The sequence below is a fragment of the Pelobates fuscus genome, chromosome 9, assembly GCF_036172605.1.
Source record: "Pelobates fuscus isolate aPelFus1 chromosome 9, aPelFus1.pri, whole genome shotgun sequence".
NCBI lineage: Eukaryota > Metazoa > Chordata > Amphibia > Anura > Pelobatidae > Pelobates > Pelobates fuscus.
In genome coordinates this window covers 167,348,734-167,490,149 of record NC_086325.1, presented here as the reverse complement: position 1 = coordinate 167,490,149, position 141,416 = coordinate 167,348,734, and the positions used below count along the sequence as shown (strand labels likewise).

General features: G+C 42.9%; 1 protein-coding gene across 4 annotated transcripts; it reads left to right on the top strand.

Annotated features, from left to right (window-relative positions):
- Nucleotides 1–20,991: 20,991 nt before the first annotated feature.
- LOC134573340 (uncharacterized) lies at nucleotides 20,992–125,218 on the top strand. 4 transcript variants are annotated; one of them, XM_063433034.1, is made up of 17 exons: nucleotides 20,992–21,019; nucleotides 21,559–21,607; nucleotides 92,327–92,542; nucleotides 93,767–93,844; nucleotides 95,372–95,641; nucleotides 109,194–109,412; nucleotides 111,186–111,263; nucleotides 111,805–112,080; nucleotides 112,814–113,026; nucleotides 113,471–113,548; nucleotides 113,665–113,913; nucleotides 114,178–114,393; nucleotides 115,049–115,126; nucleotides 116,849–117,079; nucleotides 119,058–119,276; nucleotides 119,826–119,903; nucleotides 122,209–125,218. In XM_063433034.1, exons 2-17 carry the CDS (start codon nucleotides 21,580–21,582, stop codon nucleotides 122,367–122,369), a joined length of 2,688 nt encoding a protein of 895 aa, XP_063289104.1. In that variant the 5' UTR covers nucleotides 20,992–21,019; nucleotides 21,559–21,579; the 3' UTR covers nucleotides 122,370–125,218. The 4 variants fall into 4 exon arrangements, with proteins under 4 accessions (XP_063289104.1, XP_063289102.1, XP_063289103.1 ...); XM_063433032.1 differs by lacking the exons at nucleotides 20,992–21,019; nucleotides 21,559–21,607 and adding exons at nucleotides 70,926–71,025; nucleotides 91,869–91,935; XM_063433033.1 differs by lacking the exons at nucleotides 20,992–21,019; nucleotides 21,559–21,607 and adding exons at nucleotides 83,036–83,207; nucleotides 91,869–91,935.
- Nucleotides 125,219–141,416: the final 16,198 nt, after the last annotated feature.

The following is a 141,416-nucleotide window of genomic DNA, read 5'->3' as shown; positions in this document are numbered from 1 at the left end:
GGGCCACTTTTGCACTCAACGTACAATCACTTTAACGCCCACTCTCTCTCCAAATCCACTGCATGACTGCACATGTTGGAATGACACAGAGGCACAACACTCGCAATTAATCCCCTTACAGTCAATTATCTGTGGCTCTATGGTCTGTATCAGAAGTGTCTCCCCCTACAGGCCGCTAACTGCTGTTTTACTGCCACAGCCTGGCAGACGATTATGGGAATTGCCTTCCTACAAGAAGCCCACAGATAGAAGCATCTTATCTATCAAACTAAAAGCATCAATAGACCTGGGAGAAAAACTGTTTTATGACGTTAACGATGAAATCTCCGCAATGTATAAAAAGACATGCAGCCTTAACAGAGAGACCTTACCTTATTAATATATCTTCCCGGGCACGGAGGGTGTGCTAAATGGTCACGTGATTTAATGAAAAATAAAAAAACCCACAACCAATCCTTGCTATGATAGGTCTGTTTAAACCGCTCCAAGCATCTCCCCCAAGTTAAACAATTCAGGGGGGGGCTGCACCATCTAGCACAGTGAGTGCTATGACAAAACCCAGCTAAGTAGACATGGGCCTCTGAACTGTGCTGTTAATATGCCCGACTGCAACCACAATCTGCCCTCCGAGGATACCAACCATGCGTCTGTCTTCTGAATTGTATTGTTTGTTTTTTGCTTGGTTCTTTTAATGTTTTTCTCCACACTGGAATCTTTTACGCGTGAATGTCAATGGCCGTAGAGAAGTAATGACGAGTTTTTCATGAATTGTTGAAATGGGGGCAGGATCCGTGGAAAATGTAAAAAATTAGAATACTACTGTCACTCTGTAGATAATTAATCTAGATTTAGCTGTAGCCATACTGGACTGATGTGCAATGAAATCAGTATTGCCCAATAAATGATCTGTGCGTAATAACGGCTGCGTGTCTGACGTTTCATTATAATTATTTTTTTTATTATTATGTTATTATTTATATAGCGCCAACAAATTCCGCAGCGCTATACAGTGGGTGGACGAACAAACATGTAGTTGTAACCAGACAAGTTGGACACACAGGAACAGAGGGGTTGAGGGCCCTGCTCAATGAGATTACATGCTAGAGGGAGTGGGGTAAAGTGACACAAAAGGTAAGGATAGTATAAGACTAATGACAGTTGTAAGAGAGGAAGCTAAAACAGTTTAATTGATATGATTTTATGAAGAAGTGGGTTTTTGATGATTTTTTGAAGGACTGGAGACTGGGTGAGCATCTAACGGAGGAGGGAAGTGAGTTCCACAGGACCGGTGCAGCCCTCGAGAAGTCTTGCTGGAGAGCATCAGAGGTGGGAGTACGTACAGAAGATAGACGTAAGTCTTCAGCAGATCGTAAGGGCCTAGACGGGCCATACTTATGTATAAGGGAGGAGGATAGATAGGTGGGAGCAGCATTATGTCGAGATTTGAAAGCAAGAACAAGAATGTTTACAGGAAGCCAATGTAAGGAACAGGGCAGTTTGAAGGAATTTGGGGGCCCCAAGCAAAATAGACATGGAGGCCCCCCCCCCCCCCACGCCCTCCCCACCTTACGCACGCAACGCCTACAGGAACCACAATAATTAACATACACCACCCCATAATTAATACACCCCCATAATATACACCCCCCATAATTAATCCACCCCCCCATAATATACACCCCCCATAATTAATACACTCCCCCATAATTAATCCACCCCCCCATAATTAATATACACCACCCCATTATTAATACACCCCCATAATTAATATACACCCCCCCATAATTAATGCACTCCCCCATAATTAATACATTCCCCCATAATTAATCCACCCCCCCATAATTAATCCACCCCATTATTAATACACCCCCATAATTAATATACACCCCCCCATACTTAATACACCCCCCATAATTAATATACACCCCCCATAATTAATATACACCCCCCCATAATTAATATACACCCCCCATAATTAATACACCCCCCATAATTAATATACACCCCCATAATTAATATACCCCCCATAATTAATATACACCCACCATAATTAATACACCCCTCATAATTAATCCACCCCCCATTATTAATACACTCCCCCATAATTAATATACACCCCCCCATAATTAATACACTCCCCCATAATTAATACACTCCCCCATAATTAATCCACCCCCCCATAATTAATATACACCCCCCCATTATTAATACACCCCCATAATTAATATACACCCCCCATACTTAATACACCCCCCATATTTAATATACACCCCCCATACTTAATATACACCCCCCATAATTAATATACACCCCCCCATAATTAATCCACCCCCCATAATTAATATACACCCCCCATAATTAATACACCCCCCCATAATTAATATACACCCCCTTTAATTAATTAAATAACATTACATAAATTACAAAAACACATAAATTACTACTCACGTTTTGATGATGCCTTCCCTCCGAGACCGACCACTGGATCCTTGCGCTGAAGATCCGTGAAGGCGGATTGACGGCGGCGCTGCGTACGGCGTCATCACGCCACGTCCCAAAGACTCCTCCCCCTTCTCAAAGGTGCGGCTGAGCTCAGCGTGATGATTGGGTCCGGGGGGGCGACACATGACACGTGGAGTCATGGCACCCCCCTGGACAGTGGCACCCGGGGCGGGCCACCCCCCCTGCCCTCCCGTCCTCCTTAGTACGCCACTGACGAGAAAGGAGTGATGCAGCCGCCTGAGGCTCTCTATAGAGCGCTCAGGCGGCTGCAGCCTTATAGGCAGTGGTGTATCCTGGTTTTGTGCTGCCCTCCCCCCCGCGCGCCACCCCCACCCAACCTTTAGCCCGCCCCGCATTCTAAATACACACACACACATTCAATGACAGATACGCATACACTAGCTAACAGAAACACACACTCGCTAACAGAAACACAGACACACTCACACTCAGTAACAGACAAACACACTCACTAACAGACACACACTCAGTCACTAGCAGACACAAACTAGCAGACACACACACTCACTAACATACACACACACACACACTCACAGGCAAACACACTAACAGACACACACACTAACAGATACACTAACACACACACACTCACACTTTTTTTTTTTTTTACTTACACCCCCCCCCCCCAGCCTCCTTACCTTTGGGAATGCTGGGGGGGGGGTCATCTTGTTTTCCCTGGTCGTCCAGTGGTTGCTGGGCGGTCGGGCTGGGCTGCTGGGCGGCTGGCGAGGGAGCACTTCCTCTGAGCTGTCTGCTCAGCTCCCTCGCGCGCCGCACAGTGAGGCTGGGAGGCGCAGCAGCCCAGCATGTCTGTTAGCCGCAAGGCTAACAAGACATTTGCCTTGGGCATTTGGGGGGCGGCTTTTTTTGCCGCCCCCTGGAAAATGCCGCCCGAGGCAAATGCCTTGTTAGCCTCGCGGCTAATACGCCCCTGCTTATAGGAAGCACCGGCTCTGCTTGGGGCCCCAGGCCAGCTCGGGGCCCCAAGCAGTTGCTTGGTTTGCCTGTCGGGTAGCGACGGGCCTGGTAAGGACTGTCAGAAGGGTGAGGCGAGGGAGGTGCGGGCGGACAGGAAGATGAGCCTCACTGCCGCATTCATTATGGACTGTAATGGTGCAAGTTGGGAGCATGTAAGACCACTGAGAAGCGGATTACAGTAGTCAAGGCGAGAAAGGACAGTGGAATGGACCAACACCTTAGTCGCATCTGGCGTTAAGTAGGGGCGGATGCGCGCAATGTTTTTGAGATAGAAGCGGCAGGATTTGGCGATAGACTGAACATGAGGCGTGAAGGAGAGGTCGGAGTTAAAGAGAACACCTAGGCAGCGAGCCTGCGTGGTGGAGATGATGGTAGCACCGTTGACTTGGAGGGAGGGAGACACAGGAGTAACAACACTTGAGGGAGGAAAGACCAGAATTTCAGTTTTGGTCAAGTTTAGTTTAAGGAAGTGAGCAGCCATCCAGTTAGAAACAGCAGAGAGGCAGTCAGACACTAGTCAAGAAGGACGGGGAGAGATCAGGAGAGGACAGGTAGATTTGTGTGTCATAATATAATATAATAGTCAATATCAGGTGAGAAGGAGGAAGGTAAATGATGGCTGCAGCAGGAGTTTCCCCTAAGCAATGCAGAAAGTGAGTCAGACAGGCACGATGTTCACTTAACATGATTTAACACTGCAGACTAAAGAAATATCTACAAATACATCAACTTTAATCAAATACACAGATTCAGGCTGCAGGCAGTTCATGTCTGTTTATTCTACAATTCATACTTTAACCCTTTACGTTCTGAATTGACTTCCAAGCCATTTAGTAGTTCTACAATCATGATTAATACATCAATCTATTGTAACCCCTTAAGGACACATGACGTGTGACATGTCATGATTCCCTTTTATTCCAGCAGCTTGGTCCTTAAAGGGTTAAAGGACCACTATAGTGCCAGGAAAGCATACTCGTTTTCCTGGCACTGTAGTGCCCTGAGGGTGCCCCCACCCTCAGGGTCCCCCTCCCGCCGGGCTCTGGTGTGAGGAAGAGGTTAAACTTACCTCATTCTCCAGCGCCGGGCGGGGAGCTCTCCTCCTCCTCTCTGCCTCCGATCCTCCCTTTCGGCTGAATGCGCATGCACGGCAAGAGCTGCGCGCGCATTCAGCCGGTCTCATAGGAAAGCATTTACAATGCTTTCCTATGGACGCTTGCGTGCTCTCACTGTGATTTTCACAGTGAGAAGCACGCAAGCGCCTCTAGCGGCTGTCAGTAAGACAGCCACTAGAGGCTGGATTAACCCTTTTATAAACATAGCAGTTTCTCTGAAACTGCTATGTTTATAATAAAAAGGGTTAATCCTAGAGGGACCTGGCACCCAGACCACTTCATTAAGTTGAAGTGGTCTGGGTGCCTAGAGTGGTCCTTTAAGGGGTTAAAGGGACACTACAGCCACCAGAACAACTACAGCTTATTGAATTTGTTCTGGTGAGTAGAATCATTACCTTCGGGCTTTTTGCTGTAAACACTGTCTTTTCAGAGGAAATGCAGTGTTTACATTACAGCCTAGTGATAACTTCACTGGCCACTCCTCAGATGGCTGTTAGAGATCCTTCCTGGGTCATGGCTGCCTAAAATGCATCCAAACATTCAGTGTCTCCTCCCTCTGCATGCAGACACTGAACTTTCCTCATAGAGATTCATTGATTCAATTCATCTCTATGAGGAGATGCTGATTGGCCAGGGCTGTGTTTGAATCATGCTGGCTCTGCCCCTGATCTGCCTCTTTGTCAGTCTCAGCCAATCCTAAGGGGAAGCATTGTGATTGGATCAGGGCACCACTTCTGATGATGTCAGCTGACAGCTTGCTATTCAGAGTCTAACAGCATGCAGAGTTACAGCTTTAGGCTTGAATACAAGTAAGATTGAGGCACCCAGAAGTGACGCCAATGCCGGCATGACGTCATAACCCTGATGCCCGGCTCACTGCACGGCGCACAAGGGAGCTGTCCAGGAGGACCACAAAATGTAAATGGCTCACTGCCTCCCTCACCGCCTGGACCGAACTTGCACGATCTGCGGCTGCGGGTTGGACACCCCTAACTTAAAAGGATACTTAAGTGCCAGGAAAACTGTATTCCTGGCACTATAGCTCCCTCTCCTCTCCCTGCCAACATAAATAAAGGGTTAACAACCCTTTACTTACTTACCTGATCCCAGCTCCAATATTCCTCGGCGCTGGGTCCATTCTCCGCCTTAGGCTGGCCACAATAAAAGGTCACAGCTCTCTGGTGTTTAGCATGGAGTGGGGGAGGAAAGAAGCCTGGGTAGTTAAATAGTCTCTTGATGAACAAATGGAAAGGAAATAACACAGGGTTTGCCACACACTCAACAACACCATCACGTCATCTATATAGCACCATCATTTTTATAGATTATTTTTTTCCCCTTCTACTTCTGACAAAAAATCACTGGCATATGAGGGGCTTACATTTGAACCCATGGATGTTCCCTTATCTGTAAATATAAATATTTTTGATAAAAATAATAGTTGCCCTTTATAACCATAGACAGTGATTGCACGGGAAAACAACGTGCTTTATGCGTTAAAGCCCAAATGTTTAAAGCTTCATCAGCAGCCGATAGACCTTCATGGTGTGTAATAGAGGTATATCGATTGTCAAAAGAGACAGGTAACAAAGTATTTGCATTGTCCATCTCACTTCAGTTTTGAGTACCTGAGTAGTATCCTTCACACACAATTTTATCTCAGATAAAAAAGGTCTTCAAATCTGGTCAGCGAACGTTGCCAAGGGCGATAAATAGGAACCTATACCAGTCACATTAGATCTTCCTGGTGGGTTGGCTGAAGATTTGTGAATTATTGGCAGTATATGGACAAAACTGGTTCTACTAATCCTTATTAGTAATCTGATTCTCAAGGGTATCTTTCAAAACCTCATCAATTTACATTTCCAAATCATGGTTGGATCGTTAAGTGCCAGAGTCATCAAGTTGTCAGATGGTTTCTCTTATGTAGTCTCTGTCCTGAAGTACACAAGGACCCCTCCTTACCCGCAGGTTTAATCACTACTTCTTGATAATTTTGAAAAGCTCATCAGGGTTTAAATTGATGTTTAGTCCAATTAGAGGGGTGTGGGATTTAAACGATTCTCAACTTCTTCTTCTTTTTGTCTGTTAACACGCCTTTAAGACCGTGTGACACTACATGTAAAAATAAGGGCTTAATTAATCCGCAACACTGCCAGACAAGTTTTGTTGCATACTTGATTAAATGCCATTCTGGAAAGGGTTATGTAGGTCAAACATGTAGAACTTTTACCACACGCATAGGGGAGCACAAAAGTGTAATAAGAACAAAACTTTTAACTTAGTTCATGGCTCGCCATGTTAATTAAGCCGGGCACCAGGTATCTCAGTTACAATATCTGGGGATGACCCTACTCATGAAACAAAGGGCTGTATAGGTTAGATACAATGTTTCTTAAAGGGATGAGGACAAAGCTTGCACTGGATTTAGAGGATTTGTTATTTGGTTATTGTTCTGGTATTATTGTCTTGTTCTTATTTTTTAGTTCTTAGTTTTGTGTGATTTTGGTTTCTGTGTGGGGGAACCAGGAGAAACACTATAAGCCATTGATGAGAAGATGTTAGCACTCTCTCATTTGACTAGACCCATGCAAGCGATAGATTACTGTATATCGTCTTGATATGTTTCTGCTTCGTATTATCATTTATTACGGAGTTGTTAATATTTGCTGTCATTTTTATTTAGCTATAGTCGTTTGTTGTACCTATGAGACCTGGGGAGATCTTATCACTCCGATCTCATTAGTTAATATTACAATTACAATTTTTAGGTATGGATTATATTTTGTTTGTGTCATACGTGGGGTTCCATTTCTCTATCTTGAATTATCTGGGTTTTTTATATGTCAATATTCTGCAGATGTGTAGCTCATAGGTCATTGGGATGTGATTTAATGTGTTGATTGGATTATATTGTAAAGCGCTGCGGAATTTGATGACGCTATATAAATACCATAATAATAGTAATATTGGCATACTATATGATATGATTACTGCATACTGCACATTACTATACAATATGAGATTTGCCCTACATAGGACATATGACAAAAATTATGCTCTCCTGGCTGGGTGAAGGTCAACATGGAGATTGATAAAGGTGTTGAGCCATGACCTTGAATACACCGTTGCGCGCATGCATAAGTGAGTGTTGCAGTCTTTTGACCACACGACTTGCCGTTTTATGAGTGATCCTGTTTGAGATTGCGCACCTCTCCCCTAATAGTCTTTTGGCTGCTATCACCCTCCTTATTTTCATCTGCAGTGGGTGTGATGACGCAGTGCGCTCCGGTGGGAGGCATGTTGGCATTACATGTGGATTGCAGAAGACCACAAGTAACAGCAGGTTCGATTCACCACAGGGTAGTTACTCTCTCCGCCTCACAGCAGCTGATTTTAATCCTGTTTTATCACATTATTAATGGGTTGCACCTGGTTGGAGGTATATAATAAGACAAGGGACTATAGGTTTATACTGAGATCCCCTTGAGGAAAGGCCAAAACATTGGGGGTTGTTTGGTCTCCCACCTCTGGTCAGTATACCTTGGATAATATACCTGTGGGTTTACTTATACACACTGTATTTGTTCTAGAAATTGGTACATGGGTTCTGTTTACATGCACTTGATTTGTATCACTATTATATGCACTTTATTCTTCTCTTTCTAAAAAACACTGGAATAAAATCTAATCTCTAATATTTGGTGTGTTATGGCTTTCATTTTCTATACATGATAACCCCTGGTGTGGTAACAGGATGCTCCCATTTAACACCGTCTGACCCACACAGGTAACCACTCTCAATATATGTACCCCAGTCTGCAGAAATCATCATATGCAAATTTACCTGAATATGCAAATTACTTGCTATTTAGGTAGTGCACATAACAGTTACAACCAACAGATGGCGCTGTACAGAGCACACAAAACATTTTTTTTTTATATATATATACATTTTTATTTTTCGTTTTAAAAATTTCATCCATACACGTTTTTTCACATATAAATTAGAAATACAGTACATTATATTGCAATACAGTAAATTAAATAATTATACATATTTTTACCATATTTCATACATTTATACATTCTCTACATTATCTACAATCAAGCTGCTACCTAGAGGTGGCTGTCTATGGGGGGCGGGGGGGGGGGGGGGGGGTTGAGTTTTACAGCTAAGATATCTAACCCAAGGGGCCCAAATTTCATCGTATTTCTCTCTGCATATCTTGTTTAATGCTATCCCAGCTTCCATCCTGCATTGATAGTCTATTTGTATACAAATATCTTGCCAGTTTAACGAGCCCATATTTCTCCAATTTCTAGCCATAACTATTTTTATTGCCATAAAAGTGTGAATCATAAGGATTTTTAATTTTATATTGACTTTTGGCAAATCTAAATGGAACAAGAACCTTTGAGCCGTGATAACAGTTTGAACCTTCAAAATGGAGTCTACCAAACCCGATAAAGTTATTTTCATAGGTTTCAACTCCTCACAGTCCCACCAGATGTGGGAGAATGAGCCTAGCTCTCTACCGCATCTCCAACAATCTGGTAGGAGTGTGGGTTGAAATCTGTGGAGACGAGTGGGCACCAGGTACCAACGGTATACAAGTTTAAAGTACACTTCCTGTATATTCACCCCATGTATATATCTTTTTACTGATTGTAAGCCCAAAATCCAATCTTCAACCGGGGATGAAAAATGAAGTTCTTGCTCCCATTTGTTCATTGCTAACACTTTAACTATTTGCCTTTGGCGTCTTATAAATTGGTTTATTCTGGATGCAATTTTTTTTTTGTAATGGAATGCTACGAACTGGTCAATTGGAGAGGTTTCAGAAAAGACTTTTCCCATAGTAAAAGATTTTATTCTTAAGTAATTAAATATTTCCTTCGAAGGGAGGTTATATTTAGACTGTAACATTGGAAATGACATGATTTTGTTATCGTTTAGAAGTTCCGCAATTTTTGCAATTCCACACTTTTCCCAATCTTGAATATCTATGTCTTTTATACAAAGTTTTAAACATGTTAATGGGGCATTTCTTGATATATATTTAGTTCCATATTTTTTCTTTAAGTGCTTTACAATATAGATTATTGTGTTGTCAATCGGATTGCAAGACCTTATGTTTTTTACAAATTCACTGTCACACCACCAGAGAGATAGGGGTTCAATATTACAGAGATCTGATTTTTCAATATCTAACCAGTTTGGTCTTGACATTGTAAAATTATCGCACTTAATTAAATGTGCTACCATATTGTTCATATATAATTTATGTATATCTGGAAAAGAAATTCCTTCTTCTTTCCAATCTCTCTGTACAATTTCCAATGACACTCTAGGTCTCCTGTTTTGCCATATATAATCTGATACCTGTTTTCGAAGACCGCGTATCGTCTGGAATGGCACCCTCAGCGGGAGATTACAAAATAGAAATGCCAATTTGGGAAGTAGGTAGGAGTTTACCGCTTCAATTCTTCCCAACCAGGACAATTCCAATCCCTTCCAGTTTTTTAGAATACTCCTAAATTGGGTGGCAATTTCTGTATAGTTAAGTTCTCCAGTTTCTCTATAGTCTAGAGATAGTCTTACCCCTAAGTATTTCATATTCCTTGCTTCCCAATCACATTTAAATTCCTTTTTGAGTTTTTTTACCCCGGGTCCAGTTAGACCTTTTGTCAGGATTTGTGTTTTCTTTATATTTATTTTATAACCTGAAAATTTACTATACTCGTTAATAAGACGAAATACGGCTGGAATAGATCTAATAGGATCTGTAAGGGTCAATAGAACATCATCTGCATAAAGTGCAATTTTATTCTCCAAGCTATTCACTTTTAGCCCACTGATGTCATCATTCTGTCTAATCGCGGCTACCAACGGTTCTATAGAAAGGATATATAACAGGGGTGCCAAAGGGCAGCCCTGTCGCGTCCCATTTCTAATTGGGAAACATTTTGATTGAAACATAAATCCTGAAACTCTAGCTTGAGGATCTTTATATAACGCCATTGTGCACTCCTTAAAAAGACCCGCCAAAGGCCTTCAAAACCTCTTCCAAATATTTCCAATTGACACGGTCGAAGGCCTTCTCGGCATCAAGGGTAATCATAGCGAAGGGGGACAAACTTTGATCCGCATGGTATAAAACATTCAATAGTTTCCTAATGTTATCAGATGTACCCCTACCTTCTACAAACCCACTCTGATCTAAATGTACAATATCAGGTATATTTTGTTTGAGTCTATCGGCCAAAATTCTAGAATATACTTTAATATCTAGATTGGGTCCTTATCTGCCTTAGGGACTGGCATTATAGAGGCCTGGAGTAATTCAGATGGGATAGTTTTATAGCTGGCAAATTCTTTAAATGTCTTCAATATATATGGGGAAATTATATCATTTAATTTTTTATAAAAAATCGATTAAAAGCCATCTGGACCTGGTGCTTTGCCCGCTATTAATGCTTTAATGGTGTTACTAATCTCCTGAATGGAGAATGGTGCATTTAGCTGATTTAGTTTCTCAATAGATATTTTTGGCAGGCTTAATTTATCCAGGAACTGCTATGTTTCCCCTACAGATGGCTCATTAAATTTTAAATTATATAGACTTTTGTAATATTCTTCAAATGCATTAGCTATTTGAGTTGGTGATAATAGTTTTTTTATTTCCAGCTATTATATAGTTTATAGATTGAAGTTTATTTTTGTTTTTTTTAATTTATTTGAAAGGTTTTTCCCTGTTTTGTTATTTCCATAGTACCATCCCTGCTTTAATATTAACATTGCTTTATTATTTTTTTCTTGAGTTCTTACTAGTATTTTTTTCCTGATCTCCTTAATATCCTCCAGAATTTTATGATCTAAAGTAGTCTTATGTAGACGTTCCTGTTTTGCCAAATCAATATTAAGCTCATTCAGCTCTTTTCCCTTCTTTTTTTATGTTAGCACCCAATTTTATAAGACATCCTCTCATATTTGATTCAAAGGTGCACCATAACATAGCATTAGAGACGTCCCCTGTATCATTGCTTTCAAAAAATTCTCTAGCCTGGGTACGCAGTTCTTCTACATTAATATCTGATTTTATTAAAGTTTCATTTAATCTCCATCTATCTCTGCGTTTATATTCGGCGTTATTGTTTATAACTAAGCTTACCGGTGCGTGATCGGACCATGTTATAGGTCCAATTATCGCTTTGTTAACTCGCTCCAAAGTTTCAGCTTTAACCAAAAAATAATCGATTCTAGTATATGTCTGATGAACGTTTGAATAAAACGTATAATCTCGCTCTTCTGGATTAAATGTTCTCCAGGAATCATATAAACAGTTTTTTGCTAAAAAGGTCTGCATCATTGATAGTCCTATTTTTTGATTGTCATCTTTATTCGCGGACTTAGTTCTGTTCCTATCTACTTTATTATCTATAATGCAATTAAAATCCCCGCCAATAATTAAGCTTCCAGACGATACGCGGTCAGAAATCTATGTGGAGTTTGATTTGGAGCATAAACATTTACCAAAGTATACAAAATATCATTAATTCGGACTATCACTATGAGAAACCTACCACCAAGGTCAGCCTCCTCATAGACCAGCTCATATTTCAAGCTACTTGAAAAAAAAAAAATTGCCACTCCTCTTTTCTTATTCTTTCCTGTCAAATTGGATCTATGGACCACTGGACATTTTTTATAGTTCCATAGTTTAGATGTAGAATTAACCCAATGTGTTTCTTGAACAAAACCGATATCCGTTTTACTATCCATCAGTAATTTGTACAGATAACCTCTTTTCTGTCCTGAATTTAAGCCCCTTGCGTTAATAGATAATATATTAAGTGACATCCTACCGCAACTCCCCCCACACCCACTTCCCCTCTAACCTCCCCTCAGGTAGCATCCAACACACAAATCCACTCATACCTTCCCCAGTCGGCCATATAAAATGAAACCTCCTGGAGAAGCTCAACATCCAACATTCTATTTGAACATTCATTCCATAATATGAAGTTCTATATAAAGTCTTCATATTTAACCCTGCTGCCGTCGCAGGACCCTGAACCAGGATAGTGGGCCTTTTATCTTTCTTTTTCTCTCTTTATCCTTCCATCTACTCTGCCCTTCCTTTCCCTTTCGTTTTCCCTTTTCAGAGGAGAGCACACAAAACATTTAATAAACAAATAATACACATTCTGTACCTATAAAGGGCACATGGTGACTTAGACATAAGAGACGTCTGGGAAATCACAAGAGGTGACAGACATACTCAACAGACAGTTCCATAACTCCCAACAGCAAACCCAGTCACACATAATCCCAGCCCAAAGTGGAGCAACACTTGGGGAAATGGAGGCCGACAGTTACTACAATACAATAGCTCCCAGAGAGCAGGGCAGCGTTTATATCGTCCCAGCAATGTGGATATAAACATAATGACATGCACAAATATCTCTATCCTTAAATATTTAACAATATAGTATGTAAGGGTGACTGTGGCGAAGCCAACCTCGCCACTGTGAACTGGAGGAGCCTGGTTGCCCGCTTGCTGCCTTTAGATTATGGACCGTCAGCTAAAGGGTTAATTTTGCTGTGCAGGTGGATTTATTTCTCCCTCTCTGCACAGCCGTTCGGTAGATTCTATATACCGAACAAACAGCCGTTTACCAACCTTCCCAGAGCCACGTGTATAATAGAGTCTTGTCTGTGTCCTGGGAGGTAATTGGATTACTTCTCCATTGTCTCCAGGAGAGAGGGCTCTGTAAAACCGGTCTGAGCCGGAAAGCCATGCTGGCAGGGGGGTTTTAAAAGCTACTTTACTAACTTTTGAACCCCTGGTCTGATTCATGCCATTTTTTAATATGTTGTTCCCCCCTGAATGGATTGATTGTGGATATATATTTTTATGTGAATGTGATGTATGGTTTTAGAGTTATGAAAGTTGGTTAAAAAGTACCGTATATACTCGAGTATAAGCCGACCCGAATATAAGCCGAGGCCCCTAATTTTACCCCCAAAAACTGGGAAAACTTATTGACTCGAGTATAAGACTAGGGTGGGAAATGCAGCAGCTACTGGTAAATTTCTAAATAAAATTAGATCCTAAAAAAATTATATTAATTGAATATTTATTTACATTGTGTGTATATAATGAATGCAGTGTGTGTGTATGAGTGCAGTGTGTGTGTATGAGTGCAGTGTGTGTGTGTGAGTGCAGTGTGTGTGTGTGAGTGCAGTGTGTGTGTGTGTGTGTGAGTGCAGTGTGTGTGTGTATGAGTGCAGTGTGTGTGTATGAGTGCAGTGTGTGTGTATGAGTGCAGTGTGTGTGTATGAGTGCCATGTGTGTGAGTGCAGTGTGTGTGAGTGCAGTGTGTGTGAGTGCAGTGTGTGTGAGTGCAGTGTGTGTGAGTGCAGTGTGTGTGAGTGCAGTGTGTGTGTGTGTGTGAGTGCAGTGTGTGTATGAATGCAGTGAGTGTGTGTGAGTGCAGTGTGTGTATGAATGCAGTGTGTGTGTATGAGTGCAGTGTGTATGTGTGCAGTGTGTATGTGTGTGTGTGTGTGTAGTGTGTTGCAGAGCCTTGGTGGGGGGTGGGCATTTTTATTATTTTTTTTAATTATTATAATGGTAATATTTTTTTTGTTAGATTAATTTTTTTATTATTTTTATTTCTTTTATTATTATTTATTATTATTATTTTTAAAATATATTTAAAATATTATTTTTAAAATATAATTTTTTATTTTATTATTATTATATTTTTTTCGTCCCCCCTCCCTGCGTGATACATGGCAGGGAGGGGGGCTCTCCTTCCCTGGTGGTCCAGTGTCATTGGTAGTTCAGTGGGGGGGATAGGGGGGCTGTCAGAGCTGTAACTTACCTTCACAGCAGCTCCTGTCAGCTCCCTTCTCCTCCGCGCCGTCCATTCAGCTCTTCTGTCAGCTCACAGTGAAAGTCTCGCGAGAGCGGAGCTGACCGAGGTGCTGAACGGACGGCGCGGAGGAGAAGGGAGCTGACAGAAGCTGCAGGAGAGGTAAGTTACAGCTCTGACAGCCCCCCTCTCCCCCGGTCTGTATTATGGCAATGCAAATTGCCATAATACAGACTCTGACTCGAGTATAAGCCGAGTTGGGGTTTTTCAGCACAAAAAATGTGCTGAAAAACTCGGCTTATACTCGAGTATATACGGTATGTTTTAAACTGTATGTATAATTGGATTACCTCCCAGGCTAAGGGGAGGGAATCTGTGGGATGTAACCATTGTGTGATTGGTGTATTGTAAATCCCTCCCTTGCATGGGAGAATCCTTTATAAGACAGTGTGTGAATAAATCTTGAGTCCTGCTTAACCCTCAAAGTGATGTGTCATCTCATTCTTAGGGTGAGGATTTATTGTATGCTGTTTCAGTTTGACTGCTAGGAGTGTAAACCTATTCGTATGGTTTCCTATTCAGCTGTCTACAGCATTCATATGCTTGAGAGGATTTATACGCTTCTCTGATTCGGTGATTGTGGTGTCGGCTAGAGTGCTTGGAGTCCTCAGGAAACGCTAGGAGCATCCTTTAACGGAGGTACCCAGTCGGGGTGCCAGGCGATCTGTTACAGTGACCTTCATAAAAAACACAAAAAAATGAAAGAAAGAACCCTAGAGTACTTGAGCTTACTGAATGCTTTGTGTGAAGAGTGTGTCCTCATTTTCATTTTACAAAAAGTGCAGATTTCAATAGAAATTGGCACTTTTTAAAATTAACCTTGTCATCCCTCCCCCCCCTCAGTGGAGATAAATTCAAGAGGCAGCAATTGCGCAGAGCACCTGCCTTGCAAAGACTTCTCATTGAGCTGTATTTGGAGTCTGTGATTGGATAGCCACAGAAAGTATGGGCGGGGTTAGAAGGGGATGGCTTGCAAAGGCTGCAGACAAGAGTTCTGCAGCTTTTGCAAGCTGTGTTAAGATATAATTCCAATGGAAAAAAATACATAATTAAATGTATTAGTTTTAACCCCTTAAGACCGGAGGGCGTACTATTACGTCCTTTTTAAAGCGGCTCTAAACGTCGCAGGGCGTAATAGTACGCCCTCCGGTCTTTCCTTACTTACCCGGTTGCCGGCGGTCCCACGCCGGTGATCGCGGTTGGGGGGACTCCCAGGGAGCCCCCCGCGGCAGATCTTCCTCCTCCGGTCACCCCTGGCCATGTGAGAGTGAGGTCCTTGCGAGGACCTCACAATCACATGGCCGGGATAGCTGGCTTCTGTATTGCCAGCAGGGGGACTGCCTGTAATGACAGGTGGTCCCCCTGCTGGCTGAAAATAATATAAAATAAATGTTAAAAGTGTAAAAAAATTATAATATATACTTAGATCATATACATATAAATATGATCTAAGTATATATATATATATACACATACACACATGTACACTGTATAGGTGTATTTTACTATTAATATATATACATTAATATCAAATTACATGTAGACTGATACTGATTAAATATATATTATTATTATTGTTATATATATATATATTTATATATAATATAAAAAAATTAAATATGTAAATACGTTAAAAAATCAAAAAATAATTAAAAAATATATAGATGTGTGTTATTTCATTCTAACTGTATTGTGATATTAAAATATATATTTATATCAAAAAACACATAAAACGAAATAATATATATCTATATACATAAATATATACGTATATTTATCACTATATCACTATATATATACCTATATATAAATAAAAAATATTTTTAAAAAACGATATATATATATACATATATATTCACATACGTATATATATATACATATATTAATTCTACATATATATTTATGTAATATTTTTACATAATTGGGTATCTTAATTAATTACAATTAGCGGGACCTGCCTGACAACCCAGGCCGAAAGTATAGGGAATTTAATTTGCTAGCACTATATTTAACCCTATAACTTTCCAAGACACCATAAAACCTGTACATGGGGGGTACTGTTCTACTCGGGAGACTTCGCTGAACACAAATATTAGTGTTTCAAAACAGTAAAATGTATTACAACGATGATATCGCCAGTAAAAGTGACGTTTTTTGCATTTTTCACGCACAAACAGCACTTTCACGGACGATATTATTGCTGCGATACTTTTTACTGTTTTGAAACACAAATATTTGTGTTCAGCGAAGTCTCCCGAGTACAACAGTACCCCTCATGTACAGGTTTTATGGTGTTTTCAAAAGTTACAGTGTCAAATATAAGGCTTGTGTTTCATTTTTTTCACATTAAAATTTGCAAGATTGGGTACCTTGCCTTTGAGCCCTATGGTAGCCCAAGAATGAAAATTACCCCTATGATGGCATACCATTTGCAATAGTAGACAACCCAAGGTATTGCAAACGGGGTATGTCCAGTCTTTATAGTAGCCACTTAGTCACAAACACTAGCCAAAATTGGCGTTTTTTGCATTTTTCACACACAAACAAATACTAACACTAACTTTGGCCAGTGTTTGTGACCAAATGGCTACTAAAAAAAGACTGGACATACCCCATTTGCAATACCTTGGGTTGTCTACTATTGCAAATGGTATGCCATTATTGGTGTAAATTTCATTCCTGGGCTACTATAAAGTCCCAAAGGCAACGTAACCAATCTGGCGAATTTCAATTTCAAATGTAACACGCTATATTTGACCCCATAACTTCCCAAAACTCCATAAAACCTGTACATAGGGGGTACTGTTTTACACGTGAGACTTTGCTGAATACAAATATGTGTATTTTATTGCAGTAAAAGCAAACAGTATTATGACGTTGACAGTTAAAATGTCATGTAGAACTAAAAAAATAACAAAATTTCTTATTTTCTCCCATCTTTTTCATATTAAATTATGTTTCATAGCTAAATATTTGATATTAAATGAAAGCCCTGTATCCCCTGAAAAAAATTATATAGAATAAGGGGGGTGCATTTAATTTGAAAGAGGTGAATTAAGGTTGGACAGACATATAGCGCAAATGCCAGGTTTTGTTTACATTTTGTTTCGTTCACAACGTGTACATTTGGCTCCGTCCTTAAGGGGTTAATGTGCGTTATACATACTAAACAGTGATTTTTATTTTATTTTTCATTTGGGCAGTGGATTGTTTCTTTAATCTACGAGAACAAGGAAACCACTTAGTTCTGCTGTTATAAAATGGCAACATTTATGGGTGTGAAGCAGTCAGAACCATGTTAACTTGGATTATTGAACGAAATGACAAAAAAAAAAAAAAAAATTATCTCACCCCTAAGGGTGCTGTTTTAATCCTGATAAACATTTGAGAAGTAAATGGATCTTTACAGATGAGCTCCTATTTCTGTGGAAGATAAGAAAATTCTGAGGAAATGCTGGGAGAATTAATTATTCAGACTTGTCTTACCATGCCTGCAGGATCTAGGACTTGCGGTTATTTTATTAACCTTTATTATAAATTAAACACACAGAGTCATCACTCAACAGTTTTATGCTCTTTGTAAAATATATCTGGTGTCGGTGTCTGCCTTGCCAAGTCTCACCGGAATGATTTTCCAGATTTTATTATACAAAATTTTATCAGGAGTAATATATAAAGATTTCTTTTTTTCAATATTAGACGAATATTCTCATTGTGCGGATATAAGAGGATTACTTTATGTACGGAAAGACAGTTTTATTTTTTGCTTTATCGTTCCATGTGTTACACCAGTTGTATCTTTGCACTTCTCCTTTAATTAGATTGATAATGACTCCAGCTACAGTACACTAATAGTGGTGATAGTGTTCACCCATGTCATATGTCATCTTGCACTTCTCCTTTAATTAGATTGATAATGACTCCAGCTACAGTACACTAATAGTGGTGATAGTGTTCACCCATGTCATATGTCATCTTGCACTTCTACTTTAATTAGATTGATAATGACTCCAGCTATAGTACACTAATAGTGGTGATAGTGTTCACCCATGTCATATGTCATCTTGCACTTCTCCTTTAATTAGATTGATAATGACTCCAGCTACAGTACACTAATAGTGGTGATAGTGTTCACCCATGTCATATGTCATCTTGCACTTCTACTTTAATTAGATTGATAATGACTCCAGCTATAGTACACTAATAGTGGTGATAGTGTTCACCCATGTCATATGTCATCTTGCACTTCTACTTTAATTAGATTGATAATGACTCCAGCTACAGTACACTAATAGTGGTGATAGTGTTCACCCATGTCATATGTCATCTTGCACTTCTCCTTTAATTAGATTGATAATGACTCCAGCTATAGTACACTAATAGTGGTGATAGTGTTCACCCATGTCATATGTCATCTTGCACTTCTACTTTAATTAGATTGATAATGACTCCAGCTATAGTACACTAATAGTGGTGATAGTGTTCACCCATGTCATATGTCATCTTGCACTTCTACTTTAATTAGATTGATAATGACTCCAGCTATAGTACACTAATAGTGGTGATAGTGTTCACCCATGTCATATGTCATCTTGCACTTCTACTTTAATTAGATTGATAATGACTCCAGCTATAGTACACTAATAGTGGTGATAGTGTTCACCCATGTCATATGTCATCTTGCACTTCTACTTTAATTAGATTGATAATGACTCCAGCTATAGTACACTAATAGTGGTGATAGTGTTCACCCATGTCATATGTCATCTTGCACTTCTCCTTTAATTAGATTGATAATGACTCCAGCTATAGTACACTAATAGTGGTGATAGTGTTCACCCATGTCATATGTCATCTTGCACTTCTCCTTTAATTAGATTGATAATGACTCCAGCTATAGTACACTAATAGTGGTGATAGTGTTCACCCATGTCATATGTCATCTTGCACTTGTACTTTAATTAGATTGATAATGACTCCAGCTATAGTACACTAATAGTGGTGATAGTGTTCACCCATGTCATATGTCATCTTGCACTTCTCCTTTAATTAGATTGATAATGACTCCAGCTATAGTACACTAATAGTGGTGAAAGTGTTCACCCATGTCATATGTCATCTTGCACTTCTCCTTTAATTAGATTGATAATGACTCCAGCTATAGTACACTAATAGTGGTGATAGTGTTCACCCATGTCATATGTCATCTTGCACTTCTCCTTTAATTAGATTGATAATGACTCCAGCTATAGTACACTAATAGTGGTGATAGTGTTCACCCATGTCATATGTCATCTTGCACTTCTCCTTTAATTAGATTGATAATGACTCCAGCTATATTACACTAATAGTGGTGATAGTGTTCACCCATGTCATATGTCATCTTGCACTTCTCCTTTAATTAGATTGATAATGACTCCAGCTATAGTACACTAATAGTGGTGATAGTGTTCACCCATGTCATATATCATTTTGAACCGTTTTGCAACTACAATCCCAGGGCCATTGCCATTTACTTTATATCTTTAGATATTCCATATGCCCCCAGCATGTTTTTTAGCAATGCCCATGTGATATGTTGAATTTCTTGGCGTCCAGTGTCAGAGTTGTGATTACCCTTCTATTGGTCCAAAAGACTTAAATTATTAATCTATGTATCAACAAATAATTTACAACACTCGCTTTCCTTGAGTTTCATTCACCTTTAGAAAAAGTTCTCCCCTGAGAATGAGAAAGTTTTACTACTTTGCCATATTCTAATGCTGACATAGAAAAATGCCAAGCGTGTTGTCACCCGGAAAGCAGCGATGTCTCTCTAGCCAACCGTAACCAGCAGTGAGCTAACATGGGCTACAGCCATCTGTACATTAAATCTGAGATGGCGAACCTTTCAATCCCAGACATTACTAAACGGTACATCCCATGGAGTCCAATCAGTCTCTCCGTATAAGCTGCTCGCACACGGAGGCTGTGCTTGTCTGCTTACATTTTGTATTATATTTCTGCAAAACCACGGGGCGGTCGATTTTAAAGGACCACTATAGTGTCAGGAAAATAAACTTGTTTTTCTGGCACTGTATAGTCCAGTCCGCCCCCCTCCCGCTGGGCTGAAGGGGTTAAAACCCCTATCACAGTATCTATTTTATGCCTTTTATTCAGCGCCCTCGGGGGGGAATCTGAGATTTTTCTCCTATATTAACTCTTATTTTAATACAGTTTCAAATAATGATTTAAAATCTAGTTCTTTTCCATCATGTATTAAATATTGTGCCTCTGTTCCACTCACACCCCTTCGAGCCTGAGCCTGCATTAAATATTTGCTATGAGCGTATGACAGGTCTCATTGATCAAACCGATCCTGGCAGGAGGCGTGCCACGCTGGTAAATCACTATATAAACAACAGCTAATCAAACACACGGGAGAATAGACGGCAGATCCTCCAAACTACCTGACACAGGTAAGACATGCCTACAATACAACAAATATTTGCCGACTGATAAAACTGATTGTTTTTTTTCAGATGCTCCGAGGAATGTTCTCAAGGATACTGGTACGGCAGCAGTGTTAGATTTTCTGAGGATGGACAAGTTCAGAGCATTAACCTGTGTCCATTAAATCACAGCTAGAATTTAAACCGTTGTCAGTGATAAGAAAAATCACCGAACAAAATAAAATAGCAGCAGCTGCAATGTAATATAATAATAATAGTAACAATCACGTGAATTACTTTTAGAAAAACATTCTTTTATTAATTCTTGTTTTAACCCTAATGAAATCTTTAGTTAAGTCATTGAGTTTTTCTTAATGAAGTTACCTGAGGCGTTAAACTCTCTGGGAGATTGTCCGCACTCATTTCTCTGTCTCTCCTCGGCTGCCGTACTGGGTGGAGAAGGAATGCATTGTGCCCCAGTAACCCCTGTACATTTAAGAGTCAGTGATTTATATTTTCTGATTGATCCCAAACTGACAACGCACATCCTCTCTCTTTCCTTCCAGTGAACGTCTGTCACTATCCCCATGGCTTCCATTGAGCAAGTTCTAGACGGTGAGTGAGCTGAATATTGTTTGTAAACCAACTAGAAGGTGCCTTTCGCATGCAGGTATCCAGTGTGCGAGCTCAGTGTTCTATTCCATCATTTTATATCCCGTATTCTCAGACTCCATAGGTGGGAGCTGTCCCTGGGGGCCAGTTTTATCAGCCACCGATGGTACTGCTGGTTTATTCACTACACAGAGAATTGCAATGAACTGGAAACAAAAATGCTAAATTCGGGGCCAAATAGTCGAGCTGTCACTGTAGCAGAGTTGGACAGGTTTCCCAAACTGGCTGCTTTTATCACAGTTTTCACATTCAGGATATCAAGCTTCTATCAAGCTTCTGCTTAGTGAATAAATCATGGGACACAGTGTATCATTGTGTATCATTTAATAGCATTATGTCCTACAGGTGGGACACAGTGTATCATTGTGTATCATTTAATAGCATTATGTCCTACAGGTGGGACACAGTGTATCATTGTGTATCATTTAATAGCATTATGTCCTACAGGTGGGACACAGTGTATCATTGTGTATCATTTAATAGCATTATGTCCTACAGGTGGGACACAGTGTATCATTGTGTATCATTTAATAGCATTATGTCCTACAGGTGGGACACAGTGTATCATTGTGTATCATTTAATAGCATTATGTCCTACAGGTGGGAGACAGTGTATCATTGTGTATCATTTAATAGCATTATGTCCTACAGGTGGGAGACAGTGTATCATTGTGTATCATTTAATAGCATTATGTCCTACAGGTGGGACACAGTGTATCATTGTGTATCATTTAATAGCATTATGTCCTACAGGTGGGACACAGTGTATCATTGTGTATCATTTAATAGCATTATGTCCTACAGGTGGGACACAGTGTATCATTGTGTATCATTTAATAGCATTATGTCCTACAGGTGGGAGACAGTGTATCATTGTGTATCATTTAATAGCATTATGTCCTACAGGTGGGAGACAGTGTATCATTGTGTATCATTTAATAGCATTATGTCCTACAGGTGGGACACAGTGTATCATTGTGTATCATTTAATAGCATTATGTCCTACAGGTGGGACACAGTGTATCATTGTGTATCATTTAATAGCATTATGTCCTACAGGTGGGACACAGTGTATCATTGTGTATCATTTAATAGCATTATGTCCTACAGGTGGGAGACAGTGTATCATTGTGTATCATTTAATAGCATTATGTCCTACAGGTGGGAGACAGTGTATCATTGTGTATCATTTAATAGCATTATGTCCTACAGGTGGGAGACAGTGTATCATTGTGTATCATTTAATAGCATCATGTCCTACAGGTGGGACACAGTGTATCATTGTGTATCATTTAATAGCATTATGTCCTACAGGTGGGACACAGTGTATCATTGTGTATCATTTAATAGCATTATGTCCTACAGGTGGGAGACAGTGTATCATTGTGTATCATTTAATAGCATTATGTCCTACAGGTGGGAGACAGTGTATCATTGTGTATCATTTAATAGCATTATGTCCTACAGGTGGGAGACAGTGTATCATTTAATAGCATTATGTCCTACAGGTGGGACACAGTGTATCATTGTGTATCATTTAATAGCATCATGTCCTACAGGTGGGACACAGTGTATCATTGTGTATCATTTAATAGCATTATGTCCTACAGGTGGGAGACAGTGTATCATTGTGTATCATTTAATAGCATTATGTCCTACAGGTGGGAGACAGTGTATCATTTAATAGCATTATGTCCTACAGGTGGGACACAGTGTATCATTGTGTATCATTTAATAGCATTATGTCCTACAGGTGGGAGACAGTGTATCATTGTGTATCATTTAATAGCATTATGTCCTACAGGTGGGAGACAGTGTATCATTTAATAGCATTATGTCCTACAGGTGGGACACAGTGTATCATTGTGTATCATTTAATAGCATCATGTCCTACAGGTGGGACACAGTGTATCATTGTGTATCATTTAATAGCATTATGTCCTACAGGTGGGACACAGTGTATCATTGTGTATCATTTAATAGCATTATTTCCTACAGGTGGGACACAGTGTATCATTGTGTATCATTTAATAGCATTATGTCCTACAGGTGGGACACAGTGTATCATTGTGTATCATTTAATAGCATTATGTCCTACAGGTGGGACACAGTGTATCATTGTGTATCATTTAATAGCATTATGTCCTACAGGTGGGACACAGTGTATCATTGTGTATCATTTAATAGCATTATGTCCTACAGGTGGGACACAGTGTATCATTGTGTATCATTTAATAGCATTATGTCCTACAGGTGGGACACAGTGTATCATTGTGTATCATTGAATAGCATTATGTCCTACAGGTGGGAGAAAGAAGTTTGAGGACGATTTCCTGGCGGCCCATAATGCCTATCGGAAGCAGCACAGCACGCCTCCTCTAAAAATCAGCCGAGAACTTGGCACATCGGCTCAAAAATGGGCAGATCATCTGGCGGAAACGGGAAAAAAAGAGCACTCTGGGCCTGGAGAGAATTTGTATTTCAAAACTGGTAGCCTGAAAATAAAAGGTAAGCACCCCCTGCTGCCCCTGAATCACAAGTAGGAATAGTTATTGTTAGCCGGCATTCCTTTCAAACTGTTACCTGGGCCTTTTAACAGAACAGATAGAGATTTTTATACAAAACACACCAAGCCCCTCACACAGGCAGGAAACCCACAAACCCACACAAACGTGATATCCATGGGTGGGCCATCTAACTTTATCTGCCATCCGTTATACAGAGGTTACATGTACCCTCCTAAACTATAAACTCTGGGATTTGGAGGGCATGCTGGGTAATGTACCTGTGTTTCTGGGTTGAAAGGTAAGATTTGGTTTTCTTAAAACACAGATATTTACAGCTCAGACACTGTAGATTATCACTGAAGTCTAACAAGTCGTGACTAAAGCATACTTTACTTTACTTTTTCCATTTAAACCACATTTGTTTAAATTGCATATCTCCCAAGTGTCCCTTTTTAGGAGGGACAGTCCCTATGTTTGGTCCAAATCCCTCTGTCCCTCTTTTCTCGGAGCTCCATATTGTACGTGTGTCTGATTTTATCACAGAGCTTCACAGCAATAATACTCCCAGTAAAATATCTAACAGCCCTGCCCCTGGTCACACCCTCACTCACCCTGGTCACACCCCCACTCAGAAAAGCACACCCCGTGGTCACACCCCCACTCAGAACATCCCCACCCATAGTCACACCCCCACTCAGAACAGCCCCACCACTGGTCACACCCCCACTCAGTATAGCCATGTCCCTGGTCACACCTCCACTCAGAACAGTCCCACCACTGGTCACACCCCCACTCAGAACAGCCCCACCCATAGTCACACCCCCACTCAGAACAGCCCCGTCACTGGTCATAGCCCCACTCAGAATAGCCATGTCCCTGGTCACATCCCAACTTAGAACAGCACGCCCTGTGGTCACACCCCCACTCAGAACAGCCCCACCCATAGTCACACCCCCACTCAGAACAGCCCCACCCCTGGTCACACCCTCACTCAGAACATCCCCGCCCCCCCACCACTCACCATTCACACTCTTAAATTAAAGTGCCCTCTCTGTCCGTGTGAAATGTTAGGAGGTGTGGGATTGCACCATTCAGTTAATGAAAACAACAGCTAATGAAAAAAAAACTGCTAAATAGATTAAAAATGTTGTCCTGAGTTTAAAAACACACAGTGTTTACTAGTTTTTTTTCTTTTGCAAGTTATAGGGCTGTAAGTACAAGTAGGACATTGCTGTTTCAAAATATATATTTTAAAAGTTATCAATAGTGACGTTGTAACACTGTCATCTGTCATACATCTCTGAATCACACCTCACATGTACATATTTTTTTTTAAAGTAGACAACCCAGGGTATTCAATATGGGGTATGTCCAGTCTTTTTTAGTAGCCACTTCATCACAAACACTGGCCAAAGTTAGCGTTCATAATTGTTATTTGCATTTTTAACAAACAAACAAATATAAATGCTAACTTTTGCCAGTGTTTGTGATGAAGTGGCTACTAAAAAAAAAGACTGGACATACCCCACTTGCAATACCTTGGGTTGTCTTCTTTTGCAAATGGTATGCCATCATGGGGGTAACTCTTATTCCTGGGCTACCATACGCTTTCAAAGGCAACATAACCAACCTGGCAATTTTCAATGTAAAAAATGTGACCCTTATATTTGATCCTGTAGCTTTCACAAACACAATAAAACCTGTACATGGGGGTTACTGTTATACTCGGGAGACTTTGCTGAACATAAATATTAATGTTTTAAAACCGTAAAACATATCACAACAATTATATCACCAGTGAAAGTGTCATTTGTGTGTGGAAATTGCAAAATACTTCACTTTCACTGACAATATCATCGCTGTGATATGTTTTACTGTTTTGAATCACTAATATTTGTGTTCAGCAAAGTCTCCAGAGTAAAACAGTACCCCCCATGTACAGGTTTTAGGGTGTCATAGAAAGTTACAGGGTTAAATACAGTGCTAGCAAATTAAATTTGTTGGACTTTTTGCCTGTGTTGTCAGGCAGGTCCCTCAAATTGCAAGCAATAAAATTACTTAATAATGTAAAAATATTACATACCGTATATACTCGAGTATAAGCCGAGTTTTTTAGCACATTTTTTGTGCTAAAAAACCCCAACTCGGCTTATACTCGAGTCATAGTCTGTATTATGGCAATTTGCATTGCCATAATACAGACTGGGGGGAGAGGGGTGCTGGCAGAGCTGTACTTACCTCTCCTGCAACTCCTGTCAGCTCTCTCCTCCTCCGCGCCGTCCGTTCAGCACCTCGGTCAGCTCCCAGTGTAAGTCTCGCGAGAGCCGCGGCTCTCGCGAGACTTACACTGTGAGCTGACAGAGGGAGCTGCACGGACGGCGCGGAGGAGGAGAGAGCTGACAGGAGCTGTTGGACAGGTAAGTACAGCTCTGCCAGCACCCCTCTCCCCCCACTGAACTGCCAATGCTGGACCACCAGGGAAGGAGAGCCCCCCTCCCTGCCATGTATCAAGCAGGGAGGGGGGACGAAAAAAAAATAATTAGTAATAATAAAAAATAAAAAAAAGTAAATAATAAATAATATTACAAAAATAATAATAATTAAATTAAAAAAATAAAAATAATAATAAATAATAATAAAAAAAAATTAAAATAATAAAAAAAAAAAAAAAATCCCCATCCCCCACCAAGGCTCTGCAACACACACACACACACACACCACTCATACACACACACACACACCACTCATACACACACACAAACACACTGCATTCATACACACACACTGCACTCATACACACACACTGCATTCATACACTCACACTGCATTCATACACTCACACTGCACTCATACACACACTGCATTCATACACACGCTGCACTCATACACACACACTGCATTCATACACTCACACTGCATTCATACACACACACTGCATTCATACACACACACTGCACTCATACACACACACTGCATTCATACACACGCTGCACTCATACCCACACGCTGCACTCATACACTCACGCTGCATTCATACACTCACTGCATTCATACACTCACACTGCACTCATACACTCACACTGCACTCATACACTCACACTGCACTCATACACTCACACTGCACTCATACACACACACTGCATTCATACACTCACACTGCATTCATACACACACACTGCATGCATACACACACACTGCACTCATACACACACACTGCATTCATACACACGCTGCACTCATACCCACACGCTGCACTCATACCCACGCTGCATTCATACACTCACGCTGCATTCATACACTCACTGCATTCATACACTCACACTGCATTCATACACACACTGCACTCATACACACACACTGCATTCATACACACACACTGCACTCATACACACACACTGCACTCATACACACACACTGCATTCATACACATGCTGCACTCATATCCACACGCTGCACTCATACACACGCTGCATTCATACACTCACGCTGCATTCATACACTCACTGCATTCATACACTCACACTGCATTCATACACTCACACTGCATTCATTATACACACACTGTAAATAAATATTCAATTAATTTTTTTTTTTTTAGGATCTAATTTTATTTAGAAATTTACCAGTAGCTGCTGCATTTCTCACCCTAGTCTTATACTCGAGTCAATAAGTTTTCCCAGTTTTTTTGGGTAAAATTAGGGGCCTCGGCTTATATTCGGGTCGGCTTATACTCGAGTATATACGGTAAATATGCACGTAGAATTTAATATATATATACATAATTACATATTTGAAGTCTACGTGCATATTTATGAAATTATTTATGTAATTTTGTATATGGAGATATATATATTTCATATAATTTTTATTTATGTATACATAGATATATATAATTTAATTTGCAGTGTATTTTCATATAAATATATATTAATATCAAAATACAGTTAGAATAAAATTCCATATATAATTTTTTTACATTTTCATTTTATCATTTTTACATATTTATTTGCTTATTTTTTATATTTTATAATATATATATATATATATATATATATATATATATACATACATACACATATATATATACACACACAATATAAATAGTTATTATATATACGTGTGTAATTTAATTCTGAGTGTATTTTTATATATATGTATATTTTATGGCCCCCACCCACCGCGCAGGGGATGGGGCCGGGGGGAGGACAGTAGGTCCCCCCTTATTGGGTTTTTTAGGGCCCCCACCCACCGCTCAGGGGTGGGGGCCGGGGGGGACAGTAGGTCCCGCCCCCTCATTATTTTTATTCCCCTATATAACAATGTTTTCCATTTAGTGAATATTCCCCTGTATAACAATGTTTTCCATTTAGTGAATATTCCACTATATAACAATGTTTTGCATTTAGTGAATATAGGGGAATATGTGGGCGCATATGGTATATGTGGGTGTAGCTATTAATGGGAGGAGTTATAGTACTATAAAAGGAATGTACACCATGTATTGGTCTCTAAGATCTGTTTTGGAACGATAGTTCATCTGAGGCCAGATCGGTATGTTAATAAAGACTTCTTACTTCCTGAAGACCTGCATCCATCTCTTTGTGTTTGGCTTCTGTTAGTTTACTCGGTAACACTCATACATTACTTCAAGCTTGTAAGTGTGATTTAATTAGGCGCATAAACTGAATTTAAAAGTCTGCACTTACATCTCCAAATCATTCATATGCCTACAATCAATTTACGTTTGTAAGTGTAACCTTGAACACTGGTATATTGCTGTAATCAACTTTATTAGTCTATTATTTCTCTGTAGACCCCTTTCTTTGTATTTGTATTGTGAGGACTGGGAGGAGTCCTATCTTTTTTCTACTGTTTAAAAGAAGTGTAGATGTAAATAATGTTTTACTCTCACACTGTGTGTCTTTCCACTGAATTATAAGGGTGATACGTCTGTATTGTATATTTAAATGTTGCAGGACGGAATGAGGCTAGATGGGACCATGTTTGACATAATTAGAGGACCATGTCTGCGAATGGGCTGGGAATTAAGTTGCTTAGGTTGTACTTAATTACGAGTTTTGAAAAATGCAAAGAAGTTTCAAACTCTCTTTCCATTTCTTCTGTTTAGGCAATGAGCCTGTGGATACATGGTACAAGGAAATTAAGAATTATGATTACAGCAAACCAGAGTTTGGATTGCAAACAGGTAAGTGTGGCAGAGCTCCAATATTCAACCAGTGTATCTCTACCCAAGCTCGACCAGAGTATCTCCACCAAAGCTAAACCAGAGTATCTCCACCAAAGTTCGACCAGAGTATCTCCACCAAAGCTCGACCAGAGTATCCCCACCAAAGCTCGACCAGAGTATCCCCACCAAAGCTAAACCAGAGTATCTCCACCAAAGCTCGACCAGAGTATCTCCACCAAAGTTCGACCAGAGTATCTCCACCAAAGCTCGACCAGAGTATCCCCACCAAAGCTCGACCAGAGTATCCCCACCAAAGCTAAACCAGAGTATCTCCACCAAAGCTCGACCAGAGTATCTCCACCAAAGCTCGACCAGAGTATCCCCACCAAAGCTAAACCAGAGTATCTCCACCAAAGCTAAACCAGAGTATCCCCACCAAAGCTCGACCAGAGTATCCCCACCAAAGCTAAACCAGAGTATCTCCACCAAAGTTCGACCAGAGTATCTCCACCAAAGCTCGACCAGAGTATCCCCACCAAAGCTCGACCAGAGTATCCCCACCAAAGCTAAACCAGAGTATCCCCACCAAAGCTCGACCAGAGTATCCCCACCAAAGCTAAACCAGAGTATCTCCACCAAAGCTAAACCAGAGTATCTCCCCCAAAGCTAAACCAGAGTATCTCCCCCAAAGCTAAACCAGAGTATCTCCCCCAAAGCTAAACCAGAGTATCTCCCCCAAAGCTAAACCAGAGTATCTCCACCAAAGCTAAACCAGAGTATCTCCACCAAAGCTAAACCAGAGTATCTCCACCAAAGCTAAACCATAGTATCTCCCCCAAAGTTCGACCAGAGTATCTCCACCAAAGCTTGACCAGAGTATCTCCACCAAAGCTAAACCAGGGTATCTCCACTAAAGCTAAACCAGAGTATCTCCACCAAAGTTCGACCAGAGTATCTCCACCAAAGCTTGACCAGAGTATCTCCACCAAAGCTAAACCATAGTATCTCCCCCAAAGCTAAACCAGAGTATCCCCACCAAAGCTTGACCAGAGTATCTCCACCAAAGCTTGACCAGAGTATCTCCACCAAACATAGAAACATAGAATGTGACGGCAGATAAGAACCATTCGGCCCATCTAGTCTGCCCAGTTTTCTAAATACTTTCATTAGTCCCTGGCCTTATGCCTATCCCACGCATGCTTAAACTCCTTTACTGTGTTAACCTCTACCACTTCAGCTGGAAGGCTATTCCATGCATCCACTACCCTCTCAGTAAAGTAATACTTCCTGATATTATTTTTAAACCTTTGTCCCTCTAATTTAAGACTATGTCCTCTTGTTGTGGTAGTTTTTCTTCTTTTAAATATAGTCTCCTCCTTTACTGTGTTGATTCCCTTTATGTATTTAAATGTTTCTATCATATCCCCCCTGTCTCGTCTTTCCACCAAGCTATACACGTTAAGATCCTTTAACCTTTCCTGGTAAGTTTTATCCTGCAATCCATGAACCAGTTTAGTAGCCCTTCTTTGAACTCTCTCTAGGGTATCAATATCCTTCTGAAGATAGGGTCTCCAGTACTGTGTACAGTACTCCAAGTGAGGTCTCACCAGTGTTCTGTACAATGGCATGAGCACTTCCCTCTTTCTACTGCTAATGCCTCTCCCTATACAACCAAGCATTCTGCTAACATTTCCTGCTGCTCTATTACATTGTCTGCCTACCTTTAAGTCATCAGAAATAATCACCCCTAAATCCCTTTCCTCAGATGTTGAGGTTAGGACTCTATCAAATATTCTGTACTCTGCCCTTGGGTTTTTACGTCCAAGATGCATTATCTTGCACTTATCCACATTAAATGTCAGTTGCCACAACTCTGACCATTTTTCTAGTTTAACTAAATCATTAGCCATTTGGCTTATCCCTCCTGGAACATCAACCCTGTTACATATCTTAGTATCATCCGCAAAAAGACACACCTTACCATCAAGACCTTCTGCAATATCACTAATAAAAATATTAAAGAGAATGGGTCCAAGTACAGATCCCTGAGGTACCCCACTGGTGACAAGCCCAAGCCTGACCAGAGTATCTCCACCAAAGCCTGACCAGAGTATCTCCACCAAAGCTAAACCAGAGTATCTCCAATAAAGCTCGACCAGAGTATCCCCACCAAAGTTCGACCAGAGTATCTCCACTAGTCTGAACACTAGCTAACTGACAGTTACTGATATTCCCAAGAGTTGGCTACCTCGGTTAAGCACCATAGGAGTTGTAGTTCAAAAATATCTATCTTTTAGATTGTACTCTGGGATGTCCCTCCCCTCGCAGTGATGGTAAGTGGGACCAGGCTGGAGGGAGGACCTGGTCTCATTATGGAATCACCCAGCTGTTTGCAATATTTACTTATTTATTTTACGGGGAGAGACTATGCCAGCGGGTTAGTCTAAATTTAAATGAAAGTTTTTTTGTTGGGCAACCCTTTCACTTTGAAAGAACTTACATTTTAAGGTTTTTTTTTAAGAATGCTTTTACATCATTACTGAGAACCATAACAACTTAATCTAAATGAGGTCCTGGGAACCAGCTTACCTTAAGGTTTTTAGCAGTTTACTAGCAGTTTATCACCAAAGATGTTAAAAGGGAGGCTGTCCGCTCTGGCCCCTGGTTTCTGGCTCACACTCTCAGCCTACCATCGGCACTGAGAAGCTTATGTATTACGGGTATTATTTAACGGGATAGAATGATTCAACATTAATAGCCCCATTGAAAGGATTTAACAATAATACAAAACCTTTCCTAAAATATACTTTGAACTTTATATATATAAGACAGGCACTGTTTAAAGGAACACTACTAGTACCATAACCACTACAGCATGATATCCCCCTCCCCCCCCAATCTAAGCAATCCAGCCATTTGTTAACGGTTTGACTTTGTACTTGGGGTCTCTGGAGCACTGAAAGTGAGAGTGGGAAGGTTCCATTAGCTTTCCTGAGGAACACTATAGTCACCTAAATTTCTTTAGCTAAATAAAGCAGTTTTAGTGTATAGATCATTTCACTGCTCAATTCACTGTCATTTAGGAGTTAAATCACTTTGTTTCTGTTTATGCAGCCCTAGCCACACCTCCCCTGGCTATGATTGACAGAGCCTGCATGAAAAAAAAAAACTGGTTTCACTTTCAAACAGATGTAATTTACCTTAAATAATTGTATCTCAATCTCTAAATTGAACTTTAATCACATACAGGATTTTCTTGCAGGGTCTAGCAAGCTATTAACATAGCAGGGGATAAGAAAATCTTAATTGAACAGAACTTGCAATAAAAAAGCCTAAATAGGGCTCTCTTTACAGGAAGTGTTTATGGAAGGCTGTGCAAGTCACATGCAGGGAGGTGTGACTAGGGTTCATAAACAAAGGGATTTAACTCCTAAATGGCAGAGGATTGAGCAGTGAGGCTGCATGGGCATGTTCTATACACCAAAACTGCTTAATTAAGCTAAAGTTGTTCAGGTGACTATAGTGTCCCTTTAACCTTGCAGGACTAGCTCATCGGCTAAGGGCATCAGCTGACCGATCGCAGTCAATGAGATAAGCCCTGCATCGCCAGGCTCAGCTTAGTGTAGAGAGCTCCTGGCAGCGGTGCACAGGGGATCCCAGGTAACAAATAACACCGTCACCAAACGGTTTAAAGGACCACTATAGGCACCCAGACCACTTCAGCTCAATGGTCCATCTAGGGTTAACCGTGCATCTGAAAACATAGCAGTTTCAGAGGGTTAATCCAGCCTCTACTGGCAGTGAGAAGATGCTGGACATCAATAGGAAAGCATTGAGTAATCCTTTCCTATGGACTGACTGAATGCGCGCGCGGCTCTTGCCGCGCATGTGCATTCGGCGCTGATGTCGGCAGAGGGAGGAGAGTTCCCCAGCACCGAGGATAGCCCCGCGCTGGAGAATGGTAAGTGTTTAACCCCTTCAGCCCAGCGGGAGTGGGACCCTGAGGGTGGGGTGGACCTAAAGACCCTATAGTGCCAGGAAAACAAGTTGGTTTTCCTGGCACTATAGTGGTCCTTTAACTACTTGCAAAGGGCTATAGTAGTTTGTGTTTTTAAACTGTGATGCAAACTGTCCTTTGGCGACCTCTGCTGGATAAAAGTCAAACTACAAGCAACTGCAACAATTTGTATTACAAATATAACAAGTCCCCTTGTATTGTGAGATTTATTTATTGAAAGCTATCATTCTATTTTACGTATAAATGGGATATGTAATGAGGTTTTTCTTTCCATCCGGACCGCCCAGGTCACTTCACGCAGGTTGTCTGGAAAGGCTCACAGGAGCTGGGCTGCGGAGTGGCCACCGATGGCAAAGGGGGCATCATTGTGGTAGGACAATACAAGCCGCCGGGGAACATGAACATGCCTGGCGAGTTCAAGAAGAATGTCCTGCCTGCTGTAACAAACTAGCCCACTGGCAACGTAAAGCAAGAAACGCAAGAATGGCTGGAGATTCTCACCCTGTGTTAAGGGGGAGGGGGAGCTTTCATTTATCTGGAATTTACATAATTACACATAAAACACTGAAAATCACCAAGAATTTTTTGTCAACGTTTTTTATCATTAGATGCAGTTTTCTTTTGGATTTATATTAAAAAGTAAATAGTCGACATCGTAATCCAGTTCAGCCAAGGCAACATCAGTGCAAATTGATACAGCACGGTATATTGATACAGTACGGTATATTGATACAGTACGATATATTGATACACTATGGTATACTGATACAGCACGGTATATTGATACACTATGGTATATTGATACAGCACGGTATATTGATACAGCACGGTATATTGATACACTATGGTATATTGATACAGCACGGTATATTGATACAGCACGGTATATTGATACAGTATGATATATTGATACACTATGGTATATTGATACAGTACGTTATATTGATACACTATGGTATACTGATACAGCACGGTATATTGATACAGCACGGTATATTGATACACTATGGTATACTGATACAGCACGGTATATTGATACAGCACGGTATATTGATACAGCACGGTATATTGATACACTATGGTATACTGATACAGCACGGTATATTGATACACTATGGTATATTGATACAGCACGGTATATTGATACAGTACTGTAACGGACCGCTTCAGCATAAAAGGGGAAAAATGCGTTTAGGCGATAATCCCCTTTTCCATAGACCAGCAGCTACCATAAGCACCAACTTCCCGAACTCCCAAACTGCACGAATTCACCAACTCTCGAACAGCAGACACACGAACCCTGGAAGCAGCCGAACAGGAAAAGCAATATGGACAGCTTACACTCCTGGCAGTCGGCATACAGTCCCCTTCCCCCCAAGAAAGAGACACACTCCAGCTTCAGGGTTAAACAGCAACTCATTTACTCAGGGCTACCTGCCCAGTATTTATGCAGGTCTCCCACCTGGTGGACACTCCCCTAGGGGACCAAATGGAAGACTGTAACAAAGGACAGACATAAACCAATTACAGACACACAGCAGTAAACATTCCCACAATGCATCCTGGTTTCCTCTCTTCTGCCCTGGAGATAATTGTAGAGGTAATCCAATTACCTCTCAGGACAAAGACAAGACTCCATTACACATGTGGGGATCTAAATACAGTATTATGCTTTAAAATATATAAAGTCACTTTTATTCCACCCAACACAGACATGTTACATATCCCCAGATAGCTCAGGTCTGGGTGCACATTATTAAGTGACTGGCACCCAGACTACACGAATACAGTTTAATCGCCATGGAGCCAAAGTCTTTAATCACACAAATAGGCTCCATGGTATAGCTATCTGGGTTACTACAATTCCCATAGAAATACCGAATTCCAGTGTTCGGTTAACCTTGTACGATAGGACCCAGGCGACAGACGGCTCAGCGGTGTTCGTGCAATTAAGTGTCCGTTTATAGTTCCATAGAATCCTCGCCGAACACCGCTGGTCTTTCGCACGATTAAAATGGCCGCTACCTCGTGGTCGGCAAACGAACAAAGGCCACCCAGCGTTCATCAATTAAGCTGCGGTTAACCGCAGCTTCTGGGCGGTTAATTGACGGCACACTCCATCTCCTAGGTGGTCCCTCATACGGTAGTTTGTTCGGTAGCTGGAATCTACTGAACACCCCGGCTGAAAGGCACGAATATGCCTTTCTGCAGGTAAAATAAAGCTTTTTAAAGTCTGGTCCATAGTCCAAAGGAAGCAGGCGAGCAACCAGGCTTCTCCAGCCCATAGTGGCGAGGTTGGTTTCGCCACACTTCTCCCCTTTACCAACTAGACTAACAGGGTACCTGACCTCCTGCCGGTCAGTGCCCTGGTTAGTCCAGCAACCCACCCACAAAACACAACTATTAGTACAGCCCCCCCACAATAACTGGGTACTACACCTGAAAAAATTACAAACTTGTCCAGGTCCAGGTGTCTCACCATGACTGTGTGGGGAACAGTTAGGCTGCCTTGGTGGGTTGCTGAGGGGGCAGAGACCAGCGGTATTCTGTCCTGGTGCCAGCACTACCACGGAAGTAGTCTGGTTGGAGCCTGGTTGCTGGAGACTGACTGTCTCCCCTTTAGGTGCATAGCTCGGCTGCCGGAGGGGGAGACCGACTGTCTCCCCTTTGGATACATCGCTCTGTGGCTGGGGGACAGGACCGACCGTCCCTACCCCTTGGGCTGTAAGTACAGAGACTACGGTCCCATCTGCACAGTCGTGGGGCTTAACATCTCCCCTTGGTGGGTTAGGCTGCCGCTGGAGAGAGGGTGTAACAAGCTCCTCTCTCTGGACGGTAAACTGCCGCTGGGGAGAGGGGGTAGCAGGCTCCTCTCCCTGCCACTCTCTCTGCTGGTGGAAAGGGGGACCAGCTGTCTCCCCTTTCATTCTCTTGACCGGCTGCTGGGGTGCGAGACTGACTGTCTCTGCTCCCGGCAGGACACACTGCCGCTGGGGAGGATGGACGACACCATCAGCTCCCTGGGGTACACACTGCCGCTGGGGAGGAAGGGCGACACCTTCTGCTCCCTGGGACAGACACTGCCGCTGGGGAGGATGGACGACACCATCAGCTCCCTGGGGCACACAATGCCGCTGGGGAGGGAGGACGCTGCTCTCCTCTCCCTTTGCTTCACACTGCCTTCTTGGCATATCACTTTGCTGCTGGGGGGCAGGAACAACAACCTCTGCCCCCTGTAACTCAGCCTGCCGCTGGGGAGGAAGGACTGCACCTTCGGCTCCCTGGGACACACACGGCTGCTGGGGAGGATGGACGACACCATCAGCTCCCTGGGGCACACACGGCCGCTGGGGAGGGAGGACGCTGCTCTCCTCTCCCTTCACTTCACACTGCCTTCTTGGCATCTCACTTTGCTGCTGGGGGGCAGGAACAACAACCTCTGCCCCCTGTAACTCAGCCTGCCGCTGGGGAGGAAGGACTGCACCTTCGGCTCCCTGGGACACACACGGCTGCTGGGGAGGATGGACGACACCATCAGCTCCCTGGGGCACACACTGCCGCTGGGGAGGGAGGACGCTGCTCTCCTCTCCCTTCGCTTCACACTGCCTTCTTGGCATATCACTTTGCTGCTGGGGGGCAGGAACAACAACCTCTGCCCCCTGTAACTCAGCCTGCCGCTGGGGAGGAAGGACTGCACCTTCGGCTCCCTGGGACATACACGGCTGCTGGGGAGGATGGACGACACCATCAGCTCCCTGGGGCACACACTGCCGCTGGGGAGGGAGGACGCTGCTCTCCTCTCCCTTCGCTTCACACTGCCTTCTTGGCATATCACTTTGCTGCTGGGGGGCAGGAACAACAACCTCTGCCCCCTGTAACTCAGCCTGCCGCTGGGGAGGAAGGACTGCACCTTCGGCTCCCTGGGACACACACGGCTGCTGGGGAGGATGGACGACACCATCATCTCCCTGGGGTACACCTTTGAGTCCCCGAAACGCACTCTGCCGCCGGATAGGGCGACCGATACCCTTGGCTGGATCTGCCATGAACCGCAGGTACTCATCTACATGTCCACTCACAAGCCGCACGCATTTCTCCGGGGGGTTGGGTCCGAAGAAAATCAGTCGTGATCTCAGCTCTTTGTCAAACTCCTCCTGCGTGTAGCTGGGTGCCATGCTTGCTCTGCTGCAGTTGGTTCCTTGTAGATAGGGGCGCTGTACGGGTACTGGCGTTGCCCTCACTTTGTAATCCCGGAATGGTGTTGTCTGTAGCTGTCCCTCTGGTTGTAGGAACGATCCCACCGCTGCCACCAATTGTAACGGACCGTTTCAGCATAAAAGGGGAAAAATGCGTTTAGGCGATAATCCCCTTTTCCATAGACCAGCAGCTACCATAAGCACCAACTTCCCGAACTCCCAAACTGCACGAATTCACCAACTCTCGAACAGCAGACACACGAACCCTGGAAGCAGCCGAACAGGAAAAGCAATATGGACAGCTTACACTCCTGGCAGTCGGCATACAGTCCCCTTCCCCCCAAGAAAGAGACACACTCCAGCTTCAGGGTTAAACAGCAACTCATTTACTCAGGGCTACCTGCCCAGTATTTATGCAGGTCTCCCACCTGGTGGACACTCCCCTAGGGGACCAAATGGAAGACTGTAACAAAGGACAGACATAAACCAATTACAGACACACAGCAGTAAACATTCCCACAATGCATCCTGGTTTCCTCTCTTCTGCCCTGGAGATAATTGTAGAGGTAATCCAATTACCTCTCAGGACAAAGACAAGACTCCATTACACATGTGGGGATCTAAATACAGTATTATGCTTTAAAATATATAAAGTCACTTTTATTCCACCCAACACAGACATGTTACATATCCCCAGATAGCTCAGGTCTGGGTGCACATTATTAAGTGACTGGCACCCAGACTACACGAATACAGTTTAATCGCCATGGAGCCAAAGTCTTTAATCACACAAATAGGCTCCATGGTATAGCTATCTGGGTTACTACAATTCCCATAGAAATACCGAATTCCAGTGTTCGGTTAACCTTGTACGATAGGACCCAGGCGACAGACGGCTCAGCGGTGTTCGTGCAATTAAGTGTCCGTTTATAGTTCCATAGAATCCTCGCCGAACACCGCTGGTCTTTCGCACGATTAAAATGGCCGCTACCTCGTGGTCGGCAAACGAACAAAGGCCACCCAGCGTTCATCAATTAAGCTGCGGTTAACCGCAGCTTCTGGGCGGTTAATTGACGGCACACTCCATCTCCTAGGTGGTCCCTCATACGGTAGTTTGTTCGGTAGCTGGAATCTACTGAACACCCCGGCTGAAAGGCACGAATATGCCTTTCTGCAGGTAAAATAAAGCTTTTTAAAGTCTGGTCCATAGTCCAAAGGAAGCAGGCGAGCAACCAGGCTTCTCCAGCCCATAGTGGCGAGGTTGGTTTCGCCACAAGTACGATATATTGATACACTATGGTATATTGATACAGTACGGTATATTAATACACTATGGTATACTGATACAGCACGGTATATTGATACAGCTCGGTATATTGATACACTATGGTATACTGATACAGCACGGTATATTGATACAGCACGGTATATGTATACAGCACGGTATATTGATACACTATGGTATACTGATACAGCACGGTATATTGATACACTATGGTATATTGATACAGCACGGTATATTGATACACTATGGTATATTGATACAGCACGGTATATTGATACAGTACGATATATTGATACACTATGGTATACTGATACAGCACGGTATATTGATACACTATGGTATATTGATACAACACGGTATATTGATACAGCACGGTATATTGATACAGTACGATATATTGATACACTATGGTATATTGATACAGTACGGTATATTGATACACTATGGTATACTGATACAGCACGGTATATTGATACAGCACGGTATATTGATACACTATGGTATACTGATACAGCACGGTATATTGATACAGCACGGTATATTGATACAGCACGGTATATTGATACACTATGGTATACTGATACAGCACGGTATATTGATACACTATGGTATATTGATACAGCACGGTATATTGATACAGTACGATATATTGATACACTATGGTATATTGATACAGTACGGTATATTAATACACTATGGTATACTGATACAGCACGGTATATTGATACAGCACGGTATATTGATACACTATGGTATACTGATACAGCACGGTATATTGATACAGCACGGTATATGTATACAGCACGGTATATTGATACACTATGGTATACTGATACAGCACGGTATATTGATACACTATGGTATATTGATACAGCACGGTATATTGATACACTATGGTATATTGATACAGCACGGTATATTGATACACTATGGTATATTGATACAGTGATCCAATGATGTAACTATAAATAGGACAATTACAAGAAAACTTACAGGAACGATAGGATGTAGAGGACCCTGCTCAAATGAGCGTACAGTCTATAGGAGGTGGGGTGTAATACACATTGGGACAGGAAATAGCAATCAAATAAGGTGGGAGAGAAGCAGAGCTGGAGGAGAGAGTAAAGTGCTTCCCTTTAGGAGAGAGTAAGGGACAGGTATGTAATACTCTGGGAGGTCATAAGCTTTCCTAAAGAGATGGGTTTTAAGGCACTTCTTAAACAATTGAAGACTAGAGGGGAGTCTGATGGCGGTGGGCAGGCTTTTCCATAGGAAGGGAGACGCCCGCGAGAAGTCCTGCAAGCGTGAGTTGGCCGTACGGGTGCGAGCAACGGACATTAGAAGGTCACAGGTGGAGCGGATAGACCAAGAAGGGGCATACCTATGGATCTGTGAAGAGATATAAGAGGGGCTAGAATTGTTTAGTGCTTTATAGGTATGGGTTAGCAGCACTTTGAATTGACTTCTATAGGATAGAGGAAGCCAATGTAAATACTGACAGAGGGGTGAGGTGTGAGAGGACCGACTAGAGAGGAAAATTAGTCTGGCGACAGCATTCATTACAGACTGTAGCGGGGCAATATGACTTGTGGGAAGACCTTTTAGGAGAAAGTTACAATAATCCAGGGAAATTACTAGAGCATGGACAAGCTCCTTGGTAGTATCTTGTGTTAGAAAGGGGTGGATGCATGGTTTGTTTTTAAGATGGAATCTACAGGATTTGGCAACATGCTGGATGTGAGGCTCAAAGGTGAGACCAGAGTCAAGTATGACGCCAAGACAGTGTGCTTGCAAGGATGGACTGATGTGGATACCACTAACTTGAAGGGAGAGTGAAAGAGGATCAGTTTTAGGAGGAGGAAAATGAGGAAAAACTGAATGAGTTCAGTTTTAAAGAGAGTTTCAGAAAGCGGGAGGACATCCAGTCAGAGATGGAAGAAAGGCAAGCAGTGACACATTGCAGGACGGCAGGGGAGAGGTCCGGGGAGGAGAGATATATCGGAGTGTCATCAGCATACAGGTGGTAGTGGAATCCAAATGAGGTAATACATTTGCCAAGAGAGGCAGTATAAAGAGAAAATAGAAGGGGACCAAGGACAGAGCCTTGGGGGACACCAACCGAGACAGGACGAGGGGAGGAGGTATCATTAGAAAAGAAGACCCTGAATGAGCGTTGAGAGAGATAAGAGGCAAACCAAGAGAGGACAGAGTCACAGAGACCAAGTGATTGAAGAGTTTGAAGAAGGATAACATGATCAACATTGTCAAAGGCAGCAGAGAGGTCAAGGTCAAGAATTAGTATGGAGTAGTGGCCTTTGGATTTAGCTGCGATTAGGTCATTAGTAACTTTGATAAGAGCAGTCTCAGTGGAGTGGAGAGGGCGGAAGCCAGATTGAAGAGGGTTAAGGAGAGAGTTGGAATTGAGGAAGTGAGACTCACGGGTAAAGACAAGTCTTTCCAGAGGCTTTGAGGAAAAAGGGAACAGGGATATGGGACGATAGTTAGAGGGGGAGGACGGGTCAAGAGATTATTTTTTCAGGATAGGTACTACAGTGGCACGTTTAAGGTCTGCAGGGACAATGCCAGGAGAGAGCAGTTGAAGATGTGTGTAAGGGAGGCACAAGACAAGGGGAGAGAGATCTGATGAGGTGGGATGGGACAGGATCAAGCGGGCAAGTGGTGGGGCGAGAGGAAAGGAGAAGCGCAGCCACCTCTTGTTCAATAGCCGGGGAGACTGAGTCTGAAGGGTAGGAAAGGCATGATCTATGTGTGATTGAGAAAGAGAATGGCAAGGTGGGTAGAATTCTTTCCCTAGCTTTTCAATCTTATCGGTAAAGTAGCATGCAAAGCTATCGGCTGTAAGGTTAGTTTGGAGGGTGGTCACAGCAGTGCGAAGGAGAGAGTTAAACATGTCAAAGAGACGCCTGCGATTGCGGGAGCATGAGCTAATAACGAGAGCAAGGGCTGCGCTGTATGAACACAATATGAATCTATAATGGAGAAAGTCTGACTGGGTGCGAGACTTCCTCCAGGAGCGTTCAGCACAACGGGAGCATCTTTGTAGATAGCGTGTTGATTTATTATGCCAAGGTTGGGGTCGTGTCCTCCTCGAGGTGCATGTTTTGAGTGGGGCTGCAGCGTTCAAGGCAGAGGTGAGGGTAGTGTTATGTGGAGATTGTAACGGACCGTTTCAGCATAAAAGGGGAAAAATGCGTTTAGGCGATAATCCCCTTTTCCATAGACAGGCACAGCTACTGCAGAACATCAGAACTCACGAGCTGGATACGAAATGACACTCCGAACTGGAACAGCTGAACAAGAAAAGCATACAATCGGCTTACACTCTTGGCAGTCAGCTTACAATCCAATCCCCCCCAAGAACGAGACGACACTTCATTTTGAGGGTTAAGCAGGAACTCAAGACTGGGACACCCAGTCTGGCTTTTATTACCAACAAGTACATACAGGACACTCCCAGGGGGAGGATGAAATTAACCAATCACATGGATGTACCTCCCACACATTTCCTCCCCTTAGATTAACACTTAACACAATTATACTGTACACCTTTTTCCCCAATTCCTGGATGTACCCCAAATACATATGCTACACCTCCAAAACAGGTATCCCCTGATAGCCCTTATTCAGGGGGACAACATATGCAAGAATCAGCCCATTCGGATTAATGGTTCAGGAGTTATGGAACTTTAAAGTATTGACCGACCGCATGGGTAAAGTATCCGAAATCAGTTCCATGCATTTTGGCCCTGCGGTCGGTCACAAACAAGGGAATGAAAACAGGCGAATTGCCTGTGTTATAGAGCCTGGAGAGGGTTTGAATGAATTCCCTTGTTTGTGGGGTTCTTTCTACCGAACGGCGGGTCATTCGGTAGTTTCCATACGAATTTCTGGAAGTATGGAGGTCTCAGCGGTGTTTGCCTAGTCAAGTGTCCGATTTTAGTTCCAGACACTCGACGGCAAAACACCGCTGTTCGGTAGTTTAAGATGGCCGCCGCCACGTGTTTGTTTCCTGAATGGCGGCCACCCAGAGGACACAGAACACATTACATGATTGCCAATTACCCGTTTGCAACATTGTTGCAAACGGTAATTGGAGGCACACTTAGTCCTGGGTGGTCTGGTTGTTCGGTAGTTTCCTCAATACAATGAATGGAGTGATTCTACCGAACAATCAGATGAATGCGGCATATATATATATATAACCCAGGTTAACTGCATACATAAATACATATACAATATATAGGCAGTACAATAGGATATGCTTCACAGTCTTAAAGGGACAGTAGTCCCAAAATGTCCATTGCTGATTTTAAAGGGCCAGTAGCAGCAATATAAATTAGTACATGCCCAAATATAGTCTTTAAAGTGCAATATGTCCAGGGGCCATAGTCAGCGGGCAGGAGGCTAGCAGCCAGGCCTCTCCAGTTCACAGTGGCGAAGCTGGTTTCGCCACATTTCTCCCCTTGGCCAATTAGACTAACAGGGTACCTGACTTTCTGCCGGTCAGTGCCCTGGTTAGTCCAGCAACCCACCCACAAAACAGAAATAACAGAGCAGCCCACCCACACTAACCGGTTACTACATCTGGGTGAGGAAGGATTTTGTCCAAGTTCTGGTGTTTCACCACTGCTGGGTGGGAGACGGGTAGGCTGCCTTGGTGGGTTGCTGAGGGGGCAGAGACCAGCGGTACTCTGTCCTGTTGCCAGCACTACCACGGGAGTAGTCTGGTGGGCGTCTGGTTGCTGGAGACTGGCTGTCTCCCCTTTAGGTGCGCAGCTCGACTGCCGGAGGGGGAGACCGACTGTCTCCCCTTTGGATCCATCACACTGAGGCTGGGGAACAGGACCGACCGTCCCTATCCCTTGTGCTGTAAGTGCAGAGACTACGGTCCCATCTGCACAGTTGTGGGGCTTAACATCTCCCCTTGGTGAGTTAGGCTGCCGCTGGAGAGAGGGTGTAACAAGCTCCTCTCTCTGGACGGTAAACTGCCGCTGGGGAGGGGGGTTAGCAGGCTCCTCTCCCTGCCACTCTCTCTGCTGGTGGAAAGGGGGACCAGCTGTCTCCCCGGTCATTCTCTTGTCCGGCTGCTGGGGTGCGAGACTGACTGTCTCTGCTCCCTGCAGGACACACTGCCGCTGGGGAGGATGGACGACACCATCAGCTCCCTGGGGCACACACTGCCGCTGGGGAGGGAGGACGCTGCTCTCCTCTCCCTTCGCTTCACACTGCCGTCTTGGCATCTCACTTTGCTGCTGGGGGGCAGGAACAACAACCTCTGCCCCCTGTAACTCAGCCTGCCGCTGGGGAGGAAGGACTGCACCTTCGGCTCCTTTGGACCCACACGGCTGCTGGGGAGGATGGACGACACCATCAGCTCCCTGGGGCACACATTGCCGCTGGGGAGGGAGGACGCTGCTCTCCTCTCCCTTCACTTCACACTGCCTTCTTGGCATCTCACTTTGCTGCTGGGGGGCAGGAACAACAACCTCTGCCCCCTGTAACTCAGCCTGCCGCTGGGGAGGGAGGACGACACCATCCGCTCCCTGGGTTACACACTGCCGCTGGGGAGGATGGACGACACCATCAGCTCCCTGGGGTACACACTGCCGCTGGGGAGGAAGGACTGCACCTTCTGCTCCCTGGGACACACACTGCCGCTGGGGAGGATGGACGACACCATCAGCTCCCTGGGGTACACACTGGCGCTGGGGAGGAAGGACGGCACCTTCTGCTCCCTGGGACACACACTGCCGCTGGGGAGGATGGACGACACCATCAGCTCCCTGGGGTACACACTGCCGCTGGGGAGGAAGGACTGCACCTTCTGCTCCCTGGGGCACACACTGCCGCTGGGGAGGATGGACGACACCATCAGCTCCCTGGGGTACACACTGCCGCTGGGGAGGAAGGACTGCACCTTCTGCTCCCTGGGACACACACTGCCGCTGGGGATCTGGGCCGACTGCCCAGCATCCCTGTAGGGCCGGTAGAGAGATCTCGGTCCCATCTCCCCCGGCCATCTGTGGGTCTCTCCAGGGCCAGTCCATGAGGTCCCCCACTTCTGCAGCTGGTAGTGAAGCAGGAGGTACCTCGGCCCCGTTTTCCCAGCTGTAGGCTAGCAGGTCTGGGTCTGCCACCCAGTTTTCCCGGTCTGCGTCCCCTCTCTGCGGCTGGCCGGAATTTAATAGTTCTACATAGTCCATCTCCAGCCCTTGTTCCATGCCAGCGAAACGGCGGAGGTCTTGTCCCAGTCCAATAGATCTCGGGCCCTGTAACATCTCACTCCGGTAATGCACGATAGCCCAGTACCGTGACTCTGCTGGACTGCCGAAGTCGACGTCTTCTGTTAGGGCCTTCCACAACAGGCCAGGGCTAGTGTAGTGATCCCCCTCCGGCTGGATGCCCTCTGCCCTCCACGTCTCTGGCTGGACAGTGCACCACCACAGTGCCCGGTATGAGACGTCCAGGCTCAGTTCCCTTTCCACGAGGTACTCAAGTTGTCTTACCCGCTCCCCTCCGGGTTGGTCCCCCAGAAGCGGCATCCGCCAGGCCATTTGTTCCTCCAACTGGTATGCGGCACCAGGAAAGCGCTGCTGCCGTTGATACTGGACTTCTTCCAGGGCATCATACCATAATTCTATCCGGGCATTATCTCTCCATTCTAATTCACTCTCTTCCTCAGGTGTGTGTGTTGCCCAGGTGTGCGTGTTGCCCATTTTCCCAAAATCCTTCGTAGATAGGGTCGCTGTACGGGTACTGGCGTTGCCCTCACTTTGTAATCCAGGAATGGTGTTGTCTGTAGCTGTCCCTCTGGTTGTAGGAACGATCCCGCCGCTTGCCACCAATTGTAACGGACCGTTTCAGCATAAAAGGGGAAAAATGCGTTTAGGCGATAATCCCCTTTTCCATAGACAGGCACAGCTACTGCAGAACATCAGAACTCACGAGCTGGATACGAAATGACACTCCGAACTGGAACAGCTGAACAAGAAAAGCATACAATCGGCTTACACTCTTGGCAGTCAGCTTACAATCCAATCCCCCCCAAGAACGAGACGACACTTCATTTTGAGGGTTAAGCAGGAACTCAAGACTGGGACACCCAGTCTGGCTTTTATTACCAACAAGTACATACAGGACACTCCCAGGGGGAGGATGAAATTAACCAATCACATGGATGTACCTCCCACACATTTCCTCCCCTTAGATTAACACTTAACACAATTATACTGTACACCTTTTTCCCCAATTCCTGGATGTACCCCAAATACCTATGCTACACCTCCAAAACAGGTATCCCCTGATAGCCCTTATTCAGGGGGACAACATATCCAAGAATCAGGTCATTCGGATGAATGGTTCGGGAGATATGAAGTTCCAAAGATTTGACCGACCGCATGGGTAAAGTATCCGAAATCAGTTCCATGCATTTTGGCCCTGCGGTCGGTCACAAACAAGGGAATGAAAACAGGCGAATTGCCTGTGTTATAGAGCCTGGAGAGGGTTTGAATGAATTCCCTTGTTTGTGGGGTTCTTTCTACCGAACGGCGGGTCATTCGGTAGTTTCCATACGAATTTCTGGAAGTATGGAGGTCTCAGCGGTGTTTGCCTAGTCAAGTGTCCGATTTTAGTTCCAGACACTCGACGGCAAAACACCGCTGTTCGGTAGTTTAAGATGGCCGCCGCCACGTGTTTGTTTCCTGAATGGCGGCCACCCAGAGGACACAGAACACATTACATGATTGCCAATTACCCGTTTGCAACATTGTTGCAAACGGTAATTGGAGGCACACTTAGTCCTGGGTGGTCTGGTTGTTCGGTAGTTTCCTCAATACAATGAATGGAGTGATTCTACCGAACAATCAGATGAATGCGGCATATATATATATATAACCCAGGTTAACTGCATACATAAATACATATACAATATATAGGCAGTACAATAGGATATGCTTCACAGTCTTAAAGGGACAGTAGTCCCAAAATGTCCATTGCTGATTTTAAAGGGCCAGTAGCAGCAATATAAATTAGTACATGCCCAAATATAGTCTTTAAAGTGCAATATGTCCAGGGGCCATAGTCAGCGGGCAGGAGGCTAGCAGCCAGGCCTCTCCAGTTCACAGTGGCGAAGCTGGTTTCGCCACAGAGATGGCCAGTGAGGGACAGGAGAGGGAAGGGATGGATAGCAGTTGTGAATCAATGTCAGCTGACAGCTTCTGGATGTCAATAGAATTAAGGTTCCTCCTGAGTTGAGGGGGGTTAGGCTGAGTTTGTTGGGTGAGGGGGTACTCGAGAGGAAACGATAAGAGGTTGTAATCAGAGAGAGGAAATGGAGTGATGGAGTGTTGCAGATATTAGATACTGTACATGCATAAGAGAAAATGAAGTCATGGAAACTATTCAAACAAATATTAGAAAGGTACATTTCTCAGTATGTACCATTGGGCAAAAAATATAAAAGAAACAAATTAAAACCAATGTGGCTAAGTAGAGAAGTAAAACAAGAGATTAAAAATAAGAAAAGGGCATTAAAGCAGTCTTGGAAAAAGGCAATTAAAGTGGCTAAACTAGAAAATGAGAAATTGATAGCCAAAGAATGCAAAACCAACCCCCACAATTTATTTCAAGTACATCAATAGAAAAAACTATTTTTTTTTTTAAATGAAATTGTAGGTACACTGGAAACAGAGATGGGTCTGTTAGTTACTGAAGACCAGGAAAAGGCAGACATTTTAAATAATTATTTTTCTTCAGTATATATTAATGAGGATCCCATGGCAAACGATATGCATATGATTGCTGCAAAAAACTTGCAGACAACTTGTGATTGGATGACTCGAGACAAGGTTCTACAGCTATTAAAGGAAATTAATGTAAATAAAGCTCCGGGGTCTGACGGTATTCACAGATTCACAACCGGGCCCTGGGGTTAGTGGAGGAGACGGTAATACCCATTGAGCCCATCCCAGCCGCTGGCCTCTGCCCTACCTGCCCCCTTGTTACAGGGCAGGACTAAGTACCGTTTCCCCAGCAGAAGAGCTGGCATCCGGGAAGAGCGCAATTGGCCTCTGCCCACCAAGTATCTACGTATCCATGCCTGGGAGTAAAAGGGAGATCAGGGGTGATGGACACCCACTCCGCAGCCTGGGACATACAGGACAAAGTCGGACATCAGACATCTACAGGTTAAGTTCTTGGTTGTGGGTGGGCTGCCAGACTAAATCAGGTACCGACCGGCAGCAGGTCAGGTATGTGATTGGGGGGGGGGGGGTGAAGATATGTGGTGAAAGTAACTTCACCACTGGCTTTTGGAGGAGCCTGTTCAGCCTCCTGCCCTGTGACTATGGCCCCAGTAATAAACTGTTTGTGAAGCAGCACTTAGAACTTCCGATGCGTTCGAAGCTGCACTTCGAACTCCTGTAGCGGCATTCGAACATGTGGCGGTGGCCATCTTAAGCTACAAACACAATGAGCAGTGTTTGGTCGACGAGTGTATGGAACTCAAATTGGACACTCAACGGCACGGACACCGCTAAAAACATACCTTCCACTGATGTTCGGCTATTCGAATGGGAGTCGCATGGCATTCGGTGGGAATAAACTCCCGAACAAGAGACATAAACTGACTTTACCCACGAACGGCTACGTTCGGTATTTTGGACTTTATTTCTAATTCCCGAAATAGACCGACCGCGCAGTCTGATTCTCTGCAACTGTTTTGGGCATGGGACCATGCTGTAAAATATTCATCCTCACCTTGCGGTATCTGCAGTAATTGCCTCCCTGACAAAAACGTAAGTGCAGCTCAGCGGCCATGCATCAGTGTATCTGACTCCTGCAACATGTTGATGGATGCCGGCCGCAGCGGATCCACGCCCATTTATAGCCCCACGTCCGCCCATGGTGGTGACGACATCGGCGTGTGTGTGACGTCACGCGGGAGATGCGCACACACGTTCTGGGGTCAAAAGCCGATTTCGGCCAATCAGATCTGTAAGAGGCTTATTTAAGCGCATTTATACTTCTCATTGCCCTGTCGTGGTTTCCCTTAGTAGGTTATCCGAGAGAGTGTTCTTGAGCGCTTATTTCTGTTTTTTTTACTTTGGCTACACATTTTGGAGTGGAATATATTGAGGGTGGGGGAGGGTGCAGCTCGGTTTGGGGTGCTCGTAGAAAGAATACTTACTTTACAATGCTATAATAACGCACAATTAAGGCTGAAACGTTGAAGGCTGAAGGTTACAAACAGAGACAAAAAAAAAGCATTTACACCAACAGTGATAGTATTGCTACAAAGATGCAATGATGCACCGTGCAGTAGAGAGGGTACGAACGTCAGACAGAGCAGGACTGTAATTACACATTAGCCCAGGAGCTCAGATCGGATAACGATTATCGGTTTGGGTCCCACCTTTCATTTTTTACATTCGTCTTCCTGAGCCCCTCTTCAACACCTGGGCCCTATGCGGCTGCTTAAGGTCGTCCTATGATTAATCTTGTTCGGACTCAGGTTCGTCTCTCCGTAGTTTGACTCAGAATACATTTTCTTGGTGCAGAATGGAATCCCATAAATTGTGCCCCGATAGTCTGAGAACAACAAACTGCTAAAATGAGGCAGATCTGTGGTTGGGAGCAGCGACGTGTAGCGAGGCTGACTAAGCGTTTTACGTAGCTCTAGAGTGACAGAAAGCAAGAGAGGTACCGGGGGAACCCCCACATACAGCATGAACACGGTTTATTTAAATTTAGCCACCCCTGCACAGATGTGTGCAGTTCACTTATTATACCACATTTCTTTTACGAAATGACAATGGAACAAAGTTTTTGTCCCTTTTTGTCTAAAATATGCAATTTCCTAGTCAAATCTTCCCAACTGCCAGTTAAGTAAGTAAATGTACTGTGCGGTAGGACACTATCACTACTGACAGATCTGCTCTACACATCAGCTAACTTCTAGACATGTGTAGAACTTTATTTTATTCACCCACAAGCTTCTCAATATTTCTCAGAAGAACCTGAATTAACAGTAAATGCCATTCTATTATCAACACATTTACATTTTATCTTTTTTGTAATTCTTTATTTTTTCGTGCAATAGCGTTAACAGACAAGCCTCCGGTGCCACGATAGCAACTCAGGCGGTACATAGCCTATATTGTCATGAAAGAGTTACGTTGCACATTTTTTTTTTAAACAGGTTATAAACATTTGGTCAACAGAAACAATCCAAACCTTGTGGTAGTTACGTTTAGACCATATTAATATTATATGATTTTAGCAAGCTTGACTAAATAGTGAGATCGCTAGTGTAGATTAAGCTCGTCGTCGCTTAACAGTGCTAATTTAGTATTGTCTATATAGGTGACAGGGTAGTACTTTATAGTATGCTAAAAAGTTTTAAACAGGTTGTCACGTTAGCCTCCAACACATTCTAAGTAATTTATGGTCTGCAATTGCGACATAAATGATTGTGGCGAAACCAACTTCGCCACTGTGGGCTGGAGAAGCCTGGCTGCTAGCCTCCTGCCCGCTGACTATGGCCCCTGGACATATTGCACTTTAAAGACTATATTTGGGCATGTAATAATTTATATTGCTCCTACTGGCCCTTTAAAATCAGCGATGGACATATTGGGACTTTTGGGACTAATGTCCCTTTAAGACTTTGTAACATATCACAGTAATACTGTCTTAAATATTATGTAGGTATTTATGTGTTCAGTTAAACTGGGGATATGTAGAAATGTGTGTTTTATGTGTTAAATGTATCAGTATGTATTTTATGTCTTTTACTGTCTTTTTGCAACCATGTGGTTAATGGAGTCTGACTCTAGTCCTAGATAATTGGATTACTTCTCCAATTATCTCCAGGGCAGAAGGGAGGAAGCCGGGATGCATTGTGGGGGATGTTTTACTTCTGTTTGGGCCAGATTGTGCCATGCTGCAAGCCAGGGCCCAAAAGATACTTTTAGTAACTTTTAAACCCCTGGTCGGATTCATGCCATTTTTTTATATGTTGTTCCCCTGAATGGATTGATTGTGGATATGTATTTTTATGTGAATGTGATGTATGGTTTTAAAGTTATGAAAGTTGTGTAAAAGTATATTTTACTCTGTATGCATAATGGGATTATGTGTCACACTAAGGGGAGGGGATGTGTGGGAGGTAACATCTATGTAATTGGTTCTTTTATGCCTCCCCCTGGGTGTGGCCTGTATGTGTGAGTTGGAAATAAAAGCCAGACTGGGTGTCCCAGTCTAGAGTTCCTGTTTAACCCTCAAAATGAAGTGTCGTCTCGTTCTTGGGGGGAATTGGATTGTAAGCTGACTGCCAAGAGTGTAAGCGGATTGTATGCTTTTCTTGTTCAGCTGTTCCAGTTCGGAGTGATATTTCGTATCCAGATCAGGAGTTTGATGTTCTGCAGTAGCTGTGCCTGTCTCTAGAAAAGGGGATTATCGCCTAAACTGATTTTTCCCCTTTGATGCTGAAACGGTCCGTTACAATGAACATTAGCACATTGTTCACTGTTTGGTTAGCTGAACGAAAAACATTACAAGGTAGAAGGGGTTAAAGGGAGTAAGTTGTTAAAGAGTATAACTAGACATGGTGTAAAACTTTTGTACTTCGAGTAAGCTTAGCTTTGTAAATTGTTCATAACTTGAGGCAGACAGTTTAGCTTGTAGTGGGCAGCTCCCATTACGAGTGAACAAGTCCCTCTGTAGGCTATTCTTCACCCTATGCCGTTTCTACCGGGTCCCCGGTGCCAGTAGCATAGGTCCTTCATGGTCTGGACCAGATTGGTGGCTGGTATATAGCTCGGTGTGTCCTCTCGTGTTGTTTCAGCGGCCTTTTAATGAGTGGGAAGTGGAGGGGGAGTCTTGCTGCAGTGGCTTGTACCTTAGATCGGCGTCGTGTAGGTGCTCGACTCGCAGGTGTCTTTGTCTGTACTCCCCTCCGCCTGAGTTTCGGTGTTCCCGCTGGTTTCGTCATAGGTTTCCTGGCATGGGGGTGCCGCCCGCTTGGAGCCCTAGCCGTTGGAGGAGACTGGGTGCTCGCTGGCCTCATGTGTGGTGAGTTACAGCCCGGCGTTAGCAAGCAGGGCTCCTGCAATGCTCGGTGTAGCTTTGCCCAGAAATCTTCGAAGATTTTTTCAAGTGTATTTACGTGCGTGGTCTGAGTCCTGGGTTGTGCCGCGCACAAGGTTGTCTGCCATATTGGTTGGGTCGCTGTGTTTCCCGCTTTGGGAGGCTGCTGAACGGTTGTGCTTGTCTCCGCCAGGTTGCCTCCCGGACCGGGATATCCCCCACCGGTCCATAGGCCACAGGTCAATAATCCTGCTCTCCGGGATTGTGTCCACCTGCATGTCGCTATTGTCGCTCATATTGAGCTCCGGTACCGCCAGGGAAAGTAATCCGCCGTCTTGGTGTGTTTTTCCTTCGAGTTTTTGGGCAGAAATCCTCATTTTTGTTCCGAGTGGCCTGGAGCTTGTACGATACACGTCTGCCCGGCATGGCAGTCAGGCCCCGCCCCCATTTACATTTTATCTTAATGGTACACAGGAAAACATTTACTGGAAGAGAGCAAAAAAGGAGGGTGCAGAATCACCGGCTCAACCAGACTCAGATTAGGGTTAGAGTAAGGTTGGGGTAAGGGTTAGGGGAAGTGGTAGGGTTAGAGGAAGGTTGGGGTAAGGGTTAGGGGTAGGGTTAGGTGCAGGGTTAGATTCCGGTCATCATTCCCTTAATTTTACCTCCCTCTCCTGTTTTGCCACTTTTTAGAAATCCGAAGCACTTACACAATAATACTGCCAGCAGATGGTCTATATTATTATCAGAAAATACCAAGAAACATCCCTGAAAATCGAGCAAAATGTAAATACAAATTTGAAGATATTGTTCTCAGTGTGGCCACATGGATGCAGCAGAGAGTGGAAGATACTTCAAATAGTTCTTCACCCATTGATTAATGTTTTAGAAAGAAAATAAATGAGAGAGATTATAACAAAAAGCTAAAATTGTAAAACTGAATAACTACCATACTCAGAATGGAGTCTTCCAGATTGCATGTGTAACGGACCGTTTCAGCATGAAAGGGGAAAAATGCGTTTAGGCAATAATCCCCTTTTCCATAGACAGGCACAGCTACTGCAGAACATCACACTCCCGATCTGGATACGAAATAACACTCCGAACTGGAACAGCTGAACAAGAAAAGCAGACATCGGCTTACACTCTTGGCAGTCAGCATACAATCCCATTCCCCCAAAGACCGAGACGACACATCGCTTTGAGGGTTAAGTAAGTCTCTAGACTGGGACACCCAGTCTGGCTTTTATTTCCAACTCACACATACAGGCCACACCCAGGGGGAGGCATAAAAGAACCAATGACATAGATGTTACCTCCCACACATCCCCTCCCCTTAGTGTGACACATAATCCCATTATGCATACAGTGTAAAATATACTTTTACACAACTTTCATAACTTTAAAACCATACATCACATTCACATAAAAATCCATATCCACAATCAATCCATTCAGGGGAACAACATATTAAAAAATGGCATGAATCCGACCAGGGGTTTAAAAGTTACTAAAAGTATCTTTTATTCCCCCTGGCTCAAACAGTAAAAGTAAAACATCCCCACAATGCATCCCGGCTTCCTCCCTTCTGCCCTGGAGATAATTGGAGAAGAAATCTAATTATCCAGGACTAGAGGCAGACTCCATTAACCACATGGTTGCAAAAAGACAGTAAAAGACATAAACTTACATACTGATACATTTAACACATAAAACACACATTTCTACATATCCCCAGTTTAACTGAACACATAAATACCTACATAATATTTAAGACAGTATTACTGTGATATGTTACAAAGTCTTAAAGGGACATTAGTCCCAAAAGTCCCAATATGTCCATTGCTGATTTTAAAGGGCCAGTAGCAGCAATATAAATTATTACATGCCCAAATATAGTGTTTATAGAGCAATATGTCCATGGGCCGTAGTCGCAGGGCAGGAGGCTAGCAGCCAGGCCTCTCCAGTTCCCAGTGGCAAAGCTGGTTTCGCCACATTTCTCCCCTTTGCCAATTAGACTAACAGGGTACCTGACTTTCTGCCGGTCAGTGCCCTGGTTAGTCCAGCAACCCACCCACAAAACAGAAATAACCGAGCAGCCCACCCACACTAACCGGTTACTACATCTGGGGGAGGAAGGATTTTGTCCAAGTTCTGGTGTTTCACCACTGCTGGGTGGGAGACGGGTAGGCTGCCTTGGTGGGTTGCTGAGGGGGCAGAGACCAGCGGTACTCTGTCCTGTTGCCAGCACTACCACGGGAGTAGTCTGGTGGGCGTCGGGTTGCTGGAGACTGGCTGTCTCCCCTTTAGGTGCGCAGCTCGACTGCCGGAGGGGGAGACCGACTGTCTCCCCTTTGGATCCATCACACTGAGGCTGGGGAACAGGACCGACCGTCCCTATCCCTTGTGCTGTAAGTGCAGAGACTACGGTCCCATCTGCACAGTTGTGGGGCTTAACATCTCCCCTTGGTGGGTTAGGCTGCCGCTGGAGAGAGGGTGTAACAAGTTCCTCTCTCTGGACGGTAAACTGCCGCTGGGGAGGGGGTTTAGCAGGCTCCTCTCCCTGCCACTCTCTCTGCTGGTGGAAAGGGGGACCAGCTGTCTCCCCTTTCATTCTCTTGTCCGGCTGCTGGGGTGCGAGACCGACTGTCTCTGCTCCCTGCAGGACACACTACCGCTGGGGAGGATGGACGACACCATCAGCTCCCTGGGGCACACACTGCCGCTGGGGAGGGAGGACGCTGCTCTCCTCTCCCTTCGCTTCACACTGCCGTCTTGGCCTCTCACTTTGCTGCTGGGGGGCAGGAACAACAACCTCTGCCCCCTGTAACTCAGCCTGCCGCTGGGGAGGAAGGACTGCACCTTCGGCTCCCTTGGACACACACGGCTGCTGGGGAGGATGGACGACACCATCATCTCCCTGGGGCACACGTTGCCGCTGGGGAGGGAGGACGCTGCTCTCCTCTCCCTTCACTTCACACTGCCTTCTTGGCATCTCACTTTGCTGCTGGGGGGCAGGAACAACAACCTCTGCCCCCTGTACCTCAGCCTGCCGCTGGGGAGGAAGGACGACACCTTCATCTCCCTGGGGTACACACTGCCGCTGGGGAGGAAGGACGACACCTTCATCTCCCTGGGTTACCCACTGCCGCTGGGGAGGAAGGACGACACCTTCATCTCCCTGGGGTACACACTGCCGCTGGGGAGGAAGGACGGCACCTTCATCTCCCTGGGTTACCCACTGCCGCTGGGGAGGAAGGGCGACACCTTCATCTCCCTGGGGTTGCTCACAGGACCAGTCTAGGAGCTCTGCTACCTCGGGTACTGCTGGTTGCTGTTGGGCGGGAGGACCGGTTGTCTCTTCCCAGGCCGCATTGATGAGTCGCAGGTAATCCCCCTCCAGGTTCCATTCCTGGGTAACTAAATATCGTAGGTCTGCCTCGAGGTCAATAGCGCCAAAGAGACCCAGCATGTTCTCTCGGATGCCGTACAGGTCCCAAAAACGATAGTCGGTATCTTCCCCAAAGTCCTCGTCACCACTATTATCCCAAAATAGACCGGGGCCAGTGTAATCTCCGCCTTCTGGGAACTCATACTCTGCCATCCTGGGGACACACTGAGCCGCGTACCACTGTAGCGCCTGGTATGCGTCGTCGAGCACCAGTTCTGCGTATACTAGAATCTCGAGTCTAGTCACCCACTTTTCTGTGGTCTGTTTTCTCAGGAGGGGCATCCGCTCTGCCATTCTAGCCAGAATTCGCTGCCTTCTGCTGCGGCGCTGATCCCCTCGTGAATACTGTACTTCCTCTAGGGCTTCGTCCCACAATTCGGCTCTGACAGTCTCTCTGTACATCAACATGTTCTCCTCTGAGACTGCTCCAGACTCCAGGACGTAATCGTCCAATCTAACTTGAAACTTCTCCTCCATTTTCTGAGTTCCTTTGTAGATAGGGTCGCTGTACGGATACTAGCGTTGCCCTCAATTTGTAATCCAGAAATAGTGTTGTCTGTAGCTGTCCCTCTGGTTGTAGGAACGATCCCGCCGCTTGCCACCAATTGTAACGGACCGTTTCAGCATGAAAGGGGAAAAATGCGTTTAGGCGATAATCCCCTTTTCCATAGACAGGCACAGCTACTGCAGAACATCACACTCCCGATCTGGATACGAAATAACACTCCGAACTGGAACAGCTGAACAAGAAAAGCAGACATCGGCTTACACTCTTGGCAGTCAGCATACAATCCCATTCCCCCAAAGACCGAGACGACACATCGCTTTGAGGGTTAAGTAAGTCTCTAGACTGGGACACCCAGTCTGGCTTTTATTTCCAACTCACACATACAGGCCACACCCAGGGGGAGGCATAAAAGAACCAATGACATAGATGTTACCTCCCACACATCCCCTCCCCTTAGTGTGACACATAATCCCATTATGCATACAGTGTAAAATATACTTTTACACAACTTTCATAACTTTAAAACCATACATCACATTTACATAAAAATACATATCCACAATCAATCCATTCAGGGGAACAACATATTAAAAAATGGCATGAATCCGACCAGGGGTTTAAAAGTTACTAAAAGTATCTTTTATTCCCCCTGGCTCAAACAGTAAAAGTAAAACATCCCCACAATGCATCCCGGCTTCCTCCCTTCTGCCCTGGAGATAATTGGAGAAGAAATCTAATTATCCAGGACTAGAGGCAGACTCCATTAACCACATGGTTGCAAAAAGACAGTAAAAGACATAAACTTACATACTGATACATTTAACACATAAAACACACATTTCTACATATCCCCAGTTTAACTGAACACATAAATACCTACATAATATTTAAGACAGTATTACTGTGATATGTTACAAAGTCTTAAAGGGACATTAGTCCCAAAAGTCCCAATATGTCCATTGCTGATTTTAAAGGGCCAGTAGCAGCAATATAAATTATTACATGCCCAAATATAGTGTTTATAGAGCAATATGTCCATGGGCCGTAGTCGCAGGGCAGGAGGCTAGCAGCCAGGCCTCTCCAGTTCCCAGTGGCGAAGCTGGTTTCGCCACAGCATGCTCCGAGAGCTCCAGCAATCTTACAAATCTTTTAAGGTTTTACGCCACTCTCAGCGTGAAGACCAGGTTCAGGGCACAAACTGTTAACAACAATGATAGAAATATAAAAAAAATATTAAATGAAGGATTTGAGACTGACATTGCTGGTTATGTTTACAGCTTCACTTTGTTGAATGTTCTAGTGATGGACCAAAACCAGAGATGAGAAAGAATAGCAAGAGATGTGGGACACCCCACAAGCAGCAAACTGGACCTCACCTGGGGCACACCACCTTACTAACCAACTACATCTGAAAACAGGAATGAAGGAATACTGTTTACTATTACAATAGATTGTAAATGCTGAGATATTGTACCAACACCTGCTAAGCTAATCAAATCAATTCTGGGTTTTAACCGATAGTTAAAACGACGAACTATTGTACCTTTTAACTATAGGTGCAGCCCTTTTCCTGTATTTCTTTATCCATGTGATGAGTAGTCGGCCAGCTCAGAGGTATTTTAATCGCGGATAATGTATCTTTTCAAAGGATGAATTGTGGTTTTTAGTTCCAGAAAGTCAGCGCATTAACCACAGTCTTGGCAGAAACTCCTGGTGGGTCTCTCTAGGTCTCATTAAATCAGACATAATCCTCGAGAACACTCCGTATCCAAAAACAACAGACGGCAGTCACAGCAATTCACGTGTCGTAACATCTCTTAATCTCCAGAATTTAAAAATTGCGAACTAGAAAATGAAGAATATCGGGTGGTAACCGTAGTAACAATATCGCTTCACATTGCAGGTTAAATTATAAGGGACTGTGCTGCTGTAAATAATGGGAAATAAAGCCAGAATACCCACCCTTTACTGTTTCTATCAGAGCCAACGATGTTCATAATTTAGATCCCAAAGAGGTAACTGTCAATGTATGTCATGGTATGGTATAGTATGGTATGGTATGGGACCGATGGTATTGCCTGGTGCAATTTAGGGACCGATGGTATTGCCTGGTGCAATTTAGGGACCGATGGTATTGCCTGGTGCAATGTATGTCATGGTAGGGTATGTCAATGTATGTCATGGTATGGTATAGTATGGTATGGTATGGGACCGATGGTATTGCCTGGTGCAATTTAGGGACCGATGGTATTGCCTGGTGCAATGTATGTCATGGTAGGGTATGTCAATGTATGTCATGGTATGGTATGGTATGGTATGTCAATGTATGTCATGGTATGGTATGGTATGTCAATGTATGTCATGGTATGGTATGGTATGTCAATGTATGTCATGGTATGGTATGTCATTGTATGTCATGTATGTCTATAGAGTAAAACTTTATCAATATGACAACTTGTTTTTATTTTCCGTAACATGCTCCACTATTGGTGCCATTTGATATGTATTATTCTGCCAGTTGAACGCCTTTCTGAGTCACATGATGCTCAGCTCTGGAAAAGCCAATTGGATTAACCACTATAAACTAATCAATGTTCTGTTTGGAATATAGAGTGATGTGGAGCTTTACCCCACGCCATGTGTTGCCATTTTATTCAATAGGAAATGGCGAATCGCATTTATCCGGTCCAAGGCTCCTTTCCATAGTAAATGGTTTACTGAAGAAGCTAAACCCTCCCTGATTAAATACAAACTCCACTGACGCTGGGGACGTGTATTATTTACTATGTAGAATGTGTCCCCAGACCAACGCCATGACTAATGGGCATCATTTGGGGCATTGTCACAAGGAGGAGATTTCCACAATAAAATTAGAAACACTATAGGTACGAAGACCATATTATGTAAATGAAGTGGCCTGGGTGCCATTCCCCTGTAGTTTTAACCCTGGATTAAAACAGTGCACTCACCAGAACACAGTGTTACCAAGTGGGGTTCTCTGCTGCACCCCAACATGTAATGACGTTACAATGACACTGCTCTCCTGTGAACGCAGAACCATGTTAGCTTTGGCATAATAACGTTTGAAGTCAGAATTTCACTGCGAATTGCCGGTACAGGCTCATATTTCCGTTTAAGAAATACATAAATAAAGGTTGAAAAAGGTTTTCCTGATACAATTCTGGAGAAATCAAGGAGTAAATCTTCAGACATGCTTGATATTTACTAACTGTTTCTTTGGAAAATATCTACAACACCTTGATTGGCTCCAAGCCATGCCTTTATTCTTTTAAACTTTTATAATAAATTAAACACACAGAGTCACAACCCAAAGATAAATCCGTTTGGAAACATAATGTCTCAATCCTACGGCTAGAGAGAGTTTCCTCTTGTCTCAGCTGATCTCAGGTTTAGCAATTCACCTGTTTAGAAAACAATGAATTGGGCAATCTACGCAACCAAAACAGCAGTATTAGCACGGACGTTACACAGAGGGGAGCAGGCTTTCTCAATCTGTGGTATGTGACACATTCAGGATTACAGCAGAACTTCTCTCATTTCAAAGACCTGTGGCAGAGGTGTCAACCTTATACAGGGGGCTATTTAATCTCTGTATGTACTAATAAATAAATATATATTCCATACACCTGCAATTTAGGGACCGATGGTATTGCCTGGTGCTAATAAAGCCAATAATATAAAAATGCAAAAAGATAGCACTCTCAAACTTTTTTTTACATTGGGATCTACAATGTCAGTTCCAGTTTTTGCTCCAAACACACAGGCAGAAAAAACACATTTTTATAAAACCCCAAAAGTACCCCAAAACACATCAGATCCCCACATCCCCTGATAGCCCTAGACCAACATATCCAAAAATCACCCAGATCAGTTCAGGGGTTCAGGAATTTTATGGAAGTATTATTTCTGACCGACCGCACACAAAATAACTGTCCAAAAAGAGTTCCAGGAAATCAGGCTGTGTGATCGGTCTACTTTGTGGATTCGAAGTAGAATATAAAATACCGAACGTATAGGATTGGAGTAGGCTCAGTTTATGTCTCTCGTTCGGGTGTTTATTCCTAACGAACGCCGTTTGATTCCCATTCGAATAGCCGAACATCAGTGGAAGGTATGTTGTCTGAATACCAACCATGCAAAATATTCGGGCAGCGATTCGGACAAACCAAAGCTTGTGACAATGAGCCAATCAGTATACTGCAATATATATATATATTTCACGGATCTAGTGAGAAAAAGCAGCCAATACATGGAAAAAACAGGACAAACAGTAAAATAAAATACAAATATAAATCTATATTTGTATATTATATATTTACTCTGTGAATAAATTTAACATTTAATCATTAAATCAACATTAATCATCTCTGTTTTTGGCAGCATGAACTTCAAAACAAATGAACAAGTTCTCCCATTGGATTATTTAATTAATACGCCTCCATGGTGCTGCCGAGTTACCCTCCAATCGGACTAACTTCGGACAAACTGCAATTTGGCTGAAAAAGAATGCTAGTCTAGTCCTTACTTTTCTTCTGTAGAAAAAAAACCCAACAAACTAAAACAAATTTCAAGAAACATAAAAACAAGACAAATAGAAAGAAAAGGGGATAAAAAAAACCAAACCATAAAAACAACAATAAAAAAAAACAGCTTTAACTAACTGAGCCGATTCAATGGCAACTCTTACAGAACCCAGAATACCCAGATCAGGTTATTCATCAAACGTGAAACGGTGGAGAATGGACAAGAAATTGTAAATATTGTATTAAAAAAAAAAAAACATCTCTGAACATTTTTCTACAGCACTAGCATTTTTCTAAGGCCAGCACTGGTATTCTTCCCCCCTCTAAAAATAAACATAACTTTCAGGTTGGTGTTTGCACAAACCCCAAAAAGCAGTAAAAATGATGACAAATGGTGAAGGTGGCAGAAGAAATGACAATACATTCCTCCAGTGCACTCACGCCCTGCTCTGCTGATAGAAAGGCTCTCCTTACCACACCCTACAGGGCTTATCTCCTTCCACGGGCAAGCAGCGCTCACGGTACCTTACAGGGCAGCGTAGCTTTCCACGGCATAGATAAGGGGGTCATATCTATTTAACCCCACCCCTTTACATGGACATTAAATTAATGATCTGTGTGACGAAAGGACACGCACTTTCTCAAACTGAGGAAGAAATCATGATCAGATAATATGGAGCCGGACAGGCTGCCATCACAGAGAGGGGCATGGCAGGGTCATAATAGTAAGGGTCATGGCAGTATCATAACGGTAAGGGATGCTCGGGGTCGTTACAGGGAGCGTCGCGCTGTGTCGTTAAAGTAAGGGGTGCGCGGTACATTAAGGGACATACAGTGTCATTAAAGTTAAGGGACGTGCAGTAAAGTAAGGGAGCGCAATGTCTTTACATTAAGGGGCACACAGTGTCATTAGAGTGAGGGTCGCGCGGTGTCATTACAGTAATGGACGCACGGTAAGATATGGGTCACACGGTATCATAGCAAAGAACATGCGGTACAGTAAGGAACGCACATTACAGTAAGGGGCACACAGTGTCATTACAGTGAGTCACGCAATGTTACAGTGAGCATCACGGCGGCATCCTTACAGGGAGCGCTGCACGGTGTCGTTACAGTAAGGGTCACAAAGTAACATTATAGTGAAGGTCATGCGGTGTCATTAGAGTGGGCGTCAAGCGGTGTCGATACAGTCAGGGTCACGTGGTGTTTTTACAGAAAGGATAACGGTGGTGTATAAATCTGCACCTTGAGAGTTTTTAGTTACAGCACTGTACCCCCTAACCCTCGCAGATAACGGATGTCTTTTGGTGATACCAAATCTGTCCCTTTTGTATATGGAAATATATATCTTGGGGAATAGAAACCGGGTAAGATGTGCCATTATTAACGCATTTAATAAAGTTTTAAAGGAAGTGAGCTGTCACAAGATAGTGACACATTACACGTGCACTGTGATTCCCAGTAAACGGACAGGTTAATCCACACATGATACAGTAATCTGGGCAATGAAGACAAAATAATTACTGGTGAGTGGCTGACCTCTATCACACAGGTGGAAATTATTGGTGTGTGAAAACCGATAATTATATTAAAATTCTGAGGAATAAAAGCTGGTTCTTGTAAATCATTGTCCTGTCATTATGTAAGAATGCCTGAATAACTGAATAACCGTGTGCAATTTGAGACACAAAGCTATATTGTGTAACACAAGAGCTCACAATCCAGCTCTTAAAGTGGAAGTAGACAGACTACACAAAACACTGACATCACAGATACTTTGTCTGCGACAATTGATCCAACAAGCTCTGGCTATGTACGTACAGACATCTGTTACATCTACTCACGGAGCATAAAAATTAAAGGAACGGAGCAATCTGGCAAACATGGCGGCCCCCTGGTAACAGGATTTTACTTGTGGTGAAGGAGAAAGTGCTCATCTTTAGAGCTTTGAGGCATATGAGAGCTTTTATTTATACCTCCTTGCTGTGAACATTAAATAACGGTGGATAAGGTGGTAGCATTTTTAGTATACAGAGACATCGATAGTGCTGGTACTGCGACAGCCATAAAACAAAAATAGTGACTTCTGAATTAAATGAATGTTACGGGAGATTTTCTCACCGGTTTTTTACCATGTAACACTTTAGAAGCCTTGGCACACTGTTTTATGTACAGAAAACAGTACCTGGGTGGGTTCAAGCTCGTGTCAAGCATTGAACCTGACAAATAGTTGTTGCCAGCCTCTCTCCAGCCAGGAAAGCAGAGTCTGCTCCGGTTATTGTGAAATTTGGCAAATCTTCGGGAGGTGCTGCTCAATGAATTAAAGGGGATTAGATGTCTTGTCACTGCAATCATCTGAAACTGGGGTGAACGGGGAACTCCCAAACGCACAGTCACGTTTATTCTATCAAAACACATGGTTTGCATAATACGCGTTATCACTGCTCCCTTTCCCACAGGCTAATCCTTGCGATTGGGGTTAAAAACGCACTTAACTCTGTGGAATCCGTTGATTGGCCCTTTCAAATCTTCACAGAATGCAAACAAGACGGCATTTTTCACATTAATCTGGTGTTGATGGAATCCGTAAATGCAAATACCCCTATTATGAAGCCATTCTATTGCAAAGCTGGTATTATCCTTCAAAGTCACAAACACAAACCAGGGACACAAACAGGGCTTCGCGGAAATCTCCTGACCTTTAACACACCTTGTTGTAGGTAAATATGAGAAAACTGTGCGTGTCGAGTACTGTACGTTTATCTATACTGCACAATGCATGGTATGGGGGCGCCCAGAGCACAATAAAACACCAGATATTAAGCAAGACATAAAAGTACCCGGCAGTCAAGCATTAATACATACAAACCAATTCTGGAGGTTGTTACATTGCTATCCAGGACTATAGATATCGGAGTCGGCACTGGCCCTGTTACACAGTTCCGGATATTTGGGTAGAAGGCTGAAGACTGTAGTTCACGGGGTCAGGCTAGGCCAGAGTGAGCCTTGACAGGGGTAGGGCTAAGCTGTTAGATGTCTGTCAGTGTGAGGGGGATGAGGCATAGGTAGTGGTCATTTAGGGGGTCAGTGGCCATTTAAGTTTCAGTAAAGTACCTGTGCAGTTGTCCCACCCTCGCCACCTTTAGGTTGTGATTTTGTTTTGCCACTGTCAGGACGGCAGGAGCTTGCCTGGTATTCAGGGAATTCAGGTCTGGTTTTATCATTGGTGGCAATGATCAGTGGCAGGTTCCTGGTCGGGCATGGTACTGGGAACCTCAGGCACAGGCCAGGTACCTCGGTATGCCCAAACTGTTTTTTTACATGGGCACCTTTCATACCTCAGCAAGCTGGCGTTGCTGTTTTGAACCATTGTCCATGTTAACGCACCAATTTCAGTTACAAGTTTTGCGGGACAACGTTTTTAATAAATGGGCTGTGGCCTTTATACCCATTCTGGTGTCGTGTTTTATTTACTATATTAAGTTTAGCCCAAACAACGAAGGTACAGTAGTCATGCATAGCCCAATGGTGGGAAACTCCAAATGTTCGCAGACCAGCTGGACTGGACATTCTCTGCAGGGAAGAAACACCTAGCCAGGACATTAAACAAAACCAGGTCACGTAGGCTCTCCCATTGCAGAAGGATTCAAAGAATTGAATACACATGTATCGTAAGATTATGGAACCTTAAAGGCAGTGTCATCTTAACAGCATTATGGACCCACGGCAAAGCAGTGCACTGGGGCTCTGCCTACACAACAACTCACATGAAATCGATAAAATTAAGCTATATTATTGGTACCTTCCACAAATGCAATTCATACATACACACAGACTGCTGAATACACGCACACACAGACTGCTGAAATACACGCACACACAGACTGCTGAGTACACACAAACAGACTGATGAATACATACACGTTGATGAATACACACACACACACACCCACTGCTGAATACACCCACACCCACTGCTGAATACACCCAGACTGCAGTTAGGAGAGCAGTGTATGTGTTTGTGTGTGAGAGGTGCAGTGTATTTTTGATGGGTGCTGTGTGTGAGTGGCGCTGTGTGTGTGAGAGGGTGCAGTGTGTGTGTGAGGGGTGCGTGTGTGAAGGATGCTGTGTGTGAGTGATGCTGTGTGTGAGTGTGTGTGAGGGGTGCTGTGTGTCAGGGTGCAGTGTGTGTGTGGGGGATGCTATGTGTGAGGAGTGCTCTGTGTGTGTATGTGAGAGTGTGCTGTGTATAAGGGGTGCTGTTTGTGTGTGTGAGGGGTGCAGTGTGTGTGTGTGAAAAGTTATGTGTGTGTGTGAGAGGGTGCTGTCTATAAGGGGTGCTGTGTATAAGGGGTTCTGTGTGTGAGAGGGTGCTGTGTATAAGGGGTGCTGCGTGTGTGCTGTGTATAAGGGGTGCTGTGTGTGTGTGTGCTGTGTATAAGGGTGCTGTGTGTGAGGGTGCATTGTGTGTGTGAAGGGTGCTGTGTGTGTGTGTGTGTGTGTGTGTGAGGGGTGCTGTGTGTGTGAAAGGGTGCTGTGTGTGTGTGTGTGTGTGAGAGGGTGCTGTGTGGGTGTGTGTGAGGAGTGCTGTGTATAAGGGGTGCTGTGTGGGTGTGAGGTTGCTGTAAATAAGTGGTGCTGTGGGTGTGGGTGTTGTGTGTGTGTGTGTGAGAGAGAGAGAGAGGGTGCTGTGTATAAGGGGTGCTGTGTGTTTGTGTGTGTGTGTGTGTGTGTGTGTATATAGGAAGCAAATGGTTTTAAAAAAAAAATATTAATAATAACGATTATTAAAATCTTTATGTCCCCGCTGTCGCCTGTCCTCCCATGCACGGAATGCTGTGTGGACCGTTGCCATGGCAATGTGCAGTAACGCTCCACACAGCCTGCTGGCACGAAGAGCACTCTCCCTCCCAGGTCCATCCACCTGCCTTCGGGTCTTCCTGCCCTCTCTCCTCTAACGAAGGGCCCTTGGACCGGTGAGGGAGATCTTTGATCTCCCCATGGGCCCAAGAGGGCCCACGGCCAAAAATTGGGCCAGCTCTCAAAGGATCTCCCTTGTCGGCTGTGCACACGGGCATCGCGGTGGGGCCACCATGCTTGTGGGGCCCCGGGCAACTGCCTAGCGTGCCCATGGGGAAAGACAGCCCTGCTTAAAGGAACACTATAGGCACCCAGACCATTTTAGCTCACTGAAGTTGTTTGGGTGCACTGTCCCAGGTCCCTTAACCCTGCAAAGGTCCTTATTGCAGTTTTTAATAAACTGCAATAATTATCTTTGTGTGTTAACTCCACCTCTAGTGGCTGTCTACCAGGGAGCTCCTAGAGGGAATTCTAGGTCATTTCGCGACTTTCGACCAGGGTCAGTGGGGGCCACGGAGGAGGGCACTATATGGAGCTATAGTGCCACGTAAATTACTTTGTTTTCCTGGCATTATAATTTCCCTTTAAGGCCACAACAAAGCCTCCTAGGGTGATTCAATAAAGTGAATTTTAAATTCAAGGTAAAACGATTGAACCCTGGGGCAGTCTCTAAGTCAGCTACGCTTCCATTCACTTTGAATTATCACTTTAGTAAATAGCGGTCTGTGTTATGGAATAACCCAGCCAATCACAGTGCCACGGCAAGTGTGAATCCTTTTAACTTGTTTCCATCGGTTTCCTGAAACAAATCCCATATTCCTTTATAATATACTTGTATCTCTCCCCCATCCCAAAAACAATAAAATAATAAGAAGAATCTAGGCTAATGTCAACATTTACCTCCACAATCCCTGATTTGGGATTTATTATGAGTATTATTCAGAATTGTGCCAATCGGAGGGAAATGGAGAATTCAGGTAGAAATCAAACCTCCCCTGTGTAGACCAGTTTAAAGGGACAATCAGTCTTTGATTAGTTTGTTTGGCCAGCGAATCCTCTCATTACCTATTCAGGGCAGTGTCCTTGTATCCCTGGAAGGGATAGCTACCTGTTTCTGCACATTCTGTCTGGAGAGAGATCAAACAGGCCCAGAAAGTTGCAGAACACCGTACGTGCTCATATCTGGATTTTGGATTATAGAGAGCTTAGTTTTCGGTGTCTTTCTAGGTGAGGCTACCTGATAAATCTAACACTGATTACAATATTACTAATTTTAAATAATCAATTATCTGAAACGATCAGCTCCCTGAATTAATTAGAAAAAGGTGGAGACAGTATCTAAACTGTACTTCTTGGAGAGACTTCGCTCAGGTAAGAGACACCCATCAGTCACCTGGGTTATTCTACGGGTTTAACTTTAAGACAGATCTGTCACCGAAGGTTTGCTTCACCTTCAAACAACCTCGCTGCACTCCGAACTCACAGAACAATATTGATTGTTTAACTATATATTAAAATACCCAGCCCTTAAAGGACCACTATAGTGCCAGGAAAACATACTCGTTTTCCTGGCTCAATTGGGTCCTTGGGTCCCCCTCCCGCCGGGCTCTAGGGTGAGGAAAGGGTTAATCCTTTACCTTTTTTCCAGCGCCGGGCTCCCTCGGCGCTGGGGACTCTCCTCCTTTCCCGTCATCGCCTGAAAGCGCAATGCTCAATTCTTTCATATGGACGCTGGCGTCTTCTCACTGTGAAAATCACAGTGAGAAGCGCGGAAGCGCCTCTAGCGGCTGTCAATGAGACAGCCACTAGAAGTTGGATTAACCCATAGGTAAACATAGCAGTTTCTCTGAAACTGCTATGTTTACAGCAGGCAGGGTTAACCCTAGATGGACCTGGCACCCAGACCACTTAATTGAGCTGAAGTGGTCTGGGTGCCTATAGTGGTCCTTTAAAGGGACAGTCCTATTCTTTTAGCCAGTCTTAAACGCTTACATTACAAGTCATATATTAAGGGGAAAGGGGAGGGGTGGAACCAACACAGAAAATGGAGATACAATTGCAGGTATTTGAAAAGATAACTGCTATATTATTAACCCAGTGTATACTGTACATTAATTTGTCACTGACAGAGCAGACTGGTGGAGTTGAACCTAATTTGATCTCCTGTATTGGCTTTGCCACAAAAGTAGGATTATGGTAGTAAGACTGGATCTATAGAGCTCATAGTGACGGTTGCAGCTGATTTGTTGAAGATGGCACGGACGCTATCCGCAGGCGCTCTAGATGAGAGGCAGGATTAAGTGTAAGCCACCTCGTTTCTGTAAAGATACAAATATATTTCACACCAGTCCTATAGCATGATTATTTTAACAGTTTTGTTAGAATTTTGTAGATTTTTAAAAAGACTTTCCCTAGCAATCATACTGCATATCAAAGCCCCGAATAGAGCTCGTAGCTCTGATCTTCTAACCCAAAGAAAGGGATAAAGCCGGGTATGGAGATGTATGGGTTAGAATTATTCCAACTTCTAACGTAGGCGTCCTGGACTCTCCATCAATCATCCACAGAACATATTCCTCAAACTGCTGCTAAGTGGCTACTAAACCTTCTCCATTGCCCAGAACGGGAATTTCCACACCTGGGGCAATACAAGTACTAAAACAGACATCAAACAACACAAACTACAAAGTGGGACGAGCAAACAGAAACAAACAAACAATTAGGGGGCAGATGGGAATTTTATAATAGATCAGTTCTATCCTGCTGTTCATAGACAATAGAATGGGCCCCTCCCCAACCCCCCTTTTACATCCCAATTATATGTGTACACATACATCTAACTAGACAATACATATTATTATACCTTAACTATCTGCCACAATCCATTATCATGTATCCCTCCCGGGTTTTCCCCAATCTGACACGGGCCCCCAGAATGGCTGCAATTATACAAACAGGATAAAATAATCCACATTCAAATAAAATTTAACAAAGTTTGCTGAATGACACACACAGCTAATGAGAGAGACAGAGAGAGAGACTACACATAGACAGACAGCTAATGGCGATCAGACAGAGAGAGACAGAGAGAGATTACACACCATGTTTATATACACCTCTAGATAAATAATACATTTACAATTTGTCTTGTTGCCAATTCTTGTCTGTTAGTCTACCTGTTGTACGGCGTGGGGGAATTGTTTTGCACGTTATGAATAATAATAATATATGATTTATTGGTAGAGAAAGGGCTAAAACAAACATTGCTTAATTTGTTTCTGTTGAGAATGAAAAAAAAACCCAAAGTAAATCCAATATCTAGCATTTCAAAGTTCTTTGCCCGATCATTGCTCGGGGAAGACACGCTATAAGACAGCTTTGTTCCCGTGGTTTCAGCGCAGTTTCAGACAGCGGATTGGCGGTATCTGCGAGGTTCGTATTACCAGCCTGCACAGGTTACAGACCGGTTTACCTTACCGCCACCGGCTGGTCCGTCAGACGGAGACGGACACTTTGATACCAGGCAAGGGCTACTAATCATCACGATATAAAAACTATCTCCCCTGGCAATCACAGGGTTAATACAATGCAGTGCCTGGGGCGCACTGTCGTGTAAACCTGCTGAGTGTTTATTACCCCGGTGTACAGCGCTGCGGAATATGTCAGTGCTTATAAACTAGCATATACTAACATTGCTTTTATTATTTTGCTCACGGTATTAACCCCTTAAAGCAGTGCTCCCCAACCTTTTTATCGCCGCGGACCGGTAAACGTTTGATAATTTTTCCGTGGCCCACTTGTTTTGATTTAATAAGACAAAAAAAACAGTCACATATATTAAAAAAAACACGCAGACACATACATAGTCAGAAAATCACAAACACAGTCACATAAAGACAGACTCAAAATGGTGTGTATGTGTGTGTGAGCGGTGCAGTGTGTATGTGAGGGTGGCAGTGTGTGTGAGGGTGGCAGTGTGTGTGAGAGTTGCGGTGTGTGTATGGGGGGCAGTGTTTGTGGGGCAGTGTGTGTAGTGTGTGTATGGGGCAGTGTTTGTGAGGCAGTGTGTGCAGTGTGTCTATGGGGGCAGTGTTTGCGGGGCAGTGTGTGTAGTGTGTGTATGGGGGCAGTGTTTGTGGGGCAGTGTGTGTAGTATGTGTATGGGGGCAGTGTTTGTCGGGCAGTGTGTGTATGGGGGCAGTGTTTGTGGGGCAGTGTGTGTAGTGTGTGCATGGGGGCAGTGTTTGTCGGGCAGTGTGTGTATGGGGGCAGTGTTTGTGGGGCAGTGTGTGTAGTGTGTGCATGGGGGCAGTGTGTGTATGGGGGGTAAGGAGGGTAGGGAGGCTTTTTTTTATCTATTTAATTAAAATTAATATATTCATGTCCCCCCTCCCTTCTTACCTTTACTGGGAGGAGGGGGGACATTTCTTAGTCCCTGGTGGTCCGGTGGGGAGTCCCTGGTGGTCCGGTGGGGAATCCCTGGTGGTCCCAGCGGTGGTGAGGTGAACTCTAGCCCAGTTACAGGGCTAGAGTTCACTCTCGCGAGATTTGGAGCGTTGCCGTGGTTACCGCGGCAACGCTCCAAATCTCGCGAGAGGAGGACCCGGAGGAGCTGCAGGTAAGAGCTCCCGGGTCCTCTCTCACTCCCTCCCCTGCCGGCTGTCAGCACAGTGCCTGCAGACCGGGGAGGGAGATCTCTGATCTCTGATCTCCCCTCCGGTCCGCAGGCACATTGCAGGGCTGGCACTTGGGCAATGCCAGCCCTGCATTAGCCGGCAGGCTCGCACACCCCTGGGCGGCCCGGTACCGTTTGATCCACGGACCGGTACCGGTCCGCGGCCCGGGGGTTGGGGAACACTGCCTTAAAGGACCACTATAGGCACCTAGGCCACTTCAGCTTAATGAAGTGGTTCGGGTGCCAGGTCCAGCTAGGTTTAACCCTTTTTTTATATAAATATAGCAGAGCACCCATAGCAGAGATAAACTGCTATGTTTATAATAGGGTTAAGCAAGCCTCTAGTGGCTGTCTTATTGACAGCCGCTAGAGGCGCTTGCGTGCTTCTCACTGTGAAAATCACAGTGAGAAGACGCCAGCGTCCATAGGAAAGCATTCTAAATGCTTTCCTATGAGACCGGCTGAATGCGCGCGCGGCTCCTGGCGCGCATGCGCATTAAGCCGAGGAGGCGGAGAGGAGGAGGAGAGCTCCCCGCCCGGCGCTGGAAAAAGAGGTAAGTTTAACCCCTTCCACTCCATCCAGCCCGGCAGGAGGGGGTCCCTGAGGGTGGGGGCACCCTCAGGGCACTATGGTGCCAGCAAAACGAGTATGTTTTCCTGGCACTATAGTGGTCCTTTAACCCCTTAAGGACACATGACATGTGTGACATGTCATGATTCCCTTTTATTCCAGAAGTTTAGTCCTTAAGGGGTTAAACACTCTCCTGTACAGTGTGAGGTTGGCTATACAGAGTGTGTATAACTGGCCACATTGGGCAACCTGTACTGGTAGAGGGTGTGGATTAAAGGGACAGTAGGCGTGCTGTACTCACTATATATTAGCTGCAGGGCGAATGATTAGACTTCCTGTAGCAGAGAGTAAATGAAAGACTCCTCCAGTGAGCTGACACAGGAGGTATCTGAGTGACTGCTAGCCACACTCGGGGACAACAGACACAGACTCCATCTCAATACAAACACAGGTAAGAGACCTCTAGCACTAACAGGAGACTGTCAATACTAGTTATTAAGATATTAGATAATCCCCCACGATACTGTAACACAGGTAAGGGATCTCTCTAACAGGACTGTCAATACTAGTTATTTAGATATTAGATAATTACCCACGATACTGTAACACATGTATGGGATCTCTCTAACAGGACTGTCATTACTAGTTATTAAGATATTAGATAATTACCCACGATACTGTAACACATGTATGGGATCTCTCTAACAGGACTGTCATTACTAGTTATTAAGATATTAGATAATTACCCACGATACTGTAACACATGTATGGGATCTCTCTAACAGGACTGTCATTACTAGTTATTAAGATATTAGATAATTACCCACGATACTGTAACACATGTATGGGATCTCTCTAACAGGACTGTCATTACTAGTTATTAAGATATTAGATAATCACTCACGATACTGTAACACAGGTAAGGGATCTCTCTAACAGGACTGTCAATACTAGTTATTTAGATATTAGATAATTACCCACGATACTGTAACACAGGTATGGGATTTCTCTAACAGGACTGTCAATACTAGTTATTTAGATATTAGATAATTACCCACGATACTGTAACACAGGTAAGGGATCTCTCTAACAGGACTGTCAATACTAGTTATTTAGATATTCGATAATTACCCACGATACTGTAACACATGTATGGGATCTCTCTAACAGGACTGTCAGTACTAGTTATTAAGATATTAGATAATTACCCACGATACTGTAACACAGGTATGAGATCTCTCTAACAGGACTGTCAATACTAGTTATTTAGATATTAGATAATTACCCACGATACTGTAACACATGTATGGGATCTCTCTAACAGGACTGTCATTACTAGTTATTAAGATATTAGATAATTACCCACGATACTGTAACACAGGTAAGGGATCTCTCTAACAGGACTGTCAATACTAGTTATTCAGATATTAGATGTTCACCCACGATACTGTAACAAAGGTAAGGGATCTCTCTAACAGGACTGTCAATACTAGTTATTCAGATATTAGATAATCCCCCACGATACTGTAACACAGGTATGGGATCTCTCTAACAGGACTGGCATTACTAGTTATTAAGATATTAGATAATTACCCACGATACTGTAACACAGGTAAGGGATCTCTCTAACAGGACTGTCAATACTAGTTATTTAGATAATTACCCACGATACTGTAACACAGGTATGGGATCTCTCTAACAGGACTGTCAATACTAGTTATTTAGATATTAGATAATTACCCACGATACTGTAACACAGGTATGGGATCTCTATAACAGGACTGTCAATACTAGTTATTTAGATATTAGATAATCACCCACGATACTGTAACACAGGCAATGGATCTCTCTAACAGGACTGTCAATACTATTTATTCAGATATTAGATGATCACCCACGATACTGTAACACAGGTAAGGGATCTCTCTAACAGGACTCTCAATACTAGTTATTTAGATAATTACCCACGATACTGTAACACAGGTAAGGGATCTCTCTAACAGGACTGTCAATACTAGTTATTTAGATAATTACCCACGATACTGTAACACAGGTATGGGATCTCTCTAACAGGACTGTCAATACTAGTTATTTAGATATTCGATAATACCCCACGATACTGTAACACAGGTAAGGGATCTCTCTAACAGGACTGTCAATACTAGTTATTTAGATATTCGATAATACTCCACGATACTGTAAAACATGTATGGGATCTCTCTAACAGGACTGTCAATACTAGTTATTTAGATATTAGATAATTACCCACTATACTGTAACACAGGTATGGGATTTCTCTAACAGGACTGTCAACACTAGTTATTTAGATTAATTACCTACGATACTGTAACACAGGTATGGGATCTCTCTAACAGGACTGTCAGTACTAGTTATTTAGATAATTACCCACGATACTGTAACACAGGTATGGGATCTCTCTAACAGGACTGTCAATACTAGTTATTTAGATATTAGATAATTACCCACGATACTGTAACACAGGTATGGGATCTCTATAACAGGACTGTCAATACTAGTTATTTAGATATTAGATAATCACCCACGATACTGTAACACAGGCAATGGATCTCTCTAACAGGACTGTCAATACTATTTATTCAGATATTAGATGATCACCCACGATACTGTAACACAGGTAAGGGATCTCTCTAACAGGACTGTCAATACTAGTTATTTAGATAATTACCCACGATACTGTAACACAGGTAAGGGATCTCTCTAACAGGACTGTCAATACTAGTTATTTAGATAATTACCCACGATACTGTAACACAGGTATGGGATCTCTCTAACAGGACTGTCAATACTAGTTATTTAGATATTAGATAATTACCCACGATACTGTAACACAGGTAAGGGATCTCTCTAACAGGACTGTCAATACTAGTTATTTAGATATTCGATAATACCCCACGATACTGTAACACAGGTAAGGGATCTCTCTAACAGGACTGTCAATACTAGTTATTTAGATATTCGATAATACTCCACGATACTGTAACACATGTATGGGATCTCTCTAACAGGACTGTCAATACTAGTTATTTAGATATTAGATAATTACCCACTATACTGTAACACAGGTATGGGATTTCTCTAACAGGACTGTCAACACTAGTTATTTAGATTAATTACCTACGATACTGTAACACAGGTATGGGATCTCTCTAACAGGACTGTCAGTACTAGTTATTTAGATAATTACCCACGATACTGTAACACAGGTATGGGATCTCTCTAACAGGACTGTCAATACTAGTTATTTAGATATTAGATAATTACCCACGATACTGTAACACAGGTATGGGATCTCACTAACAGGACTGTCATTACTAGTTATTTAGATATTAGATAATTACCCACGATACTGTAACACAGGCAATGAATCTCTCTCTAACAGGACTGTCAATACTAGTTATTTAGATATTCGATAATACCCCACGATACTGTAGCACAGGTAAGGGATCTCTCTAACAGGACTGTCAATACTAGTTATTTAGATTAATTAACCACGACACTGTAACACAGGTATGGGATCTCTCTAACAGGACTGTCAATACTAGCTATTTAGATATTAGATAATCACCCACGATACTGTAACACAGGTAAGGGATCTCTCTAACAGGACTGTCAATACTAGTTATTTAGATATTAGATAATCACCCACGATACTGTAACACATGTATGGGATCTCTCTAACAGGACTGTCAATACTAGTTATTTAGATTAATTAACCACGACACTGTAACACAGGTATGGGATCTCTCTAACAGGACTGTCAATACTAGTTATTTAGATATTCGATAATACCCCACGATACTGTAACACATGTATGGGATCTCTCTAACAGGACTGTCATTACTAGTTATTTAGATATTAGATAATCACCCACGATACTGTAACACAGGCAATGGATCTCTCTAACAGGACTGTTAATACTAGTTATTACGATATTAGATAATCACCCACGATACTGTAACACAGGTATGGGATCTCTCTAACAGGACTGTCAATACTAGTTATTTAGATTAATTACCTACGATACTGTAACACAGGTATGGGATCTCTCTAACAGGACTGTCAATACTCGTTATTTAGATAATTGGCAATTGTTTCCCAATTTAGGAGTTTTGATGTAAAATTCTGTGGTTAGTTCATAGATGAGTGAATGACTGTGAAAGTGATTAAATTGCCTGAATTCATGTTAAATTGGCCTCTCCCCCCTGGGATCCCACTCAGCTTTCTGGAAATGAGATTTTTTTTTCTATTAATGAGCTGACAGTTTAACTTACTGATCAGCAGCTATATTTCCAGCAATCAGACTTCTTTATAATGTGTGTGTGTTACAAACATCGACACACCCAGAGTTTCAGGTTTATATTTTCCGCTGTGTCAAAAATTAACAGTTTTCAAATATGAGAGTTGCAGTAATACGACTTAATATAGAGTTCACAGGAAAAAAAACAAAAGTGAATATCTATTAATAGCAAATTTAGGGTAAAATAAATCAACCAATTCTGCAAATTTTATTTCACGTAATTTAGGATTTGAACAAAAAAAGAATGCTAACTCTTTATCAGCAGCCAAACTGCACAAGGATTACAGCCTAGAATGAGGTTTGAATTTGGTTGCAGAATACGGAAGTCCAGTTTCCTATTCTATCCGGGCGACGTTCTAGCCCTTGATATGACGCCATGCGCCGTTCTGCCATCAGCATCGCTATCAGCGAACCCGCTCCATCTCAGCATCATTGCCACAATTAATGTGACGCTGGGTGTCATGACTGATGCCCAACTCTCCAGCGATGGTTTCTCTTTTCTAAAATATGGCGCACGCACTGCATCATTCTGGTGACAGCATCCACGAATGTTCTGGTGTCGCTCTAATGGCGCAGGCCCCTAATGCACGTATATTCTCAGCCCACTGTGAGACCAGTTCCCTGTCATGGTCTCTAGCAGGGCCGGCCCAAGGCATTTAGCTGCCTGGATCAAAGGATGAAATGCTGCCCCCCATCCCCTACAATGCATTGTGTGTCTGTATCGTGGATGCAGCGTGTGTGTATTTGTAATGACAAAATTAGGAAAAGAAATGGAAGTCTAGGAATAGGTAGTGCACTCTTGCTGGGGATAACTCAGGGAGTGGTAATGGAAAAACAAGAATAGAGTGCCCTAATATAAATATAAAACGTAACCTTTATTATTTTCAATAAAAATAAGGCGACAAAATATAGTAAAACAGGTTCTATTTGTGCTTAAAGTGATAATTAAAAAGCAGGTTTTACGTCTAATGAGTACGTTTGCCTGCCGTATTATCCAGTGTCCCTGATAAGTCGGTTGCTAGTGCATGTATCGGTATCCAGCTAGTAATGTCTCCCATTAGGGGCTCTCGGTAATCCTGGTACATCGTTTATTTAACCATGAATTACTAGATCAGAAGTTGGTTTCTTTAAGCAGGATCCCCGAGCATTGCCTCTTGTTTAAGATTCATTTGTGCAGAATATGTAAACAGTCAGAGAATCCTAACAGGCTTGACACCCTAGATAGGTGCTCTTGAAGGCACAGAAATTGTGACATTGTGACGATAGCAGCCTGCCTCTCCACTCTCATTCCGCCAGGCAGTGGAGGAATTAAAGCAACTATAGCAGTTAGCTTTTCCTCTATATTATTGATCTGCATATAACGGTCTGAATAATCCTATCGGCACAAATAGCCAACTTCACCAAAACTACTAGATTGATCAGGATCCCGAGCATTGCCACTCTCAATAGATCGATCAGTGCAGCAAATCTTATCTGCACATTTATATACTGATATGTGCGGCGGGTGCTCTTAGCAATACACAAACAGCACCATAAAATCTCGGTAAATAACCGTTGCTAGGTGATCATAATTAGGATTACATAATGCCAGACATTTCGGGTTTATCCCTGAACACTCATTGTTCTCTGATTATACTTATTATTATTATTATTATTGCAATTTATATAGCGCCAGCAGATTCCGTAGCGCTTTACAATATTATGAGAGGGGATTTAACTATAAATAGGACAATTACAAATAAACTTACAGGAACAATAGGTTGAAGAGGACCCTGCTCGATCGAGCTTACATTCTATAGGCTCCCACCTTGTACACTGATTAGAACTAACTGTAAGACAATGAGGCAGCAGACCTCACCTAGCAAGTGCAGATAGAAATGTATCATGCATAACCCAGATACCCAGTTCCTCTCTATGTATGTAACAATTGTGCTTATTGAACCTCACAAACAGCATCATTAGATATTGATACAATATTTACAAGACTAGGCATTTAGAATAATAACACTGTGGCATTGCACCCGGAGACATTACTCGCTGGATACTGATACATGCACCGACTTATCAGTGACACTATAATTTGGCAGGCAAACATACTCATTATACGTAAAACCTGCTATTTAAATATCACTTTGAGCACTTAAACACACATATAAACTGTTTTATAATATTTTGTCGCCTTATTTTTATTGAAAATAATAAAGGTTACATTTTATATTTATATTAGGGCACTCTATTCTTGTTTTTCCATTACTACTGTATTTTGTAATGGATGCAGTGTGGGCAGTGTGTGTGTATAGTGGATGCAGCGTGTGTGTATATAGTGGATGCAGTGTGTGTGTGTATAGTGGATGCAGTGTGTGTGTATATAACGGATGCAGCGTGTGTGTATATAGTGGATGCAGTGTGTGTGTATATAACGGATGCAGCGTGTGTGTATATAGTGGATGCAGTGTGTGTGTATATAACGGATGCAGCGTGTGTATAGTGGTTGCAGAGTGTGTGTATATAGTGGATGCAGAGTGTGTGTATATAGTGGATGCAGAGTGTGTGTATATAGTGGATGCAGAGTGTGTGTATATAGTGGATGCAGCGTGTGTGTATAGTGGATGCAGCGTGTGTGTATAGTGGATGCAGCGTGTGTGTGTATAGTGGATGCAGCGTGTGTGTATATAACGGATGCAGCGTGTGTATAGTGGATGCAATGTGTGTGTATAGTGAATGCAGCATGTGTGTATATAGTGGATGCAGAGTGTGTGTATAGTGGATGCAGAGTGTGTGTATATAGTGGATGCAGAGTGTGTGTATAGTGGATGCAGAGTGTGTGTATATAGTGGATGCAGAGTGTGTGTGTATAGTGGATGCAGCGTGTGTGTGTATAGTGGATGCAGCGTGTGTGTGTATAGTGGATGCAGCGTGTGTGTGTGTATAGTGGATGCAGCGTGTGTGTGTATAGTGGATGCAGCGTGTGTGTATAGAACGGATGCAGCATGTGTATAGTGGATGCAATGTGTGTGTATAGTGAATGCAGCATGTGTGTATATAGTGGATGCAGAGTGTGTGTATAGTGGATGCAGAGTGTGTGTATATAGTGGATGCAGTGTGTGTGTGTGTGTGTATATATAGTGGATGCAGCGTGTGTGTATTGGACAGACACAGAATGTCTGGGCGGGATTAGAAGGGCCGGCGCTACCATAAGGCTACCATGGATGCAGTGTGTGTGTATATAGCGGATGCAGCGTGTGTATAGTGAATGCAGCATGTGTGTATATAGTGGATGCAGAGTTGGGGTATAGTGGATGCAGTGTGTTTATATAGTGGATGCAGAGTGTGTGTATAGTGGATGCAGCGTGTGTGTATAGTGGATGCAGCGTGTGTGTATATAGTGGATGCAGAGTGTGTGTATATTGGATGCAGTGTGTGTGTGTGTGTATAGTGGATGCAGCGTGTGTGTATTGGACAGACACAGAATGTCTGGGCGGGGTTAGAAGGGCCGGCGCTACCATAAAGCTACCATGCAGTGTGTGTATATAGCGGATGAGGAGTGTGTGTATATTGGATGCAGTGTGTGTGTGTGTGTGTGTGTGTATAGTGGATGCAGCGTGTGTGTATTGGACAGACACAGAATGTCTGGGCGGGGTTAGAAGGGCCGGCGCTACCATAAAGCTACCATGCAGTGTGTGTATATAGCGGATGAGGAGTGTGTGTATATTGGATGCAGTGTGTGTGTGTGTGTGTGTGTGTATAGTGGATGCAGCGTGTGTGTATTGGACAGACACAGAATGTCTGGGCGGGGTTAGAAGGGCCGGCGCTACCATAAAGCTACCATGCAGTGTGTGTATATAGCGGATGAGGAGTGTGTGTATATTGGATGCAGTGTGTGTGTGTGTGTGTGTGTATAGTGGATGCAGCGTGTGTGTATTGGACAGACACAGAATGTCTGGGCGGGGTTAGAAGGGCCGGCGCTACCATAAAGCTACCATGCAGTGTGTGTATATAGCGGATGAGGAGTGTGTGTATATTGGATGCAGTGTGTGTGTGTGTGTGTGTGTATAGTGGATGCAGCGTGTGTGTATTGGACAGACACAGAATGTCTGGGCGGGGTTAGAAGGGCCGGCGCTACCATAAAGCTACCATGCAGTGTGTGTATATAGCGGATGGGGAGTGTGTGTATATAGTGGATGCAGCGTGTGTGTATATAGTGGATGCAGTGTGTGTATAGTGGATGCAGCGTGTGTGTATTGGACAGACACAGAATGTATGGGCGGGGTTAGAAGGGCCGGCGCTACCATAAAGCTACCATGCAGTGTGTGTATATAGCGGATGAGGAGTGTGTGTATATTGGATGCAGTGTGTGTGTGTGTGTGTGTATAGTGGATGCAGCGCGTGTGTATTGGACAGACACAGAATGTCTGGGCGGGGTTAGAAGGGCCGGCGCTACCATAAGGCTACCATGCAGTGTGTGTATATAGTGGATGCAGTGTGTGCATATAGTGGATGCAGTGTGTGTATAGTGGATGCAGCGTGTGTGTATATAGTGGATGCAGAGTGTGTATAGTGGATGCAGTGTGTGTATATAGTGGATGCAGTGTGTGTATAGTGGATGTAACGTGTGTGTATATAGTGGATGCAGTGTGTGTGTATATAGTGGATGCAGTGTGTGTATAGTGGATGCAGTGTGTGTATATAGTGGATGCAGAGTGTGTGTATATAGTGGATGCAGTGTGTGTATATAGTGGATGCAGTGTGTGTATATAGTGGATGCAGTGTGTGTATAGTGGATGCAGTGTGTGTATAGTGGATGCAGTGTGTGTATATAGTGGATGCAGTGTGTGTATAGCGGATGCAGTGTGTGTATAGTGGATGCAGTGTGTGTATAGTGGATGCAGTGTGTGTATATAGTGGATGCAACGTGTGTATAGTGGATGCAGTGTGTGTATAGCGGATGCAGAGTGTGTGTATATAGCGGATGCAGAGTGTGTGTATATAGCGGATGCAGTGTGTGTGTATATAGTGGATGCAGTGTGTGTATAGCGGATGCAGTGTGTGTATAGCGGATGCAGAGTGTGTGTATATAGCGGATGCAGAGTGTGTGTATATAGTGGATGCAGTGTGTGTATAGCGGATGCAGTGTGTGTATAGTGGATGCAGTGTGTGTATAGTGGATGCAGTGTGTGTATATAGCGGATGCAGAGTGTGTGTATATAGTGGATGCCGCGTCATACCTGTATGACTTTGACTGTTTGACTGAAGAATGATGCCTGTGTGCCTGTGGCTTGGGAGGAAAGACACAGGTGAAGATGCATTTTTTTTTTTAAAGGAGGGTGGGGGGCGCCAAAATGCATCTTCGCCTGTGTAACTAAAAATCCTAGCACCGGCCCTGAAAGGCTGCAGACAAGAGATGAATAAAAAAATGCATGCATGTTGTCATGGGGGTATGTATACTAAATAGTGATTTTTTAATGTATTTTTTTGTATTTGGACAGTTTAGTGTCCTTTTAAAACTAGGACACACCGGTCATCACGCCAGGCATAGTACAAAGTACTTAGTAAACATGTTTTTGGACATATACGACCGTCATGATACCTCCTGCGTTTATCAACACAAGTGACGCGCAAATGCGCAGGATATGCCTTTTATGTTGTCTACTCAAGTAGACAACATAATGTTTTACGGATATAAATTACAAGTTCAAGCTACTGGGCACAAGATATTTTCTGAACCGAATTATAAAAATGTATCTCTCTGCACACGAGGAGCCAGGGTGGGATCGCTGCCCATTCTCCCAGCTATGGTGAGCTGCATTTATGTCCCATGTCTGATCTGAATGGCGGAACCTCTCCACCACCTGTACGAGCTCCTTTAGTCAGTCTGGGTCTGACGTGCACCTGCATGCAATCGCACTTCACCTGTCAGATCCTCATTGTGTCACGCTACACGGTCTGCTGCCCCTGCGTGTCCCCCATGCTATATCTATCTCACTACAATAGAAAACTTGTCTGACATTGAGTTACACAGAAAGTTCTGTTTATTTAGATTTTATTCCGGATCCTTCAGCAGCAAGGGTGAAACTCGACAACACGACAGCGTGAAAACACAACTTATTCAACCATCCAATACCATGAACTTGGCAAACTGTGGCACCGAGAAAAGCCGGGAATTCAAAGTGAATTTCAAAATTTAGTCAAAATAGCTGAATTCGAAAAATTCTCCAAATCAATTCTGTTTTCAGTTTGCTCAATTTGGCCTTAAATCTGACATTTGGTTTATGTGATGGCCAACACCAAGCTGTGCTCTTTAAATGGAGTTGAAGAACGAAGGTTACTGAAAGTAAAAAAGTATGCAGAGGCTGTCCTGAATTTCCTGTTGACAAGTCGGTACAAACCGCATGATAGTTGCAGTAAAGAACTGGTTTCCTGCTTTGTGCTTTCGAGTTCAAACCGCAGTAAAAGAACCGTATGTAGAGGTCCCGAACTCTGAGCGATCAGGATTAGCAAAGCTGGACAGAGCTGGGAGACTCGCTGCAAATTCCAGACAATCCCTCCCAAGCAAGCCTGAGGGTTAATACATAGCTACAGCGGATCCAACATGGGACACACTGCAAGCATTAGGGGTTAGTTATTAAATGGAGAAATAGGATCAGTTGGGATGAATTTGCTTTATTCACCAGTATAGTGAATTATGTGACTTAAATAAACACTCCAGTGAATTACATAAAAAAAAATCATAAAAATATTATATATATATATATATATATATATAAACAATTTAGTAGATACACCCCCAAATAGATGTTAATAATTTTGTTTTGTATGGGGTATATTACATCTTGGCTTGTAAAACCTACAGATCTCGTCTGCGGCCTTTACAAGCCCTCCCCTTCTAGCTCCGCCCACACTTTCTGTGGCTTCCCAATCACAGACTTCCCAATGCAGCCCAATGACAAGTCTTTGCAAGGCAGGTGCTCTGGGTAATTTCTGCTTCTTGAGTTTATCTCCACTGAGCTAACCAAACCAGGAAGTAACAGGACGGGTGTCTGATTGACAGCCAGAGGGGTATAACAAGGTTCAATTTATATTAAAACCTGTACTTTTGTAAAATAATACAAAAAAGAAAAAAAGAGGACACACCCTTCACACATAAAGCATTGAAGTCCTTCATGTGTTTGTTGTGCCCCTTTAAGCATGTATTGTGTTATGGTAGTGAGAACTATGGATTTGTATGGGCGGATGTGTCAGGACAACAGGCGTTGTGAGAGGGTGACATTGCACTGGGTCCAATATATCAGCCCTGGTGGCAATTACAGGCACATTTTGTGCACACGTAGAATGAATAATGTCATGTACTTGGCTCACACAATTCTGAATGGCAGCCTAACTTTGCAGAGAAATGTTTCCTCATTTTGGGCAGATTTAAATAGAAATTTCATTGTGTTTTTTTTGTTAATTTTTTTAATGTTTCAGCTGTTTGCAAATTACGCTTTACCCCACAGTCCCTCAATAACCCCACAATCCCTCAATAACCCCACAAGCCCTCAATAACCGTACGTACTACATGTCGTGGTGAAGACAAGCGGCATTTACTCACTAATAGGGGTATTTACCAACGTGAGAGAATTGTTGGGGAATCGAAGTGAATTCCAAAGTGTAGGCCAACATCCCCAAATTAGGGAGAAAAAAAAAATCTGCTTTCAGTTTGACAGTTTTGGCCTTAAATTTGAAATTCTGCTTGAATTTACTTTACTTCAGTGACCAGCCCTGGTATTTATGTGAAATCTCAGTGATCATCCAGTCCTGCTGGGCGGTGCTGACCCATCCGTTAACATTTTAGCACAATGCAGCAACGCAAGCAGTCCATATTATTAAAAATACTGCAATTTATAAAGCCCAAAGTATACAGCTCCTACACAGTCTGCTTTTAAGAGGAACTAATTAAGAAGCAAAACAGATACTGTTATCTAGAAAATCAGATTACTGTTACAGATTAGGGGCAGTGACTGTTGTGAAATTGGGCAATTTGTCTGTCTTGATGAAGTCCAGTAACTATAATCATATATGGGGGTGAAGTCATTGCAATACTGTCTTGATGGACATGTCAGTGAGTGTGAGTGTGTGCGCAGTGGATCCCTCCTGTGGGTTAACGTACACACTGCTCCGTCACACGGACTGCACTTGGCAGTGTAGAAGCTGAGGGCAGCAATTCTCGCACCTGCCAAGGCTGGGAATATTACAGTCTTGGCAATCAGCGTGTCTTTCTAGGGATCCCTCCAGCCAGGCATCTTCCTCGAGACCAGGTCAGAATCCATTCTTTGCCAGTAAAATACTGCTTAATTACTTAGCTTTTCCTATACCCAGCCCCGACATCATAATTTAGAGCCCCGCGCGCTGCCGTGCACAGATCCATGGGCTGTCTTTGTGTCTGTCTGTGCAGTACGACAGATGTGCGGTTATGATGCACAGGATTAGGAATACTTGCAGGGGACCGTAGGCCTGTGAGATGCACAGAGACCCACGGGGATATCAGCCTCGGGATTGCTGCAGGTGGAGCCAGCACAGATCAGACATGTTATCATCAAACCGCGAATATGTTCTTCCTTTACAGCTTCTCACACATTGAAGCAATGTTTATCTCGGCCACGTATTTTCCTTCCTAATTTCTGGTTGCTGAGAGACCAGCATGATGTGAGACTGGCGTGATGCGATGTTAATACACAGCATAGATATGTTTTACCTTGTGCAGAAATTGGGGATTGTTAATACTGCTCGTATGGTATCTTCGCTTATTGTTTACATTTTTTAGCAGAGGAGGGAGCACATTTTAATCATTTAAAGGAAAAAGCTAAAAAAAAAAAAAAAGCTTTATATATATATATTTCTAACAGAGTGTTCCTTTTTGCCTTTAGATTCTACACTCATTAGTAAATATATATTTATAAACGTCTTTAAGCATACAGGATGAGTTTCAATGATGAGGATCTATTTAACTGTTCAAACCACAATATTGCCATTATTTTCTGATTACTGCAGGGAGATATTTTAGAATTGGGGGTTTACTACGCTCTCTGTATTCATTCATGTTGATAAAACTCTAATCTGATCACAATAAGATACGATGGGAGCCCTATGTGTGCTCAGATCTTGCAGAGAAACCTAAAATAGATTGCACACAATAGAAAGGAAGTAGATTTGTACAAGGATTTACAGTTACAGGAACAGCCCACTTCCCCACATGTACAGCCACCTCCAGAGAGATGGAGAGGTGACACAACCATCTGCAAGTTCATCCCTGGTTACTTTGTAACTGTCCCGGAGTAAATACAGTCGCCAGAAAGATACAGCGTGTACCCGGCTCCAGTTCTAGAGATACAGATCTAGTTCTAGAGATACAACGTGTACCCGGATCGAGTTCTCAAGTAAGGTGAGTACCCGGATCGAGTTCTAGAGATACAGAGTGAACCCGGATCCAGGTCTAGAGATACAGAGTGAACCCGGATCCAGGTCTGGAGATACGGAGTGAACTCGGATCCAGGTCTAGAGAAACGGTGTGTACCCAGTTCTAGAGATACAATGTGAACCTGGATCCAGTTCTAGAGATACGGATCTAGTTCTAGAGATACAGTGTGTAGCCGGATCAAGTTCTCAAGATATGGTGAGTACCCGGATCGAGTTCTAGAGATACGGAGTGAACCCGGATCCAGGTCTAGAGATACGGAGTAAACTCGGATCCAGGTCTAGAGAAACGGTGTGTAGCCAGTTCTAGAGATACAGATCTAGTTCTAGAGATACAACGTGTACCCGGATCGAGTTCTCAAGATATGGTGAGTGCCCGGATCAAGTTCTAGAGATACAGAGTGAACCCGGATCCAGGTCTAGAGATACGGAGTAAACTCGGATCCAGGTCTAGAGAAACGGTGTGTACCCAGTTCTAGAGATACAGATCTAGTTCTAGAGATACAACGTGTACCCGGATCGAGTTCTCAAGATATGGTGAGTACCCGGATCAAGTTCTAGAGATACGGAGTGAACCCGGATCCAGGTCTAGAGATACGGAGTAAACTCGGATCCAGGTCTAGAGAAACGGTGTGTACCCAGTTCTAGAGATACAGATCTAGTTCTAGAGATACAACGTGTACCCGGATCGAGTTCTCAAGATATGGTGAGTGCCCGGATCAAGTTCTAGAGATACAGAGTGAACCCGGATCCAGGTCTAGAGATACGGAGTGAACTCGGATCCAGGTCTAGAGAAACGGTGTGTACCCAGTTCTAGAGATACAATGTGAACCTGGATCCGGTTCTTGAGATACAATGTGAACCTGGATCCAGTTCTAGAGATACGGATCTAGTTCTAGAGATTCAGTGTGTAGCCGGATCAAGTTCTCAAGATACGGCGTGTACCCAGATCGAGTTTTATAGATGCGGCATGTACCAAAATCGAGTTCTATCGATATGGTGTGTACCCAGATCGAGTTCTAGAGATACAGCTCCAGTTCTAGAGATACGGATCTAGTTCTAGAGATACGTGTACCTGGAATCAGTTCTAGAGAAACGGTGTGTACCTGGATCCAGTTCTAGGGATACAGCGTGTACCTGGATCCAGTTCTAGGGATACAGCGTGTACCTGGAATCAGTTCTAGAGAAACGGTGTGTACCTGGATCCAGTTCTAGGGATACAGCGTGTACCTGGAATCAGTTCTAGAGAAACAGGGTGTACCTGGATCCAGTTCAAGGGATATAGCGTGTACCTGGATCCGGTTCTAGAGATACAGCGTGTACCTGGATCCCGTTCTAGAGATACAGTGTGTACCTGGATCCCGTTCTAGAGATACAGCGTGTACCTGGATCCGTTCTAGAGATACAGCGTGTACCTGGATCCGGTTCTAGAGATACAGCATGTACCTGGATCCCGTTCTAGAGATACAGCGTGTACCTGGATCCCGTTCGAGAGATACAGCGTGTACCTGGATCCCGTTCTAGAGATACAGCGTGTACCTGGATCCCGTTCTAGAGATACAGCGTGTACCTGGATCCAGTTCTGGAGATACAGCGTGTACCTGGATCCCGTTCTAGAGATACAGCGTGTACCTGGATCCCGTTCGAGAGATCCAGCATGTACCTGGATCCCGTTCTAGAGATACAGCGTGTACCTGGATCCAGTTCTAGAGATACAGCGTGTACCTGGATCCCGTTCTAGAGATACAGTGTGTACCTGGATCCCGTTCTAGAGATACAGCGTGTACCTGGATCCCGTTCTAGAGATACAGCGTGTACCTGGATCCAGTTCTAGAGATACAGCGTGTACCTGGATCCCGTTCGAGAGATACAGCGTGTACCTGGATCCCGTTCTAGAGATACAGCGTGTACCTGGATCCCGTTCTAGAGATACAGCGTGTACCTGGATCCCGTTCGAGAGATACAGCGTGTACCTGGATCCCGTTCTAGAGATACAGCGTGTACCTGGATCCAGTTCTAGAGATACAGCGTGTACCTGGATCCCGTTCGAGAGATACAGCGTGTACCTGGATCCCGTTCTAGAGATACAGCGTGTACCTGGATCCCGTTCGAGAGATACAGCGTGTACCTGGATCCCGTTCGAGAGATACAGCGTGTACCTGGATCCCGTTCTAGAGATACAGCATGTACCTGGATCCCGTTCTAGAGATACAGCATGTACCTGTATCCCGTTCTAGAGATACAGCGTGTACCTGGATCCGGTTCTAGAGATACAGTGTGTACCTGGATCCCGTTCTAGAGATACAGCGTGTACCTGGATCCCGTTCTAGAGATACAGTGTGTAGAGATATGGCGTGCACTTAGATTAAGTTATAGAGCTGCAGCATTCATATACGTATGGTGAGTGCAGCCCCCATGTTCCATATATATATATATATTTTGGAGTCTAGCCAACTCCTTGGTTTTGCACCCCTCCCTGTCACAGGTGCCTCATCCCAGGTCCCTATTTAGCCTTGTACTGCAGAGAGCCCCAGATGGAATTTTTTCCCCAAGTAAGTGGGTTAGTCTCATAAGAGCAGACATTAGGCTGTGAGAGTGGGACCTGCCAAAGATGGGGTACATTGACGTTGCGGGAGGCTTATGCAATGTATGATCATATAATGTAACTAAACCCCCATTATTTTTGCCTAGATTAGGTGTTTTAAAAAAAACAAACTAATAAAATCTGTCAACATTGAAGTTGCTGTTTGGTGGATAAGTGAGTGCTCTGGATCTTGTGTATTATATATATCTATCTATATACACGTACAATCCTACACATAGTTATGGGGTGTATTAAGATATATATACTTATAGCATGCATTTAGATCTATATTTATGGCCCATATGGGGATATATACAGTATTTATCATTTATCGTTATAGCGTGTGCATGGATATTTACTACCGTTTAAACCCATAACACGAGGATCAGTAAAACACTGTTTGCTTATACAGTACCTTATTTTAAAAGATCACAGCACCTCCCTGACTAAATAAAACAGTGTAATGTGGGAGCAGTACGTATAACAGCACCTACCTTTGTCCCAGATGAGTGAATGTTCTGTAGGAATCGTTTGGCTTCGCCATCAGATTAGATATGAAGCTGTTAGTTTAGCTGTGCTGCCAGAATGGAGCAGAGACCAGATATCAGCACGTTGCCAGTAAAAGGCTCAGACTGACACCCCACACGCTCCCACTAAAATGCCCAGACACCCCAGATGTTCCCACTAAAAGGCCCAGACAGACACCCCACACGCTCCCACTAAAAGGCCCAGACAAATACCCCAGACATTCCCACTAAAAAGCCCAGACTGACACCCCAGACATTCCCACTGAAAAGACTGACACCCCAGACGTTCCTACTAAAAGGCTCAGACTGACACCCCAGACGTTCCTACTAAAAGGCTCAGACTGACACCCCAGACGTTCCCACTAAAAGGCCCAGACTGACACCCCAGATGTTCCCACTAAAAGGCCCAGACACCCCGGATGTTCCCACTAAAAGGCCCAGACACCCCAGACATTCCCACTAAAAGGCTCAGACAGACACCCCAGACGTTCCTACTAAAAGGCTCAGACTGACACCCCAGACATTCCCACTAAAAGGCCCAGACTGACACCCCAGACATTCCCACTAAAAGGCCCAGACTGACACCCCAGACGTTCCTACTAAAAGGCTCAGACTGACACCCCAGATGTTCCCACTAAAAGGCTCAGACTGACACCCCAGACATTCCTACTAAAAGGCTCAGACTGACACCCCAGACATTCCTACTGACACCCCAGACGTTCCCACTAAAAGGCTCAGACTGACACCCCAGACGTTCCTACTAAAAGGCTCAGACTGACACCCCAGACGTTCCCACTAAAAGGCTCAGACTGACACCCCAGACGTTCCAACTAAAAGGCTCAGACTGACACCCCAGACGTTCCTACTAAAAGGCTCAGACTGACACCCCAGACGTTCCCACTAAAAGGCTCAGACTGACACCCCAGACGTTCCTACTAAAAGGCCCAGACTGACACCCCAGACGTTCCCACTAAAAGGCTCAGACTGACACCCCAGACATTCCCACTAAAAGGCCCAGACTGACACCCCAGACGTTCCCACTAAAAGGCTCAGACTGACACCCCAGACGTTCCAACTAAAAGGCTCAGACTGACACCCCAGACGTTCCTACTAAAAGGCTCAGACTGACACCCCAGACGTTCCCACTAAAAGGCTCAGACTGACACCCCAGACGTTCCTACTAAAAGGCTCAGACTGACACCCCAGACATTCCTACTAAAAGGCCCAGACTGACACCCCAGACGTTCCTACTAAAAGGCTCAGACTGACACCCCAGACGTTCCCACTAAAAGGCCCAGACTGACACCCCAGACGTTCCTACTAAAAGGCTCAGACTGACACCCCAGACGTTCCTACTAAAAGGCCCAGACTGACACCCCAGACGTTCCTACTAAAAGGCTCAGACTGACACCCCAGACGTTCCTACTAAAAGGCTCAGACTGACACCCCAGACGTTCCTACTAAAAGGCCCAGACTGACACCCCAGACGTTCCCACTAAAAGGCTCAGACTGACACCCCAGACATTCCCACTAAAAGGCCCAGACTGACACCCCAGACGTTCCCACTAAAAGGCTCAGACTGACACCCCAGACGTTCCTACTAAAAGGCTCAGACTGACACCCCAGACGTTCCTACTAAAAGGCCCAGACTGACACCCCAGACGTTCCTACTAAAAGGCCCAGACTGACACCCCAGACGTTCCAACTAAAAGGCTCAGACTGACACCCCAGACGTTCCTACTAAAAGGCTCAGACTGACACCCCAGACGTTCCCACTAAAAGGCTCAGACTGACACCCCAGACGTTCCTACTAAAAGGCTCAGACTGACACCCCAGACGTTCCCATTAAGAGGCCCAGACTGACACCCCAGACGTTCCCATTAAGAAGCCCGGACTTTACTACAGAGGGTGAGAATCTGGTCAAACACGCCTGACTCACACGGGTCACATGTGGTACTGAAAAGAATTTCTATTTCATTGACGGCTAAATCATCTTCCCTTATCAAGCGATAAATAGAGAGCCCACGGTTTCAGTATCATTCACTACATCACATCTGGAAACACTTTGTACTGCACATGTATCGGGACATGAATCCACACCAAGCAGCCCTACAATAATCATGTGGTCTAGTCAGGGTGCTGTATAGCAATAACAAAGAAACAAAGAAGGAAGGGAAGGGGTTAAGCAATAATGCTATAAATGGGTACAATTTAGGGCTTGACAAATTTTTGGGGAATCTAGGAGCCAGATAAAAAAGTTGGGAGCCAGTTATTTATACACAGATAGATAGGCCGAGGGAGCAGAGAGGAGCTGCAGGAAGATCACCGCTCCCTCGCACGCTGCCCCTGCCTGCCGCCTCCATTCTCGCTTCCACGATCTCTGAGCCGGCCGCCTCCATACAGCTCAGGGCGGTCGGCTACATGCTTCCTGAGCCGGCTGCCCCCATTCTTCAGAGGGCGACCGTCTACATGCTCCCTAAACCGGCCGCTTCCATGCTCCCGCGGTGGGTACTTTAGGTAAAAGGCTGACAAATCCCCAAATTTCTAGTCGCCATGGCGACCTAGTGCCCGGGATTTGTCGAGCCCTTGGTACAAGTAAAAATACAATGTGTAGGGAGTGTCTTTGTTCTCACACGGATTTTAACTCATATAGATTATGATTATATATCACCAACATATTCCATAGTGCTTTACAATTCTAGAGAGCTTACAATGTATAGGGCTTTGATGTATTTAATATACCGGGGGTGGGGAGGTAAGGACCACTGAGGGAGGAGGGGGGGAAGTCAGGACATATGGGGGGGGGAGGGGGCGGCAAAAAAATTTTTTGCCTACGGCGGCAAATATCCTTGCACCGGCCCTGCACACACTGCATTCACACACTGCATTCATACACACACACACTGCATTCATGCACACACACACTGCATTCATGCACACACACACTGCACTCATACACACACACTGCACTCATACACACACGCTGCACTCATACACACACACATACGCACACACTGCATTCATTATACACACACTGTAAATAAATATTCAATTAATATATTTTTTTTAGGATCTAATTTTATTTAGAAATTTACCAGTAGCTGCTGCATTTCCCACCCTAGTTTTATACTCGAGTCAATAAGTTTTCCCAGTTTTTTGGGATAAAATTAGGGGCCTCGGCTTATATTCGGGTCGGCTTATACTCGAGTATATACGGTATATCGCTGGGTACTGAACCGGGTGGTCTGACCGGGATTGCAACCCACTACGAGTCCCCGGCTTTGTCTGCCGCTCTTGTCATATCTCACCCCTTAGTCTGTCCCTAAATTGTGTAACTATGGCCTCGATTTATTATTGTTAGATATTGTCAAATGTTTCTGTAATTTTTGGATATCATTTTTTTTTAGATTTTTTTTCTCCAAATTATAAAAAAAATCTAAAAATATATCATATATAACAATTATTCATAATATTAAATAATTTGAAAAGCGTATCCAGCAATATTAAATCGAGGGATATTATGTTTCTTTAGAATTCCTTTAATAATACAAAGCTCTCCACGATGTACCCCAAGCTGTGCATCCTCACCAATCAGTGAATACTTCCTATTTCGGACCCTCACTCAGCCAGTGTCCTACGTCTCTCCTCTCACCCTGCTCCCGACGGTTCCTTACTGGCCTTCTCTACGGCCTTGCTCCTATACACCGTCCTTCCTCGCCCCATGTTCCCCCAGTCTCCATTCATGTAAGGGAACCCAAAAACCCGCTGTTAAAGGGGGCCTACTTAGCAGCCCTTTCATTGCCCTTCCATTGCTTTGCTAACTCTAGCATTGTCCTAACCCTTCTCCGTGTCACAGTATATACTCTGCATCGTGCTGGGTCACCTAGCAATACGTGACACATTGCTCTTTCACCTTTTACGATTTGTGTAATGAGACCTTCATCTCCTCTAGTTCCAGTCAGACGTGTTTTGTTACATTTTTGGGGTGTTTCACCCATTGTACAGGGCTACAATATGTGTTGACATTTATGTATAAACATACTGACAATAATGTAACGTGCATAGGGTGGAGGAGAGGGAGAGAGAAAGGGGGCAGGTAATAAAGGAGAGAAACAGGGGGCAGTTGGCAGAGGAGGTTCAAGGGGCATTGTTTATCTGCCATTTTGAGGGGGGATATCAATCTGTGAAGCCCCCTGGGGAAGTCGTGAATTTAAAAGATACAATGTTTGTGTTTTGCTGCAGCTGACACTTACATGGTGAGGGTGTGGGATATAATTCTATAAACATATCACCTGTGGATGCTATAATACTGTAAAGGTCTAACAATGATATTTCAGAGTAGGCTTCATGTAGATTTTGATTAATTTCACATTAATTTCTCTCCTTCCCTCTAGTCACTCTACGGCCATATCCCTATGGCATTCACCCAGAAATTTGCCGGACTGCGGCTCCAGGAACAAGGTGAGCGAATGGGAGGCCACGTAAGAAGGTTTACAATAGTTTAAATGGGGGGCTGTCAATTATAATTACATTTGTGACTTGTAGATCCTGGAGGGGTTGAAAGCATATAGGTAGAATGGAAGTGGAAATCTGCATCTGGGTAGAATGTGGTAGAACGTGGCTTCTCACTAATTCATGTATTGTGTCGAAATAACAAGGAAGCGGCAAACTGTAGTCCAGGACAGCCAGACTGGAAACATTCTTGACTATTTAATCTGGCTGCTTTGGACGAATTCCTTTATCCAATCCCTTATCCAATGGTGCAGTCTCATTGTAAGTCACTTTACTGGGGGGAACATGTTACGTGCTCAGTGATGCTGGTGTCCTGATATAGTCTACGTGTTTCCTACAGGTGTGAGCAAGAAGTTCGAGGACGATTTCCTGGCGGCCCATAATGCGTATCGGAAGCAGCACGGCGCGCCTCCTCTAAAAATCAGCCGAGAACTTTGCACATCGGCGCAAAAATGGGCCAATCACCTGCTTTCAATTCGCAGCCTAAAACACTCCGGCACGGACTACGGCGAGAATCTGTTTTACAAATACAGCTCTAGTGACAAGGAACTAGCAGGTACATGAATCACCAGCTCAAACACTAGCAACAACAGGGAGTTGTTAAATAAATAGGGAACTGCAGCAAAGTTTAGTCAAAAATAGGCAAAGCTGGAGAATTCTGCCAACTTATTAAAGGAACAGTACAAGTATAATAACCACTAAAATCCCCTCCCCATGTCAGTAGTCAAAGCATTAGCCAACAGCGGTGCAGGGCTTACCTCAATGATTGACAGCAGGCACTTCAGCTACTGCTGGGCTTAGCTCAGGAGAGCTAATCGAACTTCCTGGCAAGGAACGACTGGAAAGGCACCATGGCACTTCTCATACCATAAACACTGCAGCACACTGTGCTGCTTATGATGATTGCTGCTTATGATGATTTAAAACGTGCTGAAGTGTTTTGGTGTTATTTACCTGTCCCTGTAGACTTGTTTTTTGGTTTTTTTTTTAGTGCAGATTTCAAGAGAAATTGGCCATTTTTTTATAAACCACCTTTAATTATAACTCCCGTCTGGAGTCCCGTCCTGCCTCACTAACTCCGAGCTATATTTCAAAATGGAAGCCCGTAGCACTGGGTTAACGGTTTCCCTATAAAAAGCGTTGTATTCTGGGATTGCCATGCATGCGCGATGTGTCAATGCTTTTCTATGAATTACACTGGTTTTATAAGGGTCACACATCAATGGGAGGCAAAGAAAATGGTTCAGAGCTTTCTTCCACTTTTTAATTCATTATTACCATTTAAAAAAAAAAATCCTTTAATCATTTCTGCGGGGGTTATCACATATACTGGGACTGAATTAAAGAAAGCCAGTTGGCTATCTCCTACACATTAGTGAATCATATTGCTAGGTGCCAGCAATAGATTAGAAAAGGCCTTGGAAGCGATGATACAAAGCATCGTGACTCCAGCTTGATAAAATATGAAATATGGAGTACGTTAAGTCTAGTACATTAATTAAAGAACGAGGAGTACAGCAACATACCTTATTTATTCAGCAACAATCTCCAGGATATACAAAAACAGAAACCCAGCAGTTCTCTCTATTTGTGTCACATGAATGTTCGCTAGAATTAGTCAGACCCGGATATTTAGAGAATGAAGCAAACATGACATTTTTACAGAAGTATATTTATGCAAACACCGGGGGCATTACAAAGAAATAAAGAGGATTTTTTTTTTTTTATGCTGCATTTAGTTATTTAAAATTAAATGCTAAATTGTCTTTTACCCATATAGGTAACGCGCCTGTGGATTCCTGGTACAGCGAGATTAAGGATTATAACTTCAGCAGACCGGGGTTTGGAGGAAACACGGGTAAGGAACAGTGACGGCTAGCGATGGGGATTGTACGGCGATAGAAGAGCAGCCAATTCCACGCACAGCAATTGGTGAAATGCTGGCGAGATTTCAGTGTATTGTGAGCAGCATTTATACCGACAGACAACATTTACAGTGTTATTCAATAAAAAGTGAGAATTTCCAACCTGAGGCCAAAATAGCTGAATTGGAAGAATTCTCTAAGCGCGCTATGCTGCCAGTTTGGCTTATTTTAAAACTTGAAACTCACTTTGTATTCTCACATTAGTGAATAACCCTATAAATGGATAAACATTGTGTTTCTCCAGTTGTGCACGCAAGGCAAGTGCAATAGCTCTACTGATTAAAGAAACACTCTGCTGTAGTAGTTATGGTTCCAGGAGTGCCCCAGCGTTCCCACCTCCACTGTTTTAGAATGGTTTGTCTGCTTACTGGGGGTCTACAGAGCATCACTCTCCGAGTCAGGAGCTTCCGTTCGCTCACACGAGCTGAATGCTGCAGTGCCGGGATAGCTCACTGGCTGAGAACGTCCGCTGATTGCTGTCAGATTGCGGAGGCAGAGAATGGCAACTGTCAGACCTCAGGTAAGTAGGTCAAACCCCTCCAGCACAGTTATATTACTCTGTGTGGGGGGTAACAGGGGGCCCTACTGGCAACCTAACCACTACAGTCTGCCCTACTGTAGAACCACCACTGATATAGGTTTATTCTAGGCACAGCCCAACCTTTTACCTTCCTAAACAGGGTATAAAAACGACTTACCAGCTACAGACATGGGCACTTATGACCGACCTTTCAAGGAGCAGATGGCACTATCTAAGGTTATTATCTAGACACTTACACGGGCTATCAGCAGCAAACTGAGTGTCGGAGCAGTAAAAATGGTGCTTTATACAAATTAAAAATTAATTTATATATAAAGGATACAAGTCTATAAATGGCAATACGAATGCTTTGGCTGTGATTCTCCCTGAGAATACTCATTAAAAATGTATGTTGCAGTAAAAGCAATATTTACTGCCAGTCTGAACATCAACACGCTGATTTCTTGGAGAGTAAATGATATTAAGGTCAAGCAGGCTTTGCATGATGGGAATTGTAGTTCACAAATATCCGCAATGACAATGCTGCCCATCACTGTCCTGAAAGGAACTTGGAAACATAATAACCCAGAAGGCACACAATAAGGTCGATATTTGTTTGTTTTTACAGCAGCTTCAAATTAGAAACCTTTTGATATAATCTACGAGCATGCAAATAACGTGTTAACCATTTAATTACTAAAATGTTTGATTCTGAACAATTTTCCTTCAATCCAAATTGTAACAAGACGCGAACCTGGTTGCAGTGTCCTCTGGCGGCCTCTGCTGGACTGAAACCAGATTGCTAGCAAATGACATTTAAATTCTCCCTATGATTTATTTTATATGTGATTTTGACTCTTGAAAGGTTTTTATAAATCTGGACACTATAAAATGTTTTGTACTTACAGCAGTTTTTCCTTTCTTTTCATGGACTGTGAAGGCCACTTCACACAGGTTGTCTGGAAAGCATCCACGGAGGTTGGGGTCGGGTTGGCCACGGATGGCAAAGGCCTTTTCTTTGTGGTGGGACAGTACAACCCAGCGGGGAATATCACAAACCCCGGCTACTTTGAGAAGAACGTCCTCCCCACTGGAGCAGCGCCAGAAACGAATAATGCTGGACCAAATAGGAACCAAGGAAATTACGGAGAATCAGAACTAAACACAAGCTCTAACACTCCAAAACCTCTCTCATTAACTGGGAAAAAAGGTAATGACAACTGTGATTATACACTGTGTGTAACACGCATGTACTGACATTAATACAATATACACTGTGTGTAACACGCATGTACTGACATTAATACAATATACACTGAATGAAACAAGCATGTACTGACATTCATACAATATACAGTGTATGTAACACGCAGCCACTCACATTAATACAATATACAGTGTATGTGACACGCAGCCACTCACATTAATACAATATACAGTTTATGTAACACACAGCCACTCACATTAATACAATATACAGTGTATGTAACACGCAGCCACTCACATTAATACAATATACACTGTGTGTAACACGCAGCCACTCACATTAATACAATATACAGTGTATGTGACACGCAGCCACTCACATTAATACAATATACAGTTTATGTAACACACAGCCACTCACATTAATACAATATACAGTGTATGTAACACGCAGCCACTCACATTAATACAATATACACTGTGTGTAACACGCAGCCACTCACATTAATACAATATACAGTGTAACACGCAGCCACTCACATTAATACAATATACAGTGTAACACGCAGCCACTCACATTATTACAATATACACTGTGTGTAACACGCAGCCACTCACATTATTACAATATACACTGTGTGTAACACGCAGCCACTCACATTAATACAATATACAGTGTATGTAACACACAGCCACTCACATTAATACAATATACAGTGTAACACGCAGCCACTCACATTAATACAATATACAGCGTAACACGCAGCCACTCACATTAATACAATATACAGTGTAACACGCAGCCACTCACATTAATACAATATACAGTGTAACAGGAAGCCACTCACATTAATACAATATACAGTGTATGTAACACACAGCCACTCACATTATTACAATATACAGTGTATGTGACACGCAGCCACTCACATTAATACAATATACAGTGTATGTAACACGCAGCCACTCACATTAATACAATATACAGTGTATGTAACACGCAGCCACTCACATTAATACAATATACAGTGTATGTGACACGCAGCCACTCACATTAATACAATATACAGTGTATGTAACACGCAGCCACTCACATTAATACAATATACAGTGTAACACGCAGCCACTCACATTAATACAATATACACTGTGTGTAACACGCAGCCACTCACATTAATACAATATACAGTGTAACACGCAGCCACTCACATTAATACAATATACAGTGTATGTAACACGCAGCCACTCACATTAATACAATATACAGTGTATGTGACACGCAGCCACTCACATTAATACAATATACAGTGTAACACGCAGCCACTCACATTAATACAATATACACTGTGTGTAACACGCAGCCACTCACATTAATACAATATACAGTGTAACACGCAGCCACTCACATTAATACAATATACAGTGTATGTAACACGCAGCCACTCACATTAATACAATATACAGTGTATGTGACACGCAGCCACTCACATTAATACAATATACAGTGTATGTAACAAATGTAGGTTAAATAGGTAAGTTGGAAAACGAATCCTGGCTATTTGGTCGACATTTAGCGAATTTGCTGCCAGTGCTAAATTGTAGGATTAAAGCCGGGTTTATTTACAAAGGAAAGTTAGCGGACTAATTAAATCCTCTCTCACTGGGATCAATGGAGAGATGTAAACATTAGCATATTAAAGGGGACTCTCCGGGAGCCTCGGGTGTAAGAATGCCTGTGACGATCAGCAGGGAATCAGCTGGTTTATAAATTCCAGACGCTTGGTTTAGGAAAAATAATGCAGAACATTTACTGTGTCATAGCTTCCTATGAAAGCGTTTGTTAAAGGGACACTATAGTCACCAGAACAACTACAGCTTAATATATAATATACAGTTGTTGTTCTGTAGTTGTTCTGGTGAGTATAATCATTGCCTTCAGGCATTTTCATGTAAACACTGTCTTTTCAGAGAAAAGGCAGTGTTTACATTGCCCCTAGGGACACATCCAAGTGGCCACTCCTCAGATGGCTGCTAGAGGTGCTTCCTGGCTCAGGGCTGCACAGTAGGCAGCACTGCCGTTCAGCGTCTCCACACTGAATTCAATGCATCTCTATGAGTAGGTGCTGATTGGCCAAAACAGTGTTTGGCCTTGCCCCCACACCGCCTCCTTGCCGATTTTTGTCAATCCAATACTTTCCCTATAGGAATGCATTGGATTGGCAAAAAAAATCTGCAATTCTAATGATGTAATCAAGGAGGCGGACATGGGGCGGGGCTGAAAATAAGGTGCGTTTTATTACTTTCTGAGGGGGCTGGGGGGGCATGTTTGTGTTCCTGACCCTATAGTGTTCATTTAACTGTCACATGATAGCTTTCTAGGAGAGATTTGTACACTAGTTTACTGTAGTGCACAGTAGTGGTTATGGTGCTTGCAATGTTGCATTAACGAGGATACTGTGGGCTGTATCATCAGAGAGCAGGGCAGGGAGGGGTTCTCATTACACAATGTCAGGAATACAAAGTGAATTTCAAATTCAAAAAAGAGACACTATAGTCACCAAAACAACTTTATCTTAATGAAGCAGCTTCTGTGTATTGATCATGCTTGTGACGTCTCACTGCTCAATTCTCTGCCATTTAGGAGTTAAATCACTTGTGTTTCCCTTAATGCAGCCCTATCCACACCTCTCGTGGCTGGCACAGCCTGCACGAAAATAAAAATTAGTTTCACTTTCAATCAGATGTAACTTACCTTAGACGTTTGTCTCCTGCTCTGAAAGTTGAACTTTAATCACACACAGGAGGCTCCTGCAGGGTCTAGCAAGCTATTAGCAGAGCCGGAGATAAGAAATTCTACATTAAACAGAATTTGCAATAAAGGAAGTGTAAACATCAGATGACTTTACAGGAAGTGTTTAGGAAGGCTGTGTAAGTCACATGCAGGGACAAAGTGATTTAACTGCTAGATGGAAGAGAATTTAGCAGCAAGACTGCACTACATTAAGCTAAAGTTGTTTTTGTGACTATTTATGGTGACAAAGATGGCTGCGCCAGGCCTTTTCTGCGTTTCAGTTTGAATTTAGCAGTTCCGTCACTTTACCAGCGATAATTGTATACAGTTCTTGACGCCTCATGTTTAGCAGGAACGGAACATTTTCTCAGGTTTAGTGAAATCATATTCCATGAGCCTGCGTGAAACGCTGGTTATTTGAGGAATTAACCCAGAGTGGAGGGAATATATTGGGGGAGGGAGGGGGGGGGGGTGGATATTCCAGATTTCAATATATTCTCAGAGATATAAATACAGAGCTTCAGTGATCAGCAGAAACCCCTGGTCAATCAGGAGTTAATCATGTTAAAGCAGTATCCACGGGCAGGTATCCAGGGGCCGGTATCCACGGGCAGATATCCAGGGGCCGGTATCCACGGGCAGGTATCCAGGGGCAGGTATCCAGGGGCAGGTATCCAGGGGCAGGTATCCACGGGCCGGTATCCACGGGCATTTAGTTGTAGCCAGTGGTCAGATTTGGTTTCTCCCCTCCCGATATCAGAATAATGCTGCAGCTGTGTGACACCAAGCATGGTTAGATATCAATAAACTGTCATTTTCATATTAAAATATTTATTGAGGCTGGTTGTAAGGGGACGTCCGACTCCCGCATGCCAGAGCCACATGCAGCAACCCCTCTGATTGGTGTGGGGATAAATCTGGGAGGACGGTGGTAACAGCAGGATGTCTCATATGCTCTACCTGCTCTCCCCAGCGCGGGAAAAAAAACCAGCCGTCAGTGTTATTTACTAAGCTGTCAGTTGTTGGAAATTCAGGTATTTCAGCCTAAGGTTTGAAATTCACTTAGAACTGGAAACACTGTCCAGTCATTTAACCTACAATTTAACATTCACTTCGAATTCCCACTTTAGTGATTAGCGCGGTCTGTCTGTGACGCTAGTCAGCCAGACGTCATGATAAGCAGGTTACTCACTGCCAGGAATGCAAAGAGAATTTCTAAATTTAGGTCAAAATAGCAGAATTTGAACAAATCAGTCAGGTACGCTTTCAGATCGGCTATTCTGGCCCTTAATTTGTAATTCAGTTTGAACGTCTGGCAATTCTCACAAGATCAAGTCAATAATTCTGCAGGTCTTTTGACAGGGGCCCAAAATGTAGTTTTAGCGTTAACCCCTTAAGGACACATGACATGTGTGACATGTCATGATTCCCTTTTATTCCAGAAGTTTGGTCCTTAAGGGGTTAAAATATACAACAAAATTAAATCCAGTAATACTGCGTCATTTAGACGGAGGGGCCTCCATGGCACTGGGGAGGGCAGTTCGGCTAGAGTAAGCATTTCTAATCGCCCGTTTCCCACAATGTAACTTCTCCCATTTCAGCAAAATCAGCATTTCCTTCACAAAACAATCTCAGAGTCGATTTGTGTCTAAACCTATCTGACCTCGTAATAAATACAGCGCAAAATCTGAAAATAGTACGGTATGCAAGCCGCACTGGAAACATGTTTGTGTTGTCTGAGACTAAGCCCAGGGGACATCGCACTGCAGACACTAGACGTTAACCGGAACAAAAACATGCGGTTAGTTCACTAACCAGTGTCCGACCCCAAGAAACACAACGGGGAATGTGATTTGCCTCGTACACCCAGTGCTATGTGACTGCTTGATTAGAGAGGCTTTATGAAATGCTCATTCCAGGGCCGCACTGGATATATTGAATAGCATCGTCTGCACGTTACTGATCGCAGCCCCGATGTCTGCATTTTATAGACACATTCCTGAATACAAACACCATGTAGCAGCTCTGTATCCGTGTCCTACTCGCATAGTGGGGGAATGCCCCCGTTGGGATGAGAGATTTTAGGGGAAGAGGTTACAGACCGCTTCTTGTTTTCGGGGACAGCGAGGGGCAGTGTGAATATTCAGACTGAATTAAAATGCAGAGTCTGTCTGGGAATTCTCACACTTGGCAGCACAAACAATGTTACAGGGCTCTGCTTCCCAAACCGACACTGAGCTAACAATGGGCAACCCATAAACATGCGCAGCCATTCACGAACACACAGCGATCACACCTCCTAAAAAACATACCAAGACAACATGCGGAGGGACAGGACACGGAGAGCGCTGCCCTGTGAGCAGGTTGCCAGATCACCTACAGACTTATTTACTAAAGTGAGATTTGTTGTGAATTCAAAATGCATTCCAAATTTAAGGCAATGCTTGGCATTGCTGCCCTGCTGTATGTGGGATTCACGTACTCCCTGTGAGAATTAATGTATCACAAGGATCCAGCAAGGGGGGATAATTCCTTTCACATGGAATCCCTTGCGTTCCACATGCTGCATTCATAATTAAATCAGCTGATTTAAAAACCATTTAAATACATAAAGGGAATCAACACAGTAGAGGAGGAGACTATTTAAAAGAAGAAAAACTACCACAACAAGAGGACATAGTCTTAAATTAGGTTTAAAAATATTATCAGGAAGTATTACTTTACTGAGAGGGTAGTGGATGCATGGAATGGCCTTCCAGCTGAAGTGGTAGAGGTTAACACAGTAAAGGAGTTTAAGCATGCGTGGGATAGGCATAAGGCTATCCTAACTATAAGATAATGCCAGGGACTAATGAAAGTATTTAGAAAATTGGGCAGACTAGATGGGCCGAATGGTTCTTATCTGCCGTCACATTCTGTGTTTCTATGATTAATTGACACCCTTCCTGTACATAACTTTCATGTACCACCCTAAAAAAGAAACTATATTTGGGCAGGAAACGCATGAGTAAAGGGCAATACCTCCAAGTAGGGGCAATTTATTGAGGGATAAAACCCAGCAACGTATGTAATTAGTTAACAAAGTAAGTGCTGCAAGCTCTGTGGGAGAATATGACGTCTGTACATGCGCGCACACTGTATATCTTCAAGATGCCTGAGCACACATGCTTACACCCTTATGACTCCCAACCTTCCCGATTTCTTCAGGAAAGTCGTGATTTTCGGGTCCTGTCCCGCCATAGTTCCCTGGTGTTCCACTCCTGCCGGCAGCCTGATTTGCAGTAAACTGGAGTTGGGAGGTATGCACCATAGGGCAGTGGAGTCACCATGACTTTAGATTGTAAGCTCATGGGCTATCTAGCAAAGTTTTCTGTATAAAAATCTTCAGGGCCAGGTCTCCTCTGACAGGGTCCTCTTTAACTTTTGTATTGGTCTGTTTATATTGTACTGTCTTTTTCCCAGTTGTACAGCGCTGTGGAATATGTTGGCGCCTTTTAAATGCCAGTAATAAATAAATAAACGTGGACGTGTCGCAGAAGTCGGTTTTACTGGGGTGGAAGTGACAGATTCTCTGTAACCATTACGGCTTCAACTGGAAGTAAAATGGGTGTATTTTATTGGCTAGAAAACAGCTGGATTATAATAGCTGCAGTTAGATTAGACATCAGTGGTTAATACCGAGCTGACCGACAGATCAGGGGTTAATACTGAGCTGAGCGACAGATCAGAGGTTAATACCGAGCTGAGCGACAGATCAGGGGTTAATACCGAGCTGAGCGACAGATCAGGGGTTAATACCGAGCTGAGCGACAGATCAGGGGTTAATACCAAGCTGAGCGACAGATCAGGGGTTAATACTGAGCTGAGTGACAGATCAGGGGTTAATATTGATTGACAAATCAGGGGTTAATACCGAGCCGAGCGACAGATCAGGGGTTAATACTCAGCTGAGTGACAGATCAGGGGTTAATACTGAGCCGAGCGACAGATCAGGGGTTAATACTCAGCTGAGTGACAGATCAGGGGTTAATACCGAGCTGAGCGACAGATCAGGGGTTAATACTCAGCTGAGTGACAGACCAGGGGTTAATACTGATTGACAGATCAGGGGTTAATACCGAGCTGAGCAACAGATCAGGGGTTAATACTCAGCTGAGCGACAGATCAGGGGTTAATAATCAGCTGAGTGACAGATCAGGGGTTAATACTGAGCTGAGCGACAGATCAGGGGTTAATACTGAGCTGAGCGACAGATCAGGGGTTAATACTGATTGACAGATCAGGGGTTAATATTGAGCTGAGTGACAGATCAGGGGTTAATATTGAGCTGAGTGACAGATCAGGGGTTAATACTGAGCTGAGTGACAGATCAGGGGTTAATACTGAGCTGAGTGACAGATCAGGGGTTAATACTGAGCTGAGTGACAGATCAGGGGTTAATACCGAGCTGAGCAACAGATCAGGGGTTAATACTCAGCTGAGCGACAGATCAGGGGTTAATAATCAGCTGAGTGACAGATCAGGGGTTAATACTGAGCTGAGCGACAGATCAGGGGTTAATACTGATTGACAGATCAGGGGTTAATATTGAGCTGAGTGACAGATCAGGGGTTAATATTGAGCTGAGTGACAGATCAGGGGTTAATACTGAGCTGAGTGACAGATCAGGGGTTAATACTGAGCTGAGTGACAGATCAGGGGTTAATACTGAGCTGAGTGACAGATCAGGGGTTAATACCGAGCTGAGCGACAGATCAGGGGTTAATACTGAGCTGAGTGACAGATCAGGGGTTAATACTGAGCTGAGTGACAGATCAGGGGTTAATACTGAGCTGAGTGACAGATCAGGGGTTAATACTGAGCTGAGTGACAGATCAGGGGTTAATACTGAGCTGAGTGACAGATCAGGGGTTAATACTGAGCTGAGTGACAGATCAGGGGTTAATACCGAGCTGAGCGACAGATCAGGGGTTAATACTGATTGACAGATCAGGGGTTAATACTGATTGACAGATCAGGGGTTAATACTGATTGACAGATCAGGGGTTAATACTGATTGACAGATCAGGGGTTAATACTGATTGACAGATCAGGGGTTAATACCGAGCTGAGCGACAGATCAGGGGTTAATACTGATTGACAGATCAGGGGTTAATACTGAGCTGAGTGACAGATCAGGGGTTAATACTGAGCTGAGTGACAGATCAGGGGTTAATACTGAGCTGTCCCATCTGCTACGCCTTCCTGTACTTTCACTTTCTGTGGACGCCCTATGGAACCGTCCTCCCCTGGGTCCTAGAGAAATCCAGTCCCCAGCTTGTCATGTCTCACATTCTACATATAAGGCTTTCATTGCAGCTAGCTCTGAGTCTGCATTCTGTACCCCTTTACGAGCCAGAGGGCAGAGTAACACAATGCATTGTGGGATCTGATCAATGCTCTAAAGCAAAGAAAAATGATCAATAAAATCCAATACTAATTACCAATAAAGTCATTTCAGTAGCCGGAGCCCAGGGTTAATTAAACACTAATACTGAGCACAGGCATTGGGGGTAATTATAGCACTCCACGGACAGCTATCCCTTTTCATTCGCTGGGTACCACTTTTCCTGTCATGAAGAACATGGGAGGATGTGATACCTTTGTATTTAGGTTGACTTGTTTACCTATTGTACAGCGCTGCTGAATATGTTGGCACTATATAAATAACTGTACTTTTAGTGATGTGAGTGGATTTCTCTGGCATAGGCCGCTGCGTGCTGTACCAGTGTCTGGAATAGAGGTCATGGGAGTTGCAGTCCATTCAGATGCTGTGTCTGCAGCTGTTGGGAGTTTTTAGTTACGGAGGGCTGAGCTCCCCTCCTCCTTGGGGTTAGTGTGTGTGAGGAGCATCCACAGGCCATGCCTTTATCCTTCCCCAAACAAGCTGGGAGCCTGCAGCAGCCAAGTAATGTGACTCAGCCCTTGTCTTGCTGAATGAGTGGAGGAGGCCATCAGGGGTAAAGTCTGCTCCGAGTAAGAAAGACACGAGATGGGAGGCTGCTTCTCACGGAACCGAGCGAGAGGTAGGTTGGTACCACTCCCCTCTATATGGCAGCGATACATTAACTAGCTCGGGTGGAAATGGCGAGCAAAGAGGTTTGTTCACTAAACAGTGAATTGTGGTGAATTGAAAGTTGGATTTCCAAACTATACGGGGAGGGGGAGCGAGGGGGTTCCTTCTCTCCTGACTTGGTTTAGTTTATAGCAGAAACCCCAGAGTCACAGCCAAATTTCCCTGAATTCCACAATCTTTCCCAATAAGACCTGAGACTCTGACGTGGGATTAACCCACATGTTACCGAGGATAACCTTAACCCCTTCACTGCTGGAGAGGTCTGCAATTCAGTGGTGGAGGATCACACAATATCCAGGTCTTACCGATAACGATAATCCCTAAATCCAGTAGGGTTGGTGCTGAAATGCTTAATGGGGGAGCAAAGAATAGTGTGTTTTATTAGAGAAGCAATTTCCTTTTTGGAAACATGGAAGCAAACACTTACAGCAGAGCTATCTCAAACTCCAACTCCTATGAAAACTGGCCAGCCTTCAGGCCAACGATAATGGGTTGTAGGTGCTTTAACCCCTTAAAGACACATGACATGATTCCCTTTTATTCCAGAAGTTTGGTCCTTAAGGGGTTAAGTTAATTTGTTTAAATAAGAAATGTTTGTGAATTCCACTGGTTTGGCTACAAATAAACCAAACCGCACTGTTACAATATAACAGAAAAATAACCTTGGCTTATAACGCAATGTGTCAACTATAACGCTCTGGGCGTATTCAAGGTATTTATTTACTGTGTTTGTTATCTGCTCACCCAGAGACTATTCATTTAATATCCATATACACAGACAGGTATTATACACCTAATATAAAGCCAGCTATTCCAGCCGCACCCATTGCTGACAGGTGTATGGGCATGAGCATGGCACAGTCCATACTGCCCAGCGTGGCACTGTTCTAAGATGCCACCATTAAAGCAAGTCATTCTGTTGCCCTGATAGAGCTGCACCACAGCAGTAGGGGCATTGCTGTGCCAAGATAATGCCACCACATTACACCAACCCTTAGAGGGTACTTGGAGACACAGGGGGAAAGAGTGACAGAGAGGGGTAATAGGAAGAGTGGAGATACAAGCCACGAACTTCTGATAAAAGTGGGAGAGGGGACTTGGAGACACAGGGGGAAAGAGCGATAGAGAGGGGTAATGGGAAGGGTGGAGATACAAGCCACGAACCTCTGATAAATGTGGGAGAGGGGACTTGGAGACACAGGGGGAAAGAGCGACAGAGAGGTGGAGATACAAGCCACGAACCTCTGATAAAAGTGGGAGAGGGGACTTGGAGACACAGGGGGAAAGAGCGACAGAGAGGTGGAGATACAAGCCACGAACCTCTGATAAAAGTGGGAGAGGGGACTTGGAGACACAGGGGGAAAGAGCGACAGAGAGGGGTAATGGGAAGGGTGGAGATACAAGCCACGAACCTCTGATAAAAGTGGGAGAGGGGACTTTGAGACACAGGGGGAAAGAGCGACAGAGAGGGGTAATGGGAAGGGTGGAGATAAAAGCCACAAACCTCTGATAAAAGGCGAGAGAGAGAGAGAGAGAGCGGGGGGATGATGGGATGGAAGATGCAGTGATGAGAGATTGCGAAGACAGGAATTTCTTGGACCCAAAATACATTTTTTTGCTCTGAGTGTTTGACAGGACAATCTGTTTCCCCTTTTATGGCAGGACATGTTTCATTTTATCCTTTTTTTTTCCATTTGGCTATTTTTACACAGTTTAACGGAGGCTCCTGTAACACTGGGTACAGTGGAAGTTGTTAGTGATGTTGGCGGATGTGCGACATTGGGCATTTCTACATAAACTGTTGTGCAACAAATCTTGCTTTGCTTCAACCAATAATTTTAAAAGCTGCTTTCCATGCCCAGGAATACCGTCCTAGATGAATACCTATAAGTGATGGCCACTGCTGCCATTAAAGCCATTTTCACGCCTGGCTGGGTATTACACGTTAAGTAGGAGGTTATGCCATGCAGGAAGCACTCATTGCACGTAGGAAAGAACCAATGTGACTGCACCCTGGACGCCAAGTAATACCCTGTCCAGCTGGATGAGAGCGGTGAGAGTTGGAGTGTTAAAGGCTGTCTTTGTTATACATACTAGGTAACTATTACCCCTTAATCTCATTACACGACACAGAGCTACGTACCCAGACCACACGTGTCTCGCTGTGGCCCTAGCTGCGTGCACAGGTTTGTTTACCATTCCCAGCCAGGTGTGACTGCCAGGGTTCTGCCTGAATGTGTTATTGCGGATTGAATCTTCTAAATCCTGTACCAAACACACAGAAAACAAATCAACGTGAGACCAAACGCCATCCGGGGACATTAGAATACACTCTACCTGGGCTCAGAATAGAAAGGTGTTCTATAGCCGGACTATGATATGGATGGGATATACACAGTAATAGAACATGATTTATATACCTGGTGTACGATATGGATGGGATATACGCGGTAATAGAACACGATTTATATACCTGGTGTACGATATGGATGGGATATACACGGTAATAGAACATGATTTTATATACCGGGTGTACGATATGGATGGGATATACACGGTAATAGAACATGATTTTATATACCGGGTGTACGATATGGATGGGATATACGCGGTAATAGAACACGATTTATATACCTGGTGTACGATATGGATGGGATATGCGCGGTAATAGAACACGATTTATATACCTGGTGTACGATATGGATGGGATATACACGGTAATAGAACACGATTTATATACCTGGTGTACGATATGGATGGGATATACACGGTAATAGAACATGATTTTATATACTGGGTGTACGATATGGATGGGATATACGCGGTGATAGAACATGATTTATATACCTGGTGTACGATATGGATGGGATATACGCGGTGATAGAACATGATTTATATACCTGGTGTACGATATGGATGGGCTATACACGGTAATAGAACACGATTTATATACCTGGTGTACGATATGGATGGGATATACACAGTAATAGAACATGATTTATATACCTGGTGTACGATATGGATGGGATATACGCGGTGATAGAACATGATTTATATACCTGGTGTACGATATGGATGGGCTATACACGGTAATAGAACATGATTTATATACCTGGTGTACGATATGGATGGGATATACACAGTAATAGAACACGATTTATATACCTGGTGTACGATATGGATGGGATATACACAGTAATAGAACATGATTTATATACCTGGTGTACGATATGGATGGGATATACACAGTAATAGAACATGATTTATATACCTGGTGTACGATATGGATGGGATATACGCGGTGATAGAACATGATTTATATACCTGGTGTACGATATGGATGGGATATACACGGTAATAGAACATGATTTATATACCTGGTCTGTGCTGTAGTTCCATCTGACAGATCGTTATACATTGTTACAGACTCCGTAAAGGCAGTTTAATCCTTAATTCTAGATCACCACGGGTTCATCCCAACCCACCATGGGTTGGCAGCAAGCTGTCTGATTTTGGGGTTACACTGCACATTCAGTGATTGGTGACACTAGATTTCTAAGATTTTGGAGGTGACTTATAAAAGTTTTGTTCTTTGAAAAGTGTTGCAAAGTTCTGAAAGTGGAGCAATCGCCATGGAAATGGGATCAGCAGGAAAAGTCCATGGACACGTGCTCTGTATTACATCTCTGCAGTACTTTTCACGTTCTGACACTTTGATAAATCTCTCCCCTCCCCCCGGTTCGACATTTCCAGAACTCTTAGATTTGAAATATCCGTAAATGTGCATTTAGGTACACGGTGTGAATTTTGATCTAAAGCGCCAGTTCCTCATTAAATACATTCTAGTTTTTCTTTAGAGGTGAAACAATCGAGACTGATCAGATGAGACATCTGAGATGGAGATTATTCAATGCAGAAAATGATTACAATTCGGTACAAAGCTAAAAAGTGGAGCAATCACTATGGAAACCAACGTGGATGACTGGTCATTGCTCCACTTGTAGCTCCTTGTCCCAGCTTTGTACATAGCCCTCCTACATGTCTGATAGAGCACTGTCCAGTGTATTCACCACCGTAGTTTGGTAGGTTTTCATTGTGTTTAGGACCTCCGAGTTCTGTGCAGGATTCCTTGCAAAGCAATGCTATGATTCACCAACAGCCGGTGACTTTTGGTTCTTGGAATTAAGTGGGCTGGTTTAAGGGAAGACCAAATCTGTCTCTAATTTACTTTACAAACCAGACTTACTGCACTGCGGGGGCTGCGGTCTCCTGCCCTGCGGATTCTCCCTAATTCTAGATAAAATTAGCAACAGTCTTGCAGCACACACACAGCAGTTATTCCAGAACACGGAAATGTAAAGTAATACGCATGTAATGTAGACAAAACTCCTTGGCATGTGCAATAAGTTACTTAGGCCAGGTCAAGACTACATTTCCCATAATGCTTTTCCCACTGGAAGGTTGCTTGTTCCTGTACACGTGTAATATGATTAAACAGGTTCTCCCAAACACACCGATATGAATGGCTTCTTTCTCTGCCAACATGTGACAGTCCATAATGTGAGAGCTGGCTGTTGAACCCTCCAGCTGCTAACATAATGTGATCTTGCGTATAATGACTAATGGGTTTCCACTGATTCTTGTCTCCAGGTGCAGAGGAGAGCCAGTTTGAGAAGGATTTCGTAGCCGCCCATAACAGCTACAGGAAGAAACATGGGGCGTCTCCGCTACAGCTTAACCGTGACCTCTGTCGATCCGCTCAGCAATGGGCTGACCACCTGCTGTCCATCCGCACCCTGAAACACAGCTCAACTGACCACGGAGAGAACCTCTACTACAAATACAGCTCTAACATCAGGGAACTGCCAGGTACTGGCCAATAATGGCAACCACTAGCCAAGCTACCTAGAGTATTGTATTCAGTTCTTTTAGAGCAGATCCCAGGAGGACATAGAGAGGTAGTGATAGTACTTTATAGATCCCTGGTGAGATCTCACCTAGAGTATTGTGTTCAGTTCTATAGAGCAGATCCCAGGAGAACATAGAGAGGTAGTAATAGTACTTTATAGATCCCTGGTGAGATCTCACCTAGAGTATTGTGTTCAGTTCTATAGAGCAGATCCCAGGAGGTCATAGAGAGGTAGTGATAGTACTTTATAGATCCCCGGTAAGATCTCACCTAGAGTATTGTGTTCAGTTCTATAGAGCAGATCCCAGGAGGACATAGAGAGGTAGTGATAGTACTTTATAGATCCTTGGTAAGATTTCACCTAGAGTATTGTGTTCAGTTCTATGGAGCAGATTCCAGGAGGACATAGAGAGGCAGTGATAGTACTTTATAGATCCCCGGTAAGATCTCACCTAGAGTATTGTGTTCAGTTCTATAGAGCAGATCTCAGGAGGACATAGAGAGGTAGTGATAGTACTTTATAGATCCTTGGTAAGATCTCACCTAGAGTATTGTATTCAGTTCTTTAGAGCAGATCCCAGGAGGACATAGAGAGTTAGTGATAGTACTTTATAGATCCCCGGTAAGATCTCACCGAGAGTATTGTGTTCAGTTCTATAGAGCAGATCTCAGGTGGATATAGAGAGGTAGTGATAGTAGGTGAGATCTTACTGGGGATCTATAAAGTAGAGTATTGTGTTCAGTTCTATAGAGCAGATCCCAGGAGGACATAGAGAGGTAGTGATAGCCCATTATAGATCCCCGGTAATATCTCACCTAGAGTATTGTGTTCAGTTCTATAGAGCAGATCCCAGGAGGACATAGAGAGGTAGTGATAGTACTTTATAGATCCCCAGTAAGATCTCACCTTGAGTATTGTGTTCAGTTCTATAGAGCAAATCCCAGGAGGACATAGAGAGGTAGTGATAGTACTTTATAGATCCCCAGTAAGATCACACCTAGAGTATTGTGTTCAGTTCTATAGAACAGATCCTGGGAGGACATAGAGAGGTAGTGATAGTACTTTATAGATCCCCGGTAAGATCTCACCTAGAGTATTGTGTTCAGTTCCATAGAGCAGATCCTGGGAGGACATAGAGAGGTAGTGGTAGTACTTTATAGATCCCCGGTAAGATCTCACCTAGAGTATTGTGTTCAGTTCTATAGAGCAGATCCTGGGAGGACATAGAGAGGTAGTAATAGTACTTTATAGATCCCTGGTAAGATCTCACCTAGAGTATTGTGTTCCGTTCTATAGAGCAGATCCCAGGAGGACATAGAGAGGTAGTGATAGCACTTTATAGATCCTTGGTAAGATCTCACCTAGACCTCTCTCCATATTACTATATGAGGGATCCCCAATACACACAGCCTCTCCCCAGGAGCAGAACTAAACCCTCACTTGCAGTTTATAAAACATCCCTCCATATTTTTTATACATTTTCTTTGGTTCCTACGCTGGTTCCTTGAGCAGTTTGTAAGAGTGTGCTACAAAACTCCCCAGCAAATAAAACTCACAGTAATACATAGTATGGTTATTCTGTGAAATCTTTTTATATAATATAAATTCCTTCAAGTGGATGTGGAGTCCATGTTTGACCCGGTACATGTACTATTTTTGCCCTCACTGCGTAGTTAAATGTTGTGCTCTCTCTGGAGGTAAATGTTGTACTATTTTTGTCTTCTCTCCGTAGGTGAGGAGCCGGTGAACTCATGGTATGATGAAATAAAGAATTATGATTTTTCCCGGCCTGGATTCCACAGTAATACAGGTAAAGCCATACAGTCGGCGGCTGGCAGAACAATGATCACTCGGACTCAGACCCTCTCCATAGTTCCCCTCAAAATGAAATGTTTGCAGCCTCTATGAGTGGGGTTTCCTCCATACAGCTGAGTGCAGTAATGGTATAAATCATCCGTGGGTCCCTGTGGATATTGTCAATGATTTACAGGCATCTATCACTGAAAGTATTTACTGGCAAAAAAAACCAAACTTCAAACTTTTCCCAGTCCTGCTGCTTTGGTCTAAAATGTGCAATTCGTTGTCCGTTCTGCACCGTTACTCCCAGATTGTAATGGACTCTTTATGTAGCTGTCGGGGCCTATTGATTTGACTGGTTTCATGTGTAGAATCCCAAGATTTTGTTAACTTCACCATTGGAGCCATCTGTGTAGATTGTCCAATAAAATGAACATTTTAGTTTGTTCTAGAGGGGAGAGATAAAAGGCCATTTACAGTTGTGTGACTCAGAATTCCTGATTCCCAACTCTTTTTATGTATTTATTTTCTTCTTCTTCTTCTATCTGTTGAAGGTCACTTCACGCAGGTCGTCTGGAAGGACTCCAAGGAGGTGGGAGTCGGATTGGCCACGGATGGCAATGGATTATTCTTTGTGGTGGGACAGTACAACCCAGCAGGGAATATCACAAACCCCGGCTTCTTCGAGAAGAATGTCCTCCCCGCTGGAGCAGCGCCAGCTACAGACAGTGCAGGATCCGGATCACGGTGGAAACCAAGCAACAACAAGGAACCAGAAGCTGACAAGCCCTCCACTGTCCGGAAACCTCAGACGGGCTTTACCCGACGAGGTAAGGATCCAGATTGTCTAACAGCCTCTTGATTGTGGCATTAACTCCCCTTTAAGACCATTGATCTGCATTTTCTACAATATTATTTTTTTTCCCCCAGTTTCATGGAATACTTCAAACACCTAAAGCCGTTCAGCTTGCTGAAGCTCTTTATGTGAGCAGTGTGTCTTTTTTTTGCTTTATAACTTTTATAAAAAGTGCCGATCTCAATAGATATTGGAACTTTTCTAAATTAACCTGGTTACAATAGACACCCGGTCCAAACACCCGGTTCTTTTACTTCCTGGTTTGTTTAGCTCAGTGGAGATAAACTCAAAAGGCAGAAATTGCCCAGCAAAGACTTTGGGAAAATATGTGATTGGACAGCCATAGAAAGTCTGGGTGGGGTTAGAAGGGGAGGGCTTGCATAGGAAAGAGACGAGATCTGTAGCTTCTACAGGCTGATTTTACATATACCCAAAATTAAAAAAAATGCATAATTAAATACTGGAATGTTAGAGTGATAATCACGGGTCCTGATATCCCTTGAAGGATGGAGAGAGACTACATTCCTCTCAAGGGTTGGGTAAAGAAATCCAAGGGTCCCTTTGAGGAGTGGTGTCTCTTGTAAATTGGCTAGGAATAGCATGTGACGATTTCAGGGTACAGGCACATAAAGGCCATAAGACAACTGATGGGTAAGGGGAGTCTCGAAGGAGGCATTTGCTCCTAATAACCAATGATTTTCTCTCAGGGTTTGGAACTTTTGAGCAGGAGGCTCTAGACACCCATAATAAGTACCGGCGCCAGCATGGGGCACCCCCTCTGCAGCTTAATCAGGAACTATGTGAGTCCAGCCAGAAATGGGCTGACCACCTCCTGTCCATCAACGCTCTGCAACACAGTAACACCACACATGGAGAGAACCTGTGGTACAAGTGGAACTCCAGCATGAGAGACGCTTCAGGTAAGCTCCATACCGCCATCTTTTGGCAGACTCTGTGCACTAAATTTTGCATTATTGCACACACATCCTGACAAAAAAATTACATCAATCACAGGACACTATTTTTGCTTAATTTATGGCTGTATGCTATGCCTGTGAAAGCCCTCCTCCTCCAACCCTTGCGCCATTACCTACTCCAGTAGGGCTTATTAATTAAACTGTGAATTGCGTGGAATGGCTAGGAGTGTGGTAAATAATAGATCAAAATAGCCCAAATGGAAAAATTCTTCAACTCGCTGTTTAATTCGACAATTTTGACTTAAAACTTCTAACTCAGCTGTCAATAGTCCACGATATACGGTATATCGAATAAAGGAGGCCCAGGGCATGATGGGAAATCTGTGGATATGGGGCTATTGCATGTGTTACTAAGCCATTCTTTAACTGGAGCAATATGTGTTGTAGGGAGTGAGGTCGTAGACACGTGGTACGGAGAGATAAAGGACTATAACTTTAGCAAGCCTGGCTTTCAGTCCAACACCGGTAAGTGATGATGGTCACTGGTTTGACTTTGTGTAATCTGTGAGCTGGGGAGATCTGTACAGCACGGGGAATGCCCATATATACGATAATAATCTGTGACACGTATTCTCTGCCAGGTCACTTCACTCAGGTAGTATGGAAAGACTCCAGAGAGGTTGGTGTTGCCAAGGCTGTGGATGGTAAGGGCATGGTGATCGCAGTGGCACAATACAGCCCGGCGGGAAATATCACCAACCCCGGCTATTTCCAGAAAAATGTTCTGCCAAAGGGCACCCCAGTATCTGAGGGGGGAGCAGCGTCTGACAGCACGAGTGGCACCTATTATCCGGGAAAAATCGGAGGAGACACGGCAACATCACCTACAGGTACTAAAACAAACACAAACATGCACACACTTCACATCAACACAGGACAGAAGACATAGCAGCATATATATAGTATTCTAATTATATCGAATATTTGTGTTATTACACCGCTGTATGCTGGCTAAGTCTGTAATTCGTCACCAAAAGAAAATAGAGAAAGAATTTAACGGAATGGGGGATAACTGTGGAGATTATACAGTGATGACTGTGAGCTGTTATATCTGGGCTTTTGCATGCAGTTTAAATATTTATTTTCCTATTAAGTTGATTCCAGGGAGTTTGCGCTGGAGTTTCTCAAAGCAAACAATACGTATCGAACCCGCCATGGAGCCAAACCGCTGCAGCTAAACGCCCACATTAGCCAGGAAGCCCAGAAGTGGGCAGAACATCTCCTGACCTTAAAGTCCCTGAAGCACAGTGAGACGTCCTATGGAGAGAATATCTGGGCCAAGTCTGGGGGCCCCTCCATCACCGTGACCGGTAAGTGGCTGCTGGCAGCTGACTGCCACAGTTTCTATAGGTAGGAGTCTCTGGTAGCAAAAAGTCTTTCCACCATCTGTATTAAAACCTGGGCTGAAATGTAAACTTTTTATGTTGCCAAATATATTTATATCTGCTATACAGGCACTACTCACTTACTGACCGGGTTCCGTTCTTACAACCCAGGTCGTAAAACGAATTGGTCAGTACGTGAGGATGCGAGAGCGAGCATATGCAAGAGCGCAGGTCCACGTTCGGGGGAATCCACCCAAACATAGACCAGTTCCCTAACGCAGAGAATCCCACAAATCCCCACGCTAGAGAGCTATTCGGAAGTGCGCGGTTGCATTAAAGAGCTGTAAAGTCTGTATCCATTTAGTGTAAAATATATTGGAGGGGGGGTTTGATTAATTGATCCACAAACCGTAAGTAAATGAGATATTTTCCATATAAATTACTAAGTGGAAGAAATATGATTACATTTTAGTTCCCAAAGTTTAGGTTCTTTTCTCGACCCCACATGTTCTCATGCCGCGCACTTCTAGTAAAAGCTTTTTATATTGGGTAATATTGAGATTAAAATCCGGTGACGCCATTCTTTCTATTGGGATGAAACAAAATGCTGATTTTTACCCAACGCTTGCTTTTATTTCAGGGCAGGAAGTTGCCGACAGTTGGTACAAAGAAGAGAAAAATTACAACTTTTCCAAGCCGGGATACCAATCCGATACAGGTATGGGTTTATGAATCGTCCGTGGATTTCATGTTTATTGGAGTCTGATATCTCATCTGGCAATCCAAACATGGCGCTCATGTCCCACTGCCGGGGTTCTATCTGTTACCATATCAGAGAACCGTCTCCTCTACGTTCATTTCTGCCCATACCAAACCACTAGAGCAGGCCTCGTCGGCTACCCATTCAGGTGCACATGTATGTTAGTGTAACATGCCAACACGTTCCAGCTCTCAGTGTCATCAGTGTTACAATATGAACAGATAAAAACATAAAAAACATCTGCTAACTTAAAGCGACAATGCCAGCACTCCCCTCCCTCTCCATCTCTCCCCCCTACACACACAAAATTAATATTGCATAAACATAGAATAAGTTCCCAGACGTTGACAGATCCGTTTTAAGGCATATTCCCTGTATCTCTCCAAGTCCAGGAGTGCTGTACAGTCATAATAGGGATAACTGGCACCCAGTAATATACTATGAGGGAGAGACCTGCCCCATAGCTGTTAGAGTGAATTAACGGAGTGTATGAACTGGGCTGATTAGATCCAATAAAAAGAAACATGTGCTGTCCTTAACTAGAGTACTATTTGTGAAATATGAATTTGGGATGAAACAATGTGCCCATCGCCACTAGGTGGCACTGTTCCAAACATCAACCAGACATACTAAACTGTTCCTATAAAATAAAATCTAATAAGTATAAAATACCCAAAAATAAATCTCGGAATACTGAAATATAAATTGGTAAAAAAAACATAGCAATAAAAACGATTCTAGGATTAATTACCCAATGAGGTTATACCTTAAGGTAACATGTCCAGTTAGGGCCGGGAGGCCGTGGGGTGAGGTGAAAGGTAGGTTTGCTCATCGGAAGCGCCTCCTCTCAGCTGCTGCCATCATTATCCTGCAGACCTTCTATAGCTCCTGACTCAGCAGCTAAGGTCAACGGAGGATCCTGCAAGAAAACGGGAGTCTTCGATCACATCTCTTTATAAGCAAGACGAGACTTGAATCCCAAAGCCTTGTGACGGCTGATGGGATTGGACAAGTTTATGGCCAAGCTCCACCTTTTGTCAACCTCACACTTGCCCACAAGACCAAGACGTCCATACTTGGTCTTTATCTTGAGATTGTGTTAAACTTTCACTAAATTTCCAGTAAATACAGTCAATAATTAATTAATAATAATAATATACTTAGAAGTGAATGAGCCTCATTAAGACCCAAAATTGTATCAGAATTGCAATATTCGGCCAAAACAACTGAACCGGAACTATATTTTGATATGTGTGTTTACTTGAAGGATAACTGTCCGTAAAAGAACATATCTCTGTGTAAATTATTTTCCAATGGATAAATATAAGTAAATACTAGTTATTAATGCATCTCCAGCCTTATCTCTACTCCACTGGGACAGACTTCTTTAAGTCCACACAGACAGAACCATCTGACCCAGGCAGGAACCCGACAGTGTGCGCAAGCATCTGTCATCACGAAAAGGTGCAGTGAGCCGGTTTAACTGTTTATATTGCTTCCAACCAAGGAAGGTCGCCCACACGAATGCAACCCTGCAGATGGTTGGAAATAGGAATATACTTATGACCTCTGTTTTATTTTCCTTATTCTTGTGTGTATGTGTATGCGGTGTGGTATATGCATGTGTTTAAGCAGGAGAATGCTCTTGCCCTGACATGTCAAGCGTCCTGTCCATTTCAGGTCATTTTACTCAGATGGTATGGAAAACGTCCAAGGAGGTGGGAGTTGGCCTGGCGTCCAGCGGGAAGGGAATGTTTATTGTGGTGGCGCAGTACAACCCCAGTGGGAATATCACTAACCCCGGGTTCTACGCCCGCAATGTCCTGCCCCGGGGATCGAAGGTGACGGACGATGACGACGAGGATGGCTTTGTGAAGGATACAAGCGCTAATGGCCTAGTGTCTATTGCAGGTATAAATAATACAGAATCTACACTATTTTTGTCGTACAATAGTTTTCATTGTTTTGGGGGGTTTTCCAATGCCTTTTTCTTTAATCTGTATGTATTATATGCAGACACCTCTTCCTTATAATTCTCTCCACAATTCCCATTCAAACATTATAAAATATCAATGTGTCCTCTCTAAGCATTCTTAGCGAGTTGCCTTTATTGCAGTGTTTGGTTCATATACAGTGAGGGGAAAAAAGTATTTGACCCACTGCTGATTTTGAACATTTGTTCACTGACAAAGAAATGATCAGTCTATAATTTTAATTGTAGGTGTATTTTAAAGTGAGAGACAGAATTACCCCCCAAACAAATCCAGAAAACCGCATGTGAAAAAAGTAATAGATTGATTTGCATGTCAATGAGTGAAATAAGGATTTAATCCCCTATCAATCAGCAAGATTTTTGGCTTCCAGGTGTCTTTTATACAGGTAATGAGCTGAGATTAGGAGCACTCTTTTAAAGGGGGTGCTCCTAATCTCAGCTCGTTACCTGTATAAAAGACACCTGTCCACAGGAGCAATCAATCAGATTCCAAAATCTCCACAATGGCCAAGACCAAAGCGCTAAGAAGAAAAAACTCATAGGCACTCCAACTTCAAGCCGCAGGCAGATTTATTGTGACAGAATGCAACGCAACGTTTCGACCAGAAAGGTCTTTTTCAAGACCAAAGAGCTGTCCAAGTATGTCAGGTACAAGATTGTAGACCTACACAAGGCTTGAATGGGCTACAAGACCATCGCCAAGCAGCTTGGTGAGAAGGTGACAACAAAAAATAACTGTCAGTCTCCCTCAGTCTGGAGCGCCATGCAAGATCTCACCTCATGGAGTTTCAATGATCATGAGAACGGTGAAGAATCAGCCCACAACTACATGGGAGGATCTTGTTAATAATCTCAAGGCAGCGGGGACCATTGTCACCAAGAAAGAAATTGGTAACACACTATGCCGTGAAGGACTGAAATCCTGCAGCGCCCACAAGGTCCCCCTGCTCAAGAAAGCACATGTTCAAGCCCGTTTGAAGTTTGCAAATGAACATCTGAATGATTCAGAGGAGAACTGGGTAAAAGTGTTGTGGTCAGATGAGACCAAAATCAAGCTCTTTGGCATCAACTCAACTCGCTGTGTTTGGAGGAGGAGGAATGCTGCCTATAACCCCAAGAACACCATCCCCACCGTCAAACATGGAGGTGGAAACATTATGCATTGGGGGGTTTTCTGCCAAGGGGACAGGACAACTGCACCGCATCAAAGGGACGATGGACAGGGCCATGTACCGAAAAATCTTGGGTGAGAACCTCCTTCCCAAAGGAGTGGCTCAAGAAGAAGCACATTAAGATCCTGGAGTGGCCTAGCCAGTCTCCAGACCTTAATCCCATCGAAAATCTGTGGAGGGAGCTGAAGGTTCAAATTGCCAAACGTCAGCCTCGAAACCTTAATGACTTGGAGAGGATCTGCAAAGAGGAGTGGGACAAAATCCCTCCTGAGATGTGTGCAAACCTGGTGGCCAACTACAAGAAACGTCTGACCTCTGCGATTGCCAACAAGGGTTTGCCACCAAGAAATAGGTCGAAGGGGTCAAATACTTATTTCACTCATTGACATGCAAATCAATTTATAACTTTCTTGACATGCGTTTTTCTGGATTTTTATCTTTTTGGTTATTCTGTCTCTCACCGTTAACAGACACCTACCATTTAAATTCAGATAATTACTTTGTCCATGGGCAAACGTTCAAAATCAGCAGGGGATCAAATATTTTTCCCCTCACTGTATTGTTATAAAGATATATATTTTTTAACTGTTAGTGGTGTGCCATTCACAAATAAAGAACTTAGAGACAACTGTGCCTGCTGTATGATGTGGTGTACCTGTGTCTATTCCTGTATATGCTAATCTCGTTCTAACAATTACCATTGGCACGTAATGTGTGTTTGCAGATAAAGAACTGAAAGCTTTTCGAAAAGAGCTCCTGAGTGAGCACAATAAATATCGGCGGCTGCATGGATCCGGGGCGCTGCAGCTCAACACGGCCCTCACCCAGGAAGCCCAGAAATGGTCAGATCACTTAGTGGGAATCCGAGCCCTTCAAAACAGCGACACCCAACACGGGGAGAACCTATGGTATCGCTGGGGGACAGACACCAGTTTACCTTCAGGTACGTAGTGAATGTATTGCAAGAGCCCATAATTATATAGCACCCGCATACCGCAGTGCTGTACAATAGGAAAAACAACACTAACAATTCTAACAAAATACGTACGACATACGGGGAAAGTAGGTGAAGAGGACCCTAACCTAATGAGCTAACAGTCTAAATGAAAAGGAACAATTACAGTCTGGGGATCGGATGATATCTATGTACATAAAGGATGGGATGTTTGGGAGGTGGGACACAGGCTAGGCTTCTTAGAGGGATCTATCAGTGGAGGAATCTCTGTCTTGAAGTCTGTCTGTCTGTAACTCAGGAAGGTTTTTCAACATGTTGTCATGTAAAAAGTGATGTAAAATAATCCCTAATCTATTGCACCAGCTGGTTTCCATGGTGATTAAATACATTTTGAGATCACCACATTTTGATAAATCTTCCCTTCTGTGTATATCTCTCGCTCACTCTGTGTATGTCTCTCTGTTTCCATGTCTCTCTGTCCCACACGGAGATCCCAAAGATTAGCTGATGAATAATGTTATTGGTGTCTTCTCACAGGAAAGGAGGTGGCCGAGTCATGGTACAATGAGATCTCAAAATACAATTTCAGTACCCCAGGATTTCAGAGCGGATCAGGTGAGTGTGGTGTACAGTCCATGGGGTGGTGATCGGTTCTTTAACATGCCAATAAAGTGCAACTCTGAGTCCAGAACATGACGAGAAATGGAATTTCTACTCATCCGATCATCCAACCCAAATGTGGGCACATTGAGTGGATCTCATTTTGTGGGGTCATGGAGAGCGAGGGGGAAGCTTTGAATGATTTGATTTTCTGGACAAAAGCAGAAGAATATACAAAATGATTTTCAACAGTGACTGAGAATTAAAAAGATAAAAGAACTGAAAGCACTATGTTTCAGATATAACCGATTAATCAAACCTGAACTAGCAGTGCTGGCTTAGTTAGTTTATATTAAAGGGTTTTTCAGAAAACACTGGTTTTGGTTATAGTTACCCTTTCTGAGGTGGTCTGCCCCCCTCCTCCCCACACAGAAAAAAAACTAAACAAAGAAACCACTAAAACTGACTTCCATTCCATCATCTCATCCAAGTCCCCCCTGCAGCCTGATCCTCCTTGCCTAACATCACTTCCCCTCGCCAGAGTAGGGATAGAGGACAAGCTGAGAGGAGGGCAGGATCAGTATGGAGGAGGGCAGGATCTGTACAGAGGAGGGATGGAGGACAAGCTGAGTGGAGGGCAGGATCCGTACGAAGGGGGGGGTGGAGGACAAGCTGAGTGGAGGGCAGGATCCGTATGGAGGGAGGATTGAGGGCAGGAGCAGTACGGAGGAGGGCAGGATCTGTACAGAGGAGGAATGGAGGACAAGCTGAGTGGAGGGCAGGATCCGTACGAAGGGGGGATGGAGGACAAGCTGAAGGGAGGGCAGGATCAGTACGGAGGAGGGATGGAGGGTAGGGAAGACCAGCTGAGAGGAGGGCAGGATCAATATGAAGGAGGGATGGAGGACAAGCTGAGAGGAGGGTAGGATCCATACAGAGGAGAGATGGAGGAGAAGCTGAGTGGAGGGCAGGATCAGTACAGGAGGGATGGAGGACAAGCTATGGGAGGGCAGGATCAGTACAGGAGGGATGGAGGACAAGCTGAGAAGAGGGCAGGATTAGTACAGGAGGGTGATGGAGGACAAGCTGAGAGGAGGGCATGATCAGTACGGTAGGGGGATGGAGGACAAGCTGAGTGGAGGGCAAGATCAGTACGGAGGAGGGATGGAGGGCAGGATCCGTACGGAGGGATGGAGGACAAGCTGAAGTGAGGGCGGGATCAGTACGGCGGAGGGATGGAGGGTAGGGAGGACAAGCTGAGAGGAGGGAAGGATCAGTACGGAGGGGGATGGAGGACAAGCTGAGTGGAGGGCAGGATCAGTATGGAGGAGGGATGGAGGACAAGCTGAGAGGAGGGAAGGATCAGTACGGAGGGGGATGGAGGACAAGCTGAGTGGAGGGCAGGATCAGTACGGAGGAGGGATGGAGGACAAGCTGAGTGGAGGGCAGGATCAGTATGGAGGAGGGATGGAGGACAAGTGGAGAGGCGGGCAGGATCAGTACGGAGAAGGGATGGAGGACAAGCGGAGAGGAGGGCAGGATCAGTGCAGAGGAGGGATGGAGGACAAGCAGAGAGGAGGGCAGGATCAGTACGGAGAAGAGATGGAGGACAACCGGAGAGGAGGGCAGGATCAGTGCAGAGGAGGGATGGAGGACAAGCGGAAAGAAAGGGAAGGATTAGTATGGAGGGGGATGGAGGACAAGCTGAGTGGAGGGCAGCAGTGGTACAGAAAGTGGATGGAGGACAAGCTCAGGGGTGGACAGGAGCGGTACGAAGGGGGGCAAGCCGTTTTTGGTTGTCTGGCTCCAATTCTGCACAGAATTAATATCAGCTAGCCTGGAACTTTGTTCTGGACTTGCTAATATGTACAGAGGTAAATCTCTGTACATACAGTTTCCAGGCACCATGACCACTTCGATTAATCCAGCCACTACTTGGGATAATTTTACAGTTAGTCCTGCTGCGTTTGAGGGGGGGGGGGAGGAGTATTTTTTGCTTCATTTTTTAAAAAAAGAATCTCGTTCTTATCCATAAACCCACTCCTGTCCACCTCCTCATCCTGCAGCGTTCTCTCATCCAATAATGCTAACACTGACTGGTAAACTACAACTCCCAGAAACCCACCATGTGCGGGTGTTTATTTTAATTTTTTTTAAGCCTGTTGTCTACAGAACATACGAAGACTGTGTTTTTAAATGGGGGGAGGGGGTGGAGGGAGGGATAAAGCAAACTTGGAATGTCTTATAAATTAATTCACCAGCAGGTCCTGTTGCTGAGACCTAAAAACATGCAATTAATGGTTCTTTCTTCCTACCTCAGGGAACTTCACTCAGATGGTTTGGAAGCTGTCCTCCCAGGTGGGGTTCGGCCTGAGCACAGACAGTAAAGGAATGTATATTGCGGTGGGCTTTTACGACCCGGCTGGAAACATCGCTAACAAGGGGTACTTTGAAGACAACGTCCTGCAGAAAAAGAAATAGGTGAAAATGCGTTCTTCCATTATGAGGGATAAATGTACCACTGCACCAAGAATCTAGCAACCAAGAGATGCTCCAGGGCCAAAAGCACCACTTATTACTGAACATCCTTTAATACCGGACTCAGGGAATCTGTCGGCAATCCTCTCCAATCTCAATCAATGGGTGTAAACGGGGTATTTAATCATTTATCTCCACAGCCGTGTAAAGGCCAGAACTAGACTTACCTTCACAGTGTTCCTTTAACCACTCGGAAAGCTATGGATGGGCGTGAGATTTTTGCAATGCACTATCAACACTGGCAAATGGCGTCTGGGAATATTTGACCTACACGATATTCCCATGCCACCATCAGCACAGAACTGCGCATTTTCCAAAAGCTACAATAATTGTACCATTACAGTGATCTGGAGCAAGTATTCTCTTTTGGCACAGTAAATCCAGTTCCCAGCACCTCAGCGTGGCTTACACTGATCGTGGGTTTTCCCATTGTGATCAATGATCAAAGTCCCACAGAATGTCTGCCATCTCAGTGGCAAAGGGACCTGTTGTACAATGTAATTACGGATCTCGCCATCCAATAGGAACAAAGCTCTGTAACCAAGGCACCTTTCATCCTATAACTCCCATTATGCCTACAGGCCAAGGCGGCCACTGAGATCAGCTCCAGGTGAACCAGGCCTATAGAAGCTGGGATTGGTTATCTCTGGCGCTGTTGGCGTCCACATCTCCAAATACTCTTTCAACCGCTTCTGGAGATACGCATAGAACCGCACTTACAAGGGATTCCTAGTTCTTCATCCTTCACTAAAGATGGAAGTATGCTTTGGGTGGCTGTGCACTACGAGAGTCATGTTCCACAGCACATGGACTGCCATAAATAGACTCTTGAGGCTAGTACGGCTTTATCAGAATGTATCCAGAAGTCCCTGCCTGCAAGCTCTAGCCAGGCCCGGTTACTTGTCCTGCATGGTTTTGGGTTCTGCCACCTTATTTACTCCCGCATGGTGCATGTTGGAGGGTGGGAGACATCCAGGGCCTTTGCCCCTCTTTATTCTTATATTTTTTCGGTTTCATGTGATGAATGTATGCCTGGCATATCATAACATAGAATTATGGTAAATGTGGTTAGTGTAACTTTAAACCATTAACTTTAGGCTGAACGTCACATAGTCCGAATGACGTCATCACTGCCGTCCCATCTGGTATTGTGAAATGTACTAGTCAGGAGCAGATTGTTGTTAACGGGAATCTGATGTCCCATAGAGGTTTTTAATTCTTTTTCATATGATGGTAAGTCTGTCCACTATATGCCAGCCTCTTATTTCCCAGATTACGCTGCTAATAAATAACTAATGATTGAGCAACGCGTTTTGCAATGTATGCAGGCAGGCAGCTGAAGGAAACTTGGTTTTGTTCGCTAATTAGTGGTGTGATATTTTAGTCCTATAGGGTTCACTAAAGTGAGGATTTAAAGTGAATTTCCGATTTCAGATCAGGGTAGCTGGACTTAAAGCATATCTGACTTTGAGAAATTTTCAAGCTCGGCTATTTTGACATTAAATGTGAAATTCACTTTAAATTCTCACTTTATTGAATAATCCTGGTAATAAAATCACAACTTACTGTTTAGTCGATAAAGCCCCAATTGTCACTGTTTATGTCCCACTGTGAAAACAGAATCCTCCCCTACAAAGAAATGTGGGGACGGGGCGAGCACTTTAGGCACAAAATGGCCCTTTATTTCAGAACGCAGATAGGGATAGATATATTACAGGAATTTTGCGGTACAGTGAAATCTGTAAACGTTTATTCAGCCTTTTTGTAAAAGAGGCTCTAAGTAATAACCTTAAAAAGAGAATAACTTTACATTCAAACATTCCAGTCTGTGGAATGCGGAGAGATAGAATATGTTGCCCTCTGTCCACTCACCATAATGAAAGTTTTTATTAAATTTTCCCCATAGAAAGGTCTTTCCATTTGTGTCACACAAGGCACTGTCTTTGTAATCACAGATTAGACCCAGTTCGTTGCTAGTTATTCTAAACCATATTTTTTTAGTGTTTTTGCACCTTGACATGCACCATAGGTCTTCACCAAGGGAGGGCTGGCAACGTCAAGCCTGGTAGACTGCTACAAATGATTTGTATGTGGGTATTATTCATGGGTTTGACAGATGGAGACTGCGGGTATGACATCATATACCCGTTACCCACCATCAGTACAACCTGCGCAGCGTGACATTCACAGAGATCTGTGCAAGAGAGTCACGGGATTCAATTATCCCCACAGCCGACTGGTATGTGTGATAAACGTCTTGAGCACTTTCTACACAGTCCCATACCAACACTTCAGGGACATATTCTGGTCACCGGGTCAGTAGTCCAGATACTGCGGTCTCTCAGTGTATCTCACAGGCCAGTCAAGGCTTACAGAGATTTGAAACCATGGGCCACCATCCCAAGCACAAAGGCTTCACGCCTGTATTATTCTACCAACAGACATCCCAACGTACCTACTATTGCTTTCAGTCAGTGGAAGGATGGGGCTGTGTCTGGGGCACAAAACCCCTGTATGTTAGGGGCCCGGGGGATAATTTCTGACCAGCCTCCTTGCCAGCCCTTCCTGGTATTCATTATGTCTTAATGTGTTTTTTTTTTTGTATGTTCAGTTTTAAACATTAAGGTACGAAGGTCTCTATAACCACTAATGTTTTATGTAAAACATATATATATATATATATATAAAATGCTGTTACAAAGGTTTCAAGGCGTGCTGTCAAAGAGTAACCAGTCTGTGACCTGTAAATGATTTCATTTTTCTATTAAAATCATGTTTTGTTTTGTATTCCACATTACGTGACTTTTCTTTTCTTGTAATTTTCCATTGTGTTTCTACTTCATCACACCTTTTGGCTGTAACGTTCAGTGCAATTTACAGGGTAATAATATGACTGGGTATAACTATATATACACACCATCATCTTGGACGCTTTGTGCCATCTCATGGAACCTGGCAACCGTGCGGTATAAATCCTTCACGAGGAACTAAAAAACAAATGACAAATTATCAAGTGATCTATACTTTAATTAAAGTGCAAGCGGTGTGGTTGATATTATATAAACAAGTGATATAATAAGGTGCAATTTAAAAAGAAGTAATACAATATAAAATGTCAGTATCAATCGCATCATTTTCCAAATTGTAAAAAAAATAAAGTGCCATTTATTAAACAACTATAAATACTAGTATCAACCCTACTCTTAAAAAAAAACAAAAAAAAAAACCTACAATAAATTGGTGTGCAAAAGATTTATATAAATACAATAAACACAGAATGTTTAAAGAAAAGATTTATATAAATGTAAAAATCTTCTTCTCTAATTAAAATGATTCCGTCTTCAATGTTTCCATTTATTATAATCTGTGTTTAGATAAGCTGAACTACGCACTTATTTGGTTTTTAAAGGCACAGTTGTCGCAGTAGAGAAGATTATTAGTTATACAAGTCTAATTATTTTGCGCTCTGTATTAGTGTAACATCAAGCGGAATGCAGCACGGGGTCAAGGAATTCTAGCATCTAAACATATTTGTTTCATGAACACAATATCATTGATCAAAAAGCCGTCTAGGAGATAATGGCAAGCTGAGATTATAGCCGGTTTGGACAGTGTGTCCATTTTGCCGTTCTGTTTTCAATTCAATTTAATTTGGTGTTCAGAGACCAAGCCGTGTGATCATCCAGCCCTGTAAGTGTGGCGATGAGATAAACCAATCCGCAGAGCGCGTGATACAGAACGAGTGTCAGCTCAGCCATTGCATTCTCCAGTCTGAGGTTTGCCTTCCCCCTGCCACGCCAGCCTGTCTGCCCGCTGATAAAATGCCACGTTTGAATTATAGAATGTATCATTTTAGGGTTATTTGATGTATTGAACAATATAATAATAATAATGTTTCATAGCGTAGTCGTAGACTACAGATTTAATTAGCACAGTCTGCATCCCACCCATTTTGTGATAGCTGATCCCCCTGCTCAGAGCATGCCTGAACTTCAATGGAATTCTTTGTGAATGAGCTATAACAATACTGTGAATTTTCACTAGGGGGCACTGTGCCCCTTTATAATAACCCGTAACAACTACCCTTGCAGATCTTTTCCTGGTTAAAAGCCTTGGCATGTTTTCTGAAAGTGATATTGACACAATCTGACAAAACAAAGGTTAATATGCTTAATGCTATATATATTGATATAAGAATATCAAATATCCCTCTACAAAGGGAAGCTAACACCTGGATTTGTTTACGGGTATTATTGACATAACGAGGGGAAAACCATTCAGCTATATTCCTGATTCTCGTCTTTCCAATAGGTTCCAGAGCAGCTGCATATACTGTATTCTAGAAGACGTCTTGGGCAATAGTTATAAGATACTTGGATGCAGGATATGGGTGGCCGCTGCAGGCCAATTCACTAATGTTTAAGCCCCATGACCCCACTGTGTACCAAAGACTGTGGATTCCACCATGCCCGTATCCCGATATTATTGTGGACGGTTTATACAGCTAGTATGGCTAATGCCATATACCAAGATCTCCTGTCATTAAAACGGCCATTGTTTACCCACTGGCCCCACCGTCTGTGGGATGCACATAGCACAGGTTGAGAAATGCTTAACTTGTCCCTTTTGAACAAGTCCATACAGCATGCTGTAGTGGTTATGGTGCTAGGAGTTCACTGCAATGTCCCATTGCAAGAAGTAAACCTTTTTTCAAACAATCTGACACTTTAATCACTAATGTGGGATTAGAGGCTTTCACTTGAAAAAATATCAGTAAACACGGCTGGGCCACGGCACCCATGAAAAACCGTTCGAAAAAGGTTTAATCTTTAACAAATGGGACAATGCCAAGGGACTCCTGGTATCATAAACCACTACAGTCTACTGCAATGGTTATAGTGCATAGCGTTACCCTTCTAAAGAGGAGTACATCTTCTTTATTCAGAAGTAACGCAGTTCAGTTCCAAGGTGAATATCTGGGGGGAAAAAAATGTATTTTAGTACTTAATCACAGGTTGGAGATTAAATTCCTATGATGAACTGCCACCTCTGCCCTCCCAAAAAGTCTGTATGTCTTTTTTCAATGTGGTAAAGTTAAGTTGCCTCCCGTGCAATGCCTCTCAGATATTGGCCATTAAATGCATTGTTCAGAAAAAGGACTGCTGGATCTTCAGAGAAGACCTCGTGGTGTAAATGGCCTGTAAGCTTTGCTTTGGTTTCTCAGTCTATTTGTGCTTCAGCTAAGAGTCTTTTTTTTACTTCCGTCCATTTATTTAAGCCGATGATTAGTAAGGGAAATTGGCACCTGTAAGTCTTGGCAATGCTATCGCACGAGCTATCCCTGGGTATAAAATTGAAGTCCCTGATCTGTCACCCAGTTTGTGATGTTCCCATGGCTAAGGTTGGAGGTAAATAAACAGGAAATCTTGGACAGCCCAGCAGGTCCCAATTATAGATAGGCCAAGCGCTCTGTTAGTGGATGCCTCTCTCCAAACTTGAAGGCATGGGAGAGCGGCAACTATCCCTTGTCCTGTCCCTGAATAGAAAATTAAAGATATCGCTTGTTGCCTGGTTCGCCACGCTTAGCAAATGTTTACGGAAAGTCCAAAACAGAAACTACTTTCCAAATTCCTGGGAAGTTTAACTTTCCCAAAAAAAGTAAAAAGCAGAAATAGATACCCTGAAGAGGTGACGGAGCTATGTAGAGATGTATTTCATAATGTGCAGATGACGAGCTGTGGCTCTCCACGATTTTGTGAAATACATTTCCCAGGATGTCTAGCTCCTGTAAAGGAAATATAGGCTTCAAAAATTTGAGATGAGATTGAAGCTATTCCTGATGTATTGTGTGTGGTGGGGGGGGGGCTTTGTAAACTGGAGACCTTTAGAAATACTTACACCATTTTAGGCAAAAATAAAACATAGAGCAGTTTGAGTTAATAATGTGTGTGTCATAGATTTACTTTGCATATTAAGTTTTGATTTCTCCTGTCATATGTGAATCTGTTTAATATAAAATTAAGTTCACGCTCGCTTCTCCGGTGTCTGTAGTTCTGCCAACTTTCTAAAATCAGCACGCGGTCACTGGGAGCACATGTGGATATCCATTCTAGTTAAAAACGAGCTAGCAACAGATCTGCCCGAACAGGCAGGGCCCAAAATATCTTCAGAATGAGGACTACTTCCTCGCTCGGCCCTACCGAGCCAATAAACATTCACTGATAATGCCCAGAGGAAATTGGAATTAAGAAATGTTACGATGTAAATCATGTTATAAACCCCAACGAGATGCAAGATGTTTAGAAAACCATAAACCGATCTGTGACTGTACGGGGATTCAAACCCAAAGCTAAACTTGAGAGGAAAAAAAAAAAAAAGATGAATAAAAAGATTTTTAAAAAAATCACAGACTGATGAGACCTCTCTACTATCCAACATGCGCTGCCCGTTCTGTGTTCACACACAGAATTTTGAATTCTGTTTCTTGAATCTGTCTGAAACTTGACTGCAGCATTATGGGCGACTAAGCCATTTCTTCTTATCCTTAACCTTGGCCAATCTGTTTCAGTCCTTTTCCTTTTGCACCTTGAAAGTTCAGGCCTCTACCATAAAAAAACAATCAGCAGGTAATGAGGTGACCCCCTCTTCCCCCGGCATATCTCACTGAACAGTTATTTATAAAAAATATCAGAACAAAAAATGTTTTGTTTGTTTGTTGTGCTCATGAATTCATCTGTTCTGAAGCAATAACCCATTTAGAGAAGTCCCTATCCTCAAGGTTAGATCCACATTCTGTTACATACTGCATGTTTCTCCATTTTGCGTACAAGGGGTCCGGCAGATAGAACTAATTTCACGTGTTTCTGTCTAAAGCCTCTGCCAGTGTCATGGAAACCTTTGCCAGTGTTTGTCTGGTGAGATCAGGCCAGATGGTCCATAAACCTGCATATTGGTGGGTCTAGGCCTCTACAGGGATACACAAAACAAATTTAAATAAGAAGAAACGGCCGTATCCCCCGCCCAACCATGGCAACACGGGCAATATTTACTGGCGTCCTTCCCAAGAAGGATTGTAATGTGTACCCCATAGGTAATAAAAGTCAAACTACCCGCCCAAAATAAATAGGCAGCTCACTTCAGAGGGACTCGTGGTGGACGTGCTATACTATATGCAGTTTTTTGGGTCAGTTGATGCTTTTTTTTTACTATTATACAAAGTTTAACATGTTTCCATAACATTGTTGGCAATCTCTGAAAATAGGTAATTAATGTGGAGTTTATTCACTAAGCAGATCGTTCTAAAGAAATGCACATTTAGAGGGTCACTCTAAGCTCCATAGCAGGTTTGTATAATTCCAGGGATTACACAGATCGAGAGAACCGTGCAACTTGTCTCCAGGCCAAGAATGGCCACTGCAGCTATTTGTCAAAACCTATTAACTTATTTTTTGAGGTACGGCAGGAGCAGGGTCCCATGTCTGATACCAGTAATATAATATTAGTAAAAACACAGAGCTTATTGTGATTTATTGGCTATACCAAAAATTCTGGATAATTGACAGGGGCAAACTGGAGGTTGAAATAGCCGAACTGGAAAATAGATATGTTTGAAAATGTTCAAGCTCAGCTGCTTTGGCCTAAACATTAAAATTACCGCGTCAATTCTCTGCTATTCAAGTTTAGTGAATAAGTACGTTTTATGATAAGAAGCTGGTAATTTGGTCTCTGCGCACAGAGTATGCCGTGTTTATTTATTGGAACTGACACCGTAATAATGTGAGCGTTTCGGAGTTAAGGGGATGTGCACAGGATATCAGGTCTCACTGTGACGGAGCTGATTTCTGAATGTCCTTAACAAGTTCAGTCTTCCTACGTGGTAACATCAAACGCACTCTGCTCAGCAGGCCCAGGTGATGGAGGTCATTTTGTGTCCAGCAGCTGTGAGGCCCAATAGGGTTTAGTGATGCATAGCACATCTTTCCTGAACATTTCCATAAACTGACAGACCCAGAGGAGTAATCATGGCCGGTCAGAGAATGGAAATATGTTATAAAGCAGTCCATAAAGCCAACCTTGCTCTATAGGTAGAGGGGTTATGTATGAAAACAAAACAACGTTATCAATCACTTGTAGTCTCGCCTAAAACATTGCACCAAGTGCCTGAGACTGTATCTTCAGAAGGACATGGATGAGTCAGTAGACTGGGTCAAGGTTTGGATAGTATAATAAATATGAAGAGACACAGAAAGCCCTAAAATGGGTGGGATAGAGGAAGGAGATTGAAATAGATATGTCCAGGGATTTAACAGAGAATGAGATTACTTTCTCTATGGTAAGTGGTGAAACAGAAGAAGATGACAGAAGTCAGAGAACGAGAAATGGAAGTATGAAGGACAGTTGAAGTTAAAGAGATGTGGATACCTAGATTAGCTATGGAGATTTATAGGAAAATGATGGGTCCAGCCACATTGTTTACAGGATATTCATGGGTCCCTCTTATTTCTGGAAAGCCACCAAGACCATCCAACCATGGGGGATATTTCAAAGACCAGCGTAACACAGTAAGCCATGGGGAGTCTAAGAAAGGGTGGAGGCAGCATTACAAAGGTTCTCTCTTGTTTTGTGTCCGAGCCTGGGGTCAGGGCCGCCATCAGGGCATGACAACCATAACGGTTGTCATGGGCCCGGCCGTCCTGGGGGGCCCCCGAGCCCCACATTCATTATGTGCACACATATATATATATATATATATATATATATATATATATATATATATAGCTATTTTCGCTATATATATGTGCACAGAGGGCCCCCTGCTACCTGTACAATGAAGAGAGGGCCAGCAGCACACTCTGTCCTCCTTTCCAGCTGCTCTCTGTCTAACTTTCCTGCACCCTGCGGCCACCAGAGCGTTGCCACGGGTTACTATGGCAACGCTCCGCACAGCACACAGGCCTGTCTCGTGAGATTTAGACAGAGAGGAGCTGGAAAGAAAAGACAATGTGTGCTGCTGGGCCCCCTCTTCAATGTACCGCAGCTGGCTCCCTCCACCATGCCACCGGACCAACAGAAATTCGATCTCCCCCCCTCCCTGGCACAGAAAGAACCAGGGAGGGGGGAATAAAATTGAAATATACACAAATAAATAAAAAAAATAATACTCCCCTCCCCCCTATTTTACACACACACTGAATCCTTACAAGCACACTCTGCACTACACACACACACTACATTCACGAAACACACTCTGCACTACACACACACACACACACTGCATTCACTATACACACGTTTCACTCACTACACACTACATTTACTAAACACGCACGGCACTACACACACACACACACTACATTCACTAAACACACTTTGCTCTACACACACACACTACATTCACTAAACACACTCTGCACTACACACACACTACATTCACTATACACATTTTGCTCTACACACACACACACTACATTCACTATACACATTTTGCACTACACACACACTACATTCACTAAACACACTCTGCACTACACACACACACTGCATTCACTATACACACGTTTCACTCACTACACACTACATTTACTAAACACGCACGGCACTACACACACACACACTACATTCACTAAACACACTTTGCACTCACTACAAACACACTACATTCACTATACACACTGCATCAACTACAAAAACACACCCTGCATTCACTATACACACACCTACATTCACTACACACACACTCTGCATCTAATGCATGCATACAAACATTACATACATTACACAAAATGTACAATCTGCATCCACTATACACACTGCATCCATGACACACATACCGCATCCACTATACACACACTTCAACCTTGTGGGCGGACTCGTGGCTGTCCCCGGGGGCCCAGATCTTGAGCTGTGTCAGGGGCCCTAAAATTTCTGATGGCAGCCCTGCCTGGGGTTATTGGCCCACAAATCCCATAAACTGGGTAATGCATGTATCTTATTGCTAGTTCTGGTTTTGGCACACGTTCCTTGCATTCGGACACAGATGGATTTCTAAAGACTGCACTCCGTGTTCAAAACATTCCCTGGAATTTCTTACAATTTCTTCGCGGTAAATGTTGGCACTCCAGGGCCATATCCAGTCAGAAGGAATAGTGTAGTGGTCAGATCCAAAGGCTGACTGCAAAACGGATACACAATTATTAATATATATACATAGTATCAGCATATATTTTGGGATATAATATCAGTGTATATTATGGGATTTATTATTAATATTTCACTGGATATAATATCCGTATATGTTATGGGATATATTATTAATATATACTGGATATAACATTAGTATATAGCATGGGACATATTATTAGTATATATTACTGGATATAATATTAATATATATTATGGTATATATTATTAGTATATACTGGATATAATATAAGTATATATTGTAACGGATCGCCTGGCACCCCGACTGGGTACCTCCGTTAATGGATGCTCCTAGTGCTTCCTGAGGACTCCAAGCACTCTGGCAGACACCATAATCACCGAATCCGAGAAACCTTTAAATTCTCCCAAGCGTATGAATGCTGTAGACCATTGAATAGGAACCATACGAATAGGCTTGTACTCCTAGCAGTCAACTGGAACAGCATGCCATAAATCCTTCCCCCAATAATGAGACGACACATCACTTTGAGGGTAAAACAGGAACTCTGGACTGTCTCATCCAGCCTGGCTTTTATTACAATAATACACATACAGGCCACACCCAGGGGGAGGCATAAAATAACCAATCACATACATGGTTCAGCCCACACATCCCCTCCCCTCAGATAACATTAAACCCAATTATCCGGTACACTTTTTCAGCCAAGTTCTGGATGTACCCCAAAACCCAGGGGTACACCTTTAAATCCAGCATCGCTGGATAGCCCTTATTCAGGGGGACAACATATCCAAAATTCAAGTAATTCGGATGAATGGTTCGGGAGATATGGGGTTCCAAAGATTTGACCGACCGCATGGGTAAAGTATCCGAAAACAGTTCCATGCATTTTGGCCCTGCGGTCGGTCACAAACAAGGGAATGAAAACAGACGAATTGCCTGTGTTATAGAGCCTGGAGAGGGTTTGAATGAATTCCCTTGTTTGTGGGGTTCTTTCTACCGAACGGCGGGTCATTCGGTAGTTTCCATACGAATTTCTGGAAGTATGGAGGTCTCAGCGGTGTTTGCCTAGTCAAGTGTCCGATTTTAGTTCCAGACACTCGACGGCAAAACACCGCTGTTCGGTAGTTTAAGATGGCCGCCGCCACGTGTTTGTTTCCCGAATGGCGGCCACCCAGAGGACAAAGACCACACTGCACTGATTGCCAATTACCTGTTTGCAACATTGTTGCAAACGGTAATTGGAGGCACACTCATTCCTGGGTGGTCTGGTTGTTCGGTAGTTTCACTCAATATACTGAATGGAGTGATTCTACCGAACAATCAGAATGCTGCATACAAATCACCCAGGATAAACTTAACACATCTATAAATACATATATAATATTACAGGCAGTACACTTGAATATGCTTCACAGTCTTAAAGGGACAGTAGTCCCAAAAGTCCCAATATGTCCATAGATGCTGTTAAAAGGGCCAGTAGCAGCAATATACAGTACAATATGCCCCAAATAACCCAGGGGCCATAGTCAGTAGGTAGGAGGCTAGCAAACAGGCTTCTCCAGGGCCCAGTGGCGAGGTTGGTTTCGCCACATATATTATGGAATATATTATTTTTATATACTGGATAAAATATTAGTATATATTATGAGATATATTATTAGTATATACTGGATATAATTTCAGTATATATTATGGGATATACTATAAACATATACTGGATATAATATTAGCATATATTATAGGATAGATTATTAGTATATACTGGATACACCATTATTATATATTATGGGATATATTATTACTATATATTATATTATGGGATATATTATTAGTATATTGTGGCGGAACCAGACACCTACTTGTATTAAAGACGGTTGGGTTCATGTCAAAGACTTAGTTGGTTCGACAATTGGAGTTCCCGAACAGACTAGAGCTATATTGTTCGTATGTCGAACCATCTACCGAACAGTTGGACCACCCAGGGGAGTCGTGTGCCTCCAATTGACTTTATTCACACTTAGAAACCGCAAGGTTCTAGGCGGTTGGCTGGGGGGCTGTCGTTTGTATGACCGAACAAGTGGCGGCGGCCATCTTTGTTTACGGACACAGACAGCGGTGTTTGGTTGTCGAGTGCATGGAACTATAATCGAATACTCAATGATGCGGACACCGCTGAACTACCATCTCTTCGTGTGTTCGTTTCAGTTCACTTAAAAAGAGCGGTATTCGTATGGAATAAACTACCGAACACAGGGCACACGACCCCCTGTTACACGAATGGTTTCATTCGTTATTGTTGATGTTTTATACTCCCAAAAGAAGACCGGTCAAAGCCTAAAACCCTCTGGAACTATTTGGGTTTCACCTCATGGTTGACCAGTCTAAACTTTACTCGAATGGGGTTCCTAAACTACCGAATGGATCTGAATGATATTTCGAAAGAGTGGACGCTCAGATCCCTGTTATTCGGTTAAGTATCTTTTGTGGAGTTCTGAACTATTAAAATATGTTTTATGTGGTTTTGAAATATTGCATATTTTCTGTACCTGGGATACAATGTAATTAAAGAGTTGTTCTTACTCAATTATCTCCCAGGTACAGAGGAGGAGTCTGGGAAATGCTGCTTTGTCCCCTGTCCCCAACAAGGTCCACCAGGGGGAAAAATCCCTGGAATGTAATTAAAGAAAACCCATGGCATGGGGAGTTGCATAAAAGCCAACTGTGACTGACTATAACTCAGTTGACTGCCAGAACTGTGTATCGTCCGTTTATTGGGGAATTGGGGTTATATTGCTACACTGAGCTTCTTTTTGATGTCCTACATTCTACCAGCAGAGATATCGACTTTAATATTGCAGCTCCGCTACATATATACTGGATATGATATTGGTATATATTATGGGATATATTATTAGTATAAACTGGATATAATATTAGTATATATTACAGGATACATTATTAGTATATACTGGATATAACATTAGTATATATTATGGGATACATTATTAGTATATACTGGATATGATATTAGTGTATATTATATGATATATTAGTATGTATTACAAGATATAATATTAGTATATATGACGGGATACATTGTTAGTATATACTGGATATGATATTAGTGTATATTATATGATATATTAGTATGTATTACAAGATATAATATTAGTATATATGACGGGATACATTGTTAGTATATACTGGATATGATATTAGTGTATATTATATGATATATTAGTATGTATTACAAGATATAATATTAGTATATATTATGGGATACATTATTAGTATATACTGGATATGATATTAGTGTTTATTATATGATATATTAGTATGTATTACAAGATATAATATTAGTATATATGACGGGATACATTGTTAGTATATACTGGATATGATATTAGTGTATATTATATGATATATTAGTATGTATTACAAGATATAATATTAGTATATATGACGGGATACATTGTTAGTATATACTGGATATGATATTAGTGTATATTATATGATATATTAGTATGTATTACAAGATATAATATTAGTATATATGACGGGATACATTGTTAGTATATACTGGATATGATATTAGTGTTTATTATAGGATATATTAGTATGTACTACAAGATATAATATTAGTATATATGACGGGATACATTGTTAGTATATACTGGATATGATATTAGTGTATATTATATGATATATTAGTATGTATTACAAGATATAACATTAGTATATATTATGGGATACATTATTAGTATATACTGGATATGATATTAGTGTATATTATATGATATATTAGTATGTATTACAAGATATAACATTAGTATATATTATGGGATACATTATTAGTATATACTGGATATGATATTAGTGTATATTATATGATATATTAGTATGTATTACAAGATATAATATTAGTATATATGACGGGATACATTGTTAGTATATACTGGATATGATATTAGTGTATATTATATGATATATTAGTATGTATTACAAGATATAATATTAGTATATATGACGGGATACATTGTTAGTATATACTGGATATGATATTAGTGTATATTATATGATATATTAGTATGTATTACAAGATATAATATTAGTATATATGACGGGATACATTGTTAGTATATACTGGATATGATATTAGTGTATATTATATGATATATTAGTATGTATTACAAGATATAATATTAGTATATATGACGGGATACATTGTTAGTATATACTGGATATGATAATAGTGTATATTATATGATATATTAGTATGTATTACAAGATATAATATTAGTATATATGACGGGATACATTGTTAGTATATACTGGATATGATATTAGTGTTTATTATAGGATATATTTTTATTATATATTACTAGATATAATATCAGTATATATTACGGGATACATTATTAGTATATACTGGATATGATATTGGTGTATATTACGGGATACATTATTAGTATATACTGGATATGATATTAGTGTTTGTTATAGGATATATTTTTAGTATATATTACTAGATATAATATCAGTATATATTACGGGATACATTATTAGTATAAATTACTAGATATAATATCAGTATATATTACGGGATACATTATTAGTATATATTACTAGATATAATATCAGTATATATCACGGGATACATTATTAGTATATATTACTAGATATAATATCAGTATATATTACGGGATACATTATTAGTATATACTACTAGATATAATATCAGTATATATTATGGGATACATTATTAGTATATACTGGATATAATATCAGTATATATCACGGGATACATTATTAGTATATATTACTAGATATAATATCAGTATATATTACGGGATACATTATTAGTATATATTACTAGATATAATATCAGTATATATTACGGGATACATTATTAGTATATACTACTAGATATAATATCAGTATATATCACGGGATACATTATTAGTATATACTGGATATAATATCAGTATATATCACGGGATACATTATTAGTATATATTACTAGATATAATATCAGTATATATTACGGGATACATTATTAGTATATATTACTAGATATAATATCAGTATATATTACGGGATACATTATTAGTATATATTACTAGATATAATATCAGTATATATTACGGGATACATTATTAGTATATACTGGATATAATATCAGTATATATTACGGGATACATTATTAGTATATATTACTGGATATAATATCAGTATATATCACGGGATACATTATTAGTATATATTACTAGATATAATATTAGTGTGTATTATGGGATACATTATTAGTATATATTACTAGATATAATATCAGTATATATTACGGGATACATTATTAGTATATATTACTAGATATAATATCAGTATATATTACGGGATACATTATTAGTATATATTACTAGATATAATATCAGTATATATTACGGGATACATTATTAGTATATACTGGATATAATATCAGTATATATCACGGGATACATTATTAGTATATATTACTAGATATAATATTAGTGTGTATTATGGGATACATTATTAGTATATATTACTAGATATAATATCAGTATATATTACGGGATACATTATTAGTATATACTGGATATAATATCAGTATATATCACGGGATACATTATTAGTATATATTACTAGATATAATATCAGTATATATTACGGGATACATTATTAGTATATACTGGATATAATATCAGTATATATCACGGGATACATTATTAGTATATATTACTAGATATAATATTAGTGTGTATTATGGGATACATTATTAGTATATACTGGATATAATATCAGTATATATCACGGGATACATTATTAGTATATATTACTAGATATAATATCAGTATATATTACGGGATACATTATTAGTATATACTGGATATAATATCAGTATATATCACGGGATACATTATTAGTATATATTACTAGATATAATATTAGTGTGTATTATGGGATACATTATTAGTATATACTGGATATAATATCAGTATATATCACGGGATACATTATTAGTATATATTACTAGATATAATATCAGTATATATTACGGGATACATTATTAGTATATATTACTAGATATAATATCAGTATATATCACGGGATACATTATTAGTATATACTGGATATAATATCAGTATATATCACGGGATACATTATTAGTATATATTACTAGATATAATATTAGTGTGTATTATGGGATACATTATTAGTATATACTGGATATAATATCAGTATCGTGCTAGGGGTTGAGTTAAGGTGCTGTAATATCTGCAGTTTTGATTCAATGGGTTTAACCTCAACAAAATATTTTAAGTCAAACTGTAGAAAAGGGTTTCCCTGTTTGTAAAAGATGGATCTGTGGCCAGTATTTTAAACATGTATTCCACCCCATGTACCGGATAACATAAAGTTCTTACACTGTGAAAGCGATCGGACACATTGCAGATAGAAAATAAAATAACCGACATATTAAACAGTTAAAGAAATTCCACTTTTGTTAACCTAAAATCTTTCAACTGTTAAGGAAATCTTCCTAATGTGTTTTTAGTGAATAGGCCCCTGGTTTTGCCCTGTGTGACCGGTCAGGGCTGAGTGTTTATATACCCCGTTCTCGGAATTAGGGCTTACAGCAGTGGCAGTAACATCCAATGGTTGTGATGGCGTGCCAGCGAGAGGGCAAGATTCACCATTTCCCAAGGAACCATGGCAGCCGTCTGTTTATACACAATAACGAAGGCTGGTGACATTGTCAAGGTGTTTGTGTAACACGCCATCGCAGTAAGAGGAACCCTATTTACAGGAACGCAAACTTAACCAATTACACAGTAACTGCACCAGGCGCTGAATGGAAACAGCTAACCCTTTCAATGCATCGCTCATTCGAAGGATTTAAAATAAAGAGTTAATTAACCCTTTCATTGCCAGAGCTTAGTTTTAGCAGTGAAAAACCTGTCCTCAGTCGCAGAATAAATGGAGCTGTTCCTTTAATCCGTCTATAAACACAATCTGAGGATGTTACTAATGTACGGAGGTATAAATAATATATACTCCACCCCCAGGGTTAGAGCAGGAATGCAGCCGTGGAAACGGCGATTATTGTTGTTATATACACTTAATTTAGAAACGCGTTACCAGGCTGGTATTAACCTCTTCTCCTCCTTTATTACAGGGAGATTGTATTCTGTGTAAGGGGCGTGCTGGGCCCCTCCACACACAAACATGTATTTTCTAGAATGGTCCTGACTTTGGCACATGTTATCTGTTTAACCTTTGCGTGTGTTATCCCTAATACTGGTATGTAGGTAGTGGGGAATCGCGATGCACCACAGTAACATGAAACAGGCCCCAGCATTTATTATATCATATGATAATTACTGTATAACACATCCATAGTTTATTTTAATATTCTCTTTTCTTTGATATAACCAAAACGTCAAAACATAAATAACCATAACTTAGCATATAACTTAACACATCCTACAGTAATACGACATAACAGGTAGCCTAAAGTTAACCCTTTAGAGCAGGGGAGGTTTAGACCTGAAACTTGCTAACTTCATTCCACTTATTAACCTAACTGCCTCAAACTTAATTGGCAAGGACATACCCGGCTAGCTGTGATGAAACAAACCCATGGGGCGGGCGGGCGGGAGGGAAGCTGTTTGCTGGCCCGAATCCCAAGTGGCACTGAGGTAAGACCACACCCCCACTAACTCACACACTACATAATCCCACCCACACATTCATACACAACCAATCACACGCATCCATCCCCACACTCATACATGTGCTCTTGTCCGCTTAGCTGCGCTATCTCCCCAGGGCCTAAGCGGGTTACAGTATCACCCACAGCGTTATCCATTGTTACCAAGAATACTAAGCGGGTTACAGTATCACCCACAGCGTTATCCATTATTACCCAGAATGCTAAGCGGGTTACAGTATCACCCACAGCGTTATCCATTATTACCCAGAATGCTAAGCGGGTTACAGTATCACCCACAGCGTTATCCATTATTACCCAGAATGCTAAGCGGGTTACAGTATCCCCCACAGCGTTATCCATTATTACCCAGAATGCTAAGCGGGTTACAGTATCACCCACAGTGTTATCCATTACTACCCAGAATGCTAAGCAGGTTACAGTATCCCCCACAGCGTTATCCATTATTACCCAGAATGCTAAGCGGGTTACAGTATCACCCACAGCGTTATCCATTATTACCCAGAATGCTAAGCGGGTTACAGTATCACCCACAGCGTTATCCATTATTACCCAGAATGCTAAGCGGGTTACAGTATCACCCACAGCGTTATCCATTATTACCCAGAATGCTAAGCGGGTTACAGTATCCCCCACAGTGTTATCCATTATTACCCAGAATGCTAAGCGGGTTACAGTATCACCCACAGCGTTATCCATTATTACCCAGAATGCTAAGCGGGTTACAGTATCACCCACAGCGTTATCCATTATTACCCAGAATGCTAAGCGGGTTACAGTATCACCCACAGCGTTATCCATTATTACCCAGAATGCTAAGCGGGTTACAGTATCCCCCACAGCGTTATCCATTATTACCCAGAATGCTAAGCGGGTTACAGTATCACCCACAGCGTTATCCATTATTACCCAGAATGCTAAGCGGGTTACAGTATCACCCACAGTGTTATCCATTACTACCCAGAATGCTAAGCAGGTTACAGTATCCCCCACAGCGTTATCCATTATTACCCAGAATGCTAAGCGGGTTACAGTATCACCCACAGCGTTATCCATTATTACCCAGAATGCTAAGCGG

What these genes read in the sequence shown, in the direction of transcription:
- LOC134573340 (XM_063433032.1), top strand. Translation starts at nt 91,890, where the DNA reads ATGGCATTCACCCAGAAATTTGCCGGACTGCGGCTCCAGGAACAAG. An exon ending in GACGGGCTTTACCCGACGAG is followed by an intron (nt 112,081 to 112,813) that starts GTAAGGATCCAG and finishes ATTTTCTCTCAG; the next exon opens with GGTTTGGAACTTTTGAGCAG. An exon ending in AGGATTTCAGAGCGGATCAG is followed by an intron (nt 119,904 to 122,208) that starts GTGAGTGTGGTG and finishes TTCCTACCTCAG; the next exon opens with GGAACTTCACTCAGATGGTT.